General features: G+C 43.4%; 1 protein-coding gene across 1 annotated transcript; it reads left to right on the forward strand.

Moving 5' to 3' along the window:
* The first annotated feature begins 8,070 nt into the window (after positions 1–8,070).
* On the forward strand, positions 8,071–9,670 carry LOC147001490 (uncharacterized). Its single transcript, XM_085829924.1, is given in 3 exon segments — positions 8,071–8,244; positions 8,247–9,551; positions 9,636–9,670. Coding segments are annotated over 3 exon segments (1,491 nt in total). The 5' UTR covers positions 8,071–8,093.
* The last annotated feature ends 134,509 nt before the right edge of the window (positions 9,671–144,179 follow it).

Genomic DNA, 144,179 nt, shown 5'->3' on the forward strand with positions numbered 1-144,179 from the left:
TCAAAAGCAACTGATTAATATGCATATGTGAATAGGATAGGCTATGATGAAACATCTTCTTATAAACAAGTCTGCAGCTGTATCAGGCAAGCTTCTATTTTCACTGTGGAGTCTGAATTTATGATAAACTTTTCCAGTGGTGTCACTGCCATCTGCCCTGAGAGACTCTTAGGAAGCTCGAGGTGTCAGCTTCAATCCCATTATAAGTTGGAGCTCTGTCAGCTCAGCTCTGGAGTTGAAGAGCAACCTTCTGTCCCCATCACTTGGAGGGGAAAAGGAGTGCTAATACCTACCCTGCTCCACATATGTGTGTGTGTGTGTGTGTGTGTGTGTGTGTGTGTAGCAGCTCTGTATGAATAAGCTTGGGTAGCCAGAAGATACGGCGCAGTAGAGGATGTCGTCACTGTAGAAGATGGCATCACTCCACCTAGGAAGCTAGAAGAAGGATGTCCATTTTGTCAATTTCCTGCCCTGAAACCCAGTTCTCCCACTGTGGGTTGAACAAGTTCCTCTTCAGGGGCATCCTCTGCCTCTCCACCGTGTGTCTCAGAGCTTCCTTTCCAGGCTAGCAGTCCCTAGAGGAGTCAGAGGTGCTCCTTTCAGTCCTCACCCTCACCAACTGACTCAGAATCACGGCGTCCTTTGGAACTGGTCCTTCCCAGAATGCCACAAAGACCAGTTTCTTGATACATGTAAGACATACTATATTTGAATGTCTCTGGCCATATTTATATTGAGAAAATAAAAAGAAATCCCTTAATAAAGCCATGAAACAAACAAAAAAAGATGTCAATCTGGATATCATTTGTATAAAAGGCAATATTAAGTTTTTAAAGGAAGATAACCTCTATACAAATCTCAAGACCATTAAGATATTGATGAGCAAACACTTGCCACTACAAGGACACTGGGGCAGGATTGCACTGCAGTAAAACTGGAATCATGGGCCAGTAAGATAGAACTGAGTTCCGTTCATGGACCCATACGATTGAAAGAGAAAATCGACTCTCAAAAGTTGCCCTCTGCCCTCCACATGTGTCCTACAGCACAGCACGTGCACCTACACAAACATTCACTAAATAAATTTAATAACAACAAGTCTTAATAGCTGTTGCTTTGGGCATTTGTCCTGAAGCAATCCAAATATATATAATTTTTATATAATTAATATGAATATATATTCATATGCCATTTATGTATGAATATATATATATATATACATATATTCTTCTAAAAAAGGAAAAACAATATTATGTTTGAAAACATACTATAAGATTTCCCCCTTACGGTTACCTATTTTGCCTTATTATTCCATTTAATTTTATTTACTATAGATAATTTTCAAGCAAAAAGCCATCAAGTGTATATCAGTGCATAGCTCATAATAAGCAACCCTTCTCCACACCACTGCTAGTTGGTGTTAGTTATTAACAATCCATGAGTGTCAATCAACTTGGTAGAAGGTTACGAGAGACTATTTCAAATCTCCTACCCTGAAGAAAATTGAAACAAATCTATAAAACATAATGACATTATGTTGATCAGTCATAAATCACTCAAAAACAATAAAGGCAGCTGGAAGAAGAAGAAAATCAAATAAAGCACAAAAGTGAATAACACAGGGAAAGATGCAGCCTGTTAAAAATATGTTCTTAAGCCCCTTTGCCAGAACTTGATGTACCACAGACAACAAATTAACCAAATTACACACTTCCGAACACACCAATCCAGTGAATCACTAACTGGTATTTTCAACTACAATCAAAATACTTGTGGTTTATAAAAACGTTTTGTTTGTTTATGTTTTTGTTTAATGTGTTTTTTTTTCAAAGGTTAAAGGTGGGGGGGTTGGTGGGAATTGCTAGCAGGCATTTCTTTTCCTTTAATTTGCTGGAGAAAAAAAAATAGAACTGTTTAATTTTTAATTTGGAGAGAATTTTCTATAGTGTGGTTCTCAAATGTCAGCAGCGTCTGTCAAACACAAACCGCTGGCCCGCCCCATCGAAAGAGTCTACTTCAGTAGGTGCTGGGAGGGGTCCAACTTCTCCAGCAGATTCCCTGGTCAGAAAAGGCCTGTGAAGGGGAAGGGGCATCCCCCCAGCTCATGCTGAGGGTTTGGATGGAGCAAGCACATTTATTCTACTGCTTCTTCCACTGAGATTATCCCTTGCAGATCAGCCTTCAGCCTTGTCAGTGGGGAGTGACTTCTCTAGAGTCCAACTGAGCATGTTTGCTAATTAGCTCCAATTGGAAAGACTTGCTGACAACAAAAGTCTGCGCAGGGAGGTTCAAAGAAACTCTGCCACCCTCCCCACCTCTCTCCTTCATCAGAGACAAATTGAAAACCAGAGAAGGAAACCAGCTCAAAGAAAACCATCAAAATTAGAGTCGGAATGTAAGCTAAAACCTCGAAAATTGCTTAAATCATTTAATCTGGGTAATTAGCAAAACACCTTGAGATAATGCTATGCCTTCCCTGTACTTCACAAGATTCGCCACCCGTAAAGCACATTTAATCGTTGAAAGCTTGCACTGTGCTTGCCACATGCTCTGCACCGTTTGAAGCACTCTGCTGATAAAAACCATTTAATTCTCACCAGTATTCCACAAAGGAGTCCTACTACCACCCCCACCCCACCCCCAGTCCTCCATCCCCTTTTTAAATGATGAAACACCTGCTACATCGACAGGTTAAATAAATCGCCAAGATCACACAGCCCTATAAGGGAAGACTCAGAGATTTGGACCTGGGCAGTATGGATCCCACTTTTGGCTCTCTTTTGCCAGGCACTGGAGCTCATGTACTGGCTCAGGTTAAATCAGTCTTGTCAGTTTAAAATGTGCCTGCCCAGCTGGGTAGTAGTGGTGGCTTATGCCTTTAATCTCAGCATTCCAGAGGCAGAAGCAGATGAATCTCTGAATTCAAGGCCAGCCTGGTCTATACAGTGAATTCCAGGACAGTGAGAACTGTTACACAGATAAATCCTGTCTCAGAAAGCAAAACAAAAGAAAGGGTGCCTGCCCTTTAGACTCATCAGTATCTGGACCTTCCCTGGCCAACTGACCTTTGGAAGTGCTGCCAGGCACTGGCTATATTCCAAAAGGGTCTACGTGATTGCTGTGTGTGTGATTCTAGAGAACAGTAGCTAGGTCAAGTGATATCCTAATTTGCTTTCTATTTGTGTAACTTTAATTTTTTAAAATCTTATTTTTAATGATGGTTCTTAAAAGGTTTTAACCTTTCTTGAAACCCACCACCCACCAGAGGTAGTGGAAAAGAAAGGATATGAGGGATGGGGGAGGGGTGGAGTGGAGTGGACCTGTTTAGAAAGGTTCCTTGGAGCAACTCCCATCTGTGTTGTCTGAAAAACAGCAGTTCAGTTCACAGGTTAGCAGGGAGCAGCAGCTCAATCCATTCACAAACACCTCACAGATACACCAGCAGTCTAGTGACATGACCTAGCAGAGACAGCCAGGCCTCAGCCTCAGCTCCAGTCATCAAGAGGGACCAACAGGAACACCAGAAGTTCTCAGCTGTGTTTCTCTCAAGAAAATGAAGATCAGCAAAAACTCAGACCCACAAGCATTGCACAGCTTGCTGGACCAGCAAGCTGAGCTCTGTCTCAGTCACTCCAACATCACATGTCTTCTACATGCCTTACCTCAGTATGGTCTTGCTCTTGCCTGAGCACATACATCCAATCAGCCTGAGTCCTTGGAAGCAGCAACAAACTGCAGCCCACCACCAGAATTTTTTTGGTGTGTTTCTCTTTGGGATCTTGACAAATATAACTCAACTACACAATGTAAGGCAGACCGATACATGTGTGTTGTTAAAAAAGAATCCTTCATCATGTGTTCTTTCACATGCTTGCTTTAGCAGAACATCCTCTCTCCAGCATCTGTTTCACTGAAATGTTCCTTCATGCCTTAGCCTTTCACATCGGGCTGTGGTTTAAGGAGGAATTAGAGTATTGCATTATTTATGAGAAGGTTAGCTAGATCGGAACTCCCTAATTAGAACCATGGCTTGGGTATGAAAGTCCTTGCCCTGGGAGTGTAAAGACCTCACACCTGGCTTCTAAGACTATAGCTGACCTTAGATAGAGCTGACTTTGTCTCAGTTGTTTTATTGCCCAGTTCCTGCCAGTCTTTATGTTTGCATTCCTCTGTTTTGTGTAAGAGTCATTAAGCATCCGGTAACCTCATTATACCTTGGCTGATGTGTTGCCTAACTTCCTTATTTTCTTCTGTATTAAAACTCTGATGCTTGCTTTGAGAAGATTACATTCAGATACACACTCTCTCTGTGTCCGTATTTGTTTGTCATCTGCACCAACTCCTTGCTTGACTGTAACCAGAACCCTGAGTTTTCCTGCGCCCAACTGAGGTCTGTCTGCAGCAGCCATCATTGAAAGGAACAGTGGTACAAACATATAGAAGAATGGAAGAATACTGCTTACTGCCTTGCTCCCCATGGCTTGCTCAGCTTGCTTCCTTATAGCACCCAGGGCCACCTGCCCAGGGGAGACACCGCCCACAGTGGGCTAGACCCTCCCACATCAATCAAGTCACACACAAGGGCCAAAAAGAAAGGTAAGTCCCTAATTGAGGTTCCTCCTCTTAGGAGACTATTTTGTATCTAGTACACAACTTTGTATCTGTGTACAACAACACGTTCAGTACAATAATCGAAGGCAGTAAGAGGATAGGAGCTAAGAACCCTGGAGCACAGGCATTGCTGAGGATGGAGTTACCATACACACAGAGACACACACACACACAGAGACACACACAGAGAGAGAGAGAGAGAGAGAGAGAGAGAGAGAGAGAGAGAGAGAGAGAGAGAGAGAGAGAAAGACTCTAAATCAGGATCAGTTGATGCAGTGATTCTCAACCTTCTGATGCTACAGCCATTTAACACAGTTCTTCATTCTGTGGTGACCTTCAACCATAAAATTATTTTCATTGCTATTTTATAGCTGTAAATTTGCTACTCTTATGAATCATAATGTAAATATCTGATATGCACGATACCTGATAGGCAAAGGGATCATAACCCACAGGCTGAGAACCACTGAGTTAAAGCATACAGAATCCAGATATAAAATATCAGTGAGGGGCTTTTGTATTTTAAATAGAAACAGTGGATGCATGAAAACAAAAACCATACTCCTTGTAAGTAAGAGGAGGTTCCAGGTGACAACCCAGAGCACAGACCCACAGAGCTAGGGCTAACCCAGAGTACGTCAGAGCTGCCAGCATTCTCATGGAAACGTCAACCACACCGTGGAAACTAATAAGAAAAGCAGCTTTAGGTCTGCATCGTTTGCTCATCGTCAGGTGTCCTGGGAGGCAGGGGGCACAGTGAACTCTGGGGTACAGTTCTGAGATCTGAGCCTCTCCCTGGAGCGTGCATCAGCAGCAGATGTGAAGAGCCCTGATTTAGGGGTTCACATTGCCCCATCAGCACCATGGGATGCCAACACACTGGCATTTAGATTTCTCTGCTTTAGCAGGTGGATCTAGCAAGCATTGGCAACATGTCTCATCTGTGGTCCTTCCTTCAGGTACTATTTTGAATGTCTGGCCAGTCCCCACCACCACAGATGTTTGATGATCTCCCCACTCAGAGTCACTGAAGCCGATAAGCCTGCCTTCTGGATGACACAGATCCACAACTGGTGCAAATTCCTAATGAATTTCTGAGCTGGGACTCACCCAACTAGTTGCCTCCTTTTGCTCCTGGTGTATCTCAGCATGGCATCATGCCTAATGTGACTGGTAGGTTGTCATGCAGATAGAGTAACTCAGGTCTTTGAGCTAAGATACAGGAGGACCAGTCAGAGACGCTGTGCAAGAAGAGGGCACAGTAAAACAGCCAAAGAGTGGGCAGCCTCTGAGAGAGGCTGGGAGCCAGGATGTCCCCTGCATATCTGACAACCCATTCCAGACTGCCCGAATGGAAAGAGAATGAAGTTTAGTTGCTTTTAAGCTTCTGAGCTTGTGACATCTTCTTATAACAGAAGAAACTAATACAATTCTCAAACAAATGCATGACTCCCACTGAAGTCATCACTCTACTGTAGGTGAGAGACCAAGGAGCATAATTCTCAGTATACCACGAATCCTAGGGTGCTGAAGAGATCTGGGGAGAGCAGTTCTCAGTGCATTGCCAGGCCCCTTGGTGCTTGATGATTAGTGGTTTTTGGTTTTGTTTTATTTTGTTTTGTTTTATAATGGTGACTTGCTATTAAACCTGACGAGCCTGGAGCTTCCTGGCTCCTCCTGCCTCTGCCATCCCAGCACTAGAATCATAGGTGAAAGCCCCTATTTTCCTCTTTTACTAGCTGTTTGTTATGTGCCCAAAGGAAGTCACACATGTGGTTTTGTCCCTGAATAACATATTCCACGGAAAGATCTGTAATCTCGCTGCTAATATTTGCTGTGGGCCATTCTGCCATCTCTAATTCCATTTCACCTGTCATGAGGTCACACAGATGCTGCAGAAAGAACAATGACATCCTCCAAGCCTCTAGTGCATCAAATCCTGGGCCTCTTCCTTCTTCTGCCTGCTCTCTAAGTTCCCCTGGCTTCACACTTAGCCTTGTCCCACAGAACTTGACTTACCAGGGAACATGTGGAAGCAATGTACTTCCTACAATAAGTGTGCCTGAGCCGTCTGAGGAACAGCCCTTCTCTGTGTTCAGACTTCTAACCTAAGGACGAATGTAGTTCATGGAGGCTAGGATGGCAGATGTGAAATATCAGGGTGTCGCCTCAACTCTAAGGAGTATCTCCACCTCCTACCCAGGCTGAGGGAAACTCTGTCGTGGTACAGCCTGGATATCTGTATTCTGTGTAAAGCTTCCAAGAAACTCTAGATTGTAGTCAACTGCTGACATCATGATGACCTATTAAGAGATCAATCCTAGTGGTTTGAATAAGAATGGCTCCCATTAGCTCTGCTATTTGAATCTTTGGTCACCAGTAGGGAGAACTGTTTAGGAAGGATTGGGAGGTGTGGTCTGATTGGAGGAGGTCTGTCATAGGGGCAGGCTTTAAGGTTTCCAAAGCCAATAGCCATCCCCAATGCTCTCTCTGCTTCATGTTTGTGGATCAGGATGTGAGCTCTCAGCTGCTACCACAGTGCCATGTCTGCCTGCCCGCTTGCCTGCCTGCCTGATTGCCTGCTGCCATGCTTTCTGGCATCCCTCTGGAAGTAAAAGCTCCAAATAAAACCTTCCTCCTCTAAGTCGCCTTGGTCATGGTATTTTTGTCACAGCAATAGAAAAGTAACTAAGGCAGCCATGCAGATAAGAAAACTCAAAAGTTAAATTTAAGGGTTAGCCTAAACTTCCCACCCCAGACATCTCTCCTAACCAGAGTGTAGCCATTGGATCATGGATGTTAGTATCCTGTTCTCCCTTTGGAAGTCTCAATGCTGGCCCTGATGTTTATTAGTCTCATTTTGCTTGGTTGCATTTCCACATCTGCAGAGTGCTTCTCTGGGCAACTGAAAGAACCAGAGGACCTAGCACAAAAACCCAGCCATTGACTTTGCCTGGTTTCTCTGATCCCAAGAGACCCAGGGATCAAAGCTCTGTACAAGAAAGCAGCAACTGAGCCGGGCGTGGTGGCGCACGCCTTTAATCCCAGCACTCGGGAGGCAGAGGCAGGCGGATTTCTGAGTTCGAGGCCAGCCTGGTCTACAAAGTGAGTTCCAGGACAGCCAGGGCTATACAGAAAAACCCTGTCTCGAAAAACCAAAAAAGCTCTCTCTGGCTCCTTTCTCCACTGGCTCCTGATGGGGTAAGCAATAAAGTTTGTACTGCAGAAGATTCCGGTTGCCCCGAGCGTGTTCTTACCAGGGGGACACACAAAAGTGGCGGGCAATAAATGGTGCCGGAACCCGCGAGCTACTGCATCACGGAGAAGGAGCGGTTAATGAAGTGTTCCCGGAAACAGACTGTTGAGAAGGACCCGGTGTAGGTTCAGAACTCTTCAGCTGAGGGACGGCGCGTTACAGCTTTACAAGAAGAATTTGAATGTTTGCTCCTCACCAAGAATCTGGGAGAAGAACAACTAAAAGAATGAGTGCCTCTCTGGTAAACCCTCCACAGGATCTGTTAACCTTCAACGACGTGGCTTTGAACTTTTCACTGGAGGAATGGGAATGTCTCAATTTTGCTCAGAGGACATTGTACATGGATGTGATGTTGGAGAATTACAACAATCTGTTATTTAAAATCAACGCATATGTGGAAAAAATGAGTCGATCTTGGATCAAGACATACAGCACATTGTCAATGAGCATGGGCATATCCAAAAGAAGTCTTCTAAATGTAATGAGCTTAGAAATGTGATTCATGAATCCTCCGAAAGTACACCTTATAACACTAACCAAAGAGATGCCACTCTCCAATCCTCAAACCTAAAAAGACATAAAACTGGGACCACTAAAGAAGTTTGCACATATAAAGACTGTGTAAACGGTTTAAAGGTGTCTTCTATCATTAGTCTCAATCAAGGAACCCACATAGAGAAGAAAGAACACAACAGAAATAAAAATCTTGATGAGGTTTTAGTTTCTAAACATAAACCCATTGTGAGACAAAACAATAGTGAAATGAACAGTTACACTTGTGGTGAATTTGACAAATGCTTTACTCAGAGTGACAATCTTCAAAGTCAGCAGAGAATTTATCCAGGAAAGAAATCTTACAAATATAGTGAAAGTGACAAATGCTTTACACAAAAATTCTATCTTGGTATCCATCAGAAAATTCATTCAGGAGAGAAATCTTACAAATGTAGTGAATGCGACAAATGCTTTACTGACAAAGGCAGTCTGAGAATTCATCAGAGAATTCATACAGGAAAGAAACCGTACAAATGCAGTGAGTGTGACAAATGCTTTACTCACAAAGGCTATCTGAGAGTTCATCATAGAATTCATGCAGGAGAGAAACCTTTCAAATGTAGTGAATGTGACAAATGCTTTACTGACAAATGCAGTCTGAGAAGGCATCAGAGAATTCACACAGGAGAGAAACCTTATAAATGCAGTGAATGTGACAAATGCTTTACCCGAAAATCACATCTTAGTATTCATCATAGAATTCATGCAGGAGAGAAAGCTTACAAATGCAATGAATGCGACAAATCCTTTACTGACAAACACACTCTGAGAACGCATCAGAGAATACATACAGGAGAGAAACCTTACAAATGTAGTGAATGTGACAAATGCTTTACTGACAAATGCACTCTGAGAAGGCATCAGAGAATTCACACAGGAGAGAAACCTTATAAATGCAGTGAATGTGACAAATGCTTTACCCGACAATCCAATCTTAGTATTCATCAGAGAATTCATACAGGAGAGAAACCTTACAAATGCAGTGAATGTGGCAAATGGTTTACCCGACAATCCAATCTTAGTATTCATCAGAAAATTCATACAGGAGAGAAACCTTACAAATGTGAATGTGACAAATACTTTACTGAGAAAGTCAATCTGAGGAGGCATCAGAGAACTCATACAGGGGAGAATTCTTACAAATGTATTGAATGTGACAAATGTTTTGCCCAGAAATCCTATCTTGTTTTTAATCACAGAAATCATACATTAAAGAAACCTTACAAATGCAGTCAATGTGACAAATGATTTTCCCACAAACTTAGTCTGAGAAGGCATCAGAGAATTCATACAGAAGAGAAAACTTACAAAAATGCAGTGAATGTGATAAATGCTTTACTAATAAAGGCAGACTGAGAATTAATCAGATAATTCATAAATTAAAAAAAAAACCTTCAAAGTATTTTGTACGTGATAAATGCAGTACCCACAACATCAGTCTGACAAATCAACAGATATTTCAAACAGTAGAGCAACATTATAAATGAAATGAATGAGATAATCCTTTAACAAGAAATATCATCTTAAAATTCATTGGAGAATTTTTCCAAAAGGGGAAATTTTCAAATACATTGCCGGTTTGAATCCTTATTTTAGCCTATCTCTTAGAATGTAACAGAAAATGTATACAGGCAAGAATCTTAACAAATATAATATATGCTGAAATATCTTTGACTTCATTTCGGGGCAGAGAAAGTTTGTAAAAAAATTTTTATGGGAAAAGTAGTTCTCCTGGCCATATTCTTTTCAACAGTTAGTGCTCTACACTAAAGAATTATTATGAATCTGAAAACTTTTGAAAACCTTCATGCAATGTTCAAATCTTAGATAATATCAACTATTATGCTGGCAGTAACTCTGAATATATGATAATGAAGAAACATTTTCATTAAACTTTTACTAGTTCACCCTCAAATATTATATGATGAAGGCAGGTGTGAAAGCCAGAAGAATATGATGTTGTGCAACAATTCATGGAGTTAGAAATGATCCATTCCAAAAGGAAACTAAATAAAGAGTGTACTATCGCCTTCAAAATGTCTAATAAAACTGGCAGCATTTTGTATATTTAATTCAAATGAAGAAATTGACACAAATTATACTTGATAGTATATTTGACAAACTGAGCCACCAAGACTGCATGTTCTTAATCCTACAATATGCCTACAGATGTGAAGTGTGCTTTGAGTATCCAGTATTCATTATTCTTATCACATCAATGTGACAAATGATTTATTGGTTTCACGTTTCAGGATAGTAACTGACTATGAGTCCCTTATGCTCTGTCAACATCTCCTTCCTCATTGCCCTGTAAATAAAGCTGAATATTTTAACAAAAAAAAAAAAAAAAAAAAAAAAAAAAAAAAAAAAAGAAAAACCAAAAAAAAAAAAGAAAGCAGCAACTGATATCCTCACCTATCCTAGGCTATCCTGCTTCCTCCACAGAAGCTACGGATCATCACTGAGACTGTCATGTTGTGTCAATGCATGATGAAAAACTTCCTGAGGGAGCCCAGCCGATTTCACCATCTCTTGTAACAGATGGTGCTCTGGCTCTGTGCAAGGGGGCAGGTATCTGCTGCTTCTTAGAGTACCCATCTACTCTGCCCTTTGGGCCCATCTCTCTACCCAGCTTTAATAATTGATGACCAAACAGTTGCTGCACCTGGCTTGAGATGCAGTAAGCTTCAGGTGCAGTATGCTATACCCAGCATGCCAGCAGGCGGTTCTAAAACAGCTGCAGATAGATCTTGTGCATGACACCTCCCCTCTCAAGACCTCACACTGTTGCCCTTTATTCAGTGGCCAAAACCCCTTTGTCACCACAGCCCACAAATGAGAAGTGGTCCCCTGGCTCCAAGATCAACTCTATGGATTGGGGGCCTCTGATAAGCTCTAAAATACCAGTAAAGTTCTGGCAAACTTGGGATTCCATAGAATGTTAGGACCTAAGAGGGAATCTTCTCCAAGACCTGGAGAGTGAGTTAGAAATCAGAACATGTGGAAGAGCCTGAGAAAGCATCTAGATTGAGAGCAGGAAGAAGAATGCAAGAGAAATCCAGCTGGAAAGTGGGGGATGGGGCTTGGGGTAGGGAGTTGGGGAGGGGGGACATCTGACTACAAAGGTCCTCACCTTAAGTTGCCAGGAGCTCTCTATGTTCTGAGGTATCACTCAGGCCAGGCAGGTGAGAAACCTTGAGAACTGGAGCCTGTGCCATCTCTCCTTGGAGGGGAGGGTCTCTGAAGCTTTCAGAGTTGGGAAACCAAGGACAGAGCATTTGAAGACGCCTGGGAATAGGTGATACACAGTGATCCTGCTGTGGGCGCCTATCTTATATCAGGCTGTGGGTATGTAAGCATATAAAATTACTGGCCACATCAGCCTAGTGGGTAAAGATTAAGCTCTGAAACACAGTGAGTCCACGAACGTTGGGAAGATGCTACAAAATCTGTCAACGTGAGGGATTTGTTGATGATACACAGAAGGTTTTTGTTTTTCCTTTTCTCAGGCTGGGGGTGGGGTGGGGTCGTGCACTGCCAAGTGTTTTTGCACACTGTGCAGGTATGTGCACATGTGTGTAGTACAGGTAATATAGAGGCTAAAGGCGGGTGTCCAGATTTTCTTCTCTCATCTGTCCCCTGAGTTCCTGAGTCAGGCGCTCTCTATTATAACCAAAGCTTGCTGTTTTGCCAGTCCTTGGGGTCTGTCACCTTGCCCAATGCTGGAGTTGCAGTCATACACCACACAGCCATGTTTTTACACAAGTGCCCCGGGACTTGAACTCAGGTTCTTACCGTTGCACTGCAGGCCTCTGCTCACTAAGCCGTCTCCCCAGCCCCTTTCAGGAACTTTTTAAAAACAAAGTTCATCTCATGCTCTGGCCTGCTGTGGACCTGAGACTCTCTGTCTCTGGATGACATTCTCTGTTTGTCTGAACCATCAGTGCTTATGTGCTGAGGCTAAAGAATGTTCCTCAAGGGAGAGGAGGACACTAGTTATTTTATCCAATTAATTAACATATTTTCAAACGAACTCCAGTTGACTGTTCTCTTTCTTCCTGAGAGATGCAAAGCCCCGGTGATCTAGGGATACTTAGAGGGAGTTCTCCGGGCTACTCTGAAACACGGGCCCTCATGCCTACCTTTTTGCTCTCCCTCATATTGACTGCCATCAGCAATATCACATCCTTCTACTAGGCTGCTGGTCGCTATGGGCAAGAGTATAGAACTCACTCACTATGTACTTTAGGGCCCAGAGACTAGCATGGCTCATTATCAGGCATTTCTAATGTGTTGTATCTTAAATGAGAACATTATGGCCTGGATTTTGCCCTCTTGTTGCAGCAGCGGCATGGACTGAGGCATGGAGGAGCAGACACAGCTATGACGCTGACAAGGGCCTGTTTTCTGAGAGACTGCTGCAGGGAAGGGTTTCCTTACAGTATTCTTTTCTTTCAAAATTCTCTGTAGTCTGACTTTTCTTACCACGAACTGACACTGCTTTGTGGTAATCCCAGGCTCCTTCAACAAATTATAGTTGTCTCTAGTGTTTAGCTGTTTTGTTTCAGAATAGTGCTCACTAGATTAGTATTTCATTGAAAATCTTTGTATGCTTTCCAAAAGGTCCCATGGCCTCTTACTGACAATACTATGAAACCGTAAGTAAGTAGCTAGATACTCAGACAATCGCTACCTTCGTGCCAAATTATGAATGACTGGGTAAAGAGCCGGTGAGGAGATCGGAAGCTGTGGAGTCTTTGCATAACCAGTCACCAGAAAAGCTTCCAATTAGAGGAAAAGACAGCCACTCATGATATCCAGTTTGTGCCAGTGCAAAGTCTGAGCCTGGGCATGGTGGCACACACCTGTGACAGCAGCTCTCAAGAGGCTGGAGTGGGAGGGTTAGGAGCTTGCTACAGCCAGGTTCTGTAGTGAGACTCCATCTCAAAGGTAGGAGGGGAAAGCGGGCAGAAGACGTCTGTCTTATCAAGTGGTGACCTCATAATGGTCACAAATAGGGTGCAGGAGACTGAGGCTGATGTAAACGTGTCAACACAGGGAGAAAGCTTCCGAGAGCATTGTTAGAAAGCCTTTCTCCTACTTGGTCAGGATGGATGATTGTTTTGATGTGTTCTTGGCCCATACCTAAACATGATAAAAGCAATCTACAGCAAACCAGTAGCCAACATCAAAGTAAATGGTCAGAAGCTTGAAGCAATCCCTCTAAAATCAGGGACTAGACAAGGCTGTCCACTTTCTCCATACCTATTCAACATTGTACTTGAAGTCCTAGCCAGAGCAATTCGACAACAAAAGGAGATCAAAGGGATACAAATTGGAAAAGATGAAGTCAAAATATCACTTTTTGCAGATGATATGATAGTATATATAAGTGACCCTAAAAATTCCACCAGAGAACTCCTAAGCCTGATAAACAGCTTCGGTGAAGTAGCTGGATATAAAATTAACTCAAACAAATCAATGGCCTTTCTCTACACAAAGAATAAACAGGCTGAGAAAGAAATTAGGGAAACAACACCCTTCTCAATAGTCACAAATAATATAAAATATCTTGGCGTGACTCTAACTAAAGAAGTGAAAGATCTGTATAATAAAAACTTCAAGTCCCTGAAGAAAGAAATTATAGAAGATCTCAGAAGATGGAAAGATCTCCCATGCTCATGGATTGGCAGGATCAACATTGTAAAAATGGCTATCTTGCCAAAAGCAATCTACAGATTCAATGCAATCCCCATCAAAATTCCAAATCAATTCTTCAACGAATTAGAAAGTGCAATCTGCAAATTCATCTGGAATAACAAAAAACCTAGGATAGCAAAAACTCTTCTCAAGGATAAAAGAACCTCTGGTGGAATCACCATGCCGGACCTAAAGCTCTACTACAGAGCAATTGTGATAAAAACTGCATGGTACTGGTATAGTGACAGACAAATAGACCAATGGAATAGAATTGAAGACCCAGAAATGAACCCACACACCTATGGTCACTTGATCTTCGACAAGGGAGCTAAAAACATCCAGTGGAAGAAAGACAGCATTTTCAACAAATGGTGCTGGCACAACTGGTTGTTAACATGTAGAAGAATGCGAATCGATCCATTCCTATCTCCTTGTACTAAGGTCAAGTCTAAGTGGATCAAGGAACTTCACATAAAACCAGAGACACTGAAACTTATAGAGGAGAAAGTGGGGAAAAGCCTTGAAGATATGGGCACAGGGGAAAAATTCCTGAATAGAACAGTAATGGCTTATGCTGTAAGATCGAGAATTGACAAGTGGGACCTCATGAAACTACAAAGCTTCTGCAAGGCTAAAGACACCATCAATAAGACAAAAAGGCCACCAACAGATTGGGAAAGGATCTTCACCTATCCTAAATCAGATAAGGGACTAATATCCAATATATATAAAGAACTCAAGAAGGTGGACTCCAGAAAGTCAAATAACCCCATTAAAAATGGGGCTCAGAACTGAACAAAGAATTCTCACCTGAGGAATACCGAATGGCAGAGAAACACCTGAAAAAATGTTCAACATCCTTAATCATCAGGGAAATGCAAATCAAAACAACCCTGAGATTCCACCTCACACCAGTCAGAATGGCTAAGATCAAAAATTCAGGTGACAGCAGATGCTGGCGAGGATGTGGAGAAAGAGGAACACTCCTCCATTGTTGGTGGGATTGCAAGCTTGTACAACCACTCTGGAAATCAGTCTGGCGGTTCCTCAGAAAATTGGACATAGTACTACCGGAGAATCCAGCAATACCTCTCCTGGGCATATATCCAGAAGATGTCCCAACCGGTAAAAAGGACACATGCTCCACTATGTTCATAGCAGCCCTATTTATAATAGCCAGAAGCTGGAAAGAACCCAGATGTCCCTCAACAGAGGAATGGATACAGAAATTATGGTACATTTACACAATGGAGTACTACTCAGCTATTAAAAAGAATGAATTTATGAAATTCCTAGCCAAATGGATGGACCTGGAGGGCATCATCTTGAGTGAAGTAACACAATCACAAAAGAACTCATACAATATGTATTCATTGATAAGTGGATATTAGCCCAAAACTTAGGATACCCAAGATATAAGATACAATTTGATAAACGCATGAAACTCAAGAAGAATGAAGACCAAAGTGTGAACACTGTGCACCTTCTTAGAATTGGGAACAAAACACCCAGGGAAGGAGTTACAGAGACAAAGTTCGTAGCTGTGATGAAAGGATGGACCATTTAGAGACTGCCGTATCCAGGGATCCATCCCATAAGCAGCTTCTAAACGCTGACACCATTGCATACACTAGCAAGATTTTGCTGAAAGGACCCAAATATAGCTGTCTCTTGTGAGACGATGCCGGGGCCTAGCAAACACAGGAGTGGATGTTCACAGTCAGCTATTGGATGTATCACAGGGCTCCCAATGGAGAAGCTAGAGAAAGTACCCAAGGAGCTAAAGGGATCTGCAACCCTATTGTTGGAACAACATGATGTACTAACCAGAACCCCGGAGCTCTTGTCTCTAGCTGCATATGTATCGAAAGATGGCCTAGTCGGCCATCATTGGAAAGAGAGGCCCATTGGACTTGCAAACTTTATATGCCCCAATATAGGGGAATGCCAGGGCCAAAAGAATGGGAATGGGTGGGTAGGGAAGTGGGGGGCGCTATGGGGGACTTTAGGGATAGCATTGGAAATGTAATTGAGGAAAATATGCAATAAAAATATTAAAAATCAAAAAAAAAAAAAGAAAGCCTTTCTCTGACTTTTTATGCTAGCCCAGCTTACTTCAAAATATACATCCAGGCCATGAGGGGGGGCAGGGATGTGATCAGGTCTGGATGGACACATCAAAATGAGATTAAGTGGTAATAAAGCAAAGACCAAAATTATAAGAAAGTACCTAGTTTATCTCACAAGAAAGCCTATGAATTATAACAGACATACTAACCTATCCCTTAAAAAGATCTTCACATGAGGAGACAGGAACATATACAAGCCTGGCTGCTGATGCTGGCTGTTACTCACCTGCTGGGATGGCCCTGAGGAAGAAACAGACTTCAGTTTGTTGGTCTTTGGCACTTGGCTGGATCTGTTAGTCCAAGTCACAGTGTGCCTGCTGAAGGGCTGTGCTGTGTCCCGGAGTGGGATATAGATGAAAAAGCCGTGGTACAGAGCAGCCAAACCACTGTGCTTTCTGCTCCAGCAACTCAGACCACTGACTCCTCATGGACTCTCCCTCATGCCTGGACTTGTGCTTCTGCACTGTATCCACCCTCTGGCCCTTTTAAAACTTATTCATTATGACTCCTGCACTTCAGATGTTCTCAGAGCCTCATGTCAAGTTCTAAAACTATTGTTTACATTTGCTTGTTAATTTCAGTCGGGGTCACGTGTGCCATAGACTGTGTGTGGAGGTCAGAGGACAGAGAGTCAGTTTTCTCCTTCTACCATGCCAGAGACCAAGGGATCAAACTCAGGTCTTCAGACTTGACACCAACACCCTTTACCCACTTAGCCACCTCACCAGCCACCGGAGTCTCATGTGTCTTTCCCTCACCTTTGTACAGGTTTCTCTGGAAAGACTCTCCCCAAGCACTCAGCCATGCCCTTCGTTTCCTTGGCATAGAAGTCCCTGTGTCCCTGAGTTTTTCTGGTCCAGATATCTTTAAGAGGGATCTGTTTGGATATGGTCGGAATGATTAGAATATTGCACCAACGAGAACTTGAAAATTAGATTGCTTTCAATTAGAACGTGTTGTGAAATTTATATATACAATGGGTGCAGTCACAGAGACACTAGGAAGGAACAGAATAGCCCTGGGCATTGTACCAGGACCTGTTTGTCCAAAGTAAAATGTGCCACTCTCCAAGAGATGTGTGGGGGTTCCTTAGTTAAGTACAGAGTAAACCCTTGGGCGTAGTTTAGGAGGGAGAAGTCTGAAGGGGAACACAGGAAGGAAATGAGGGTGTAAGGGAGAAGATAGAAGGGGGAGACAAACACACACTGGGTTGTTGGATGATGTCCACCCCATGCCCACTGGGAACTCATCTGTAGGAGATGTGTCTGCCCTGGGCCCCCTTAGCTCGCTCATTAAAGAGTTACTTCAGCTGCTTCTCCTTTTGATTTCATTCCCAAGAAGACAATTTCTGATTAGGAGTTGGCTTCCTATGTAGCTTTGCCTATAAGGAAGGAATGTGCCGGTCCTGCTGAGAGGCATATTCCAGGCAGGTGACAGCTCTCATTATAGGTGATGGAGTGAGAGCCCTGGCTTTCTAACTGGGCCTCTTGAATTCAGTTGACGTGCTTCCCTCTGCCCCAGTAGGCTGTAAACCCAAGCTCTGATGTTGCAAGGCTGGGAAGCAAGCCACAGACATAGCAAATCCACCTCAAAGTGTCACTGCACACCCCAGACACTGCTCCAACCCCAGCAGATACCTTCTCCTCACAATGGCTACAGGTGCCTGTTTTTGCTGATGTCTTTTGTTACAGAAACACTTAGTGAAAGCAAATATGCTTTCTCAACCTGTTACTGTTTGTTACTGTTACTGTTACTGTTAACCAGGTGGGCTCTACTCAACCTGTTAGCAGTAGATTTTCCCTCTGCCAGGTTTCCCATTTCTTTAAGAGCACTGGGGTGGATTCTCAGAATGAGCTGAGCTTAAGACCCACCAGTGTTCATCTCAACCTCGGGCTCACTTTAATCAGAAAACCTGCCCTGCTAATTGTTTCTAACCCCTCAACTGCCTCATCTTTTTCTATCACCATGGAGCTAACTTTCACATATCCATGCATGCTGGGATTAATACAGCGACCTCCACGCCATCATCACTCTGGTCTCTGATGCCACTGGACGCCACTGTTAACTAATTAACAAAGCCCACTGAATCACATCTACTACAGAAAAATGATCCATAATTGATGGCTCAACACCACACAGGTGTCTTATTTACAGTGCAAACACACACACACACACACACACACACACACACACACACACACACACACCACACACATATACCATACACACATACCACATACACCACACACACACACACACACACACACACACACCACATATACCTTACACATATACCACATATACACACTCACAGACACAGACACACAACACACACAACATATTCTCTATACTCTATCATGCAGCATGCCATAATCAACTACCTGTTGCTGAACACCAAACCATGCCCAGTCCATATGCTTATAAAACTATAAAGCATTTCTTTTGCACATAGAATGCCATTGGGAAGGGCTATAAGGTGACAGCCAGTCTGGACCTCATGTATTGTCAACTGAACAGCTTGGCGGGGGGCTGTAGGACTTGTGTGGAGATGGAATACTTGCTGAACTGGCGAGCTGCTGCTCAGGCAGTGTATTGGGATCCTGACACCCGGAATCCCACTTCACACCCCCAAATGGTGGAATTCCCTCACAGCCTGGCAGTGGGATTCTGGGTGTCAGGATCCCAGGAGAAGCAGGAGGGGGCCCTTTGTATATTGCCCCCAGCCTGAGAAGTTGAATAGTGTTGTCTGCACTGTGGTGACAGTACCACATAAATCAAGGGAATGGAGCATGGGCACCATTCAGCAGCAAGGGTATGAAGGTCATGACTGAAAGACGGAAGGAAAGAAGGATGGGAAGCAAGGTGGGTTAGAGAGGGAGGAAAGAAGGCTTTAGAATGGGGAAGACTTTTGGGAAAGCCTGGGCTATCACAGCAACCTGTAAGTGAATGCGTTGGATGAGGTTACCCAGTGATTAAAGCAATAAACTGCTAAATGAGTCACTTAAGACTAGTCAAGTGGCACTTTTTCTCTAGTGCAACAAATGTCCTAAAACTATATTGGTGGATCTTGGGGTTTCCCATCTCACAATATACCTGTGAAGACTGAGGCTCACCAAGACAAATGTGACTTTCATGGTTTATAGTTAGTGGCAGTGTTCGGGACAGGACCTAAGCCTATTGAACTATCCTAACAGATTATTACCAAATACGTCCAAAGCAGAATGGGCAATGTATATTCGTAGCAAGTGCACACATCGATCCTTGACATCAGGCAGACTTGGGAACACTGTACATGCTGGAATTCGCTGTTCCCTGGTGCTGCAGTTACAGACCAGCACACAGGTGGCTTGTCACAGAAACACAGCAGGGTGTGGCTTCATAGTCAAAATATTTGTAATACACCCCCCAACCATGGAAGACATTATTACTAGTCCTCAGCCCTTGCGCACGAATTAATCTCCCTGGGTAATTAGGAGGGTGACTACTCAGGCTTCCCTGTCCTGCCCTGGAGAAACAGCAGTCAGGCGCTAACTTGCTGGGGATCATTTAATCCATGCTGGTGTGCTGGCAGCCTGCCGTTTCCCCTCAAATGCTTCAAGAACAAAGTAACCTGTTGCCACAAGCAGAAGTCATTCGGGTACCAGCTGCAACTGTGAACTGGCAGAGGCAAGTGCGCCCTTCATTACACAATTATCCGTAATTAGGTGCTCATTACTACTTTATCATCGGGGAGTCAGCACCCACCTGTGCAAGACTGTCGCGAAGCCTGGCAACCCAGTGAAACAGTGCCTCGCTTGTTCGCTAGGAATGTGACATCTCAAGCCAGCAGTAGGGAGCCCATCCGAAGTGACACGCAGACAGATGCGGGCCATGGAGTCAAGCGTTTGAGTGTGCAGATGGCATACTGCTGTGTTCACTTTGGAGCTTGCTGGCAGTAGAGGGACAGTTGAGAAGAAGGGGAGAGGAAATGGGGAGCAGAGGCTTCGTTCTCAGTGTGTGGAGACTCCGCATAGTCAGAGGGAAGCTGCCTAACACTGAGGTAGAGAAATGGCTGACTCCCAGACCATGCCTTAATTTTTCTTTGCAGAAGAGACAGACAACCCCTACCCAACTTCTGCAAGGTGCCTTCTGGACCCTAATGTCAGTAAGTCCTCTTTCTTGTCTTCTCATCTTCTGGCACTCAATGTGTAAGGACATCAGCACAACTTTTAGCGAGTGGGGCTGACTGGATAAAAGAAGTGCCAACAATCAAATAGGGGGTTTTATAGGGACTCAGGGCTGGTCCTGGAGCACAGAAAGAAAGCCTACTGTTAGCTGGTTTTGTACTCCTAAAGCAGCAGGAAACACAGCCCGCATGGTCACACTGAAGCAGAAGAGAATGCAGTTTGTGCTTGCAGAAGCCCAGCGAACAGAGACTTTGCAGACTCTAAACTTGAATCTAAATCATGGCCAAGCAGTAGATTAATCGTCTTCAAGGACCCAGATTTTACTCAAGTACAAATGTTTGTATTACTTCTCTCCCCAAAAGGGCTGGTACTCTAGGGATAATCCACTCTTCCCTGGCTTCCCAGGAAGGGGGGGGGGTGTAAACCCATTGATTTATCTGTTAAATGCACGCAAAAGCTCCTATAGTTAAAAGATCCCCAATCTGGGCAGCAATGGACACAGGACAAATTTAATTCATCACAAGCTTAGAAACAGCTTCCTTTCCTGTGGGTTTGAGGGAATGAGTTGGTGGTAGTGGCCGCACAGCTCTGAGGTGACAGAAAAACATATATCACTGTGAATTCAACATAATAATTATATTGATTGGAGCATATTGTCACTGAAAAAAATAGAGTAGAATTTATTATACCAAACTGTTCAAAGAGATACATTACCAATGTTCTAGACAACAACTTGGGCAATCTGATTTTTACTACTTAGCAGTGAAGTGGCCTTTCCAGCATTATAGAAGTCTTCCAAACTAAAATTAACCACATAATTAAAAATATTGAGTAATAAGGAGGGGAAAAGTACCCCCTTTTCTCTGTAGAATCAAGAGACTGTAAAGCAAGGCTAATTTGTAGCATGTGACCAACACCTAAGTTTGGTGACATTTACAATTCATTCAAGCTGGGCCGCAGCTCAGTAGTAAAGCACTTGCCTAGAATGCACAAGTCTCTTTCCATCCCCAGGACAGAAAATAAAACTCAGATCTATTTAAAAATCACATGCACACACGCACAAACACACAGACACACACATACACACATACCAAACCATAAAAGTGGTGGGTTATAGAAATCTACTCACATTTAAGGCACATATGCAAATGCACATGAATGCATGCACATGCGTGGGCATGCATGTACAGGTCCGCACACACAGTGCATATGCACACATATAGGACATTACAGACAAAGGACTTAATACTGTGTAGTGTACTACACATGCTATGGAGAGGAAGCCTTGAGGAAATGTGTGTTGCTGACAAGAACACGGCCATGTCACGGACCTGAGGACCTTAGACCCAAGGGTACTTCAAAGCTTCCCCCAGTTCATGTGCTGATTTTGACAGAGTGTGCAGAAATTTTCAACTGCAGTTTTCTTCTCTGAGATGCTTACAGGTTGAGTTTGCTCCCCTACAGAGACCCCCTCCTACCAAGACAATCAGAACCTGTCTTCTTGTCCAGCTCCTTCATTCAGACATATAAAACAGATGCACTGGGTTTTCGGGGGGGGGGGTAGTTTCCTGGTTGTTGCTGGTGGGTCTCCATCAGCACACATAGCCCAGCCCATTCCAGTTTTGGTGTCCCTGTGTCTATGTGTCTGTCCTTCCTTTCAGTCATCCATAAAACCAAATAGATCAATCCCTAAGCCCTGCAAGGTCATACAAATTCTCCTTTCTCTTGAGTAGAAAGAATTTTGACCCAAGTGCCAAAAAGTTAGATTATTTCTTTAAAAGTGTGTGCTTTCCTTGCATTCTGTTCCTTAATACACACACACACACACACACACACACACACACACACACACACACACACAAAATCTGAGTGCCAAAGTCCTGAAGGAGACCAAGGCAGATATTCTGGTGTCAGGAAATATTGTCAAGTTGGGCTGCCATTTGAGACTCTGTCCCCAAAACCACAACAACCATCAAAGCAAACCAGAGAAAAGACGTTTACATGCTAAGAAACATAACCATAAGCCACACAAGGCCCCACATCCTGGGCCGAACAATCTCAAAGATAAAAGACTTTTCACAGTTATAAATATATCTCTAAAAGGAATGAGGTATGCATCTTGTATCATTTACACACAAATAGGGCACATACCTCGCACGCAAGTGCATTAATCATAAATAAAAATACCTTACCCCTAGACAAATACATACAATATCTCTGTTTGTTTTATGTTGCTATAACAAACAACTAAGGCAGGGTACTTTATCTTTTAAAAAGTGGGTTTTTCAGGTCGTTTGTGATGACTGAAGCTTCTTAACTGCATAGCGCTAGCATATTGCTAGGGCCCATGGTTAGGTCAAAATACAGCCAAGAAGCAGAAAGGGAACTGCCCATGTGCAGAAAAGGCCAAGACAGGGGTAGCTTTGCTTTATAACAACCTACTCCCATGATGGGGCTATAGCTCAGCATAAAGTGATTACATAGAATATTCTAGGCCCTGGGTTGAATTCCTGGAACTTGAAAAGGAAGGGAAGAAATAAAACCACAATTAATCCAGTCATAATAGAACTGACCCACTTCTGCAAGATCTCATTAATGGGATGGTGAGGGAAGAGTCCTGTGTTAGTGTGGTTTCTCTAAGAATGGAACTAACAGAATGAGTATATATTAAAAAGGGGTTGAACAGATCGCCTTACATGATATGGTCTGGGTATGGTCCAGGTAGTCGCACATGGCCATCTCACACGGTGAGGCTAAGAACCAGGGATTGCTCAGTCCAGGGCCAGATGGCTCAACAGTCCCTTTCTGAAACTGAATGCCTGGAGTGTTCTTGGATAGCTGCTGGTCTCTAGGCCATGCCAGAAACCTAATGCCAGCAAAGCAATCATGATCTACAGCCACAGGATAGATGAGCTGGCCAGCGGGAGTGACAGTCAAGGGAGCAGACAGCAGCACAAAGCTTGCCTCCTTCTGAGTCATTTACCATCACCAGACAGTGCCACCCACACAGAGGGTGGGTCTTCTCATACCAATCATCCTGTCACTTTCTATTCCTCTAGAGAACTATGATGGTTAGAGATTGTGGCATCAGAAGCAGTTCCGGAGAATCAGTTGTAGGGATGGATTTCTGTAGTGGGCTCAGTGGTATCTGGAGCTGTTTCTCCAATTCAACAAATCTGCATTCACTGAAGACTTCTCTGGTGGCAAGGAGAACACAGAGAGCCCAGGGCATCTGAGGGTTCTTCTATACATAAAGCTTTTGAATGTTTATGGAAAAGCAAAGAAAAAAATGCTGGCTAGTTTGGACTAGCATCCCTGGATGAAGTGACAAAGGAGATGAAGGAGCCCAGTGATAAAAGCAGCTGCTTCCGGCTCGAGAGATGGTTCGGTAGTTAAGAACACTGGTCCATTTTCCAGAGGACCCAGGCTTGGTTCTCAGCACTCACATGGTAGCTAGCATTTGTCACTCCGGGCCCAGGAAATCAAACACCCTCTTCTGACCTCTGCAGGTACCACAGGCACGTGGTGCACAGGCAAACATGTAGGTAAGAACACTATGCACATTAAAATTTAGATAGTATTCAGCTCCAGATGCAACTAAATACTGGAAAGGTTTCTGTGCCTGAGAATCTTCTCTGCAACAGCCAGAGGGTCCGAGTTGCTGAAAACAGAACCTAATTCCCATCATATGATTGGCTGGCTTATAATGTCAAGCTTGGGCATCTTTTGAGGGAACTTATTATGAAGTGAACATATGGCCTGGGTATTTCTTCTGATTGGAAAGCTTGCCCAGGCAACTTTTGTTATCCTCAAGCATTAGGCAAAATGTCCCTGCAGGCCACTCTTCCCACCCCAATTAACACTCAGCTGCCCACGGATTTCCCTTTCAGCTTGGTTCTAATTTCCAGCCACCCCCATAGTATTATCGTCTTCCAACAAGCAATTAAGTTGCATGTTTCGTTTATGCTTATTGGCAATTTCCCCCTCTATGTACAGGTTCATATGTAAAACACACACACACACACACACACACAAATGCCCCAGTGGTATGCAAACTGCATGAAGGAAGGGGTCTTGTTTAGTGATTTTGATCTTGATGGGGGCAAGAGTCATGACCAACCGCTGTGATGAACACACCTGACAGCTGGTTCAGGCTCCCCTCAGCCACGAGTGTCTCTGTAGCCTTGTAGTCTACATCAGAACATAAGGCTTTGGGACCTCTAATGTGAATATTTCCCTTTCATGATTCCCTACAGAAATGGAAATGTTCACTATCAGCCACTCTCTTTATGGGTCATCTTACCAAAGATATTAATTGAGATGAATGGACAACAGCCTTGCTCCCTCAGTGAAAGAAGGGACTGGACATAGAAGGACCGAGGAGAAGCAGCAAAGCCTCTGCCAGGGATGACAGCATTCAAAGGCTGTGAGGATAGCCATGAGCAAAGGTCACTGAAGCCACAGGGCTTTGAGCAACAGGATGGTCCAGCCACATAGTGTGCAATGCTTCCTCTATCCACAGCAACTGACAGAAGTGAGTGAGGAGGAAGGAGAGAGGCGGTGCATCCATACATCTTCAGGAATGTGTGGTGAAGGGTACAATAAGGGTTCATTCACTTGGGTGGAACTGTGTGGGTTTCCCCACTTCTTCTAGATCATCGATTCAGTCCACAAGGGCAGTGGGAGCAGAAACATCAACAGAGGTCCCAGAAGCTCTGAGTGTGTGTGGTGAATACACCACAGTGGGACCTGCAGTCAGTAGGCAGATCAGCTTTACTTAAGGTGACTGAAGGCTTGTAAAGTTTGGGGCAACTGAGAGTAGGGATATACAAAATGGACAAAGGTTATTGGCTGGGGGCTTAGGGTGCCTGGCTTAAGGTACCTTATTAGCATGGGAGAGCAGTTCAGGAATCTCAGGTGCTGCCTAAACAGGTTTTGTCAGGAGAAAGGAAATTGATCCTATAAACTAATTGAGACTAGGTGACATTCCTCAGATAGAGGTGAGTGTGGGGGCTTAGAATTCCCTGGACCAGGTCAGAGAAGGAGAAACTCTGTTAATGAAGGAAGTCCTCCATTCGTGCCAAGTCCCATAAGGCTATCCAGTCAATGGTAGATTTTGACCTTAATTAGCAATTTTCCCACAGAACTGGAGGACCTTTGATAACTATTTGGGAAAGATTAGGAAGTGTGGGCTTGTTGGAAGAAGTGTGTCACTAGATGTAGGCTTTGAGGTTTCAAGTCTCTGCTGTCCGTCTGTCTGTCTGTCTGTCTCCTGCCTGTGGGTCAGGATGTAAAGCTCTCAGCTACAGCTCTAGCACCATGCCTGCCACGGTCACAGTGTCTCTTCACAGCCATAGAATAGTAACAAAAACATATATATTAGCTAGTTCTAATGGAAATAAATGTATTTGGCTCACAGTGTCCACGGTTAGAGAGTTCAAAGTCAGAGCGCTGGTCCTGGAGGTCTGCTCATAACACGGCAGATGCATTTCATGATGAAAGTTGTCAAACAAAGGCATTCAACTGCTTTTGCGATAAACCCACCCTCACAATAACAAACTCAGGCCACATTAATCCTCGTGACCTTATGACCTCTTCAAGGTCCCGCCACTTCACAGTTGCCTTGGGGATTGACTTTCAGAGGAACCTTGGGAAACACATTTAAACCTAAAGTAATAAGAAAGCCGGAGGTGTGAGGCAGTGACAGCTAATCAGCTTTCCCTTCCGACAGTGGAACACGCCCGCCCGGAAACTTTGGCTGCGCTCATTTTCGGTCCTCATGAATCCCTTTGCTCGGTGAGACTCATAACTCGTCAGCACTCAGCAACTCAACTAGTGAGGGAGACAGAGAGAGGCACAAGAGAATGCTTGCCGGGTCTGAAGAGATGAGACCCGTGTACGTGGGCTGTGGCCAAGCAGGTAGGTCACACAAATGCCCTGTGAATGAATGAAAGACAGATGGGTGTTTACTCAAAGGAAGACAGATGCATAGTTGCAGAGGGCTCACAGGAAAGTTTCAGGCTGGGGGATTTTAAGACTGAAGAACTAGCCATGCAAGTAGAGTAAGGGATAGTTTATTTCTCCACCGATGAAATGGACCAGTTCAAGCCAGATTAGATTAGATTAAATGCAGGTCAATAGGGAAGCTGCACTGGGGTGGGCAAGTTAACTGGACGCTAGAGAAGTCACCATGGGGAGAGGACGGTGAAGGAGGGAGAAGAAAGAGGAAGGGCGTGTATACAGACACCCTTAGGTTGGAAAGTTCAGGGTTTGGGGCAAGGTATGCCAGGTAAGGATTGAGGGATGCTGGGAAACCTGGAGGCTAGGTCTGCTTTGATGTGTAAAATATGTTCCTTGTCCAAACAGTAAGGACACAGGGGATCGAGTGTAGGTTAATGTCCTACAGAGTTCCACGTCAGGTTGTGTGTGTTCACTTGTATGTGAAGAGATAAACGGGGAAAGGAGCAGCAGGTGACTTGTGCTCACAAGCCTAGAACAAAATAGTAATAGGCAGAAGTAGCCTGTGCTAGACAGGATGCACACTGACGCCCTGGGCATCTGTTGGCGTATGCCGGAGCAAGTGGATTGATAGGCAGGTTGTCATGAATAGGTGAAATAGAGCAGGTGCCATCTCCACAAGCCTCCTCCCCATCCCCCACCCAGATTCCACAGTCAGGGCCAGCCAGGGCACTAGATGGGGCTGGGTCTATGAAAACTGTCCTTGGTCAGGGTTTTGCATAACTATGGTATTTGAAGGGCACGATCTGTTCGCATTTTCTCTAGGCTCCGCCCAGCAGTTACCTAGCAACAACCAGGTACCAGCCTGGCTCACATATAAAAGGACTGTTCAGTCTCTCTCTCTCTCTCTCTCTCTCTCTCTCTCTCTCTCTCTCTCTCTCTCTCTCTCTCTCTCTGTCTCTGTGTGTGTGTGTGTGCGCGCGCGCGCGCGCGCGCGCGTGCGTGTGCGTGTGCGCATGTGTCCCCATCTCTGTGTCCCATCTCTGCCTCTACTTCCTTCTCAACACCCCTTCCCATGTTCCTAAGTAAACTCTATTCTATACTACACCCTTCTTTGTTGGCTGTTACCTCTGCTGAGGGATGCCTCAAGATGGGCCTGCTGAGTCAACCCCCTCCCACCACACCGTACCGTGCTCTACAAAACATATCTTTGGTTTTATAAAACAACATCAGGATGTTGGCTACAAAGGAATCTCTAGTACTTCAGCCTTACTTTCTGGATAGCTTTAAAAATTGTCCCAAGATGGGCTTCATTTTGTTTTACAGAAATTCTGAACTTTACGGGTATTATTTTTATGCACATATACATTACCCCTCCCCTCTTTCCTGTCACGATGGTTTTCAGTACCTATGCTAGTACATATATTTGTGGATCTATACAAAGTTCCATCAGCAGAATAATTCCAACAGTGGAGTACCTGGGTTAAAGAATATACATATTTTCAATCGCTATTGAGCCAGACTTCTGTCAGAAATGTCTGTTCTAGCTCTATGATAAGATTGTGTTTCCCCCATCTTTGTAACACTGGGGATTGCTACATTTCTGAGTTGAGGAACAAAACCGCGCATTGTTTAATGTTACTTTTGTTTTGAGTTTTTTGCAGCAGAGGTGGGCCTTGGCACCTCTGCCTCCTCCCCACCTCTCTTCCTGCTGCTTTAAACCCCCAAGTTGCTTCCTGAGAAGTCTTCTGAAGCCAGAGAATCACAGTAACATTCTTCTGTGGGCCGAGCGCGCTAATGTTAACAGGCAACGTTTGGAGCAAAGGTCTCTCCGGGTTTCCACATCTGCAGCTTTGTACAGGCCCTCACCTCTGAAAAGCCTGAAAGCGTGAAGCCAGGCTTGGCCTAATGTGAATTAGCAAGACAAAGAGCTGTCGAGGGGCGGAGCGGTGATGAGCTTTAATTTACTGAAGATTAATGAGCCCTCGTGGATCTGCCCCAACCACCCATTTTCTATCTCCTCTGCCCACATCGGCTTTGTTAGCGTGTGATGGTCATTTAGAATTATCCAGCAAGAATCTCACCACTTAAAGGGGCATACAGATGGGAGCTGAGGGCTGGAAAGAGTTCATGCTCTGAGCACAGGACCCCAGAGCTGGAAAGACTGGAATGTGGGAATGTCTCCGTGGCCCCGGACCCCACCCCCACCCCTTGACTTTTGTTTATGGCCTCAGCCATTTGAGGTTGTTTGTTTACTTGAACCTAGGAATAAAGCCTCCCAGAGGCCTGGCTTTGGCTGGGGTGAGTCTCCCAAAAACCAGTGGCCAACCTTTCAGACTCAATGGAGCAAATCCAATACTACTTCAAAGCTCAGCTTTCTAGTGCAAGATCTCTCTGGGGTAATACAAATGTCACGATAGCTTCTCCGTAATTCCCAACGAAAGGGAAATGCAATTAGCCTTGGGCTTCAGCTCATTACCAGGGTGCTAGAGAATTCTCTTGAGTTTTATCATCAGCAACTACCAGAACTTTCCAGGCCTCAACAAGTTTTTATTTGCCTACCCGTGCAATGGGTAGATGTTGCAAGCTTTATAAGGGGAAGTCTCATGATTATCCCTAACCTTCCTGTGCTTCACTCAGTGTTCATGGAAATAAAGGGAAGGCTTTCTCCACTGAACCGGTTGGAAACAGTAACAGGATTTATGCCAAATTCTGAAGAAGCCTTCCTGCAAAGGCCTGCAAAGACACAGAACCCGGGTGATGGTGTACCCCTCACAGATTTAAACTAATAAAAATAAACAAATAAAAGTAGATTGTGCTCTAATTTAAAACAAAAAAACCCAACAGAACAAGAAAGAAGGGCTATTCTTTCAATGTGAAGAATTATCCTTGAGCATTGTCAGCTGGACTAATGGAATAAATGCAAACAGAAAGTCAGCTGGTGGGACTATCCCCCAGTCCAGCTTTGCCCTGCAGCAGGACAGTGGTGGAGCTGCCATCACAACATCCCATGCTCCACCCAGAGAAGGAATCCAGAGACAGCAAGAAGATGAGAAGAGAGTCTGCATTAGGCCTGCTTGAAAATTCTAGTCAACTTCGAGGACCCAAAGCAAATAGCTTTAAAACAACATCCAAGCTGTTTGTTTTCCCATCAAAATACAATCACATGTTTGACTGTGGGTTGTCACATACATCATTCTTAATCTGTCACTGCTGAAACCAGTTCGACAGTCGCAGTCCTCAATTAATGCAAATTAAACCAGTTGTCTTGTCTATAATTGTCTAAACTAGCAAAGTGCCTTTCTTTGGTGACAGGGTATCCGGGACTCCTTGCTCTGTTACCCCTAAGGGCCCAGCACTTGTTTCATGCTTTATCTCTTTCTTGTGGCTTTTATCCACACAACATTAAAGGGACGCTCTTCCCTTTATGCAGGCAAATAAAAAGTAGATTTAGAGAACAAAGATGAAAAGAGACATTCCACTGATGGAGTACTTCAGAGTCCAGCAGCCTCGTGTTCAGACGCTGCCCAAGTTAAAAGTTGTGCTGGGTTTTTGACATCAGAAACTCATACCAAAAAAAGGGTCGGGGGAGAAAAAGAAAAAGAGGATGTTCCCATAAGGACTTGTACATTAAAACGAAATAGTACCATTGGCTGCTCTTGTAAAGGCATTTCCAGGCCTTGGCTAACAGGAAAGAAGAGCTCACAGGCAGCAGGCTGCCATTTATCCTCACAATCTGGTTTCTCTTAAAGGACATTGTCCCTAAGTGCAGAGCAGGTACCAGAGTCGGAACTGAGCCACTACATGGCAGGCATCCAAATTCCTAGCAGAAAAGCAGGCTGGGACTATCTGTGGTGAACTGAAGAGACCCCTAGGCTTTCTTGTGCAGGTAATCATAAAGCAATGAGAATTCACATAGTTTCCCAAATGAGAGCCCTCATAGGAAGGGAGCTGACTTCTTTCCAGAACCTTCTAAAAGTCCCAGGAGTACTAATCAGAAGCAGCCTATGGGCCCAGCTTTGGTCAGAGATAAGGTTGATGTCACCCTCATTGAGTTTTCCCCTCTCATTGCCATCCAGATGAGGTCACAGGTTTGCACATGCACCTTCCCTCTGGCAGCACTTGAATCATATATTTGATTTGATTTGATTAGATGAAACAGGCTTTCTCGTTGCTACCACACATCTTCCCTCACAGGTCAAACGTCACTGAGGTGGATATCTCCGTGCTGAGAAGCTCTGAAATCCAAAGCTCGCTGAGCATTGGCATGACACATGGGGCCGTGGTACACCTGCCTTCCTGTGGGTGGATCTCAGAAATGCAGGCACATCGACACTGTATAAAATTATCTCAAGGCTGCGTGGGAAGGTACGTAGAGGACATCAGTGAATGCCATGCTTAGACTCAGGCTCTGTCCCTATCATATTGTATTATATGCATGCAAAACGTTCTGAAATCCAAGACAAATGAGATACTACTGAATCTGTACTGCTCTGGTTGCCAGAATTTGACATACAAGGTAATAAGCATATAACTCTTTATGACAAGCCCAACATCCCTTTAATAAGATCACTGTACTACGTGGAGAACTGGTGCTTTTGTTTCAACATATTTGCTCTTTGCTCTTCCATGACAACTCAACCCTTCCTTCGTCTCACATACAACCCAGAGCTACCAGCTCTTGAGATCCTTGTTGTGGGTTCAACATATGAGCTGAAGGCCACATAACTTAGCCAACCTTGCTAGTGAGCCTCTACTCAGATACTTATTAACCCTGCAAATCAAGTCACATAGGCTACCCCTCTGATGTCAGAATTGATGAAAACAAGCTATTTGCCCTGAAGCACACACTGTGCGGGCATAATTGGATGCTTAAAGTCCTGAGTATAAATTATAGAAACAGTTACCAGGTGTTTTTGCTTTGTTTTTCCCCATAAAGCACTTTGAAACTAGGTGAGAGAAATGACACTGAGGGCATGACTTGTTTGGTGACTGTACTGATTACTTTTCTCACTGACAAAGGGATTTAGAGAAGAGTTTATTTGGGCTTATGGATCCAGGGGGTGAGAGTCCATAATGGTGCAGTGGAGGCAACAGGAGGCAGGCACAACAACTGAAAGAATTGGGAGCTTGCATCTCATGAACCAAGCATGAAGCAGAGAGAATAAACAAGAAATAGTTTTAATAATGGTCTTTAAACTCTCAAAGTGTACCCCAGCAATTTATTTCCTCTACAAGACCACACCTCCTAAACCTTTGCAAACAGTACCACTAACTGGGGAACATGTATTCAAATCCCTGAGACAATGGAGAACATGTATCATTCACAAAGGCACCATATGGCTTTACCACCTCATATTTATGTTGTTTATAATCTCTTCTTATACATAATGAGAGAAACTCTGGTATGGCCAGGAAGACAAACAAAGATGCTGAGATCAAATAGTGAAACATGTTCCTCTTCATGCTTCTTCTCTTGGGTCAAAGCTCCATGGAAAAGTCCACAGGTTCTGAACTTTAGAATGTCCCATCTAGAGCCCACATCATTTCCTTGAGTTACATGAGTGAGACTTCTTAGAAAATGATTTTTCCAGTCTCAGGTAGACCTTCAGGTAACAATAGCTCTAGGTTCTATAAAGCAGGATTGGAAGGACCCTAAGCTTATAGCCTAGCTAACCTTATCCCACATTTGTGATTCACAGAAAGTATGTAATACATATTAGAGTTATCAATCACAAGTTTAGGGGTCATTTTTATATACACCATGAACTAAGCATACAATAGATGGTGAAAAATCAGCTGTTTGACCCATTTCCTCTGTTCAAGAATTTAAACCTCACTTTTACCCACTCAAGTACATTGCACTTAGAGGGAATCATTCCCTAGTATTAACAAAATTATTCTTGGCCATTTGTCACCTGATCTCTCCTGAATACAGACCCTTTCAAAGGCATGGCACACACATGATCCTCTCTCTTATATCCCCTCTATGAAACTGCTAAGGAACATGCTACAATATCTGCTTTGGGCACAGTGGTGGTTTGAATAAGAATGCCCCCCACCCGCCATGGGGTTCAATGTTCGAATACTTAGTCTCCATTTGATGGAACTCTTTGGGAAGGAATAGGAGGTATGTACTTGTTGGAGGAGGTGTGTCACTGGGGGTGGGATTTGAAGTCTCATAAGACTCTTGCCATTCCCAATTAGCTCTCTGGCTTCTGTTTGTAGGTCAGGATGTGAGTTCTCTGCTGTTCCTGCTGATGTATCCTTTGTCTACATCACAGACTCATCCTCTGGTGCCATAAGCCACATTAAACATATTTCTATAAGTCACCTTGATTGTGTGATGTTTCATCACAGCAGTAGAAAAGGAACTAAGACACACAGTGAAGATCTACAGAAGAGACCCTTTACACAGTGGTTGGGCACAGGTTTGGGGCACCAAAGACCTTCAGTCAGCAGTTGTCACACTTTACCTATTCTGATTTTTCTTCTTCCTCAAAAAATAATCTGAGAAATGTTTTCTACCGAACATGTCTGACACTGCCAAGACCCAGTGTCAGGAGGCAGCTTTGTGAAGATTTGTGCTAGATTTCCAAATGCAAGAAACTGGCTTCCCTGAAACAAGAGCTGGGAACCATGAGAAGAGAAAAGGCTGATGAGCAGAGATCAACAATTCAACTGTAAGTGCCAGACAAGGAAAGTGTCATCCACACAGGACAAGGGGTAAGGGGGACACAGAGAGCTCATACTCACCAGCATTGTAAATTGCTACTTCAGTCACATGTCCTCTATCCTAGAAAATCAGAAATCTTAAATGCCCTAAAAGATGAACTTACTTAGGTGCTAATACACTGGCACAAGCTGAGAACTTACAGCATGAAATGTTATTTCAGCTCTGTGATGGCTGATTTTGGTTGTCAAGTTGACTACACCTGGAACCAACTAAAATCCGAGTATGCCTGGGTGTGCCTGGGACTGATTTTCTTGATTGGATCATTTGAGATCTGAAGACCCACCCCACATCTAGGCCACCCCCTCTGGAAGTTGACCACATGGAAGGACTTGGAAGAAGGAAGCTTTTTGCCTTTCACCCACTTGCCCTCACTCCTGCTGGCATGTTCATCTATCCCGTTGCTGAGGCATTTCTTTGCTGGAATTACAACCTACTTCTTTGGGGCTCTAACACAGACCAAGACCAGCAGCTCTTTAGGAATTGCCCAGGACTCCAGCACCAGATTGGCACTGAATTGCTGAGACATTCAGTCTCGGGAACTAAACGACTACTGGATTCTTAGCCTTCCTATTGAGAGATAGCAATTGCTAAACTACCTGGACCACAAACTGTAGGCAACTCTAACAATTCCATCTTTAACATATAGAACAGATATAGATGTATATCTAGTCATTTTCTCAGTTTTTCCTCCGGAGCACCCTAACTAACAAAATGACCATAGCATAAAGTACATAGACCATTTGCCTTTATCAGATAAATGAGACTTTGAATATAAACTGGGCCATTTGGGCCAGCCCTTGGCAAATTTGAGAGGCCCAGTTTGGACAGAGATCTGGTTATACAGAACCCCTCATTCAAATTGCTGAGAATGTGGGATGTGAACTTTCAGAAAATAAATGAGCAACGTAAATTTAGAATGATTTTGGAGGTGGATGGAGAAAGGGGATTGAATGGGAGATGGGATGAGAAGGGGGAAGGGCAGCAGAAATCAGGTGTAGGGAGGGCCCAGGAGAGTAAATGGAAATCAGCTCTGGGGTTGGGTGGGGATGTGCCAGAGACCTAGGATGGGGGAGACTCCAGGGAGTCTATGAGGGTGACTATAGCTGAGACTCTTAGTAGTGGAGAATATGGAACCTGAAGTGGCCACCTCCTGTAGCCAGGCAGGACTTCCAGTGGATGGATAAGCATAACAACCCACCCAAAAAAACATTGACCCAAAATTTGTCCTGCTCACAAGAAGTGCAAAGACAAAGATGGAGCAGTCTGATTGGCCCAACTTGAGACCGATCCCATGGACAAGAACCAATCCCTGGTACTGTTAATGTTACTCTGTAATGCTTGCAGCAGGAGCCTAGCATAAGTGTACTTTGAGAGGTTCCACCCAGCAGCTGGCCAGAACAGATGCAGAGACCTACAGCCAACCAGTAGATGGAGCTCAGGAAGTCTTGTGGAAGAGTTGGAGGAAGGATTAAAGAACCCAAACCTGAAGTAGTTAGAAACTCAACAAGTCAACAAGAAGACCAACAAAATCAACTAACCTGGACCCTTGAGGGCCTCCCAGAAGCTGAACTTCCAACCAAAGAGCACACAAGGGCTGAACCAAGGCTCCCTGTAGATGTAAAGCTTGGTCTACATGCAAGTACCCCAACAATAAGAGCAGGAGTTTACCCTGACTGTTGCCTGCTTGTAGATCCTACTCCCATAACTGTCCTAACTGTCTTGTCTGACCTCAGTGGGAGAGAACGTACATAGTCCTGCATTGACTTGAGGTGCCATGGTGGGTTGGTACCCAGAGGGAACTCCATCTTCTCAGAGGTGAAGGGGAAAGGGCTGTTGGGGGGAGGGGTAGTGTGGGAGGAGAGCTGGAAGGAGAGGAGGGGCTTTGATCAGGATGTAAATTAGTTAATTAATTAATGGAGAAAACATTTAGAACAACATACAATACTTGCAATTTTTAACCAAATTTTTTAGGGTTGAACTTAGGCTAATAACTGTAAAATAATGATGAAGTAGAACCATGTATACAGGATGAATTATGGAGCCATTTAACAATAAGGATCTGTTTATGTATTCACCAAAGGGTGATATCAAAGAAGACTTAAAGCATTATCTAGGCTGAGTACAATGAATGTTCATGAATTGGCATGTACATGTATAACTAAGGTTTAGAAGTATATATTTGCACACACACACATGTTATGATGCTAGCATTAAAATTTCTTGCTAGTGGAAGTTAAATTTTACTTTTTCCTCTGTCAACTACATATTCTAACTTTTAAAATAATAAGCATCATTGATTTTATAATTTTAAAAATATTCATTATTTAGTTTCCCATGAAGCAGCTATATGCTTTATGCAATGTGTCTATCAAGGAAGAAGGACCTTTGTGCTCTGATGTAGTTGCTATCATTGACTGGGATGTGAGGAAATGATCTTGGCAATTGCTACTGTAACCTACACGCAAGCATCTAACATCAGGTCCATTCTCCGTGGCAGACACATATCAAAGCCGATGCTAAGAATCTTTGTTTGTTGGGACCACATGTGACCTCACACAAACACTTCTGAGGAACATTCAGAACTATGCGCTACGTCTACTATCCCTACTGTGGATAATAGATACAGGAAAACCTCTGCCAGTAGAAATGCTCCAATCACTAGTGGGTTTAAATTTATATTCAGCAATAAGGTTTGTAGCATTTAAAGCACACCTCTGGATGAAGAACTTTTCATCAGTAGTGATACTGAAGATTTATCATTTGATATCATTGAAGGATCATACTTTTTAAAAATTCATTTTATCTTCCAGGAATCCTCCTATACATCCATTTGAAATGTCCTACCCAGTCTTGGCATTAAGTAGGTGATTAAAACACACACTAGCTCAACAAATAAGGTATCAGAGTCCAGGAGCAGCAGTAGGCACTGCCCATTGTCCTACCCAGCCCAGGGGGCTTGCTTGATCCCTCTGTTTACTTTGCCTAAGTTCCTTCCTGTGACAGAGATCCTCCAGACAGCTCCTTCCCACTGCTGATGAGAGTGGCAGGCAGAGAAAACCCTCTTCTAGAACTGAAAAACCTGGCTCCAGCTCTGAGATGCCCTGTCAGGCCTTGAAGAAATCATTGCAAACATTGAGCCTCTGTTTCTACCTCTGAAGAACAAGAAAAGCAATTCTACCTGTTTTTCTTTACTCTCCTGTTCTATTTCAGGTACCACGAGGTAGCACTTCATGCTATAAAACCCAAGGAATCTTTTTGGAGTTTAGAAATTAGGAGCATTTTCCTGTCTGGTCAGGTCTATACCCATCCCTGGGGGGTTAGTTTTTGTCATATTGACACAAGCTAGTGTCATCTGAGAAGGGAGAAGCTCAGTTGAGGAATTGCCTCCATCAGACTGGCCTGTGAGCAAGCCTGTGGGGCATTTACTTGACTACCAATTGATAGGAAAGGTCCCAGCCCACTCTGGGTGGCACTATCCCTCAGCAACTGGTCCTGGGTTATATTTAAAAAGCAAAGTGAGTGAGCCATGGCAATCAAGCCATTCCTCCATGGCCTCTCCTTCAGTTCCTTCTCCAGATTTCTGCCTTGAGTCCCTGCCCTGGCGTCATGGCTAATGTCAATTTGACTGAGTCTAGAATCAATAAACTTAAGCTTCTGTGGACTCCTGTGAGAGATTTTTCTTGATCAGAACATTTGAAGCAGGAAGACTCATTCCATTAAGAAAGCACACTCTGGAGGTTAGCCCAGATAACAGGACATGGAAGAAGGAAACTGACTTTCGATTGCTTCTCCTCATTCTCTCTGGCAATTCTAATGGTCCTATTGCTGCAGGATTTCTTGCTGGTATTAGAAGCAGCTTCTTCAAGATTCTAACATAAAACACAAAAGCATCAGCTCTAAGGAGTCTTCCAGGCCTCCCACACCAGATGGGACTGCTGAGGCTGCACCCTCAGAATGAGCCTCCTCTCGGCCTCCTCATCCGCTCCATGTGAGGCAACGACCATTGGTCCATCCAGATCCCATCTTGTAAGCCAACGTGATGTATCTCCTTTTCGTATATGCCGTCATCCCATCAGTTCTAAACTTTTAAAGAACCCTGACTAATAAACATACTTAGCTTCCCTTGAAAACGGACTGTTAGCTGTAAGATGAAATAAACCCTTTTCCTTCCAAGTTGATTTTTTGGTCACCAACTTTATCACAACAACAGAAATCAAACTAAGACAGTAGCCCTGCCAGGGCCTCAATTGTGTAGTTTCTGTAATTTTATTGCTAAAAATGATTCCCCAGGGCTATTATCAATGCTCAAATTTGCAAGGCTCTTTAGAGTTGACCCTCTCTACCCATGGGTACTATATCAAGGACTTTGATCAAGTAGAAGTTTAAAATATTGGAGCCAGGCATGGGGAGGAGATTGCCCCTGCAGTGAGCCTGTTTCCTAGCCATTCCTTAAAACAGAATAAACATTGCTTAGGCAGCATCTGTACCACATTGGGTGTTATGAGTAATCTGGAGATTAAGTCTACAGGGAAGAATACCTTGATTGTGTACAAATACTATCCCACCTTATAGAAGGCATTTGAGTTTGATATCCATGGAGAGGCCTGAAATCAATCCCTATGGATACCAAGAACTGAATATACATTATATCCCAGGCTTCTCACACAGGAATCCATAAATTCCTGCCCAGCACAGACAGCATGCAAAGCCTCTTCTTCCAGAAGCCTGAGCATGCAGAACTATACTACCCCTGGTCCTTGTTTGATTAGATGCATCCTGAAGGGTAAATTTGTTTAGAGCTGTAACAACAGGCAGCAGAGATCTGGGCCAAAGACAGTATATACAGATCAGTGAGAGTCTGAGAACGGAGGGTGTTAGCACTAGGCTGCCTCCCCTGCTTCAGCTTGGAGCCTAAAGTGCTCTTGACACAGGGAATGAAACCCAAACCAGCCAATCACTTACTTCGCATGGTCTCATTGACTCTCCTTGCAATGAAGGCATTGGACAAGTGACCACATGACAGAACACAAGAAAATAGCTAATTTCCTTCCCCGGGATCCAGGTTTCCCTAATGGCACTGAGAGTGTTCAAACATTTCTGGGAGAAGGTGGAGGGGGGGCACACAAGAAAATAAAAATATATCATCAACGGGGAAAACGCTTATTCTTCCCGTCTGTGGCTGTGCATGTGCCAGATGCAAGCGTTTAAGGACAGTTGAGATTAAGCATAGAGTTCTTTGAAGGTCAGTGCTCATCTTCTCTGTCTTCGAAGCTCCTGGTGTTTATTTGGGAGCTCTGTAACCTTTTAGAGGAGCTCTTCTTTCAGGAATGTAAGCGGTTTCCAGTTTTTCACTGGGTAAACCACACAGTAGTGTAGGGAACATTCCTTCCTCTAAGCCTATGCTTCTGTCCTTCTGGTTAAATTTCCTGAAGTGGAATTGCTCGGTTGGGGGAAGGACACATTAAAGACCTCTGGAAAACCTGTCAAACTCCTCTCCGGATAAACTGTCCTAAGTCTCATCCCTCCATGTGCTCCTTACAACCATGCACAGATGAGATGGGCCAGACGAGATGCTAACCCAGTCTGCAGTGTGTACATTTAAATGTCTTCATTACCTGTGATGTAAAGAATCCTTTTCACATACTGCTCCTTCTGGATATGGTGGGTGGGTGCTGCTCACTGCTTGTAGAGTATATTCTGGCCCTCCTGAGTGACCTTTTGGTACGTATCAGTGATGTTAGCTTTCCATCTGAATTGTATTGAAAATGTATGCAAAAGTCTTATTTTGAATTGTTAAGATGGTGATTATTGTTTCTGGTTTGCAAAATATATCTTTTTTCCCTATGAGTTCTTTCTATTGAGCATCAAAGCCCCGATCTTTGAGAAACTGCCAAAAGTTCAAAGAAGTGGTTGGAGATTTGGAGTGGAGTCCCATGGTTGACATGGCAAACTCCAGGCCTTCCTTGGCTCTCAGGTCAGCAGCCTCTGTCTTGGATATACTGATCTCATCAGCACAGGGAGATGGGGTGGGGCTGGCTCTCTCTATACTTTATATACTCTCCAGCAGCTGCCAGGAAGAGCACCCCAGGTTAGATGATGTCAGTGGCTCTCAGCCAGGGTCTCCAACTTGTCTTCCCTAGGGACTGCCCATTTTCCTGAGGACGAACCATCCATCACACCGCTCTTGGGAATTCATTGTATCTAATCTCATCTTATCTCAGCATTCTGGAAAACCCTCCAGAGTTCAGGATGTGCCCCTGCTATGTCTCCTGGCGTCAGCTCTGGGTCAGCTTTCCTGAGACACCGCTCACTTCAATGGTATCTTCACCCTTCCTCAGGTCTCACCTCACCCAGGATGTTAGTTCCTACTTCATGTTAGCCCCTGCAAATGCAGTTTCCATCGCTCTCTCACACCACACAGTACTGCTCTATGGAAAAAGTACTGACATTGTGTTTTTCACCAGGCAATCTTGCTGAAATTTTATTCCAACATCTTCCCAATTCCTTTATTCCCTAGACAATCTATTAAAACATCTGAAAACAATGTTTTCTCTCCTCTTTCCATGTGTACGAGTTTCTGTTTACATGTATATTTACATTTGTACAGATTTTCACAATACTGAGTAACAATAACTCTAACAGTGAAAATAATACGTTCTGAATTTCTTCCAGACTGTCTCTCCTGCAAAGGCAAATGCTGTTTCAAATGCTCTGACAGCCCTCAGGGTGTGACTGAAATCTGTGGGCAGGGGCCAGGCAAGAACGCTTACTCAGTAATGTGTCAAATTGCAATGAATAAAACTATTTTTTATTATTAGCAGATTAATAAAGGCGGTCAGAATTTGTCCTCTGATTTATAAGTGTTAAAGATCTCATTAGTCTGTGTTGTCCTGGTCTTTCCCAGCATTCCTGGCCCAACATACTGTTCTTTTAGAACATTAACATATCTGCTTTCCAGTTATTTTGTAAAGATTTTTCTACCACGCTTTGTACAACATTAACTGTACTTTTAAAATATACTCTGAAAAGTTACCCTTAACTCGATAACAAAAGTACAATCCCAGTAAAATATAAGGATCCGAATCTGTGGGGGGTTTTTCCAAGCAGTCACGTGATCTCTAAGCACACAAAAAGGTACTCAATGAAGTCACCGGGAACACAAATCCAGCGAAGACGGTATACTGCTATACATGACATTGTAGTCTGTCATCAGTATGGAGTGTGTTCCATAGTTACAGAGCCTCAGAGGATGCTGGGCAAGCAGAAGGTGCACACGAGAAATCACACAATGCCTGGTTACGTTTTATTGGCTAAAGAATGACGTACACACCAGTTCAGCAGTGAGGAAGCACGAAGAACGTACCACCTTTACTGGAAGAAGAATCAGGAAGAGCTCAGATATTTTCTCTCCACTCCACCAAACACTCTCTCATGGGTGCTTTCTCCTCAGAGGAAGCAAAGTCCATCACATCCGCTTGTGCCTGGAGTCTCTGGAAGATGTACACGTTCTCCTAGGACTAGAGGTGTTTTGTCTCAGTCCCCACAAGTTATCTGTCTCTACACACATTTAGTACAAAACAGTGTGGCAGGGAGGGTGGGAGAGAAGGCTCAATTGCTTGTCTGTGATACATCTGGACCTTGCTGGGTGGTCACTGAGACATACCGGCTATGCCATAGTGTATGTCTGAATCTGGCCCTGGGCTGTACACTGGCTTACAACTATTGGAACCTTAACACACTCTTTTTCTTTTTTTTTTTTTTTTTGGTTTTTCGAGACAGGGTTTCTCTTTATAGCTCTGGCTGTCCTGGAGCTCACTTTGTAGACCAGGCTGGCCTCGAACTCAGAAATCCGCCTGCCTCTGCCTCCCGAGTGCTGGGATTAAAGGCGTGCGCCACCACGCCCGGCCCAACTAGTATTTCTACCTCCTCTTCCTTGGCGGTGTCACCGTGAGCCACTTTCACGCTGCTTTTCTCTACCCTGCCCCAGGCTGTCTCCTTCTTCCTTGTCTTCATCATGCTGTGTGCTGTCTTTCCAAGCTCATAAATTCTGCTTTGTTTGGGGGATGACATGATCGGCACTGTCCTTACAGAGAGCAAGCTTCATCAAACAGTGACCATTTGCCTTCTCTCTCCCCAAAGGCTGAGGAATTCTCCACTCCCTCCATAGGCACACAACTAGTTTTGAAAAAGAATAAACATAGGCCGAGTCTCAATGTCAGAAACACACTCAGTCCTTTGCACTTAAGATTTCTTAGATGGCTGGAATAGTAGAAACAGTTCTGACAAGTTCCAATTCATTTACTGTTTAAAGTTTTGTTCTTTTCTTATTGCCATAGACTATAAAAAATAAGTTCAGGACCTAAGAACATTTTCTTTTCTAGTTTGCTCATGAATTTTCTTTCCCTTCCTCCTCCCCCTTTTCTTCTTTCCTTTCCTGCTTCCCCTCCTTTTTCCTCCTCCTCTCCCCCACCCCCCTCTCTTTCTCAGATGCTTGGAGCCAGTCCCATGTTCTCATGACACTAAACAGGTGCACTGTCACTCCCAGCCCAAGATTCTCTTACCAGACATTAAGACAGTTTGCAGCCTCAAATGATTCTTTCTCAAAAACTCGTATTTAAAACACTTACTAAGGAAGGCTTTGAAAGATCAGAACTTACACATATGTATGATATTTGTGATGCATACATATACATACATATATATGAATATCATATATGTATACAAAACATATACATACATGTATATCATGCATATTATAATGTGTGTTAACAATATTTATTTATATATAACATGTATGTTGACAATATTTATACTTATATACATATATGAGGTTAGGAGGGAGCAAACTATGACTCGTAGCTCAGGGTTCACAGACTATACACAGAGACATTATTTGGCTGAGTGCTACAGTAGTCTCTTTTCTCTTTAATTTTATACACACAGACATGCACACACACACACACACACACACACACACACACACACACACATTCCTAAGTACATAAATATAACCTGATCAGTCTGTATAACATTATCTAGACATATATTTTTCAGGCTGAATATCTGGTATTGAGTAACCAGTTGCTGTGTTCCTCCCTGGGAAGATTGTTTCTTCTGCTCTCATTATACCTTAGTTGTCTGTAGTTCTTTATATAGGAATGAGGCATTGTGGGCTTTTTCTGTGCACATTATCATACCTATTGGTGTTGTCTTTGTTTAGGTCATGTTTAGGCAGTCATGCTGGTGAGACTTCATCTGTGTAGTATCTGACAGTTCTAGGAAAGATAATCTCATAGCAAACTGCCTGTTCCTCTGGCTCTTACAATCTGCCTCCCCTTCTTCTGCAATGATTAGGTGCAGGAGTTGTATTGTAGATGTATCTGTTGGGACTGGGTTCCACTGTTCTGCCTTTTGATCATAAGGCTTTCTGTAATGGTCTGTTGCAAAGAGAAGATTCCTTCATGAGGGGTGAGGACTACACTTATCTATGGGTATAAATACAAACGTTTAGTATTCATTAGGGGTTATGCTGGTTTAGTAAAGTGGTAACTATAGGCTCTCCTTCAAGACCCATGCCTTAATTAGTCCTGGGTAGCTGCCTAGGTTTCCTGTACCAATCATGCCTTCCCTCCTGGTGAGTGGGCTTAAAGTCTAATTAGAGACCTGTTGATTACCATGGAGATATTAATATCACTACAGCACCCTTAGAGGCAGTGACTTGCTAGTTGCTGTGGTTTATAGATGTCTTGGCTGTGTTGCTTGTTTCCTTCCTTTGGAAGCTTGCACGGTGCCTTCTATTGCTTCAAAAGCTAGTCCCCAGGGAGGAGGCTCACTTCCAGCTCAGGTGCCTCAGGGTCCTGTGTCTGAAGTGCATGATATCGATAGCACCTTCCATCTCTGAGGGGCAACCGAGGACATTCACAATAGCCTATGTTTTTGGAGACTCTTGGAAAACCTCAACCAACAAGTCAAGGGAGGGAGTCTCATGCCTGGCCGACACATTAAATTTTAAGAGACATATCTCCCTAAGGTAAACTTTGAAAGAGTGCTATTTAAGAAACCAGTTGTCAGCATAAACCTTGACCCAAGCTGCAGCTGTTCTGACCAAACAGCAGGGAGGACCTGAAATCTGGCTATTTCAGCCCTCCAATAAAAAGGATAATAAAATGAATGTTTGGTGAGAAAAATGCTTTTGTGGAAACTTGTGTAACCCAAACGTTTTGGTGGTGGTTTTAACATCAGACTTTACAACAGTCCAGTTAAACAGTTGGCTGGATCTTTTAAAGGTTGGGGGTTTTAATGGAAGAAAGCATATCCTTTGTAGTTTTGTCAGTTCAGAGGAGTAGGCAGGCAGATCAGATACTTTGGGGTCAAGTTGCCCAGCTGTAGCACCTAGGGAGTTCCTTCTTGAATAACCTTCCACAGTGGAATCCACTGTGTCTGAAACAAAGGGCGAGGCAGGTAGCACACTGTTAGAAGGGGCTGATGCTTTCCCAAGAGAAGAGTATATTATTCTGACTCTCGATCTCCTGGCTGGGCCATTTGTAGCAATCAATTAAAGACAAGGCTAGAGCCATTCTCTGCCAACAGACCTGTCCGTGAAGTGAAGAAAGCTGTTCTCAGCCCAGACCCATGGTTTCCATTGTTTAAAGGCAACCCTCTGAGCTTCCTGCCCACACCAGTTCCTTTATGAGTGAACAGCTTCATGGGCCAGTCTCCTGCTCTTATCAAGGCCTCCTAGTTAATGGAAAGAAAAGGTGGATAAATATCCCACTAGACTCCTCCAAGGAAGAGGCAGGTGGTGAAGCAATCCAGTCTAAAAGACCCATGTAATAACATCATGTCATGACCATGTTCACCATCACTATCGCATGCTCATTTCTGGAGATGACTGAAAAGAGAAGCAGAGTTGTGCTCCTTAAGAAGCTGTGTGAATGGATTAGCTACAGCTGTGTGAATGTAAAAAATAAACATTTTTATTGCACAGATATCTGGTGGTCCCATCTTTACACGGATATCCAAATCAGGTGATCAGGTGTGTGTAGTGCTTCTAATTTCGTAGCACTTGTATAACCTATGCATGCCCTCCTACAATCTTCAAACTGTCTCTAGCTTGTGAATAAATATCAAGTACAGTAGATATGTTATAAAGACATAATACTGAATCATTTGGGGAAGAGAGACAAACATATGTACATGTGCATGATAGACATAATTTTCCTCAGTATATTCCACCCCACTTGGTTGGATCCACAAGCTATGGCTGCAGAGGCTCTGAGCATGTTCTATGTCTGTGGTACCACTTGCCACAGTACACTGCCCAGACCATAAGATGGTTATCTATAAAGAAATCTCTAGAATCCATCCTGCTTACCTTCTCCAGAGTTTTTTGTTGCTCCCCTATTTGTTTACTAACCATTTGGAACAAATTGTAAATCTCTGTTTGTTGTATGCGGCCATTTAAATCTATGCTTTACGAGTTTAGTAGCCAGAAAATCATTGGATCTATGTCTTCACACAAGTCAGGGACTTGCCAGTACGTCTGCCTGAGAGACTCTGAACCTGTGTTGGGAAATGCATTCAACCCTCTATCCGTCTTTGGAAGCTCTGTTTTACTTTTTCCTTTCTGCTAGGGAAGAACCCGAAGGCCAGGGTGGCATGAACTTTGGGTTCTTCGCAGGTCTTGAGTTTGTATACGGGAACCTCAGGGTAACACCCAATGATGCACAGGCACCTGACCTTCTGCATTCTGAAGAACATGTTGCTTTTCTGAGCCTCTGTGGATGTCTCACCCATCAGCTTTTCTGATAAAGGTTCTCTGGATTGTCTCTGGTTTGCTCCCCCAGGTACCTATGCTATTAATTAATTAGTTTCAACTGGCTGACAACTGTCCTATGGAACAAGTTTGTTCACATGGGGGCACCTCTGAAGTTAAAGCAAAAAAAAAAAAAAAACAATGTGTAAACCTTGTGAGTCCAGTCTTCCTGAGAACCATCAGACAGTTGAAATATTGACAGTCCCTAAGACTTGGGACTTCAAAGGACTAAGTACTATATATTATCCCTTCCTGTGGCTGTGATTTGGGCCCATTGACTACAGTTTATGTGAATGTAATTTGACCCTGAAATGGACAGAACAGGAGTTGGGCATGTTAAAAATGACACAGATTGTGTGCATCTTAATAGGACCAGGTGCTTTTCTTGAAGAGCCACTCCCTGGGTTCCCACAGGCCTTGGGTGAGTTTATAGAATGCTCAAAGATTTGATTCTCCCCACGTTTGCTAGTATCCTCATTGCTTCTGTGGATGATGCAGTTGTCAGACTTCCTGACTCCTCAGTTCCCACTGACCTCATCAACTCTTGTGATCACCTTTTAGCTCTTTTCCTTGTCATTATTGAATTATATAAATTCTATTCCAAAGTCCTTTGTGGAAATGTGAGTGGTGGATACTCACCCTGAGAATCTGGCTTGGTGTTCTATTCCACTGAGTATGCCATTCAAAGCATGGAAGAGTTCCTTTTTATGGCCCATGCCTTCTGGGTTTAAGGAGATTTTCTGTTCCAAAGTTTGCATTGCTTAGGAATTTTACAGTGTTGCCTTTTCTGTTAGGTCTGCAATTTACTTCATGAGATTTTATTTTTTATTATTATTATTATTTATCTAGTGATCCTGATGAATAAATGCAGAGCTGTGTGCTTGCTAAACTTCAGTCAGCAAAACTGGAATACTCACACTCCTTAACATCAGAGCTTACTTGAAAGCTAATTGAATCAAAACAATGTGGCTAGCAATTAAGGATAGGCACGGAGACAAAAGGAATAAAACCAAAGGTCCAAGATTAAGTTCACACATCAACAGCTAATGGATTTTTTTGATGAGGCTACAAAGACCAGTCAGTGAGGTAAGACAGAATCTTTAACAGATGTTGCTAAACAACTGAAGTGCTATGTGCAGAATAATGAATGTGGACCTATATGTTAGGTCATTTTGAGTTTACCAAAAGTTAGTCAAAGGTTAACTCAAAATGAGTCAGTGATCTATGGTAAAAGCTAAAATGTCATGTTATTTGAAGAAATCATCAGAATAAATGTCCACAATCTTGGATTTATCAATTCTAAGATAGGTTACCAAAACATAACTATTCACAACTGTGGTATTGGGCATCATCAAAGTTAAAAAGCATCAAATCCTGCTGATAGGAAAGCAAAAAGACATCAATAGGGTGGGGAGAAGCACTTGCCTGTCAATCATATCATAATATGAGGGGCCGTCCCTGGAATACACAAATACACATCTCAGTGATAAATAGATAGCAACATAGTAGAATAGAAATGCCTCCAAAGATAAACATGTACAAAGAAAGCCTTGGAGAGATGCACAGCATCCTTGGGTACCAGAGGAATCCATCAAAACCATGACAACATACCACTTCATACTCATTGCTTTGGTTACATCGAAAAAGCAAGGTGAGAATAATTGTTGGCAAAGGGGTGGAGAAACAGGTTTTTACATGAGTCTGCCACAGATGATAATGATCCAGTCACTATGGCCAACAGTTCCATAGGGGCTCTCAAAGCTGAACTTAGACCACCACAGCCTGGCTAGTACCTTTCTAGGTTTAGATCCAGTTCCCCTGAAGCAGGAACTTGAACTCGATACTGACAGCCATGTGTCACTCTACTGCAAGCTTTGTTTTTAATAAAGGAAATTCGCAGCCAAACGGTGTGCTAAATTTAAGAGTGTGTCAACACGTGAGTGAATAAATAAAATTTGCTGAATCTTATTCAGACGTTAGAAGAGATAAAGTTCTGAATAGTGCTAAAACATGGATGGGCTTTGAAAGCAGGTTAAGTGGCTGTGATTCATAACCATTATGTGAAATGGCTACAATGGATAGCTTTATGGATGTGGGAGGTTAGAATTTTTGAGGGAAACAGTTGAAGAGAAGGAGGAATCACTGTTAGCAGTGACAGAATTATTGAGAACGGTGAACGTTTTTTTAAAGCAATTGAGGCAAGGATGACAATGTGTCATGAGTGCAATTAATGCCACTAAATTTTAGACTTAGAAATTATTAAATGACAGATTTTGTAGTATACTTTTGTCATAATTTTTAAAAATTAGTAAAATGCCAGATCCAATTATTTTTATACTTTAAATAATGAATTTTAAGATTTATATCTCAAAAATCCATTTGTTAGTCAAAAAGTACAATTTTTCTCTTTTGAGACAGGGTCTCTCCACATAGTGCTGGCTGTTCTAGAACTCACGCTATAAACCAGACTGGCCTCTGACGCACAGAGATCTACCTGCCTCTGCCTCGTGAGTACTGGGATTAAAGATCTTTGCCATCATGCCTGGCTGAAAGATGGCATTTTCCATGTTGAGAACCACAGAAGAAGTTGCAGTAAGACATTAGGTTGTTTTACTCTGTAAGGCAAACTCTGTGGACCTTTAACTTACTCCACTGCTCTTCTTTTATGATATTTCTCAGTGAATATTCTTGCCACAGATTTATAAATGTTACTAGTAGTCTAACAAGTAAACTTATAATTTCTTGTTTCCTGCACTTTCGCCTGCTTTCTCTTATACTGATTTCTACATTCTTTTTATTTGACTTTGCATAGTTTTTTTTCAACTTCATAAGGGGGGAGTCGAACCACTGATTTTAAATTTCAAAGCCATTTTAATGTAGGAATTTACAGTCATGTTTCTTGTGTTGTTAAATTCAGTTACAATGTCCACATGCTGTATTTTCTTTTCTTTTTCTTTTTCTTTTCTTTTCTTTCTTTCTTTCTTTCTTTCTTTTTTTTTTTTTTTCGAGACAGGGTTTCTCTGTGTAGCCCTGACTGTCCTGGAATTCACTTTGTAGACCAGGCTGGCCTCAGAAATCCACCCACCTCTGCCTCCCAAGTGCTGGGATTAAAGGCGTGCGCCACCACTGCCCGGCTGTATTTTCATTGACATTTACTTCAAGATATTTTCCTACTGTGTAATTTCTTTAACTCATAAATTTGTTAGAAGTGACTGGCTGTTGTCTTGAAATGTTCTGTTATTGCCTCCTAATTTAATTATATCAGAATGGGATCATTTGGTATTAACTGGGAGTTACATGATAGGCAATATACTAGTAAATAATGTATTTACTATTTTCTGCTTTACAGTGCAGGTTTTTGAACTTCTACAGCAGTGGTTTTACACACACACACACACACACACACACACACACACACACACACACACTTAGTCAAGAACCCTGTGGGTCATGACTCTTTGAAGGGGATCAAATGATCCTTTCACAGGGTCACCTGAGATCATCAGAAAACAGAGATGTTTACACTACAATTTGGAACAGTAGCAAAATGACAGCTATAAAGTAGCAATGAGAATAATTTTATGGTTAGGGTCACCACAACATGAGGACCGGTCCTAAAGGGTCCCAGTGTTAGTAGGAAGGTAGAGAATCTCTGGTCTACCAGCTCTGAAGCAGTCTTCTGAATTCTCACTGTGGTGTTTCCTACTGGAAGCTGTCAGGCGCTGAAAGCTGGGTGTTAAATCTCTGGCTGACTCAGAAGTTGGCTGTTTTCCTCAGGCTGCCTTTACTTTTGCTTTGTTAGTTTTGTCTCACCATTATTAGTTGCATATATATTTACAGGTTTTAATACTCACTCTGAGTGGCTCCTTTAATCATTACATTGTTTCTCTGTCTTTCTGCCTTGAAGTTTACTTTATCTATCATTTCTATCAATAGTAAGGCCCCATTATCTTTATTAGTATTAACAACATCAACATAGATCTTGTATCTGCATTTTTCTTTTTTTGTTTTGTTTTGTTTGTTTGTTTTGTTTTTTTCAAGACAGGGTTTCTCTGTGTAGCCCTGGCTGTCCTGGAACTCACTTTGTAGACCAGGCTGGCCTTGAACTCAGAAATCCACCTGCCTCTGCCTCCCAAGTGCTGGGATCAAAGGCATGCACCACCACACCCGGCTGCATTTTTCTTTATGCTTATCCAAATCTCTGAATTGGAAGTTTGCTTCATGCTGAGAGATTCTGGTTTGGTTTTTCCTTCTTCACAGTTCAGACCAGTTTCTGATTTTTAGTTACAGGCACGTATTTTACTTACTATATTTTGTTGTAATAACCGATGTGGATGAAGTTATTTGAAGTTACATTCGAATTCTTTACATTTTCCATTCGTACCTCTTGTTTAAAGTTTTTATGTTTGCTTTCATATGCTAAATTGTACAGCCTCTACCCTGTATGAACAGTTGCCTGGGATATTTTGTAACAAGTTTATAGCTATCTAATGGTAGGAGGCCTGGTTTAGCTTCAGTTAGTAAATCATGTCTGGGAGCAGAAAGCTCCTCATAAAAATTTATTATAAGATGGAAGATAATGAGGAGCCAAGTAATATTCCTTCCAGACAATGAATTCATAGCAAAAGACAAGCGTTAGAACATAACAAACCCTAAGATTCCAAGACAAGATTAAAAATATTAAGTATATTATATAATATCACAGAAGAACAACATAAACAAACAAAATTAAAACCATCCAGAAATGAGATAACAAAATCCAGGACAGATTTATAAATAAAAAAATACTGCAAATCAAAAGCAATTCTAGGAGCATGCAGAAAATAATTAAACAAGTAGCATCCTAAAATGAATGGAAGGTAAAAAAGAGAGAAGTTTTAAAGGCAAAAGTAACAAAACAGCATCAATATCAACAGTAAAAATTCCAGCAAATAACCTGCTAAGTTCTTCAGAGTATGTGTGACAGTGAATGACAGAGGTTATGACATTGTTAGGTAAGTATCTCAGTGAATAAAACAGAAAATTCACCGCGCAAAGCAGGAGAGTACATGAGGCAGTGAATGGGCTACATTTCATTTCAAGTAGCAAATATTCCTTACAAATATTTTTGAAAAGTTTACTCTGTACATTTTAATATCCAATGGAACCAGTAAAATAGATAGGTTTACCTGTATACCCAAACCTAAGGAAGGAGAGGAAGAACTAGGAGTTCAAGTCCAGACTTGTACACAAAGCATACTCAAGGCCAGACTGGCCTATATGAGAACCTGTCTCAGAAACAAATAGCACCCTAAACCCTCCAGACTGTTGCCAGTGGATCCCTCCACAGCTTAATGGTGAGACCATATTGCTGAAGATATCATACACTCATGTCATGGAAGATGAAAAAAATCTAGCAGGTACTCTGCTGGAATCTTCACCTCTACTTGCTAATGTTTGTAATACGGGAAGGTACTATATAAAGAAAAGAAATAACCATCAATCTCACCCAGCTACAAACACTGTGACATAATAATGCCCTGTCTGGATGATATCCCCATTGTGGCAAAGGAGGCATGACTGTTATGGAAGTAGCCAACTACTTTTTTATTGAATTTAAGGCCTACTCCAGAAGATATAACTCACACCTGATATTGTTAAGGCCAGGAACAAGCCAAAAGCTTGGACCTGAGGGGAAAAATAGCCTAACTATTGTTCTTCAAAATGACCATAGCAATAAAATAACTTCTAATTAAAAAGTAGAGATGATAAAAGAAAACAATAAAGAGATATTTCTACATATAAAAATATCAATAATTGCATTAAATATAAATGGCCTAATAATCTCACTTCAAGACTGAGATTGTTAGAATGAATTTAAAATGGCATGGCTACAAGCTATCTGTAAGAAACTCAATTTAGCATATGAAAAGTATGCTATAAACTAGAGAATTAAAAGCATAGATATACTTAAGCCATACAAATACAAATCAAAAGAAGCTTGAATTACTGTTAATTTTAGATAAAGTATAAAAATGTTCATAAAAATTAATTCCCCAAGAAAACACAACACATTTAAATGTCTATGTCCATAGCAGTGGAGCTCAAAAATCCATGGCACAAAACTTAAATAACTAAAAGAAGAAACCGGTAGAGAGAAATTAGTAAGAAATTGAAGAATCAAGCCAGACTGACACGAAATGAGGTCTAATTGACATGGATAAAACTTTCTAGTCAAGTCTATGAGAAACTACATTCTTATTCTTGTACAGAAATATTCTCCAACATTGATCATATCCTGGGTCCTTAAACTAATAAATTTTAAATCACTGAAATTGTGCATGACATGATCTCTGAATGCAAAGTAATTCAACTAGAACCTAACCAAATATATATATGTGTGTGTGTGTGTGTGTGTGTGTGTGTGTGTGTGTGTGTGTGTGTGGAGAGAGAGAGAGAGAGAGAGAGAGAGAGAGAGAGAGAGAGAGAGAGAGAGAGAGAGAGAGAGAGAGAGAGAGGAAACACTCTAAACATGCTTGGGAAATTTAATAGTAATCTAAAATATCAAAATTTGTAGGATGCTGATAAGATAGTGCTTGGTTGAACATGATGAAATACATTAGAAAAGAAGAATTGTTCTACGTCAATAACATAAGCTCTTAACTTACAAAATACAAGAAGAAGAGAAAACAGCTGGAAAAGATGGATGTAAGTAAATAAAGGGGAAGACAAATGTGAATTTATGAGAAAGAAACAATAAAAGATCAGCAAAAATCTAATATCCAGCTCATGGAGATTTCAAAGCAGAAAATCCTGGTCTGTCGAGATGACTCAGTGGTTAGGAGAATTGGTTGTTCCTCCTGAGGATCCAGGTTCAGTTCCCAGCACACATATGGCAAATCACAACTGTCTGTAATTCGACTTAGGGGTATTCAATGTTCTCTTCCAGCCTCTCTAGGAATCAGTCATGGAAGTAGTAGACAGATAAATATGCAGGCAAAACACTCATGCATATAAAATTAAATTGTTTTTTAAAAAAATCAAAAAAGAAAAAAATATAAAACTAAAGTTGTGGGGAGCCATTCCACTGTAAACAGGCCAGCCTGATGGAAATCTACTCCAGGCAGTAAACAAGCCCTTGTTTGGTGGATGGCCCGCCCTTAACCCCTGATTGGCTGAGCAAGCCTGCCTGGTGAGGTGATGTGACCTGTGGTAATTGGTGGGGGCGTGGTTGTGGCTGGAGTGGAGAAAAACAGTTGTAACCAGAGAGGTTGGGGGATTTTAAGAAAGAAGCTGCCTGAGTAAACTGCTTTAAGAAGAACCGGTGGTTGCGTTTTGCTTGCTGGTCGAGTGGGACACAACATAAAGTAAAATCTACAAATTAAGACCCTTTCTATGAATTCAGGTAAATGCTTAAGGAAGAAACTTCACTTAAATTGCACACCAGAGCAGATGGTAGCTCATAAAGTCTGTATCACTAGCATCTCCCCAATTCAGAGTCAAACTCCTGCTTCCTATGTAGTTTACCATTTCCCAAGACCCTTTGCAGCTGGAAAGGGGAGGTAGTGGCTAGAAGCTCCGGTGAGGTTCGGACAGCCATGCCCCTTTCCCGAGGGAACGCTAGATGCCCATTAGCTTTACCACAGCCCTGAAACCTGTGTGCTGCTCTGTTTGTTTCCTTGTCATGACTGTAGGCTGAAGTGTTGGTGACTGTCACCATGACATATCTACAATAAATGCATACAACAGACTTGTATGCAGTTCTTGTACTGTCAGCTAAAAAAAAAAAAAAAAATGAAAAGTAGTGTTCAGGGCAGCAACCAGGACATCTCAGAGCCTGGATATTGGTCTTTTTGCATCTTCTGCTAAGAGAAACCAAGATTTTATTTGTTTGCTGTTATTTCATATATGGTAGCTATCTGTGGTAAGAAATATGTGAGATCCCCATGGAAGAACTTTTCCACAATATAGTCTGTCAGTATCTAAAACATACAGGTTCAAGGCAAACAACTCAGAAGTCAATCTGAAGACATCACACAGGCCAAGAGTGGGGCAATTTCATGTCTGGTATGATGATAATTATGTAACATTGCAATGAATTAAAATAATAAAAACTTAAGTCCTTGAACTCATAGTAACTAACATACCATTAGTCTAACAAGTCACTTGTGAAGATTGTGGGGAGTTGATTAACCCTCCCTGGCCTTTGCCTGTTCAAGATGTTCAGATAATGGATAAGTTGGTGGTACCTATGCATAATAGCTAATCCATGAAAAATAGTCTAGGAATAGAATAGCACTATTTTATATCACCACTAAACCAGGTATTACGCACCAGAGATATTAAGGAAAGATAGAAGAAGCCAACACAAGTAAAGGGAGGTCCTGAGTGTGTGGAGTCCTAAGTGAACCTGTACTGTTGACATGTCAAGAACTCCAGAGCCTCTACCTCAGAGAGGTAGCAAAGTCCTCCTAGAGGACCAAATGCAAGTGTTGACATTTTATGAAGAAAATGCCCATCACAGCTTCCCCCATCCTCAGATACTTACAGTCTGAAGACTGATCCCCTACAGAGACTGCTCCTATCTAGCTAACACTGTCACCTTGATCCAGCAGCTGTATGCCACAAATCCTCCTTGTTTATATGTATGCAATAACTCAGCCTCTTTGTTTTGCTGTATGCAACAGCTTGCCTCTTTGCTCAAGTCTACATCATAAGCATGCTGACCTTCCAGGGATGCTGTGGTCTCTTCAACAGAGGGCCCAGAGCACCATACCAGGTTTTCATCTGTGCCAATCTATCTTTTCTTCATTTTTTCAGCACCCCAGTCAGGCCTGGTCCCTGTAATAGTGCTGGATACAGCTCTGCTATGGGAACAAAGTCTCTGAGTCTAGGGGACAATATGTAAAATCTGTAGGGGTAGAGGCACCATGAGAGGATTACAGGAAAACTCAGAGTAGAGGAAACTGCACAATCCAAAGGCCTGAACTATTCAGCAGATAAACTACAAGAGAAGCATTGGAGTGGAGACCCATAAGCAAAAGAGGTCTACAAGACTGATACGGATGTATGGATGGAGAAAGATGGGTGTATAGATGGAGGCAGAACAGAGATAATGCTGGTCAGTAAGATTAAGCCGGTATAGGGATGAGTACTTAAGAAAACCACGAAGACACAAGTAAAAAACAGTATAAGATGGGGACAAGAGTTGCTCAGAGGGAAGAAATGGACTTGAGATTAGGATGGGAAAACAGAATGACCTTGGGAGGGTTGTGAAGTATCCAGATGGTGGTTGTGAGAATTTTGTCTTACAATAGCTCATTAAGGTGTGTGTGTGTGTGTGTGTGTGTGTGTGTGTGTGTGTGTGTGTTGGTATGACATATTTTCAGGTTTGCACAGAAAAACAAAAACCATAAATTCGGATAAGAGAAAAGCAGGGTTTTTTTTCCCCACCCACAATCCCCATCTACAAAAGATGTCAGCATCAACGTTGCTTGTGGTTGCTTTGTAGCTGCAGTAAACAGCTATATTTATCATTTTCATCTTGAATAATTTTGCTTTGCAGAGATCATCTGTCTTTATCTCAGTTCTTATCATTTGTGTGGATCTGACTTCACCCCTAAGTTGTTTCCCTAGTGGCAGAATTTGCATGAAGATCGGGAAGAGATAGGAATCAGGTCAGAGAAAGCCAGCAAGAAAAATGCTTCTGAATTTTTAATGTTGTGTGTGTGTGTGTGTGTGTTTAGGGCATGTTGGCTGCGCTACCAGGCAGGCATAAGAACTGGTGAAGTGGATGCGCTCAGACGCCCCCTCACCCCACCCCCGGACATCTCAGAGGTCTGAGACAATAGGTGTGGAGCTGCTCCCTCCCAGGTCCTCTTGCTTGATCTGCAACATGTAACCATGGCCACCAACTGAGAGGACCGTGGGCACTCAGTCACATAGCATAGCACCTGGAGTTCTTCTCCATGCGAATGAGGTATCTAGATAGCCTTAGCCTTCAATGACCTTCTCTTCTGGGATAGTCTCATGGCATCCCTGACCCACACAAAAGTATATAATCTCTGGTTCACACTGAATAAAGTGTATGTGTCCACATTCACCCCCAATAAAGCAGTATGAACAAGCAAGGATCATCTCAAAGAGATGCTTCACTAAATATTACCACAGGGAATGCCTTCGCCTAAACTAGTCCTGACCCTAAAACTCCTGAAGAAGGCCTTCTCTTTTCTCCCACTCTTCTGGCACTTGGCACTCACTCCCAGTCAAACCAGAAACCTGCCCATCCTGGCACCTGTTTCCCCTTCCAGCCTGGAATGCAGCCTGATGCCCAGAGGGGAAACATGGACCACAGGCAGACAATCATTCCTGACTTCCTCTCCCGACTGTTGTGCCAGTGGTGTCCAAACACCCTGGGGGAAGGGCAGGCAAAAATTCAATACCACTCAAGTGTATGTGTACATAACAATAGAGGACAACTTGCTGGAGTCATCTCTCTACTTGTACCACATAGGTTCTGGGATTAACTTTGGCCACTGGCTTACCCAGCAAGTACCCAGACCTGATTAGCCATCTAAGCAGCCCAAAATAACTAGTAAGTTTTTGAGAATGTTATCTTCCTCATCTCTATTACCGAAGCCATTAACCACAGATCTACTTTGTTGTATAGTTCAAGTCTCTAGAATCTTCACGCCTTCCCATAAAGAAAGTAAACAGAAGTGCCATGGACCTTATTTGATGTAAAGGTTGACTCGCAAATTGTAATAAGCCAAGACTCTCATTAGGAGGTATTTCATTAGGAGAAACTGAATAATCTATCATAATCATTAATCTAGTATGTTTTTTCTCCATTTTAAAAGTTACTTTTAGTCATTTGTCTATAAAATATCCATTTCAAACAGGAATTTTTTTTCCAAAAGAAAATGTAGATTTCTCAAAATTTGATCCTATGTATCTATTTTATTATTATATTATAATTTTTTATGATTTCTGCATGTCCCTAGTAGATGTAACAAATATTTATTTTTCATAATTTTCCCAAAAATAAAATCTTGGCTTTTTTCATTTCTATTACTCCATATTCTAATTTATTACTTTCTATTTTGCTTGTCATTTTCCTTCTATACATCATTGATCTAGTTCTGATAATGAATATGCTTACCTTTTTTCTCTTTTAATAAAAATTACAAGGATAAGTTTTGCTGTTAGCAAATCTCTGGCTGCATGACTCGGTAGCTTTATGTGCTGGCTTGCTTATGTTATTCTAAGCAGTTTATTATTTCTGACCTAACCTTGTGTCGAGAATTTATTTGAGGCATAGTTGTGTCTTTTTCTAAGTTCTTTGAAGTTTAAAGGCAAACTTACATGCATTTCAAAGTGTCACAAATAATTTTACTTTTTAAAAATAATGTTTTGTGATTTTTTTCAATTGTACATCTGTGCATAGTGCGTGCATCTGAACCGAGAGTGGAGTTTCGGAAGAAGAGGGTGACAAGTTCCCTGGAGCTGGAGCTACAGGCCATTATGAGAAGTCGGCTATAGGTGCTGGGAATTGAATTTTGAGTCCTCTGTAAGAGCAATACATGCTCTTCCCTGTGCAGGCCCTGTTTTACTTTCAAATTATGTTATACTCTTATAAATTTTAATGTTTAAAGATGAATAGGTTGATAGTAGTCAAATTTGAAAATGACAACTGCACATGAGTGGAGTGGCACAGTGTGGCAACCCCTCATCAGGGTAAGGCTGGGAGATACTTGTTCCCTGTACACGTGGCAGGCATTTGTCATGGAACTCAGGCGTCCTGGTGCACACTCAGTCCCTTTACAAACCTTTCGTCAGTCCAGGGTGGCACACAGGGTGAGAATTTACCAGTACCAAATGTAAGGGGCAGAAAGGGCAGGCAGCATAAGCCAATGGTGTCCTAAACTAACTGCATCTACGTACTTGTCTTTTAGAAAAAAAAAAATCCCACTTGCGTATACAAGCTCAATCTGGACTTCCTGTTCTAGCCATCCCTTCCCATCTTAATTAATTCAGAATTTAACAAAAATGCATAGCGGCCTAGCATACTCTCCACTACAGATTTGCATACCCAGGACACAGGTGGAACACACAAAAGCGTGACATTGGCTGCTAGCACTTGGCTTTGTTGGCCAATTAAGCTTCTGTTGCCCACAGGGAGAAAAATCTGCCTGTGCTTTTCTGAAAGAGTGGAAGGTATTGTCAGCAGACACATCTTTGACATGGCCCATATTGCAACAGGAACCCAATTGACAGCAGAGGAGTTGGTACCCGGGTTACCGCCAGGCCCTTATCGTTGGACCTCAGCAATTTCACAGGGACCCCGGAGCTTACAAGAGTAATTCATCAATCATCCATGCAGTGATGCGGGATTAATGGATGTGTTCAAAGGCATCTAGGCCCTGACAAAGTCCTGCCTTCTGAGGATGGCTCGCTGTTTGAAGCCCGTCCTCCAGCAAGGCTTATGGAGATCAATAAGCATCCTGGGGCACAGAGGACACACTAGTCTCTTTCATGTTTTCCTTTGCATAATGACAAAAACAAATCTAGGGGCATTTGGGGCACTTGTCTCACTGTAAAAACAGCCTTGGAGGGGGGGATGGGTAAATGTGTTAAATTAGGTAAACCTGAAATCGTGGGCCTTTCCTGTACAGAAGAGGAACTCATGTATTTTTTAAGGACTGGATACAAAAAGCAGGAACCAGAGGGAAACATCAGCTTAACCTTTAAAAAACGACACCAAGAGAAAAAAGTATTCCTCCGTAGAGGGCTGTGCAGTAAGGAAATGTCTCTTAAAATAACACGGGTAAGAACTTCCATTAGGGAATCAAAACTCAAAAGCAGCGCTTACTGTTGCAAAAGAGTTCTCAATTAACCAAAGACCCCTTTATTCCACCAGGAGCACACTCTCCGTGCCCACAGGCTTCTGTACATTGACTGATCAGCGCTATGGCGATGATACAGAAAGCATTGAAAAGTTTCCAGGACCCTTTGAAATATGCAGGAAATCTTGAGTTTTCAGTAGTTTAGGAACATTCCCTTTACTCACATCAGAATTCTTGCCTTAATAAAGATGTAGAAAGCATTTTTCCACTGAAAGAAGTGATATATACATATATATATATATATATAACATATATTTATATATATTGTTTCTATGAATACAGTGTTGCTCTCTTCAGACTCACTAGACAAGGACATCGGATTCCATGTACAAATGTTTGTGAGCCACCATGTGGTTGCTCAGAATTGAACTCACGACCTCTGGAAGAGCAGTCAGTGCTCTTAACCACTGAGCCATCTCTCTAGCCCACGTTTTGATTTCTTAACTGTTACCATCTTTGCTCATGAGGGGTCAGCAGGCCCAAGAATGAATATGTGAACTACTGGAAGTTGGACTATCTGCCGGTGTTAGAGACCTATTTCTCCTTAGCCCTCAGTTATGTGCTGTAAATATGACTTTTTCTAATGAGGTTAAACTGGTGACATTTCAATGGGAGCTCAGAAAAAAAAAATAAACTCCAGCCTCGGGAGAGAGAGTGTGTTTGCAAATAAACCAAAACAGAACAAAACAAAACCAAAAAAAAAAAAAATGCCATCTAAGGCAAACCTGGAATTCTCAAAGGTCCAATACCTCCATTCTGTCCTGCTAGGACACCCTCCTGTGTTAAGGAAACTGCTGGCTCAGCACACCACAGGTTGGGACTGGACTACCCCCCACCACCACCACTGTTAACCTCAGGTTCCTGGTTTGAAACCTGTTAGATTCTTGAGTTTCATCCTCTAAACCCTTCAAGAACTGTCTCTGTGGCTCAAACTCAGTCATTCTGTCCCTTTCCTTGTGTAAAGTAAGCATGTGTAATTTTACATGAAGTATACATGCTCTGTAAAGGAACACAAAAGCCTGGGACTCAACTTTCACTAAAAATAAACATGAATTAATTTTCAAATAAAAATAGGAATTAAGGGGGATGTTTGGCTTAGGAGTTGGGGGTATTCTGGGTGTGGTTTGGGTTTCCAAAATGCTGCAGACCTGAGCAGCTGCATAACCTCACAGTTGGGATGGTGGGTGACTGCATTTAATGTGAGAATGGCCCCAGGGAGGAACTGTGTCCTCTGTATCCCAGATCCTTTCTCTTTAAAAACAAATAAACAAACAAACAAACAAACCTCTCATTTTGGGGCTGGAGAGATGGCTCAGAGGTTAAGAGCACTTCCAGAGGTCCTGAGTTTAATTCCCAGCAACCACATAGTGGCACATAATCATCTCTAGTGAGATCTGGCGCCCTCTTCTGGTGTGCAGGCATACATGCAGGTTTTTCCCTCCTTCCTCCCTTCTAGTTTATTTATCCCTTCATGGGACCCATGCCTCAACACCCCTCTCTGCACCTCCTTACTTTCCCTATGGTCCAATTTACTTTTTTGATTTCTTTGGTTACTCAAGGCTACAGACTTATAACGGATAATCATTTACAGCTCCACTCTCTGCTCCCAGCAGGGACACGTGCCTCCTCTGTACCCGCCCAAGAGCTCTGGATTCACAAATAAAAGACACACACACAACTTTTACATTTCGGTATGCCTTGACTAGCTCAATGGCTGAACCACTTTTGAACCTCCATGTGGCTAGCACACTCCCCTCTGATACTCCTGAGCTAATACTTGCTAAATCTGTATTTCATCTCTGCTACCCCAGACCCAATCAGGGGAATGGCCCCTGGGGCCACTTTCCCTGATTCTAACAGGTCAGTGGGCTCTCCCTCCTGCACCTTGTCCCATATTGTCCATCTCCTTCGCCTTCCTAATGGCAGAATCCCTTTTCCCCTCTCTGCATTTTTTACCCAGAATCCTAAAAGTTCCACCTCTGTCCCCCTGCCCAGCCATTGGCCCCTGGATCTTTATTGACCAACTGTTGGCAGGAACCTGTAGTGGACGTAAGTACAAATCAAATCTCCAATATAGACTCACATGTAAAGATTTGCAGCTAGGATCTGCACATGCAACTTTATACTCCTGGGTCTGGGTCATCACATTCAAGTCTGAACCTTTGATTTTGTTTGTTTGTTTGTTTGTTTGTTTGTTTGTATTTCCTTCATGAGAAAAAGTTCATAGTCTAAAATCCATGTCTGGCTGCATTGTCTGGCCCAGGTTCATCCTTGCATGTCCTCCCAGAACGTGGGTGGCACCACACACAGTTTAGGTGAGCATCCTGGAGCACAAATCAGCTGTCCCAAATTCCCAGTGCAACCTCCAGGATGTCCTTTTATCTCTGGATCTGTCCATCACCACCCTTCCTCTCATTGTCCCACATTCTCAGTGGACAGTCAGGAGGTTCCTCCTCCTGCTTCCTCCAACCTGACGTCTTCAGCATCTTGCAAAGCAAGCTGTAAACAGCTCACTTTTGTAAAAACTCAGTGTCCTACTCTCGGCACTTTCCGGCATCTTCTTTGGTTAAAAAAAAAAAAAAGAAGAAGAAGAAAGGCTAAATTTGGAAAACCTTGCCCGTTTGTCTTTTAATTGTCTAAGCCTCACACCTTACTTTTCGCCTCCTAGATTTTTTTCCAGATTTTGATATCCATTCATTCCTAACAGTCTGGTCTGGGTTTGTGATGCCTGAGATTTTTCTAGGAAAAATACACATGCGTTGTGTTGTCTGCCCAGAAATCCCACATCTTACATACCAAAGGGCTTCCTGAGACTTCCCAGGGTGCATGCCTTCACATCATTTTATGACATTGTTCAGTTAATAGAAGTCTAAGTTTTGCTAACACTCAACACTTTCATAACTGAACAACCTCATTTTGATTTCAAGTTAATGCTATGAGCTTATCCATCCCAGATTATCCAGTCTGAACTGTTTAAAGTCTAGCCAGGAGTGAACCCCACCACACCCACCCACTTATTATCCACTAGAGATCACATGCAGGCATCTCACAGCTATGAAACGCCTCCATGTTAGACTGTCTTTGGCATCATCACAGTGAGGGCTTATGTGCACATTTGACCCAATGCCTGGAGTCTGACCCCAGCTGGCTTCTCAAGGACATGGCCTTTTTGCACGGACTCTTTGTCAGTGTGAGCCCAGTTTGCTATCTAGTTTTGGCCTCTCCCATGATTTTAGAAAATATGCTTTTCATTTTCAGTACAACATAATTCATATATTAGATAATTATAGATATGGGATCCGATGCCTACATTTTTTCACAAGTAGCTCTTGGTTAAATATGTATATCATGAAAGAAAGCAGATCATCCCGGGCTCCTTCCATGGCTCTAGCACTGAGCAGAGCGCTTTACACACAACAGGCAGTGAACCCACTTGACTGGCTTTAAATCGAAAGTACTGGCGTTTCTTTATTACTAGATTCTTCTAGCTGCAGTCTGAACCCCAACAATCCATGTGGTCTGAGCAAATGCACCCACTGTCATTTACTGAAAGCTGACTCCAAGCTTCTCTCTACATCCATAAGGAAATGATGAAGGGTTTTGCAGCATCCCTCTGACTCTATGTTGCTTACATTATGCTTCCATGGCTTAGTCCCTCATACAATATAATTTTATGTGCACCCTAGGAAGAGACAGAAAGGTTTACTACCTGTCTTCTACCATGACATGGCAGATGCCACCAAGATTTATTTGATTTCCATGCTATAATGAGTAATGGACACACCATCTTGGCGCAAATGGAAATGTATATGTCATTAACTTGTGCATGGAAAAGAAGAATGCTGACCAACCACAGACACTCAGGATTGGATCTAGACCAAGTGGATGAAGGGATGCCCAAGGAGAAGGACAAGCCTAGAGGAGGAGCAAACACAGAGAAAACACACTGAGAAAGTCCATATGAGCACACCTGGCTAATGTGGCAGAGAACCAGGTGCTCAAAGATGCCACAGAAGGATGGAGGGTATCCAGAAACCCTGGGAAGTCATTTTGAGATCAACCTATTCTGGTCAACCACATGTAGTTATTTCTCATGGTTGCCACTCAAGTCTGCAAGGAAGGACTGCCTTATTCAGAGTTAAAGGATGGATCAAGTTCTGAAAGAGATGAAATCTTCACGCAGTGGAAGACTGTCGCCAATCAGGTATAATTTTCTGTCTTGATGTGAGTTATGGTCTGAGCTAAGAAAGCTCTGGTGAAGTCAAATAGCCTGCAAAATCTAAATGGTGAGGAAAGGGTGACATGGATGGATAAATGGTGGATAAAAGGTTTTATAAGAGGGAAATGATTCCAGGTCACGATTTCAAGATCTGAAAATTTCTTCTTATGTGTTGGGCCTTGAAACATAAGCAGTTGGAATCCTGCTAGCCATTGGGTTAGATGCTTCATTAGCTTTTTCACCTAAAGAGAAGGTGAGGAGCAATCATATGCTGCTGGGTATTGAAGTTAAGAATGAAAACGTTAGACACATAAATGAGTTGAAGAAAGCAGGCTTCCTGGTTCTCCATGGGGTGGGGCAGCAGGCTGAGTATACAGAACAATCAGAGGCACTGCGTTCAGCGTATGGTGGCCTATGGGAAATTTCTTCCGAAGATGCTGTCCTACCAATGAAGTTGCCTTCTGATTACATTTACCCTGTCACTGACTTTGTTTTGTGAAAACAAATGCTCTTTATCTGTGGCTGATTATTTTTGAGAAGACAAACTCCAACTGCTGTCAAACCAGAGCCAAGGGGAAGTTTAAGCTTTGCCAAAAATATTTCATCAGCAAACAGCCCATCCATGATATGTAGGCTCCTTAACTGGCTGTGAACTGAATTTCACCTTTGGCATTAGATGCATTTTTAATTTTCACTGTTTCACTATTTACAAAAGTTGTAAATACTGCAGTGATCTTGCTAAGAAACCATTGAAGTGGCCACGGGGGATGGCACAGGAAGAAGACAATTCCAGTAGAACTTGGTAGGCATTTGAGAGGCTCACTAGTTCTTTGGATACATAGATCTAAGGAAGGACAGAGGAGGATGGAGGAGGATGGAAAAGGATGGCAGGGCATGGAGGGGGATGGGGGATGGAGGAGGATAGGGGATGGGAGATGAAGGAGGATGGAGGAGGATGGGGGGATGGAGGAGGATGGAGGAGGATAGAGGAGGATGGAGGAGGATGGAAAAGGATGGAGGAGATGGAGGAGGATGGGGGATGGAGGAGGATAAGGTAGGATGGAAGAGGATGGAGGAGGATGGAGGGGGATGGAGGAGGATGGAGGAGGGGGGATGGGAGGATGGAGGAGGATGGAGGGGGATGGAGGAAGATGGAGGATACCCACACCTTTCAGAAGACTGGCATGATTCTGTTGCCTTAGCCTATCCAGTACTCCTCTCTTTCTCAGGATGGCTTCTGGAGGCTTCAATGTTGTGGTTTCAGTTCTGAGGCTCAAACATGAGGAGAGCTATATTTACACGCACCAAGTCCACCCAGAACTCCCTGTGATTATGGCTGTAGGAGGACGGCTATTTTAGGACATGTGAGAACTAATGAATGAATAACTAAATGATCCCTGGTAGGTTGGACTTTTCTCCGTGTATCCAGGCACTGTTGTGCACTTGGCTAGGCTAATTGAAATGGAGCATAGCTGGAGCAGGGGAGTTAGGCAGGATCTCTATCTGCAGGAGTGCAGGAGAACAGCCTCCTCCAGAGAGATGGTTTTCAGTGAATCAGCTCCTTTTACTGGGGGTGCACAAGGGCTATATAAACCTTGGAAAGTGGGTATGGAATCTCAGGATGAGTGTACATCAGTAGCCGGCGCCAAGGTGTTGGGAATGCTTCATTTGCAGGAAGAGGAATTCCAAGTGTTTGTTGGAGTGTCCTTCTAAAGAGAGAGGAAGCTTAGCCTGTAATCTGGCCACCAGGTTACATGACTACCTCAAAGGTGGCAGAGGTCATAAGGCTACATGTACTGGGACATGCAGGTCCAGCACAACGAGGAAGCAGTCCACTTCTGCCAGTCTCAGGAAGAGGTTTTTGGGGTTTGGAAATGTCTCAACTTTACACTTGTTCTAGTCTGGATCCCCAGGTCACACAGCTTTCTGGTCTCACAAATAGGTTAACGGTGGTAAATATAAGCTAATAAATATGTAGTGTCACACACACACAGGTTAATATATATGTAACACAGAGTGAATGTCTCTTACCTGAAGTACTCACAACCAGATTTCAACTGTTTTTGGATTGGGGAACATTTTTGCAGCAGAGTCAATTAAGAACACAAATTCATTTTCTTTTCACATGTGCCTTGCACACACAGCAGGGGGTCTTGTACACCATCTTTATGGGGTTGTACTTGGAGCCATTTCATGAGGTCACATCATGCCATAGCTCCCAAAAGTTTAAATTCTAGGGACCTCCCAAGTTAAGGACTTAGTCTTAGTGCTAACCCAACCTCTATATGTGTAAGTGCCCATCAAAGTAACGACATTGGAATTTGCGATTTGAATTAGAAATTTCTCCTGTATTTCTTTCATTCAAGAGTTCAGCTAAATATAGTTTTTTAAAATAAAGTTGATGATGGAAGATCATCAGAACACATGCCTTTTGCTCCTTTCTGTTTCCTTTCTCCGCTTCCCAGGCGATGCTTGCTGGAGCTGTGCTGACTGTTTGCAGTGGTCGCCTTCCTCCTTATTCTCATTTTTTTCTAAAGAGAAAAAATTTAAACAGTAAATAAGCTAAGAAATATAGTCATCAAAAATAATTCCTATAGAGATTAGAAAGTATGAAGGAGTCTATCCACATGTCAAAAGTCAAAGACATTGCTGTTCTGTTGTTGTGGAGGCCGACCCAAGGACAGATATCAACAGCTAGCATCTCAGTGTATTCAGAACACTGAGAGGCAAGGGGAGAAAAAGCAGAAGCCATGCCCTTTATACCCTCTCAGGTGCCAAACAAACAAACAAACAAACAAACCTAAATGCTTCACTTCTCTCCTGGTCCAGACATGACTCAAAGGAAATCCACTTGGTTCATGGTGATAAAACTCATTCCAACTTTCAATAATGAGGAAAGGTGAGCTTCCATTTCCACATCTGAGCAGAAGGAGTGTGACACTGAGGCCAGAAGGGAACCTAAAACGTTGAATCAATTCTCTTTGAAAAGAATCTTCAGTTTGTCAAAAGGGGTAATCTGTCTTCAGAATCAATTCGCGCCTGTGATTTTATAGCAGCCTATTGTGCAGGTCATCAGATGTCATGTGCCTCGAGGGTGTGGCTCGTAGCCGCTGCTGGGAGTGAGCAAAACAATTACACTGAAGGACTGATGGGCCAGAGAAAGGTCTCGGGATCCTTACTTCATTCCAGAAGCCACCTTGGAAGACGCATGTTGCCATACCAAAACCCCCAAATTGAAGCAATCTGGGAAATCCTCAATCATCCCCAAACACACCAGGCATCGCTTGAGCAAGATGTAAAAATTCAAGCCACTGAAACTTTGGAAGTTTGTATAACTGCAGCATAGCTTAGCTATGACATAAAGCTAATCCAACATGTTATTTGTATGTCTTATAATATACATAATTACCAAACAAAAACTGTAACAGAAGGAGTAACCAGAGAAAGAATTAAACTAATGTATTCAAAGGCAAATGGCTTCCTTACTGCTAGGTAGAAGTGAGTCACACTTCTATCCAGTATTTTCCTAATTTCAAAGATAAAACAGATGGGAGGGAGGAAATAGCAACAGTAAAATCCAAACAAAAACAGACTGCCTAAAAAGGAAAAAGAGGAGGTTGGTGTGAAATGTCTTCTCTGCAGCACTAAGTGGGAGAATGGCCTGGGTTTTGAGACTGAAGCATCACTTCATAAACATTCTAACTGTAGCTTGTATGAGAGCCACAGAGTCTTGGATGTATGATATGTGGCAAGACAGAAAACCTGAGGCAAAGTAATTTAAACTGTTCTTGTTTGAGCAGAGAGCAACGCACGAGCCAGGAAGCACAGTGGCGGGAAGACTCAGGACCCCTGCAGCAGAGATGCAGTTTTGAGTCCCCTGTCCAGACAGGACACTGGGCTTCCCAGGCAGACAAAGAGGTACATTTATTTGGCTGGTTCCTACAAGAAGACTGTACTGGCTGGTTCTGTGTGTCAACTTGACACAGCTGGAGTAATCACAGAGAAAGGAGCTTCAGGTAAGGAAATGCTTCCATGAGATCCAGCTCTAAGACATTTTCTCAATTAGTGATCATGAGGGGAGGGTCCATTGTGGGTGGTGCCATCCCTGGGCTGGTAGTCTTGGGTTCTGTAAGAGAGTAATATGAGCAAGTCAGGGGAAGCAAGCCAGTAAAGAACATCCCTCCATGGCCTCTGCATCAGCTCCTGCTCCCTGACCTGCTTGAGTCCCAGTCCTGACTTCCTTTGGTGATGAACAGCAATGTGGAAGTGTAAGCTGAATAAATCCTTTCCACTCCAACTTGCTTCTTGGTCATGATGTTTGTGCAGGAATAGAAACCCTGACTAAGACAAAGACCTAGTTAGAGTTCATTGGCAGTTTCTGACTAGTGAAGAATCAAGCTCATTTGCTGTTTATGTTGAGATTCAGTTTGCTTTGTAAAAACTTATGGCAAAGAGACTTCTCCAGCATAATGTCCTTCAGCTGTAAAAGTATTTTCAAATACACAGAACATACAACATGCAGCTCGTTTTCTTACCAGAAACTTTGACTTGACACATGGGGAATATACTACCATCCAGAATACAGAAATCATTGATGTGACGTTAGATCTGTGCCATCGCCACATCCCCCGTGCCTACTGTGCCATTGGCTCACAGTAAATGCTCAAGCGCTATTAGCTTAATCATATTTCAAAATAATTAAAATTGTAGTAAAGTCATCAAGAGGCACAACACAGTACAAAATGGCTATCAAGTCATACATGAGTCAGAGTTTTGTGGTAATTTTTTTATCATTTAAAAGCACATTCTTGATCTGAAAATTCCTGAACTGTTCTTTGGAAGGAGGAAGTAATGGAGATGTTTGGTTTACACTTCCAAGACAAGACCTTCAACTCATTATGAGGCACGACCTCCTTCCATCCTGGCCCCAGGTAGCAGAGCCATGAATCTACTTCTCTGGATATGTAGACACCTTTTCCAAGGTTCAGTTAAGTTCTTAGAAAAGAGTCTCATATTAGTTTATAAGATTCCATATTGCTTTTAAGTTTTTGCTTATGTTTATACCAATGTCTAGATGCTAGTAAGTACACTTGCCTTTGGAGGCTAGAAGGCGGCAACAGATCCCTGGAGCTGTAGTTACAGACAGTTGTGAGCTGGCCAACCTGGGGTGCAGGAACCAAACCCAGGTCTTGTGTAAAAGCAGTCAATGCTTTTAACAACTAAGCCATCTCTCTTCTCTGCAGCCCCTTGTAACAGTTTTCAAACAAACACCCTGTGAGAAACACAAATAAAACATAATGATTTGGGTTAAAAATACAAGTAGCATGAAGCCAAGAAAATACAGATTGAAGGAAGCTTCAATTAAAAGCCCTAATACCTTATAAAATAGAAATCAATGGGGCACTGGGTGGTTTAGGAGGGAATAAGAGGCAGCTTGGCAGTTTCTCCAAAATTAAAAATAGCATTGCCACAAAACACAGACTTCTCACTCATTAGACATGGAGCCAACAGAGCTGGAAATCAACAGTCAAGGAAATTCTTAAATGAGAATACTTGTAAGATCACCACTTACAGTCATGGAAACAAATGGGGCCCAAAGCTGAAAACAAATTAGAAATGCAAACTATGCTTTGTCCATCCCCTGGTGTCCTTGAGGAAGGCTTCCAGAACACGTGAAGATGATTTGTAATCCATAACACAAGGTAAATGCTGATGAAATCACTGCAGTGCATTGTTCAGAAAGCCGGACAGTAAAAGAAGGCTGATGTATCTTTCATATATTGTTCCCTCTTTGGTTGACTGAGTCGGCAACTTAACACCTATAGAGGGCTAAGTATGCTTGTGTTGCTTGGTGATGCTTAATAGTGAAGTGTGGCATACCGTGGCAAGTTATGTGACATACAAATTTGAGGGAGGGAGGATTTGTTGTGCTCACTGTTTCCAAGGGCTCCCTATAGTACCTGGGCTAGGCAGACCATCTTGACAGCGGGATCACATGGGCAGAGGCTACTCACACCCTGGTGGGCAGGAGGCAAGTCAATGGCTAACAGATACAGCCTTCAAAATGATTCCTTAGCTAGCCCTACCTTCTAAACACATCAGCAGCTGCTAAAGACCAGAGTGTCTAACTGGGGGCTCATAAGGGACACCTTGGATTTAAACCACAGCACTGTATAAAACAACGAAATGCAGAAACGTTCTGCATCACAAAGGAATCTCAAGAGCACTTGCTGTGTCCGTGAATCAGGACAGGAAAAGGCCCGGATGCCACTCTTGTGAAATGTCCTGGACTGTTAAAGCCATGGAACTGGTACAAGAAGCAGTGAGGATCAACTCTTTGATGGCTCTATAATTTTATTTGGAGGTGGTGAAAATATTTTGGAACTAAATAGAGCCCTGTTTGACAATGTTGTGAATATGCTAATTGCCTGTCGCTTGTTCTCTTTAAAACAGTTAAATCCATGTGAATGTCCTGCCAACTAGGATGTCTTCAATTCATAATTCATATCCCCATGAATCCTCAAAACATCACAAGGCTTCTCATTGTCACTGTATGTCTTCAGAGGCGACTCTTGGCGTCAAAGGGTTGTAGGAGCTAATGCATGATGGGAGATTAAAATAAATCTATCGCAGCAAACGAGATAATGCATGCGTTTAACTCATTGAGACCCGAGGAAAAACTTAACTGTACACTGCTTTTCTCGTACTGGCGGACTCTCGTTGTACTGAGCCTGAAGAAAGTAAAACAGAAAACAAGGAACAGGCCACGGAGGTCAGAGTCCTTTTTGAAGTCGCTCCATCTCAGCGTCGCCCGCACTTTCCACGCCTGGTGAGTGTGTGGCAGAGAGGAACTGGATAATTAAAAGATTTAAAAAAAAAAAAAAGCAGAAAACACATTTTTCCCCATAGCCAGTGATGCTGTTCTTCCTTGAAATACTGCCCCTGACGATCAAAGATAAACAAACAAGCTGGGGGAGGGGTCGGAAAGCGACTCCGACGCCCCAAGTATCTTTTTTTTCCTCTACTGAAAACCAGAGCCTTCCTTTCGGAATGTAAATGTTTTCCTCGAAACTTGCGACAATCACGGATGTAAAGGAGAGCTTTTGTCGCAGTGGGGTCTCTTATCTGCACTGACCTGTCGCTCCTTCAGACGGAGACGTGGGCCCCAATTCTCAGGATTTTCGAAAAGAATGCGCTCCAGTGAGGGTGGGGGTGGGTGAGGAAGCCGAGCCGCGCAGACGGTTTAACATGCTAATGTCTTCAGTCTCTTTTAGGTGGAGGATCAAGGTTTGGCTATTTTCAACTTCTTTTCCACTCCCCCTCTCTTCCCATCCCAGTTTAGTTTCGAGAGGACTGTGGATGTGACAAGGGCTTTGTGTAGGGAATTCAGGGGAATGAAAGGGCCAAGGAGACCCAGTTGAGGGAACAAACTTTTGGGGGTCAGTGGGGTCAGTTTAGAATAAAAGCGTGGCATTGTTGGTATTAAGGACATGCTCGCAGCAGGGTGTCCTGAACTGGGCACACAACTCCAGGCCTGTTTATTCAACACTGAAATACCTAAGGATGGGCCTTGGGGAGAAAAGGGGAAGCCAAGCCGGAGGCCTGTGTGGCACCTTCCAGCTTCAGAGAGCTCCCGGGACACACACAAAGCCCTGCTTTTTCCACATTTCGGAGAAGAAAGTGCCTGTGCATAACCCAAAATTAATTGATTAATTAACCAATGCATTAAACGAAGAGCTTCCCGTGGCACTTTTTTTTCTCTCCCTCTTTCCTTTCTTTCTTCCCCGGCTCCACACATGTACAATTCGGGTCATTGAAAGCCCAAGATAGAAACAGTTTCTTAACGGTGTTTGAAAACAGCCTTTGTTTCCATGGAAGTAGCCGGGCTCTCTGAGGCTTCCTTCTAAAAAACATTTACCCACCTCAGACCTAGATGGAGGGGAGGGTGCCTCTCTTTGTTTTGTTTTGTTTGTTTTCTTTGTTTGGGGACGATCAAATGAGAGAAATTGCTTGCCGCAGTCCACACACACACACACACACACACACACACACACACACACACACACTGTTAACCTAAATAAATATTAGTAGTTGTTAGAGTGTATTGCTCTTCTGTGGCCTAGTCACTGTGAGGTCAGGAAGAAAGATGGAGGGCTGAGGAAGAGACTGGCCCAGTGGGGATGGAAATAGAATTAAGGCAGAGGGAAAATTCGGCAGCTGGATCCTAGGCAAGGATGTCATCTTCCAGGCAGTGGGGGACATTTCCAGAGTCCAAAGTAAAATGGACCTCAAAGCATGAAATGAATATATATACACCTGAAGGGCCATGTGAACTTGCTGTACTCTACTCTCTCTTGGGAACAACAAGACCAGGACACATAAATACTGAAGAAGGCAAGTGCTGGCTTCTGTTTTATAGATTGCCAGAGTTTTGAATACCAGAGAAAAAGACAGACAAGGTTACAATTTGAAGAACACTTGGAAACAAGGAAGAGTGACATAAAGCCAGCATGTCCAAAGGATTTAGTGCAGACACTTAGGTAGGGACAGGCAAGTCCAGAAAGTAGGGACTGAATAAAACGGTGTACGAGGCGCCGATGTTCACATCTGGAATAGGGTGGGGCTTGGGGGTTGCACTGTTGACTCTGAGGTTGAGAAAGCAGGGTTTCCAGAAGTTAAATTAAGGGATAGATCACTGAATGGTTTGTCACAGGAAGATGGTGCCAGCAGAGACACTAGCCAAAAATCTAGGTCCATAATCCACTTACATGGTGATGATGCAGCATTTGAGTTTGTGCTGTTGGGAAATCACATGAGAGATGACAAAACAGGATAAAGTCACCATTGTTCAAGAAGATATCACAGGGCTGGAGAGATAGCTTAGTCAATTAAGATCACTGATTGCTCTTCCAGAGGCTCCAAGTTCAATTCCCAGCAACAACATGGTGGCTCATAACCATCTATACTGAGATCTGATGCCCTCTTCTGGTGTTCTCTGCAGACAGCTACTGTACGCTCATATACATAAAATGAATAAGCCTTTTTAAAAAAGGAAAGAGGATATCACAGAGGTGACTAAATTAGAAGTGGAGGTTGGTTGGAGAAGAAGGAAGACGCAGATAATTTTGGTTTGTCTTAGAAAACCGTAGAGATAGAAGATACGCTTGGAAAGAGTGCCTATACTGACTGTAAAGATGCTTTTGATAGGGTCCTTGGGAAATTAGAATGATAAATATTGGTTCAGCGTTATAGTATAAACAAGGAATCTGATCTGTTAGATGAGAAATGTCAAGACTTGTTCTGAAGGAATGAAAGGGGCAAATACACTCTTGTGGCCCCAGGAGTGAGAATACCCAGAATAGGAGCTGGAGCCAGGGGCTTAACCCTGTGTTTCTGCCACACTCCACCGTTCTAGACCTCCACAGACCCTCTCATCACAGGCCCCTCTTTATGAGATCACATGCAAGGGTGATCCATGAAAGCAAAGGTGGGCCAGGCTGTTCTACTTGGCCACATACTAAAGACAACGCCATGAGAAGGCGAATTTGAGTTTTGAGTGTAGAAAGGAAAGAGCCGGTGCTTCCGGCTTCAGACACAGAATGGAGTTTACTGACTTTAGCTGGGGGCATTCTAGAATAGAAGCTCTTGTAGCCCAGCTCCATTGCCTCATCACAACAGTGAACCGAAATTCAGGAGGGAGGCTGGGAAAACCAACACAAATTCCATGGTTTTCAAGCCTCCTGAGGGTGGAGACTAAGCCAAAGTATCTCACCCAGCACTGTATACAGGCATGAGGGGGGGTTGCTCATCACATGAGTGGATGGGTTTGAGATTTGAACACTGGCTCCAGTGAGAGCTGAGGAGGGGGGAGCATGCTTCCAGGTCATCACTTCAGGGACAACCGATTTGGCTACATCCGGTGATAGTTTTAAAGGGAGAGTCTCTATGCATTGAAAGAGACTCTAAGTCAAACAAAAAAACTGTCCCCAGTCCCCAGGAAGACTGTAAAATGGCCATATTCATTCTCTCATTTGATGGTTAAGGCAGAGTCATTGTGAGGTAAGGTATGGACAGATAATTTGCTAGGAATCACGGGAGCGACCATGGTCCTCATTTCTATCCAGTATACAAGACTGACATAAATCCCACATCCCTTGTGGTGCCAACCTTGAACTCTCACCTGGTGTTTCCCTTGCTTGGCATCAATTAGTTCACTATGTAGCAAGCAGGAATCACACCCCTCTGTGCCAGGAATGTGGTATTACTGATGGCAGACCCCAAGAGGCAGATGCCTGTTGAGAGGGACAGGCACACAGTGGGCAGTGTGACAAGTGCTCCTTTCTGAAGACTCACAGAGTGGCTGGCATCTGAGGCATGCTCTCTAATGTCTATACACATGCACAGATACAAGCAAACCCACCTGCACACACAGTCATATAGATACATACACAAACATGCACAACCACACTACGTCATCGATGCCCAGAGGACACACCTTGCATACTTCCTCTTAAGAGCCTGCTGCTGTTGAGATGGTGATAATTTCTATTCTATTGCCAGTGTGACAGAAGGAATAACATACCCGGGCAGTAGATCTGTCATGTGTCACCATCCAAGGAAAATTAAGAGCCATGATACCAGAGTCCTCTCTCTCTGAATATTCTCTCCAAGCTCCTACCAGTAGATGAAGTCTGCAAACCTGAAGTAGCACCATAGCTTTAGGGGAACCCTCTGTTCACAATTAAGCTGCTAGGGGCCAGCCAAGTCCCAGCATGACCGTCCAGCCATGTTCATGGTTAATGGTAACATTGGAAGCAGGAGTCCTCTGTTGAATAAGCATTAGCCTTTAACAAAACTAAGCTGCAGACTGACTAGAGAGATTCCTTACTGTGAAATGTCCCAAACACCACCATTTAACAACAAAAGGTTATCAAAACACAGCACCAAACTGAGAAGCAGAATTTGATGGGGGTGGGGGTGGGGGAGGGGAGATGATTTCATTCTTTGGGCAGTTTCCAGTTATCTGGTCCACTGTGTTCAGAATGTTCATAGTCAGGGTAGCCTTCTTGCTTAGATGCAACAAGCCGAAGAACACAGGTGAGGAACACAGGTTAGGTTGATGGTAGACCCAGATGTCGATCCAAGGCTTTCTTTACTATGCAGCCCAAACTTGTTCAACAAGTCTTAGATCCTGGAATGGTCCCCACTTGGTAAGTCTAGACTCTCCTCAGAAGCAAGAATAACACTCATCAAGTGAGCATACTAGTTTGTAAGAAACCACAATACAGTACTTCCTAAATTCTCTCATGTGTAAGAATAACTGCTTATTGTCTTTTTTTTTTTTTACTACCTTAGCTGGGTTGGTTAATACATTTTTCTCTTAGACTTAGAAAGTGTTTGTTTTCTTGGTGTTAAATGTTATTCACAAGTCAAGAACAGAAGGGCTAACATCAATATGACAGCATAATTCATTTCCTAGAAATATCTACCAATGAGATCAGTCTTTGGCATGCTCTCATTAGTAGAAGTGTAGACAAAGGGGATTATGAAATACTCTCCTTTTCTCCACTCCTAGCAGTAAATTCTCTAAGAGCATAAATCAAAGCAGGATGTTGACTATGCCTACCACCCCATCACCAGTATCCAGTGTTGGTCCCCATACCCAGTCCAAACAATTTATGAATGAGTAAACAAGAGTAATAAAGTTGAGCTAATGTATATAGATACACTAAGAACTAATGTGCCAAGATACAACAAAGAAGTGCAGCATATCTTATTTCTACTATGTCTCTACTGCCAACATGTGAAGTGCACACATAATTCAGTCTAAATGACTCGATGTTTTCATTAAGTGTAGTATGCTAGTGACTCTCTTAGGAGTCATTGGCTTCAGAACACCCCTGAAGTCAGACAGAGCTTATTCTAAAATCTTCTACTGAGCTGTGGCCCTGTAAGGGGTAAAAGGGGGGCAGAGCACCAGAGCTCTCTGCATTTACAGCTCAGTATGACTGCACCATCTAGTAACGTTGATATCTTGATGTTGTTTGACCAAGGGTCTCCTGCTGCCCACCTTAACCTCTAATTTGCTGTGTAGCCAAGGCTAGCCTTGCACTCCTGACCCTTCCACCCCTATTTCCCAAGTGCTGAGAGGTGTGCAGCACCATAACTAACACACATACCTACCTTTAACTTCTCTGATGTTTGATGCTCTTGTTTTCAAAATCACAAATCGGTGCTTTACAGAGCTGTGGGAATTTGGTAATGTGTCCTGGGAAGCATTTCTGCTGAACCTCACAGAACAAAACAAGCCAGGAATTTAGGCAATGGCACCTAATACATGTGGACTTAGGATACCAATTTCTGCCACCTCATCTATCCAGAGCCTAAGACTTGTCTCTGCTCCTTGGTATAGAGTGAGGGAGGGATCCATAATCTTGATGACTGAAGGGCTGCATGCATTAGAATTCCCCATAGTCCTTATCTCTCAAGGACTGCTCTCAGACGCTCAGTTTATCCGTGTCAATTATACAGTATCAAATGAGAAAGGCACAGTTGCTCTGTCTTCTGAATACTAAAGTATTCCATTTTATACTAAGAGTGATAAGGGAGAATTATTAGTATCCTCCCAGACTATCTCATAGCTTCCAGTGAGGGTCAGATGGCATCACAGACAGTGGCATGCCAGTCTCATATGACATTTATTTTAAATCGCCTTTACATGCCAGTTTCCAGATCCCTTCTCCCCTGAAGTCTAGCACTTCATCCATCACGCAGGATTTGTCCATGTCTTTGATGTTACCCTTCCCCCATGAAGAATTTTATGCTGGAATCCATTGGGTTAAGAAATAGAATCATGGAGTCAGTCCATAAGAGTCACAATGCAGGTGACCATGTTCATCCATCAATTAGACCTGATGTCCCAAGGGGGCAGGCTCAGTCTTAGTCTGGTCTTAGGGCTGGCTCAAACACCACTTGAAGCATGCTTAAAGAAACTTCTATTGGGAAGAATAAGAATAAGAATAGAAAGAGAGGGAGTGACAGGAAAGGGAGGATGAGGGGGAGGAGGAGGAGGAGAAGGAGAAAAAAGAGGAAGGAAGAGGAGGAGGAGGAGAAGGAGAAAGAAAGAGAAAGGAGGAGGAGGAGGAAGAGGAGGAGAAGGGGAAGGGGAAAAAGAAGAAGAAGAGGAAGAGGAAGAGGAAGAGGAAGAGGAAGAGGAAGAAGAAGAAGAAGAAGAAGAAGAAGAAGAAGAAGAAGAAGAAGAAGAAGAAGAAGAAGAAGAAGAAGAAGAAGCGCTCCTAGAAGTTGAGTTCCAGACTTAAGGTCGACACACACAATTCAGATTGACATTATCCTGTAGCTTTCCTCCAAGGATCCGTGGAGAGCTAAGGATAAGAGGGTGAGCCATGGAAGATGAAGGCTCTGCTTGCACAAAATGCGTATTTCAGTCATGGATGGGTACACCAAACATAAACACAAGTCTGAGTAGTGGTCAGTGGCTTATAAAGATAACCGGATGCTTCCACACAAGTTGACAGAGTCCAGTAACCAGGTGACCACTCAGACCTCTGGCGGTAGTGGAGGAAGCAGATCTCACCCTCAGAAGTTTAGAGTGGAGAGAACCTCAGGCCTGAGGAACAGCAGCAGAGGGTGGATGTACTAACAGGAGATAGGTAGGCCAAGGGCTGAGAGGTCACATCAGGCATGCAGGTGTCTGTGCATTGTGGGCAAAGGCATGGCTTTTCCTGTTGATTGGACATCTCCAAGGTCACCTGGGTAGAAAGAAAGTGAGTGTTTCCTCAGAAGCAGGGTGCTGTGATTAGGTGAGACCTGCCTCTCCGGAAACCTATGTTGAATGAAGCCACTGTGATCAGTGAGGCTGTGGAAAATGTGGGAATTTAACAGCAGAGGCCTCAGCCAGATCTTGTGGCACACGTCAATACTGAGGAGGTCCAGGCAGGAGTATCAGAAGTGCAGGCAACTTGTGCTATATATAGCAGGACCCTGACTTTAAACAAAAGTGGAGCTTGGAGATTCTTAGGCTAATGGGGGGAATGCCTCCAAGGGGATTTGGGGACTCCCCAATCCTTTCAGTTATGAGATGTGATCTGGGATGGCACAGCAGACCTGGTGTGTGTATTGGGGTGCAGGGGCTCAAAGCCTGTAAGATGTTTTCAGTTTAAACATTCTAAACCAAATAAAAGTCTTTTCTTAATGAAATTACCCTGCTCCCAGTATTTTTGTTACAGTGTTGAAAATGGACCGCAAACGACAGCACACATGCAAACTAACATGAGCAAAATAGGTCACGGAGATCAGAAGCAGAGCTGAGAGCGATGGCACAGAACTTTAATCCCAGTACTCAGGAGGCAGAGGCAGGTGAATTTCTGAGTTTGAGGTCAGCCTGGTCTACAGAGATGATGAGTTCCAGGACAGCCAGGGCTACACAGAGAAACCCTGTCTCGAAAGGAAAGAAATTCCGAGCAACTTCTATTATCCCAATTATCCCAATTATGAAAATTATGAATAATATAGAACTGTACATTTGACTCTTGCTAAAGCCTTCAAAAAGGCGCTTCATACACTATTCTGACTCCTATTCTGTGATCTGGGTTCTCTCAAGCACTGATTACCAAGTTTTCTGATCTTTGGAGCGCTGGTCCTCAGCAACTGGGCTTTGGAACTCCGTTTTCCTTAGCAATTAGAGGGATTTGGGCCTGAGCCTCCACCTCCCTAGAGGTCAGTCCTTTCATTTGGCCACCAGGCAAGTGCTGACTGACATCAGCTAGCCCTGCTCACAAGGTTAGAGCTGGATGGTTCATTCATAAGTGGCACAAGTTCATTTGTGTAAAATCAAGCCCGTTTGATATGTGCACAGACAAAGTTTCTATAGCTGAGAAAGCCACACACCAGTCTCTGAGCCCTGATGGGGTTGGCCGGGTGAACTCAAACCTCAGAGGATGACTGCATCCCACCCACGATTCTTTCCACGCCTCCTTGTGCAGGAAAGGCTGTCCTCTCTCGGTTCTTTAAGAACCTAGCACCTCTAAATCAGGAAGACAGTCTTATTTTCAAAATTCAAGAAATTTGAGGAAGGAAGAGAAAGCAATTTTGCATTTTTGCTAATTGGCATCCTGAGAAAGGCAAGGTAGAGAAGCGCCTGAACCCTAGGGACTATTGCTGGGTGTAAGGCGCCCTCTACCGGTGGACACGACAGTGAGGCACTGTACACCCGAGAAGTTTTTATTTGGGACCACTTGTTTGGATCCTGTTACCTACAAATCTCTTTTCCTAAGAGATTTGAAAGAAAACAAACGGGCCATGACCTATTCAATAGAAACATTGCACTGATTTTTCTCCTGATGCAGGATGTTTTCCAAGTTTGTATTACGGGAACACAGAGCAGGCTGGGATTAGAGCTGATAAAGGCTGTGGTGGGTGTTTATGGAAGCGGTCTGGTGGAATGCTATAGACGCATCTTGTAAGTTAGACTGGCCTCATTTATGGTCTTCCTGCCTCTACCTCCCATTTGCTGGTATGAATGCCTTGGTCTTGGGATTGCCCCGTGAGATTTACTTTAAAACCCTGTGGAGTTGCATGGAAGAAAAGGCTGATGTGCCAAGGACAAACATAGACAGTTTCTTAGTTCCTGAGCTGGTGGAACCAGGTCTCCAGGTTTGAACTGAGCCTGGAAGATGAAATTGTGGGCTGGTAAGGATGGAGGATTGAGGGTGGTCTTGACATTTCAGAAGTTACCAAGGGCCCCAGTGTCCCTTTATATCTCTCTTCTATATATTTTCATACAGCACATAACTAAGTCTGTTCGGTTCAATTTGCCACCGTCAGCATCACAGCCATCCAGCAGGGATACAGGAATCAGGTACAAATGTTAGGATCAGATTCAGAGCTTGTTGATTCTTTGTTTGCACTTATTGGTTGGCCTTCCATCGGGGCGATGAACTGAGTTCTTAGAAAGATGAATTAGCCATAGACTCTGCCCTGGAAACATCTCTAAGGGAGGAGACAAGATGCAGACAAATAACTCAGATGAGGCACAAAGGGCTGAGTGGTGAGAGGGATGTGGGATTCCGACCATTAGTGGAAATCATCTAAAACAGGACGGTCTTTCTGAGGAACTAGGAAGAAATTTTCTTTCTCTGTTTCACCTTTGACCGCTGACCTTGCCTTAGCTAGGATACTCGACCATAGGAAATGGTAAACTACAGTGGCTTCATAATTGTGCTCCAATATTTGGGAATATTGTAAAAAATACATTTTTTAAACAAAGAAAAATAGTGTGGCTATGAACTTGTAAGAGAAAACATTACAGTGTCTGCCTGCCTCTGAGTGAATATTGTGCCGTCATTACAGCATGTGCACAGACTGTTGGTATAACTGAGGACTGTGAGTCTTCAAGAACAGGAGCAAAGAAAGGACACTGAATGTGTGACCACAGAAGAGAATTAGATATCCACACACAGGGAAAAGCCAACATGGTAATATCTAAAATTTTATCAATACAATTTAAACAGTGTGCTTGGTAATATGGGCTTTAAGAGAGTGCAGTCAGCTAAATGCTGAAAAGTTTGGCTGCAAAGCTTTACATTAAAATAATGTAAAATTCATGACCCCATTTATAAATAGCCAAAGAGTTAAAATGTTAGCTAAAACCAAGAGTGGTGAGTCTTGCCTGTAATCCCAACATGCAAGAGACTGAGGATTGCTATGCCTCTGAGGCTAGCCTAGGCTACATGCCAAGACCTTGTCTCAAAAACAAACAAACAAACTAATTAATTAACTAATTAATTAAAGAAACAGTTCTTGGAGTGTAGCTCAGTTGGTAGAGTGCTTGCTTAGCATTCAAGAAGTCCTGGATTCAAGCCCCCAAACTGCACAGAACGGATATGGTAGGTAGTGCATGCCCGTAATCCTAGTAACTAGGCACAGGATGGGATGGAGGGAAGAGGATGAGACGTGTAAGGTTCTTCTCAGCGGTACACAGGCGGTTCAGTGTCAGGATAGGGCACACGAGATCCTCACTGATCCTCCCCATCAAAAAACAGAAGGAAGAAAGCTTAGCTAGCAGTTACTTAAAAAAAGCAGAGAGGTCTGGTATATGGCTCTGTTACACAACTCCTGATGTCAGACATTTAAAGGGATGTACAGGCTCTCTCGGTTCAATGAGGTTTAGTGATGGAAGGGACGGAGGGGATGGTAGAGTGGACCCAAGCTTGCTCATTCCTCCAGTCCGTTCATCCTTGGTTGGTAAATTGAATTAGTTTTGTTTTGTTTTGTTTAATATTCAATTTCTCCTCGGGTTATTTCAGGCAGGTAGCCTCCTTCTCTGCCCTTTTCTTCACTTTAAACTGGTGGTTTCCACAGAAGGTTACAATGTGTGCCTCTTTGCTGGATACAACTGACAAAACTTCATTCCATTTGGAAGGAAACAGAAAAAGAAACATCTGAGTGAGAAAGAGCAGTGCGATTTAAAAGAAGACATGCTGGCTGCAGCAAAGGAATTGAGTTCATGCCTGAGAATCAGGAAGAAGTTCCAAGGAACCAATGAGAAAGGGGAGGACAGGTACAGAAGAACAGGAGGCCAAGGGAGAAACCCAGGACCAAAGGATGGTGGAGCAATTCTCAAAGGAAAAGCCATATCATTCGAGGATTCCAGCATTAAAAACATCCACTGTTTTCAGATGATGGGTTCCCACAGCAAGCAGTTTCTAACAAATCATTCTACGCAGAAGGAATAAAAACACCAGAGAACGGGACAGCAAGCAAGTCTTGTGACAACTTAGCCACTTCCAAGGTGCTGACAAGTCTCCCTTCACACAGACCTGAGCACCTCTGCCATGTGTGACACCCTACTGCCATGTGTGACACCGTTAAACCAGCCAGCTTCTCTTTGCCATGGATGCCACAGGATGCTGTTGCAGCCTGAACTTCTCAGCAGTAACCATCCAGCTACAAGTCATCTTTAATAAACATGGGCAATAAAATACATCTGTATTAAACAAGAGCTCAAACAAGAGCTGCAGAAGGCAGTTGTTTGAAGCATGCCTCCAGCTGACTGGGAGATGGTAAAATATTCTAAGCTGGGAAGAGGAGAAGAGCCGTTGCATTGCATTTGATGGGTTCAGTGCTAAGTCTGAGTGAACGAGACCCGTATTTATCCAGCTCTCACCAGGACAAATGGGAATCTCATTGTAAAAATGAGTCTGAAATCAAAACATCTGCTCCTTTTAAAAATAATGTAAAATTCATGAATTCATGGGAAAAATCAAGTTTAGGATGTCAGCTATTATTAACAAAAGCTGAGAAATGAGAGAGTAGAAGGTTATGTGTACTCAAAAGATGGCTTCCGTCCTGACTGGGAGAATTAGTTGATGTTAAGAAAAAGAGAGCTTTTGAAACATAGAGAGATAAATATCAAAGACTGAAGGCAAAGAAAGCCACGGAGCCAACAGAAGTCATGCAGGAAACAGCCCTAAACAGCACTTTAAAACTCAGGTCTATGTGTTAGCAACCAGTACAGACCTCGTTTAGGTAAGTGCTGGTATAGCCAACCGCCTCTCTGAGAAGCCAGACACCCAGGTTGGTACCGCCAAATCCAGCCAGTCATTATCTGTCAGGCAACACCAAAACCAAAAAGCATTTGGAATGAAAAAAGCAAAATATTGAGCTGAAACACGTCAGTCAAAAAAATCAAATGAGTCTATGACAGAAAAGTACAAACAAACATAAACCTCACAAACCTCGAACTTTGGGACAAAGGTATCAAGGAAGGCAGATGTTTGCTGCTTTGGATAAAAGCTACAAATATTTCTCAAAGTCGTAACTAGGCAAACTTAATGAAACTGCTAGAGAACTGGGTCAGAGCATCCAAGAGTCATGCTGCTCACTCTCCATGAAATAGCAAAACTCATCTATACACTCAGAAAACCAAGATGCACTCGTTCAGAGTCCACAGGATGCACCTGTGCATATGTGTGCTCATGTGTGTTCCATGTGTGTCTGTACATGCTCACACATGTGTGTATTCATGTTGGTGGAGGCCAAAGTGTCTTTGAGTGTCTTTCCCAATAATTTTTCCACCTTACTTTTTGGGGCAGGATCGCTCACTGATTTGGCTAGGCAGGCTGGCTAGTGACCTCAGCAGAGTGCCTCTCTCTTCCTCCCAGAGCTGGGATTACAGAGGCGTGCCGCCATGCCTGGCCTTTTACAAGGGTGCTGCCACTCAAACTCAGGTCAGCTTGCTTTCACAGAAAGCTTGTTACCGACAGAATCATTTCCCCAGACATGGATCTATATGTCAACGAAACACTTGGGGGTCACACACATGTGTGTAGAAATCCAATCGTTCATCCTTCCCCTGCTTTCCCTTTCTTTATGACCAGAGGAAAAAAACAAAATTAACAATAAATGATGAAAACACTAAGTCACAGAGCAGGACACTTAAACATGTTTAAATTATTTTATTTTCTGTATGTGGGTGATTTGCCTGTACTTGTGTCTGTGCACCAGGTGTATGCCTGGTGCTTTCGGAGACCAGAAAAGTGCATCAGATCCACTGGAATGGGAGTTAAAGACAATGGTGAGCTGGGTTCTGGGAACGGAACTCAGGACCTCTGGAAGAGAAGTCCAAGCTCTTAACTGCCGAATCATTTCTCCAGCCCAGAACAGAAAATTTACAAATATTCCTGTTAGCAATTCATGGAAAAATAATAATCCATAGTGCAATTGCAGATGTTGATAACTAAGGAGACAGTTTCACACTGATTCGCTGAGATTTGAGTACACTTATTCAGATGTGTACAAGTTCCCTGGGCAGACGGTGTGTAGGAAAACAGATCGTGTGGTAGCAGGAACTAGGTTCAAATTCCTGGGTTTGTATGTGTGATTTGTGTGTGTGGACAGGCATTTGGGGAATACTCTCTCTGCAGTTTGGGAGTTGGAAAACAGCGTAGGGGGAGTTGCAGCTTTTCTTTCGTGTCCATGTGAATGCTCCTGTGTGTGCATGTGCAAAGGTGAGAGGTTAAGAGGGGATCACCCATGACCATGTTCTGCCTCAGTTTTTGATAGACAGGCTCTCACCGAAACCTGAACTAATACATTGATCAGAGCAGCTGGCTCATTGGCTACAGGTATCCACCTATGGTGAACTGATTTAAACACCGGGCCTTTGTTTTTAGATTTACTTTGTGTGTGGGTGCATGCGTGTGTGCATGCATGCATGTGTGCATACATGTGCGTGAGGGGGTATGTGGGTGGGTGTGTGCATACATGTGTGTGTGTGTGTGTATGTATGCATGCCTGTGTGTATGTGTGTGTGTGTGTGTGTGTGTGCATACGTGTGTGTATTAGTTTATGGTTGTGTGAGTGTATGAAACCTTGTGTGGTTAGACTTCTCAGAGGTGGAAGAGGGTGTCAGGTCCACTGGAGCTGAAGTCACAGGTCTTAGCTGGACTCAGTGTGTTACATGCTGAGATCCAAACTTTGGTCCTTGGGACTGCACACATCCTCTTAACTACCTAGCCATGCCCCCAGTCCCTAAGTGTAGGTAGCCTGACTGAACTACACTAAGGGCTCTGTTCCTTGTGTAAACTGTTTATGTCTTTCAAGGAGAGCGTAGCCTAGAGTTGGAGCCTTGTTTCTCTTAGGCTGAATTTTAAACTACTCTATGACTAATTGTATAGACTGGAGTGGTACTTCAACATCCCTGGGGAGTTTATTCCACAACTCCCCTCCCCCACAGCATACCAAGCTCTTCAGATGCTCAAGTCCCTTGAGTGAATGGTGTATTGGCCTATGAACTTTGGGCATAATTGTGTTCACTTTAAGTCACCTCTGCATGACTCACACTAACACCATGTGAATGCTTTCTAACTAGTTGGCTATATTGTACTGCTTAGGGAGGTACGACAAGAAACGCATGTATCTGTGTTCAACAAAGGGGGTGGGCTTGTTTGCTTGTTTGCTTGTTTGTTTGTTTGTTTTTGTTTTGTTTTGTTTTGTTTTCATCGGAGGCTGGTCAAACCCTAGGTACAGAATGACAGACAGAGAGGATTGATTCTGTGTTCATAGCTCAGCCAGACCATCTGTCCAAAAACCAGATGCTGGCTCCGTTTACCATAGCTCAGCCTCTTGGCTGGGCCACAGGTGAGAGGCCTCTCCCTGGAGGCCTCTCTGACAGTTGAACAGTCTCAGGGAAATGGTAATTCTATAGACTGAGGGGTTAGACAGTGAGCCTGGACCATCTGATGCTTTGAAGAGAGGGGAGCTTAGAGGGCCAGTGTGGTCAGCACTATTCACAGCAAAGCCTGGAAGCCACAGCACCTTCAGCATCACTCCGAGAGATTCTTGTCTCTCCCACCTGGGGAGTCGTCTCTCTGAGAACTGGGCTCAGAATCGATTTGTAATATCTGCAGAGAGAACTGGGCTCAGAATCGATTTGTAATATCTGCAGAACTTCAGAAAGGTTGAGTTCTTAGCCCAACAAACCCCCAACTGGGGAACCTGGCAAAGATGGGATCCTGAGATTTTGGGGAGGATCTTAGGGTAGATGCTCCGGAGAACCTCATATGGCCCGGGCAGCAGAAGTGAATTGCAGAAGTGAATTGCATCTCTTTGCTGATGGATACTCTCACTGCTTTGCCGGACACTGCAGAACTGACACCTGAGATGAAAACTCCTGGCCTAGAGGATGGGCTCTTGGGAAGTGAACAGAGCTGAATGTGAAGTGCCTGAGATAGCATCAACTCTGAAAGGCTGATCCCGCCCCACTGCCTGAGGACAATGCTGAAGACAAGATCTGGTTTCCTAAGAGTGGACTTGAAGTTTGGTTAATAAAGTAAATGCGCTCTGAGAAGGCGGGTCCTCTCAGCTGATGGGTTGGCAAGGCAAGATGACTTAAATGGCCTTTGACATAATGGTGCTTAGTGAGAGGCTGCAGGCATTAGATCATTAGAATGTGTGTTAGCCAGTTAGGGTGACTCTCATGCCAGAGGGGTGTCCAGGGCATGTGGGAGGCTAACAGTAGTGATTTGGTGAGTCTCTGTCTCCTAGAAGGTTCTATTGAGTTGGAGAACCATGCCTTGGCATGTCTCAGTCTGGGTAAGAGGGAAATGATGTGGCGTCCACACAGAATCCCAGTTGCTTCTCATAGAAATATTTATGATAGCCTGACATAAATGTATTTATGACAGAGAGAACAGAGTGGTCAAAGGTAGGTGAATCTCCCTCTCAGGCTGGGGGCGTGTCTAGTGTCTCTTCTGTGACTATGGTGGTTCTGGTGGGTGGAGAATGCCATACAGAGACCATGGTACTCAGTACCCCTTCTTATATGTCCACACACATTCCCCCAGGTCTCTGTGTCTCATCTTCTTCCAATGTGTGCCTCCCAGGCCCTTAGCTAGTCCACTGGATGTGAGTCTGCTTGTCCTCTAACTTCAGGCTAGTTATCTTTCTACATAAAGTGAGTGGGTGGGGACACCAGCAGAAGCTCTGCCCACTGGGAGCATCTCCTGTTTCTTCAAGGCTACCCACAAACAAAGATAAAATAGAACATTTTGTTTTTAGTCCCCATGTAGATAGTCCAGTGCATTTGGATATTAAGTGCAGGATTTTTATGGGGAATGAGGCCACAAGTATGAGCTGAGGAGAGGTAGCAAGACAAAGGTGGAGGCAATGTGGCATGGGGATCTAGTGTCAGAGACACTTGTCCTGTCTGTAGCTTTTCTAGTCCAATCCAGATCATGGTTTGATAGTCTTTATCTTAGTGTACCCAGTTCTGACTCTGGCCAGTTCATGTCCTATGGTTAGATATCCTGGCTCTATCAGAAGCATCCCAATTCTGGTGTTGATGAATGTGTGTGTGTGTGTGTGTGTGTGTGTGTGTGTGTGTGTATCTGTGTACATGTGTGCACATGTATTCGCATGTGTGTATGTGTATATATACTCACATGTGTGTATGTATTCACATGTGGCTTTAATGGTACACACTTTTTCGTTGCAAATAGTTCTGAAGTTGTTTTTCTTAAAAACAAACAAACAAAAAACCCAAGAATTATAAAAAAATAACCCCGAGTTTCCTATGGTGCTTGCTAGAGCCTCTACAATCATCCCAATGGTAGTGCTGCTTACTGGACAGACTTCTGGTCTGGGGTTCTTTCTTTTAATAGCCCTCTGCAAACCTCAGCACCACCAAATACATGGGTCAGAGCAGCAGTAGTCCTAAGTGTATGCTATGCTCCGTCTAACATCCAAAGAGATGTCTAAGCAGCACACTGTTTTCGTGAAAGGACGTGCACAGGGCGGGAAGCTGTCAGTACAGCAAAAGGATGACCTGCTCTGTCCCAAGACGCAGGACCCCGAATAGTCAACAAATGCACAAGCCCTATTAATCTTCGCAGGGCTTCTTTCTCTCCTAGAGTGCTGCATGTGTCTTAGCTCTCTCCACTTTCAGCATCAGCTTATGTGGCATCAGCAATATTGGCTAATGTGGCTCTTCAGCATGTCCAGATGGTCCACATCCTCTCTGACAATATAGTGACACAGAACAAGAGAATTAACATATCTCTGGGGCAGGACCATGAATGTACTGTGCTGTTCACCCCGTATGAATGCAAATTGCTTCTGTCTGCCTTTTTGATGGGTATTGAAAAGACTGTGTTCGTCAGATCAATAGCTCCATGCCACTTGCCAGAGCCTCTAATGAAGACCGCACTTCCAGGATGGCAGCTGCGATTGGCTATAGTGTTTGGTTAAGTTTCCAGGAACACACTCATTGCCCATGGTTAGCCTGGTTCTTATAGAGCTTCTGCCTCTGTTTTATTTAAATCATTAAGTGCTATGGACCTGCCATTTCCCAGCCATTTGTTCGACGTTGTATAGAGCCCTGGCTACGGAGGAAGCTGCTAGGGCTTCTGCACTGCCTTTCTTACTGGACTCTGAGTTTATAGGTCAATGAATCAATGTAAATACTTTGCTAACTTCCTATGTTTATCTCCATCACTTATTCAGAACCAGGAACATGGCTAATAGTGTCTGGATCTAGTAGTAAGATGGACCTGAGTCAGAACCCTACTGAATGTTACCCTTGTATGTGACGCTCTCAGGAGAGGTGGTTTGAATTTCTGGGTTTAATGTCGGTTTGAACCCTGTCTCTCCCACCCCTCAAATGGAGTGAGCTTCTTCTTCAGTGCGCTCTTGCCTGAGTAAATGGTTAGTGACTTCTTTGGTGAGGATCTGGTAGAATCATATACACAGATACAATTCACACTCAGAATACACACACAGACCCCAGAGAACAGCCATGCTCACACACAGGTGCTGTGTGTTTGTGTGTATGAGTGCGGTCTTAGTTGGCCTTCCATTGCTCAACCAGAACATCTGACATTGATTTATGAAAAGTCAAGGACATTGATACCATCCCTTTCCTGGCTTCTGCTGAGGGATTTGCTAAGCATGTCCATGCAAAGAGAAAAAACAGAACAGGGGTCATCTGCCTTTATAACAACATGCTCTTCCAGTAACTAGCCCACTCTCACAAGCACCACATCAATGCACTCACAAGGTCCCCAACCACCTCTCAGCACCACAGGAGAAGGAAGTAATCCTCACTGTGGAGTTGTGGAGGGAAGAAGCCATATTCAAAGCCCACCTCATTTTCCACAGTATCTCAGTGATCTTCTCTGAAGCCACCACCAAGCTCTTAACAGTTCTAGGGCCCTCATACAAAAAAATACTCTTCACGCCCTCCACAAATGCCAGGTCTCCCAAGCCTCCAGAGTAGCACCCTGAGGGCAAGCCACTGCATTTGCTCTTCTTACGTGGTCCAGCCATGCTAACACAGATGCTGTTACAGCTCTGTGGTTCTTTCTCCTTGGTCTGTTATAGCAGAATATCATATCTTGTGTAAGCCATTTCTTTTGTCACGTTTCCCTGAGTCATCTAGGTGATGTCTTCCATTTACTCATTGAGAATGCCTCCATCTACCCAATAAGCTTATTTCGTGAGTTGCCACTGTGAAATCCAAGTGTGTAACACTCCCAAATCTTTCTGGGTGCATGGTTACAGAATCCTGTAGAGAAAGAGTGTTTATGCCCTAACAACGAATTTTCACTGAATTTGTCTGAACCATGAGCTGAAGAGTACTAGCTTTTTGTTTTCAGGAACAGTCAACCCAACAGCTCGGCAAACATGTGAGTTTACTGTTGACACGGAAGTCAAGAGCCAGGGAACCTGGCTGTGGATGTGGAAGAACTGACTACAGTCACAGGAAAGAAATCCAATAGGCATGGGAGCTAACATTGAAACACACCCCCTTTCAAACTGTGTAGTGTATGAGATATGCTTTCTGAAGGAGAAAAGATTTGTGTATATATAAATCTGGAGTCGGATGCCAGCCCCACCACTTTCCAGTGTATCATGCTAGAAGGGTATTAACTTTTCTCACCTTGGACCTTCACCTTGGAAACGGAGCAGATGGGATGACTCTCAAGTTTTACCACTCCTTGGAAGAACTAAGTACGGGAAACTTGATGTATTGTTTCCCCAATGCTGGTCCTGCCAAAGGCTAAGGAGTCAGACTGCAAGGTCACCAGGGTGATGTTGTGTGCATCCTCTTTCTCCAAGGTGACTCCGGTACCATGGAGGTGGACTGCCCGCGTCTATACTAAGTCCTGTTGCTGACACTGCTGTGCACAGCACAAGCATGCCCAGTGCCCACAGGTTTTGTGACTTTTGTGATGTGTGTCATCCCCAAATGAGATTTGCTTGTGGTGTTTGTTATGACTCCTCCCAGGAAGTCCTCTGTGAGAGGTCAAAGCTCACTTGAAATTGTATCAGAAGAGTGACCATTGAGTGCCAGTCCCCTGGTGTTAATTTTCCCCCAAACTACTGTCATTTGTCAATGCTTTGAAAAGCTAGAAGTATAGCTGTCTCTAGGTCCTGTTTAGTCTGAAATTTAGTAGTTTTATCACAAATGCACACAGACATACGCATACACATATGTATACAATGAGGGAAGTGTGTCCTCTCAAGGCCACTGAGAGTCAGAAGGCCCCTTTCTTCCCTGCCTGGGACAGAATCAACCCAAGCTCTGAGCTAACTGCACATTTCTTAAAGCCAATTACAGAGAGAATTAGAAATCTTGATCATTTTCTGAGAACTTGCTTTGTAAGTAAACAATATAAGTGTTACTTTCATTAAAAAAATAACCCTCAATTTATTTTCTTTTAATAAATTTTAAAAAATGAAAATATAAAGATTACACTTATGAAACTCTACTGAGAGTGGTGGGAGCTTGTATGAAGGCTCTGAGGTGGTTCTGTCAGGCTGATAGTTTTATTTGAAGCCATCAAGTTGTCTGTATTTGTGTTTTATGTACAGGCAGGTTACCCAATCTGTCCTGACATGGCCTCTTTTAGAGTAAAGACTTTCTTGCAAAGGGCCAAAGTATTTTAGGAAGGAAAAAGTGTAAGCAGGGGAGAAAGCTAAAGACAGCCCAATTTTGGTTAATATTTAACACCTTGCGTTTACATGAAACGAGTTGATCAGCAGCTAGGAAAGCCAACATTCTTCCTTTAATATTTCAGTACCTGAGGCCACTTAGCAGTAAGGAAAAAGCTGCCTGTTATGAAATGTGTTTGGTCAAGGAAGACAAAGCTAAATTACTTGGGAAGCAACTAGGCAGTGTCTGACAAAACGTGAGCTATGCTTTAGTTTGTTTTCCCGAGCAGAAATTCCTTCACTCTAAAGATACACACTCGCCAAGTCAAGCTTGTTGTGTTCATTACTTGGGTTTGGGAGGCCTGATCACTACTTGTAAAATGATTAGCCTCAAGCTTCAGACTTAAACTTCCTCTGTTGAGGCAAACTGACCCTGAGAAGCTAGCATGGGAGAGAGGTCAGGCTGAGGAGGTAGACTCCTTAGTAGCTAGTCTTCGGTATTGTAGCTGAGATCCTGGATCCTGAGCCACTACTAAGATCTGATGTTTTATTGTCTAAACGTGTGTGTGTGTGTGTGTGTATGTGTTTATCCATGCATGCACACTCCACTCAGATGTGTGCAGGTGTGTTTGTTCGTGAATGTGCATTTGAAGGTCAGAGGTTGGCATTGGTTTTCTTCAACTACCGTTCTTCGTTGAGCTCTTGAGATCTGCTTGTCTCCTCAGCTCTGGGGTTACAGGCATGCAAGCTGCTTGCCTGGCTCTTACAATTATACTACCCACCTAAACTCAGATCCTCGCATTTGTGCAGCAAGCACCTTCCCCCATTGAACCATCTCTTCAGTCCTTTATTGCATATGATTTAAACGGAGCTTGTCACACCGGATTTCCCAGCATTGTGTCTTGGCTTCCCCATTTCCCAGTTTCTTAACCTGGTCTCCAATGCTCAAGTGAACCTCCATGAGCCACTGAAATTAATTTGCTTAGAATGTACCTGTTTCTCTCTGCCTGAGCCTACTGTGCAAAACAGGATAATTTTCTCTGCCTGATGCTCCAGTCCTCCCCTAGCTTTTCACGATGGAGCTGACCTCTGCAGATGTTTCCTTCTCTCGCCCTTATCTGCCTCCCAGTGACTCAGTACAGGCAAGATAACTAGACACTGTCATTGTCCTGGATTGCATTCCATTGTTAACGAAGCATCACAAACCCATATACTGAGGTCCTGGTTTTACTTTAACTCTTGATAAATATACAGGGATCTTATAATAAAGTATGAAGGGGGAAATGATGGTGATGTCTTCAGGCTCTTCATGGGGTCAAACCTTTGACTGTAGCACAAACACAGGGAGATGACAAGGCTGAGCAGATGAGCTCTTCGTTTTGACAAATGGACATTAAAAGACATTCTCTTTGGCTTTCCTTTGTAACAAGGTCAGTGACTGTAGGCTTTGAGAGTTCAAAGACTCACGTTGTTCCTCTGTTTGTGCTCTCTGCTTCCCTTTTGTGGTTTGAGGGATGTGGGCTCTCATCTGCTCCTAACACCACATCTTTCTGCTTCTTTGCTCTCCCACTGTGATGGGAGGGGACTCTCACTCCTCTGAAACCATGAGCCCAAATGAACCCTTCCTTCTGTAACTTGACTTTGGCCACGATGTTTTAGCACTGCAATAGAAAAGTAACTAACACAGCATTTAGTCTAGCTGTAGAACCTGAGATGTGTGATTCATAACTGAAGTAGAATTGTCACCAAGTATCTAGTCGAAGGTCCCTTTCCTAAGCTTGAATATAAATCCCCATCAGGCAAGGAAAAGCTTTTTAAGAGCTGGTCTCTGGAAGCTTTGGTTTCTTCCAGGTTCTGCAGCAATAACTAGACAGTAGCACCCTCTAGTGTTAGGGTCCTCACACAGGCCTGGGGTATCAAAACCTTAGCTTCACAGGTGTCCCAACCCCAGGGCTTTGCAGGTGCTGGATCCTTAGCCCTTGGCAGTCGCTGGTGTTACCATTCAGCTTGGAGGTTGAAACCCTTGGCCCTGAGGTCTTGGCAGCTCTCTGGAACTGTCTGGTAATGGACTTGCATGTTTTCTTTTCTGGTCCCTATGGCCCTTTACCTTCTTTTACTCTGGCCTCTCCATCTCTGTCTCTTATACTTAAGCCTCCCCTCTTCCTGTCAAGGCTGCTCTCCTACCGTTTCTTCACTGTTGAGCAGCACCTAACCCTTCCCACAACCTAGAGATTGCAGCTGGGAGGGTTTGTTTACCTTCATCTGCTGTGCTATGCAAGGACAGAGCTAGGGTGCAAGCCATTGTATCACTTACTGCTTAGGACCAGGACACCTGGTAGACCTCTCAGGAATCTAGCGCCAGCAGCAGTAGACAATAACAACAACAACAACGACGACAACAACAACAACAAAACCATGGGCATCTCTTTCAGGGAAAGTAGGTTTTCCAGGCCACTGGGCAGGTCTAGGACCATCAGGTGAGCCCAAGTCTGTGACCACAGCTGGGTGCATGGCCACCACCTCGTAGATCTGGTTTTCTGGTGCTAGGGCTGTGACCTGCTTCTTTGGCCATCACACAGCAATGCCAAGGCCATTGCTGCCCCTCTGCTGTCTCTACTTCAACTTTCTCTGTGTTACCAGCTCATCCCTCACTATTGAAAGCAATCAAGTAAAGACCACTCCAGAGAAGCCTTTCATTGGACCTAATGCTATAACACTAGGGGGCAGCACAGAAGAGTCACACCACCAGCTCACACAGTGAGCCTCATAGACATTTGTTAGGGCCACAGTTACAATCTTCGTTTTGAACTAATCACGGCAACTTGGGGATGAGTGCAGTGTTGCTTCGTAGCACTAACCACAGCAGTCTCTACCAGGGAAATGACACATCTTGCCAAATGGAAATGTTTGCAGTTATCTAGAGCTCATAGAGACCTGTGACAGCAAAATGTCTGGTTTTAAGCAGAGAGAGCCCAGGAGCAGCTAACTGGGGAGTCAGATTGTCCTGTCCCCAATCTTTACTTATTTACAAAAACATGAACCACAAAAAAGGTGTTGGGGGCTTAAAGAGCTTATCACTAACACTAAAGAGATTTGACCAGTGTCTTAGGAGGAGGTGGCTCCCTCCATTGTCCCAGAGATACTGTTGAAGGACAAAGTCTTTAACTTATGTTATCTGTTGCCACCTCTAAATGGTGCTAGAATTGGATGGGGTTGTAGACCTCTCCTGATGTGGGTGGGAGGAGGGGGTTCTGAGGAGGTGTAAGAAAAGGCCCTACACATTTGGTGTCAGAAGCACAGTTAGTGAAGAGCTTGTTCCACTGCACTGGGCATTGCAGAGATGCAATGGGATCGTTCTAGTCGCTCAGCACAGTGCTAGGGTGTTTGCATCTATGTTGCTTCTGAGTGAGGTCTGGCATGCTCTGACAAAAATCAAAGAACCTGACCACAGATAGACATTCTTAGCTACCCATGCCTGCACAAATTTCTTTTCAGACTTCAAGGTTCTGTTTAATCATGCATCTGCATATTGTAATTAGATTATTTTCAAAACTGTATGCTTGTTTTGTTTTAATTAACAATACAATTGACCTTTGCTTGGACAGTAGTCAATAAAGTTAAATAAAATATTGTTCAAGCATGACAGGCAAACAAGGTGCTGCAGAAGGAGCGGAAAGTTCTACATCCTGATACGAAGGCAGCAAGGAAGAGATTGGCTTTTGCAAACAACCAGCAGGAGAATCTATCCTGCACTGGGAGGAACCTGAGCATAGGACCTCAAAGCCCATGCCCACAGTGGCATACTTCCTTCAACAAGGCCACACCTATTCCAACAAGAACATACCTTATAATAGTGTCACTTCTTATGGGCCATGGATTCAAACATGAGTCTGTTAGGGGGGCCAAACCTATTCAGACCATTACAACCTATAATATGTCAGCCTGGGCATTAAGGAAAACTTCAGGGAGATTTTAGCACTTGAAAGACTAGATGTTTTGAAAACCTTCAGAAAAAAAAAAAAAACACTCAGGGAAAGGTTTTGCATTCTTGAAGAAAAGCCAGGTTTAAAACGTCACCAAGTGGTTCCACCATCTGTTGACATGTACCAACAGATGGGATCAGGAGGCCTACTTGTATGGCCTTTACATGTCTAGCATGCCCTTCAGTGAATTCCCAAAGTAACTTGGTTGGACAAGGCTTAAGTCATGTTGGGCCAGTGAACAAGAAAGACTGTTGGAGTATCAGTGACAGAGAACTCATAGGCACTCTGACTTCCTATTGCGTTCTCTTAGCCTGTGTGTTAAGGTCAGGCCATCGAGTTTAGTGAGTGGTCTAGAGAGCACAGGTAAACATGTCAAGGAGTGTGTAGAGATGCAAGGCCCCAAAGACCTGGTAACTGCTTTCCACCTGTCTATCAGTGAACTCTTTCTCTTGTCACAAACACACTAAAGAGAAGTAGCAGCAACAGTTCCTTACATAGCCAAACCCAAGGCTCTGGGCTGGTCCTGTGTAGACAACTGTGAGTTGATCAGCATAGTGTCATAACTTTGTCTTTCCAAGACAGCATTTCATTCACGTATCTCATGCTGGCTTCACTGAGTATCCAAGGATGCTCATGAGCTTCTTATCCTCTGCCTTTACCTCTGTAGTGCTGGGATTGAGCTGTGGGCCACCATGTGTGCTAGGGATAAAACCCAGGACTACTAACTGAGCTACATCCTCAGCCCATGTTTTAACTCTTGAATGGGGATAAAGTTATCCTCCTTCATCCTTGGAGGGTGCAATCTCGGGTACCCCTAACTTCAGTGAATGCTTGAAACCAAGAGTAATACTGACAGTCCTGTATGCATGCTGTGTACATGTATATATATACATGTACATATATATGTATATGTATACATATATGATGTATATGCATATGTTGTATATGCACATGATGTATGATGTGTATATGTATACGTATACATATATGTATACGTATACATATATGTATACGTGTGTTAAAGTTTAATTGACAAGATGGGTAAAATAAAATATCAACAACAACAATAATAATGGATAATAAAACAAATAAATTAACAATGTAATAAACATGGTATGATTTTTGTCTCCACCTTCTGGTACATGAGCATCAAATGGGTGCGCAGCACCGACAATGTGGATACTGAACACAAACACAGAGGAACTATCATGTACCAGATGAGATGGACAGGACACTCGATATAAAGATTTTAACCCACTGTTGAGTAGTGGGTAGCTTGAACTAAATGGTTTGTTTCTGGGATTTCCTTGCTGCTGTTGTTGTTGTGTTTAAAATCACATTTGACAAGAGTAACTGAAATCATGGAAGGCACAACTGTAGATGAAGAAGGGGCACTGTATCTTAGACAGGAGCACACCCAGCCCCTCACTACAACCCAGTCCGTGCCTCCCCGCAGAGCAGAACTTTCCAGTTTAATTAAGTGGTTTGTCTGAATCCTGTAGTCATTTTATCCTCAGTACTTTCTTCTTTCAAGACCTCATATCACCATTTAAAAAAAAAGCAAACATTTGGCCACAAGAGAGGTTCATCCTATGGCTGAATTAGGATAACGAGCAAGGCAAAGACACCCCCCTGACATGAACCTACAGTTTCTTTGCTCTCAGGCTACATGCATCTGTTCAAGGCTAAGATGAGAAGGCTGATTTAGCTGTTCTAAGCAGGTACTCACCCCTTTCATCCTGATGTGTCACCATCTCAGGGTACTTGATGGTAGTACAGTGGGAAGGCTGGGGAAATGAGAGCATGCTGGCCCCAGGAATCACGACCCCAGCCCTCGGGCTCTGTTCTGCAACTTGTTCACACTGTGGCTGTGCACAGACCACTTTGCCTCCACAAATCATAAAGAAAATGAGGGAACTCTGTTGGATGATCTTCAAAGATCCCCCCAGCTCTTTCCTCCACCAGTTCCATGTTTCTGCATATAAGGGGAACATATTTTGCTAGTGAGAACAGTTTCGTCTGAAGAGAGTTACTCTTCCATGACCCTGGTCTGGAATTTATTCTGTGTGCAGATCTTGAAATGCTTCGGCCGGATTTATGCTATTTTTTCTGGCTTAAGACATTCTACAAAACGTAATTGCCTGGGAGACCTTATACAATCTATTCAACATGTCTCAGAAAGCCTTGGAATTCAGGATCTTCCACAAAGTTAGGGGAGAATTCTTTGAAATGGGAGATGCTATGGTCCAATAAAAGGCTGGAGGCAGCAGCAAAGGAGTCCTCTAGGATGACTGCTGTGGAGCCATGGGGGACAAGGCATTGCCAGAATGACTGTAAATGACTGACCAGCGATGCCCTTACCCAGCATGCAACAGTCCATCATCTCCTTTCTACAGGCCACACCCTTCGGCTAGTAGAGTTGATCATAGTTTCTCTTCCCATCAAAAGGCTAGATTCACAAAGAAGAAAATACAACTCGTAGCACCTTGACATAACACCACAACATGGAATATGGCCTGTATGGGTCAGGCCTGGAGTCTAGATATGGTTTGTTCCCAAGGGTTCATGTGTTGAGGACTTGGTCCCCAGTTTGGCAAGAACTTTAAGAGGAGAGATCAATAAGGAAATTGGAATATCAGTGTTCAAAGAGACTAACGCTGGTCTCTTATGCTGAGTTAGTTCCCAAGAAAATGGGTTGTGATAAGAGAGTGAACTTGACCTCTTAATTTTTCTGGCTTTCTGCCTGGGTTTACACTGTGGTGACATTTGCCATAGACAAGAGGGATCTTCATCAGAAACTGCTAGAAACCAGATCTTGAACATTCAGAATTGTCAGGTAAGTGGCCTTCCTTTATAAAGTACCCAGCCTCAGATGTTTTGTTATAGCATCAGAAAATGGACTAATACTGCTGGGAAATCTGGTTTCATAATGAATATAGTAATAGGAAATAAGTTTTCCCATCATGGAAGGTACAGAGATTCATCATAAGAATGAAGAATAACTATCGCCAATTTGATAGCAGCATGCACAATCACACCAGTCTCTCTTTTATCTTAAAAGGCTGCCAGATCTCTATGTTTCCTTATTTTTAGGAGGAAGGAGAACCAGAGTGTCTTAGATTCCCTCTGTGGGACCTCTAACATAACTTACACCATATCTCAGGACACAGGAGGAAGACATAAATGGAGACTGTGTCAGCCCAGCCGTGCTACAGTTTGATAAACACACTGGGCTGGAGCTGAGAATACGAGAGAGCAAAGGAGAAAGGTCAGAACATGATGAGATGACTTCTGAGTGGCCAGCTATCAGTCTTAGGCTCTGAGAAGACCATCAACTACTCTCTCTGGGATTCAGAGCTTCCTCTGGGAAGCAGAATCTGTACCATGAAAAGAGAGGGACTTGGTGAACAGGGACATAGGGCTAGAAGCACACAGGCACACATACAAATGCCAGGGCTATGCTGAGTGATTTGTCAACGAGTCAAGGCTGTGGAACAGACTTCAGAATTGGAGAATAAAATGGTTTCCAAGTCTTGAAGTAGCTGCAGAAGGAATTCATATGTCCTGAGTGCTTACTCCATTGGTCACGCCTGCAATCAAATCCAGCCCTTATGTTTCCCACACTAACTGATTATTGAATGACTTAGTTGCTTTTTTATTGCTGTGCTAAGACACTATTACCAAGGCAACTTAAAAAAATGGAGGTGTTTCAGGGGGAGTCCAAGAGAAGCAGGGCAGCAGCTAGGAAGGCATGGTGCTAGAGCAGTAGCTAGGAGCTTACTATTTGAGATACAACCACAAGAAAGAGAACTACTGTGAATGGCATGGACTTCTGAAACTTCAAAGCCCAGTCCCAGGGACACACCTCCTCCAACCAGGACACACCTGATCATCCTTCCCAAACAGATTCACCAACTGAGGATCATGCATTTGAATATATGAGCCTATGAGGGCCACTCTCATCAAAACCATTATACTGAGTGTGTGCTGGGTGCCAAGCTTTACTCTAGACATGGGAAGAAGAGGTAAATGAGATAGTCAATGCTTCAGGGCCTTGTTAGACCACTGAGGAACTGAGTTGATTTTGACAAACAACAAATTAGTGTACAAGATGATTTCCAACTTCAGCTTACAGCACAGCATCAAACGCAGTATCTTACTGAGACCGGCTAAGTAAGAAAAGGGCTTTTCTCCTGAACTATAGTGTCATTCACAAACCACATGGCATTGATGAACTGAAGCCATCCCCCTGCACCCAAAGCAGATTGGATACCCACTGTGAATGCTCAAATCTCTTATGTATGATTGTGACATGTTTGCGTATAATCTACACAATCATCTTCTATGGTTTAAGTCACCTCTTGATGATTTATAAAATCTAATTCAATGTACTATGCACATAGTTGCAGTAATACTTTGTTGATGAAGTGAGGATAATAAACCATCTGCTAGAGCCAGAGAGGTGGCTTAGCAGCGAGGAACATGTGTTGCCCTTGCCGAGGACGTTGCTCTGCCGGTACCCACATCAGGAAGCTCACCATCACCTGGAATTCCAGTTCCATGGAATCTGGTGCCTTCTTCTAGACCCTGAAGGCACCTGTTTCCCTGGGCACATACCCCCATACAGACATGTGTACAAACACACAATTAAAAATTAAAATAAATATTTTTTTTAAGTCTGCATGTTCAGTACAGACGTACTTTTGATCTGGAAGTGGTTGAGTCCATGGATGCAGAACGCACAGATATGGATGAATAACTAGGGTTAATTCTGTAAGTCCACTGGTCCATCTGTAAAATCATAAATAGTGCACATCTTAGCTAGATATGGTGGCGCTTGCCTGTAATCCAGATCCCACAAAACTGATGCAGGAGGATCAACAAGTTGGAGGCCATTCCAGGATACCTAGTATGACTCTGTCTCCAAAACAAATAGTTAAAGCAACAGCAAGAGCCCAACAACAATAACAAACAAACAAAAGAACAAAAACTATGTTTTCAAAGGTTTGACACACATATGAACTAGGGTAACACATGTGCTTAGCACATGCCAGGCCATGCTTCTTCAGCCTCATGCTGCCGTGGCTCTATGCCCAACAGTGAACAGATGAGACTGCCCATCTGAGTTCTGTATGCGCAGGACTCCTGACCCACTGATACCACCAGAGACAGTAACCATTATTCAAAGACATAGAGCATTATTAGGTTACTTTGTGATATGGTAGCAAACAATTATATTCTTTTGTAGAAGAGGGAACTTCTTTTTCTCATTACTTTTTCTTGGAAGAGAAAACCTTTTTCAAAAGGGTTTCTTGCCAGCAATGCTGTTCTAAAATAGTATATAGCTTGGGTGGGAGTGATGGAGTACTTGACTAGTGTGCATGAGGCCCTGGGCTCCATCTTTAGCACGGGGGGGTGGGGGGTGGGGGGGGCAAAAGGAAAATGAAAAAAGATGTGAGGTTGATTAAAGCTGATTGATCAGGAGACACCTGCTATTGGAAAGATGATTGTGACATCAGTTCTCAAGAAAAGGGATCATCCCGTGCCAAGGAAAGGAAGCCACACAGAGATGCACCAGCAATGTTAGGAGGCAGAGGGGATGGGAGCTGTGAGCATTCAATGGAAGGGGTGCCATGCAGGGACATCCCAGTGATGGTCAGGAGGCAGAGGGGATGGAAGCTTTGAGAAAGTGCTTTGGGGATCTACAGGAAAGAATTGTGAGGCAGGATAAATGGCCTAGGACCACTGAATTTAAATGATTTCAGTGAGGCCTGGGATGGAGGGATTGTGCTTAGTTTAGTCGTCTAGCCCCTGGCCCAGTGTAAGTAGGGAAAGAAAATATCGACCATGAGAGTAAGTCCCATGAAGGAAGTAGTTAGAAAGCCAGAGAGGAGGCTCAGGGAATAAAGTGCTTGGTATACAAATCTGATGGTCCAAGTTGATTCTCAGAACTCAGGTAAAGGTAGATGGAGAGAACTGATCCCATGAAGCTGTCCTCTGAACTCCACATGCATGCCAGACTTTGAAGACCTGTACTTGAACATTCCACATACAACAGCAGTGACAAGAACAGAGATGGCTGGCACATGGGTCCCAGGTAAGTTGGTCTTCATTTGATCTGACTTCATTCATCTGACTAATTCTGAGAGGGATAGTCTCCCCATCAGCAGCAAAGCTCAGCTGTCAAAGTGTCAGGGTTCAGAAGTTGAAAGGTTGAGCTTATAAGAGTCTGCCTCCATTGTAGGAGATGCCAGGTCTGTAAGCTCCACGTTTCTGTGGTCATGGGAGTACACCTAGAGTATAGCCCAACTACAGTCTCTGGAGACTAATAGGAGATAGTCTGAGATGATGAGGGAGATGATGGAAGTTGGTTCTCAGGATGATTTTTCTTTCAGAGAGAGAGAGAGGGAGAGAGAGAGACAGAGAGACAGAGAAAAACAAAGACAAAGTCAGAGAAAAACCAGACAAAAAGACAAAGAGAAATAGACAAAGAGACAGAGAGAAACAGACAAAGACAGAAAGACAGAGAGACAGAGGTGGAAAGACAGTGAGTCACAAAAGAAGCCCCTTTCCTCCCTTCTCACTTGGAATTGTTACTCCAAGCTTGGGGCTGCCACAATAACTTTTGGCTAGGAGAAGTATCCAGTGACTGCTAGGGAAGTTCACATGTGCCCTGAATCCATGATTCCCACTCAAACCTGGAATCCTGTTGTTTAAACTAAACTTCTCTCCCCGTGCGCTGACTTGCAGCCAGAAACAGGATGCACATACTGCTGTGAACATCAATCATCAGCACCATGAGAAAACCACTCACTTCTTGTTCCTAGGCTCCATCTCTAACCACAGTGCTTGGAAGACTCAGGGACTCAGTTACCTTACCACATGGCTTACTAAAAAAAAAAAAAAAATGCCTTGAAACTTCATGATTGAGCCCTGCCAAGCTGCATTGCCCAAGGAACAGCTTAGTTACGTGGGGTTCATTGAAACAGAAGACAGAGAGAAGCAGTGGTGAATGCTGGGAGCCCAGAAGACAAGAGTCCATTACAAGATGATGCTCAGGCAGGGGCTGCCTCCTGGCAACCATGCCTGGACTTTGCTGATCTGGGACATATGGAAGCCGTGAGTTGGTGTTTCATGTGGTCCATGATGCATTGCACACTGCTTAGTGGGAACATATAAGACTCAGATGGGCATGCTTCTGAGGGTCCCAGCAGCATCCACCAGAGGAATGGGAGGAGTCCTTGTAGCATGAAATGAGAGAAACACAAAGAAAGAGGATGATTAATGCCTTGTTTTAATTGGTGAGCTGCAGATGTATGATTTCAATCTACTGGAAAGGCTGAGATGCACACTGCCTCAACCATGGACTGTGAAGCTGTGTTTGATAGAGCGTCTCTAATCACGGGGACTCATGTGAGTCTGGGGAGTTGGTAGAAAATGTACAAGGAGAATAAAAAAGAAAAAGTAAAACCAGTTTAAAAGAACAGACCAAGTCAAGTACGGTGGCTTATGCCCATGATACTGGCAGGAGGGAAGCTAAGGCAACAGGACTCCTTGTTTCAGGCTAGTCTGGGCAATACGGTGAGACCTGGTCTCAAAACAAAACAATAAAATACTAGGATGTAGCTCCGTGGTAGAAATCCTGCCTAGCACATGAAAGGACTTGGGCTCAATCAAGTCAGTCAAAAAGAGGAAAATAAAAACCCATCCAATGTGTATGCTGGTTGCTCATACCTAGGTCATTTGCTTAGATTTTGGTGGTCTTATAGAAAGGTCGGGAGGGGCATGGGTTATCTCCACATGTCTAGGTCATTGCTTAGACTCTGATGGTCTTACCATCAGAAGGTTGAGGAGCGTGGGATATTGCCACAAGTCTAGTCATTGTTAAGATTCTGATGGTCTGAGGGTGGGGGACATGCTGAAGGATCTCTGAGGATCTTCTCCCCTCCACACTATAAAAGTCATTGGGTTGTTTCATTTTTATTTGTGCATCTATTCAGTTCATTCCTTCTCTGTGTGATAACTTCACTCATCCATTTTGTCTGTATGATGACAGTTATATATGCCAGACACATAAGGCCTGGGAACACAGTTGTCAGTAAAACAGGTGTTGTTTACAACATGAAGCTGTAATTTGGGTCCTGCATGATCAGCTTTTGTCAGTCTGTAAATAAACACAAACAGCAAAGATGCTGTTCGCCATGGTCATGATGCCCAGTTCTAACTGTGATGATGCCCAGTTCTAACTGTGTTGTGACTGTGCATCCCAAGCCTGGCTCCTCCCCATTCTGAAGGTGACATGTTTACTATTCTGTGATAAACTGTGACTCCCAAGACTCTAGGAATGCTGGCAAGACTGAAACCCACAGTATCATGAACTAAAGGGAAGAAAAAGCCAAAAGACTTTTATTCTTTTATATTTCCTTCATCTCATTCTCTTTCACATTTTCCAGCAGCCTTTTGACATATAGCATAGGAGCCAGTGTTCAATAAGTTCTAGTTTGAAGATCTTCCATCCACTTCTCACTATAGAGAAAGGAGTCTTTGGGAAGAGGTGATGGGGAGGGATGAAAACTCAAATTGCTTTTCTCATGCTTTCTTCTTTCCCACAATGGAGCCCCATGGACCAAACAAGCAATTAAGAAGAAATAACCACAACAGAGGGTGAGGGCAAAATAAGGGATGGCCACAGGTTCCTAGGAAACTGTCTTCCCTGCAAGATGCAACCCACAGAGCTTGACCAAAGCAAGAAGAGGAGCTGAGTTGTATGTGGGCAGGAAAAGGGTCAGAATGATACTGGTCAACACCAGAGTGGTACTGCCCAGGGACAGACTAGCACTGCCCAGGGACAGATCAGTATTGAAGAGGGCCAAAACAGCAATGCTCAGAGCCAGAGTCTTCACCAACCAGATCCATTTTGTTGCTCACAGAACACCTGGGACTGGGTCATGTATAAAGAACAAAAATTATGCCAGGCAGTGGTGGTATATGCCTTTAATCGCAGCACTCAGGAGGCAGAGGTAAATAGATCTCTGTGAGTTTGAGGCCAGCCTGGCCTACAAAGTGAGTTCCAGAATGGCCAGGGCTACAGAGAGAAACCCTGTCTCAAAACCAAACCAAATCAAACCAAGCAAAACAAAACCCAGAAATTATTTTCCTACAATTTCCGTACTCAATGGCTCCCAAACACTGCCATATTGGGGATTAGGTTTCAAGGTAAATTTTGTAAAGGGCAAAAATAACCAAACCATAGCCATGGTTCTGGTAGAGAAAGGCTTCTACATGGCAAAAGGACTGCCATTGTGAAATAGTGCCTGAACAAGAGCCCAGAAGACTGAGGGTGGGGACCCAGTAGGCCATCATCAGCATGGAGACATGAGATGCTCAGCATATCCTTTAACACAAGCTGCATTCCTTGGGCATGCCTGGCATGAAATCAAGACATGCTCCTCTAAGCATTAGATCCAGTAATAGAAGAGCCATGCTGGAGCTGGGCTAGTGGGTAGAAGTGTCACCCAGATAGACCCTGGATGCTCAAAGCACAGCTGGGAGGCAGCTGTGTCAGTCACATCACTAGGCATCATGACCACACAGCACTACTGCAATCCTGCCTTCCCCTTGACAAGTTCCAGAAGGAAACGAAAGAAATGCTGACCCAGCCCATGGGATCTGGGTTGGGGCCTTTGGGAGGAATAAAAGGGGGATGTGGGTATGTATGCATGTGTGTGTGTGTATGTGTGTGTGTGTGTGTGTGTGTGTGTGTGTGTGTGTGTGTGTATGGAGAGAGAGAGAGAGAGAGAGAGAGAGAGAGAGAGAGAGAGAGAGAGAGAGAGAGAGAGAGAGAGTCTTGTAGATTCAAGACCAATACACCATCAGGTTCAGATGTCTTGACTCTACTTCCAAGATAATCATGAGAACCCCTCAGGAGGATTTGCTGCAACCCACGTTCCTGCCTCTTCTCAAGCCAGCCTAGGAGAGGCACCAGCTTACATCTCCCACACTCTCAGGTGACACTGTAGATACTGGTCCAGAATGATGCTTGATTTCATTTTTATGAAGAATTTGAGCATTTCTCTCTTTGCGGCAAAGCTATTGTTTCTTGGGGGGAGGGGGAACAGTATCAGCAAATGTACACAGTTAAGTCAATATGATCTCATTCTGTGCGATGGGCAATCACTGTCCTCTGCTTCAAGGAATTTCCAATGGGAAGATTCTGTAGTATTTTAATTCAAATGCAGGGATGTATGAAAGCAGGTTACATCATTATGTGACTTTGATAACGAGGTCATGCTTGAACTAAATAATCCGTATACTTAGTTTTTAATGTGATACTTTCCTGAATTCTGAACACCAGAGATTTTTTAGAAATCATAAGGAAGTATATAACAGAAGCACACTGCAGCCAGATGTGGTGAGAGATTTTTTCCCCCATCATTATGACCCAAGAGTTATGATTTTAATTTTCTCTCCATTACTAATCTCATACAAGTGCAGGGTCTCCCTTCTTTGCTTCCTCACTCACCAATACGTCCAGTTGGAAAGGTGGCTCCATTTCAGGTTGACCAGCAAGCCATTTTCCTAAGGAGATATATGGACTTGCCCTGGTTTTCCTCCCATGCAGCTCCTTCTGATGACGAGGGAACAAGATCCCAGGGCTCCTCCTGGTTCCCAAGCTCAGGGCCATCTTTTACGGCCAATTGACTTCCATCTTCAGTTAAATGGTAGTCACCACCACCTCCAACACTTCCTGAGCAAAATCACCCATTCCCACTCTTTGGTCCCAATTGCTGCTGCCATCCAGACATGTCTAGTGAATCTGTGTTTTAAGAACAAAGCAACGGACATCCCCTGTCTCAGCCACCAGACCACCATGGGCAGGACTTCCCTGATCCATAGAAGTTCCTGGTACCTTCTAGGTGGAGTAACCAGTGCTAACTGTAGTTCCCCATAATCCCAAACTAGCCACAAGAGGTTCACCAAGCAAATTGTGACACAAGAAAGACACCAAGCCTGAACTCTTACCTACAACCCAGGGATTCTGGGCATGGGGCAGGATGGGTGTTTGAAAAAGCCCTTTGGGTGATAATGATACCCGCTAAAGTTCTGGATGTTTAATCTGGTGGCTGGGTATCAGAACCTAGAAAGGATGCAGGAAATGGGCTATTTTCTCATTTTTTCCTTATGTTTTGATCTAATCAAACAATGCTTATAAGGCGTCTTCAATGAAAGAGCCCCAAGCTCAGGCCAATCTCAGGATGGAGACCCACACACTGAAGGCAAAAGGCCAGCAAAGATGATCATGTGTCTACCTACATTTGTAGCCACGAATGTATACAAAGAAATGCAAATACCTTTATAGAAATGTATGGATGCAGATACGACATTTCACAATGAGATGTACCAGCCTTTACAGGTAGTGGGACAGGGCTAGCGTCTGCTTATATGTCTGCCTCTGAGAAATGAGGTAGAGCAACAGCCTGGCTCAGCAGCTACCATTCAGGTCTTTGCTCCTGCCTACCAGCAACCCAGTACTGCTCAGAGTGCCTCTTTCCTGTAACTAGGAGAAGCTTGTGTGTGGATTTTGATTGTTCTTAGTCTGTTGGTTTTCAACATCAGGTCTGGGGGATTTCTTAAAATATTAATGGCAGGACTTTGTGGACACTGTGGTAACTTAATGTTTTCCATGTAATTCTGATACACGGCCCATTGATATGGTTCAAGCCACTGGCTTTAGCCCATAATGATTCCCTACTGTCTTCACATGGGAGGCATGTAGTGAAGCTATGTCGAACAATTCATGCCGCAAAGTGTCTGGGAGACAAGTCTTATGGTTCACAATGAGGATCCCATAATGTACTTCTGGATGCTGTTGGATTTAAATGTAATGGCTGGAGTCGTGGTAGTGACTTTGTTGCCATCCTGAAGATATCCTGATACTCAGAATAGGACAGTATCCAGGGAAGCAAAGAAGTGGGTGCAGAGTCCATGGATGGCACTCGTAAGCCTGACCGTCTCGTGTAACGTGCAGCATACTACACGAGAGATCTTGTCCTTTATGCTCAGAAGAGTCACGTTACCTATTACTGGCAGCCCAGGCATGTATGTATGAAGTAATCTAGCTAACTCCATGGTTAAGGTTAAGATAAGTGTGGATTCAGACCTTCTGGCTCCAACTCTTGCCTTGAGCTCTTTAGATAGCATGGTAGTTCCTCCAGAACACAGAGCAGTGTATTGGTAAGCTGCCCCCCACTCAGTGTAGACCTGTAGCTAAGAACTGTTGCATATTAGGTATATGTGCATGTTAGGTATGAGTCTATACTGGGCTTTCAGGGAACCCACTTGGTCTCCAGCACCTACACAGGGTAGCTCACAACCACCTGTAACTCTGGCTTCCAGGCATCTAATGTCCTCTTTTGGCCTTCATGAGCATTGGCACATGTGCCAGGCATACAGATAACATACACACACACACACACACACACACACACACACACACACACACACACACACAGACAAAACACTAAAAAAACAAAAAACCCCATTAAGTTCTCTAACAAATTGCTCAATGAACAAATTAAGCTACAGTGAGGGAGGTTTGATTTCATTTGTCCCGAGCTGAGCTCAGGAGTATTTCTGCTGAAACTGAAGAACAACTAAACCATTTATGAGAATTAGTGCGGATAGTAGCTCTGTGGGAACCAGATGACAACCATCTACATTGTTTCCTGGATCCACAAGAAGGGATGGCTTCCTCTGGAAAGATCAAGTAATTAGAAAAGGCTCTGCTAATTTCAAGCTCCCTCAGGAACACCAGGAGGTGGAGCACCTCAAAATGACAGAGAGCAAATACATCAGCTAGAGATGGAGCCATGGCGAGCAACGTAATTGATCTCACCTAGACTCAGGCAGAGGGAAATGCTCAGAGGGAGAAGCCTGCTGAGAAGGGTGACATCTTTCTTCCTCATGTGAATAAACACTTATGTCCCCAGAGGCACAAATTTGTGAGGGAATTCTTTTCAAAGGCAACCCTCTAATTGTTTAAAAGCACTCTGTGATACACGCATGCTTCCCTCGGGCAGGGAGATGGAATCAAAATAAAATAAAAATGATTGAGCAAATGTAGTAAGGAGAGGGAGGCCACACTCAGGGCATGTGCACCCGGGTCTTAAGGGACACCGTGGTCACACGTGGGTATGGTGGAGCAAACAGTCCGTCAGTTGACACCTAGTAAGTTACAACAGCTCAAGTCACCGAGTTAGTAGTCATGAGCCCTTTAGACTGCTCTTCACGGGTCTAGTGCATTGTTTAAAACCGCAAATAGATAATGGAGAAGACGCATGCTTCCTTCCGCACTTCTGTTCTCATCACTACTAAGGAAGAGGAGTCTGACACCGTTCCAGAGCTGTGGATAAAGAGGAGGAGTTCTGGCAGTGATGACTACGCCTGGCAGGAAATGTCACATGTACAGTCATAATCGCCATCAGCCACAAAACCAATTTCAAGCTGGAGACCACCCATCAGGCTAAGAAACACCTAATGAGCCCTTCTCTTTGAGGAAAGGAAATGCAATGCCTAGCATCTACACAGACGGACTCCAGCCTTGATCTTGGTAGGGCCCTGCCAGCTACCCCAGTGACCCTTCCCCACCTACACTGTGCTCCTGGTAGCCATAGGCTGAAAGCTATTGACACTGGTTCTATGGAAGATAAAAGAAAAATTCACTCAGAACAACCAATCCTTCTGGGCTATGACTTAGTATCACACTAGGAAACCCATCTGGGCTGCTGAGGGTGCTAGCTTCCAGTCAGCTTTGGGAAGGGTGTGTGTCACCATGTCTACTCCTGATGCTGCAGCCATCTTCATAAGAAGCCTCTGTGCCCGGCATTGTTCCTGTCGTTTGGTCACAGATGATCCACAGTGTTGGCCCTGGTGTTGGTGCACACATACCCCAAGGATCCAGTTCCTACGATGACCCCAAACATCAGAGCCCTCTATCACCTGCGTTACACACAGGTACTCTGAAGCAAGGCCCTTGGTAAAGCCCACCAGCTCTCTCTGGAGGGCATATGCCAGATTTAGCTACATTTCTGTATCTCTGCTGTTCCCATGTGGCTGTCACCTGACTGCTTTCATCATTTTAAATTCCCCAGCCCTTACAGCCCAGTGTGTGCAGCAAGCATTAGGACACTGATGCCTGTTATGTAGCACTTCTCTGCTTCAAAAGCACTTCCTGTTTTATTTGGAATACGTTCTAAATTCCTATGAGATACATGGCCTTCTGCTGGCTCTGTCTTGTGACCTCATGTCCCGGAAAATCTCTCTATGGGTCACTCTACTACACAAACACGCACACGCACACGCACACCTTCCTAGGCTGTTCCTGATGACTCTAGCTTACACCATGTCCACACACACACACGCACACACACACACACGCACACACACACCTTCCTAGGCTGTTCCTGATGACTCTAGCTTGCACCATGTCAGAATTGTTTGCTCATGATTTCTTGGGCTTGCAGCTTTCCTCTGCATCTGCGGGGCTGTCTTATAAACCTCACGCAGCCGACCCTTTGATGTGTCTGGTGGGAGAGTACAGAGGGCAGCACAGTTAACAATACAGATTGCTTCACTCAGATGGACAGAGCTGTTCAGGGCCTACAACTCCCTTCTCCTAGTTCCTAACTCAGTACTTTCATAGTAAATATTCAAGGAATCAAATTCACTAAATTACAAAGTAGCATTTTTATTTATTGGAATAAGTCAATTTGATTAGCCTCACTTCATAGATTACAACTAAACACTAACAGGCCATATTTTAAGAGTTTTTATGAACACTTTACACATAGTGCTTATGTGTTCAATAAACATTTTTATTTCCTCCTAAACTTTCTGACCTCCTGTATACTTATTTAGCAATATTCAGGAGGTGGCTGTCTAGGAGGGAGCTCAGCTATGCACATAATAAAAATGTTGCTGAGTTGTTAAGTTTGTAAATGGGACATGGAGAGCAGCCTGGGGGCTGGGGCAGTGGGGAAAAAAGATCCCTGCAAGGGCAGAAATTGAGGTAAAACTACAGGGGTGGCTCTTGGAACTTGTCCAGAATGCAGATAAGAGTGAAGGAAGAAGAGAAGATGCTCTGTAGAGAGATCCAGTGAGGACAGGTGAAGGGCCCAGAGCAACATGGCTGGAGCTCTGGTACCCCAAACTGAAATCCAAAACACTCAGAAACTGAAAACTTCCTCGGCACTAACAGTGCTCAAAAAGGTTTGGGATTTTGCAACATTTCATTTTTCAAATTTTTTTTCGACCAGGGATGTTCAACTTGTAAAGTCTATGCAAAAATCCTCAAAGTGGAAAGTCTGGGGACTGGAGAGATGGCTCAGCGGATAAGAGCACTGACTGCTCTTCTAGAGGTTCTGAGTTCAATTCCCAGCAACCACATGGTGGCTCATGACCATCTGTAATGGGATCTGATGCCCTCTTCTGGTATGCATGAAGACAGCTACAGTGTATTCATATAAAGAACAAATAAATAAATCTTTAAAGAAAAGAAAGAAAGAAAAGTCTGCCTCTGAAATCTGAGTGGTCCTAGGCATTGTAGGCAAGGGGCAGCCAGCCCATTCCAGCTGCTGCTGCAAAGGTTGATAAGTGCCTATGGAAACAGGAAAGGAGAGGACAGCCAGTGCCTGCCAGCACTACTCTGTGTCTCACAATACACACACACACACACACACACACACCTGCACACATACAAACTCACTTGTACACACACACACACCACACAAACATATACACACACAAACATACCTGTATACACACACATACACACATGCATGCACACATTTTCATGCACACATAAGAACATTTGTACAACTGCACACACAAACACTTGTACATATACAGAAACACTTGTACATACATACATACATACATACACATACCCAAACACATGCAAACACACCTGTACACACACACACACACACACACACACACACACACACACCACATACATAACTAAACACACACACAAATGTAAATGCAACTGTTATTCGTGGAAATAGTTTAAGTATTAACCTCAAGCTCATTATGAACTTAAAGTATGTCCTAGTTATCGTTGTCAACTTGATATATACAAGAGCTACCTGGGAAGAGGATTCTCAGTTGAGAAAATGCCTCCAGCAGATTGGACTATAGCCAAGTATATTGGGAAATGTCTTCAGGACTGAGCCAGCAAGCAGCAAGAGTGGACTCTGTTCAGTTCCTGCCTCCAGGTTCCTGTCTGAGTTCCCGCCCTCATTTCCCGTCAGTGACAAAATGTGACCTGAGAGTTGCAGATGAAATAAAGCTTTCCTCCCCGAGTGTTTCATCTCAGCAATAGAAACAATGACAAAGTGCGAACATGTGAGTGACTTAGTTACAGAAATACTGAGAATGTCTTTGATTTCTTGTTTCTACTCACTAACAGAAGGTTAATAAAGACCCTGTGCCCCACCAGAGCCACTGGCTTGTCTTTGTTTACATGGAGGGGAGGGTCAGGGACTAGAGAGATTACTACTAGACGTGTAGAGGGACAGCATTTCTTCACTGAGGCTGCCCATCTACCAAATGCACATCACCAGGAGCCTCCTCTGAGTCAGAAAGGAGGGGCCCTCTTTCCACAGGGTGATCTTGTATGAGAAGCTCAGTCACTGATGTGTAGAGGGTGATGGTGGAGGTGAGAGCCTCAGGCTCCTGTGTCTGATCTGTGCCCAGCATTTCCCTCCCTGGTGCATGATTGGCTCTTAGGTGGAAAGAGATTTCTTCCTTTTCTGCCCTTGGTTCATAACGGAGGCCCCAGTAACAGCCACTAACAAGATGAAAGCAGGAAAACTTATTTACTTCCTGTAAGTTACATGACATGGGGCCTTCAGAAGTGAATATGCAAAGATCCGGTGGAAACTGGTGGATGGTTTTCTTTTCTCGCTTCAGGTTGTCTTAGCCACCAGGACTCGAGCTCTTCTTCTCTTTCAAGTTTGTCCATCTTAAGAAACCCTTTATAAGAATTATATGCCAATGGACCCACAGAGACTTGAAGTACCAGGGTTGAGGATATACCTAGGGGTCCCTCCACCCTCTCAGAGGAGAAGGGGAAGGGGAAGGGGAGTGGGGAGAAGGGTTGTGGGTGGGGGTGACCAGGAGTGAAGGAAAGTGAATGGGATGTAAAGTGAATAGGAAGGAAGGAAGGAAGGGAGGGAGGGAGGGAGGGAGGGAGGGAGGGAGGGAGGGAGGGAGGGAGGGAGGGAGAATTATAGGCCAAGATGAAACCTAGGAATGGATGATTTGCAGACCTTGGGCTGTTCTGAAGCTTAAATTTTCTACTTCACTACATTGTGTCTCAGTGGCACGGGCACTAAGGAAGATACCAAGGAAAGTGTTGGGATTCTTTCTTTTAGAGATTTCTAAACTATAATTATATGTTTCCCCTCTCCTCCCTCCCTACCTCTTCCTTCTACCCACCAATTTATGGTTTCCTCTTTGTTAACCATTGCTGTTATATATACATGCATGCATGCACACATGCACGTGTGTGCGCGCGCACACACACACACACACACACATACACACACACACACTTGCATTTACTGAGTGTTGTCTGCATTTGAATGTTTCTTGGACAGGCCACTTGATATTGGGTAATAAATTAGGGACCTCATTCCAGGGGAAGACTAATTCTTTCTCTCAGCAATTGTTAATTTCTGGCTAGAAATCTTGAAAGATAATCTCTTTATCTAGTAGTGGAACCCATAATATTTTCTCCATCCATAATGGCATGACAATGTTCATTATTCATGTCTTCTTTGGGCCTTCATCCTGCTTAGATTTTGTGGTATAGTTTCCCTGTCATGGCCAGAAGGAAAAATCTCATAACAAACTTGCTGGTTCTCTGGCTCTTACATTCTTTCCCCACCTTCTATTCTGTTCCCTGAGCCTTGGGTGCAGGAGTCACATGTAGATGTGTCAGCTGGAGCTAGGCACTCCATGGACACTTGTTGTTTGCATTTTGACCAGTTGTGATTTTCTATATTGGTGTCTTGCTGGGAAAAGATGAGAAGAGATGAGAGCTCCATCTATCTGTGGTTATAAAAATAAGTATTTTGAATGTAGTTACAAATTATATGCTACTGGTTTAGGAGAGTTGCAGTGGTAGGCTTGCCTCTAAGATCCATGGCCTCAATATGAACATGTAATGGCTAGGTTTACAGTATCAGGCACTGACATCACAGCTGGATAGGGCTAGCGACTGTTTCCCTCCCTTAGGAACACAGCTTGCACAGCTCTTTCTAGGACTGTGAAAGCCCATCCTCGGATAGAAAGCTTCAGATCAGTTCCAGCTCAAATCTTCTGAGTCCTCTGTCCAAAATAAGTAGTGTCTTCAGCAACAGAGACTCACTTTCAACTTCTGGGAGGCAACCGAAGGCAATGGCAATAGCCTTTCTTGTTTGGGGAGACTTGGACTCCCTTGGCCAACAAGTTGAAAGAAGGTCTCTCATCCCTGACAATGGGACTTTTGTTAGTTAGCCAATGACTTTTGTAGGAAGTACTGTCTCCATGAGTGGCATGATATAATTTGGCAATAATCATTGAAATGGAAAATATGACCAAGAACACGAACAGCAAAACAAAACAAACTACTGTAATCGAGCATACTTTTCAATAGTAACTTTAGATATTAATGGTTTCAACTTTCCAAGCAAAGGACATAGGCTATCTGAATGGATTAAGAAACAAAATCCATGTTTCTGCTGTCTACAAGAATCTCATCATGCCTTTAAAGACAGATAGAAGCGAAGAGTGAAAGGATGGAGAACAGGATTCCAAGCAAATGGAATTGGTAAGTAAACAGGCATAGCTATCCTAATATCTGAGAAAACAGGCTTCAAGCTAAAACTAATCAAAAGAGATAATGAGGGACACTTCACTATAGTTAAGGGAAGAGTTAACCAAGAAGACATTACATATGGTCCTAAAATTCTGGAATATACAATAAATAGGCTAGTATGGAATTAAAGATATACATAATAACACCAACCCAATAATGGTAGGTATTTCAATACCCCACTTTCTCCAATAGTCAGGTCATCTGGACAATAAACAAACAAATAAACAAAGAAATCTCAGAATTAAGTGATACCATACATCCAATGAACCAAACATATATCTATAGAATATTCCACCAAACATCAAAGAATATGCATTTTACTCAGCAGAACATGGAAGCTCTTGGAGGCCAGAAAAAGGCATTAGATACCCTGGAGCTGCCAGTACAAGTGGTTGTGAGCCTCCTGGTCCTCTGCCAGAGCAACAACCACTCTTAATGGCTGAGCCATCTCTCCAAGTGCAATTATTCCCTTTAAACCATTTCTGTGTTACTTTCTAAACTTTGCAGACATATACTGAGATTTTTATATCTAGTTATTTCTTCCCCTTTGTGGTTTTACAAGGTGATGCGCCAACATCTGTAGTGGTGTCTGTATGTGCTAAGTGGGTAATAAATGTTAGCTGTTAGAACATTCCTCACTGCTGCTTAGACAGGAAGGCAGGACTCTGGAAGAGCTGTTACTTCTGCTTACGTCAGTCCTGGAGGAAGCCAACCATGTGCCCAAGCTAGCAAAACAGGGATGAGAAGCAGTGGAGGACAATTACCTCTGAGCTTGCTACTGTGGTTTGCATATGATTTTAACATGACAAACAGCACCTTGAGGCTTCGCCACAGAGCAGAAGTTCTGGGCGTAGGAGGCAGAACCAAGAGGAAGGTGTTTGGGGTCCTTTAGGCTCCACTTTTATGAAAAGTTACTGCTCCTCTCATAAGGAGCCCTACTCAGCAAGTTGTTTCCATTTTCTCTCTTCCCTTGTACTCGAATTTCTGATTTTCCATCCTATAGTAGGAAGTAACATGAGGCTACCTCCTCTTCAATTTTTCAACCTCTAGAGTAATATACTAAAATAAACCTTCCTATGAATTCTTCAGTCTCGGTGAGTTTGTTATAACAACAGAGAACAGACTAACACATTCAGCTTTTCAGGAAGCTTAATGCTCAGGAGCCGTGTGAGGAGATCTCTTCCTGACCTCGGCAGCCACAGCCTTCCTGAAATATGAAGTCTACATAACTGAATTCAATAATTTCCAATGATCACTGACAAAGAACCTGGGTAAAGGCCAAACATTGTCCAAGATTCTGTTTCAAACCCTGAGATATGAGAACCCTTGTAGATATGAGAAGCCCCTCAAAATTCCATTTTAGACCCAACAGTGCCTTCTTTTTCAAAGGAAGGGACATGTCTGACTGAACGATTCAGAGAAAATGTCATTATCTACTTTTCAGCGTTCTTAGATTAGCTTGTAAAAGTAACTTTTATTCCCCTGATGTGACTGTCACCCCAAGGCTTACTGCTTCAGTCTGATAACCCAGGCCTGGTCCCGGAAGCTTCCAGCCTCCATACAATCTTATCTAAGCCTGGAATGTGTTCAGCTTCTGAGTCTGCTGAATAAGCTCACCCTTTCTAGTTCTTTCTGAGTTCTGGCTGGCTGGTTCTACTCAACTGCTCTGGCTCAAAGTCCTCTCCAAGCTGACTGATTCAATCTAGCTTCCCTCAGTATCTTACTGAATTCCTTCATTTGGCCTCAAACTAACTCTGGCAACCTGTTTTAATCTTTTGGCTCCTTATTCTCTGGCTCATTCTGTCTTCACCTGTCTCCTCCCTCTCTGCACTGCCCCTCAAGTAGCTTCCCTTTCCTCTCTCTTCTCATGAGAGTTGAGCAGATCCTACTCTGTCAAATCCTTCTCTGATTTGTCACTTTGTCTGCCACTCAATTAGACATCACTTTCAAATGTGGGTGTTTCCTTCTACAAACTAACTTTACATTCACTGTTAGGGATTGAAGGTATATAGTAAGGGCATGGCTGTATTCCAGCCAGAGGAATTAAAGGCATGTGCTAAAGCTGAGCCTCACCACAACTAGAAACATTTATTTTTTCAGTAAATAACACAATCTCAGATTTCACAGTATGATCAAATATCCTGGGACATTAGCTGGTTATTGACACCTGAGTTTTGCAGACGAGCTGTTTGCAGCAGACTACATTTAATTCACAAGTTTGATGCCTCCCCACCTCCATCTGCTCAATCTCCCTAAAAAGAGAGGAGAGATGCAGGTGGATACATGTCCAGAGGCAGATGAGTTCTTCTTAGGAGACAGGGGTCATTTCGAAGGCTCTGATCAGACTTTGGAATCTGCATAGTTAACAATAATAACAATAATGCAGACATAGTGGCACACCCATAGAATCCCAGCACTTGAGGTGCCAAAGACAAAGGGCTCTGAGTTCTAGGTCAGCCTGGGATACATAGGTTATCTCAATAAATAAACAAGCAAACAAATGAATGAATAAATAAAACAAAACAAAATTCCAATTAACCTAAGCTAATAATCTAAATGTTTCCTACTACACCAATTCCATCTATTTCTCTTTTTTTTGTGGTAGTAAACATGGGGTTCACTACCCTGTATGCTGTACATGAGCTGGGGGTAGGTCCCCTTCATCATAGTATAGAATGTCTCTGTACAGTAATCGGTACCCCAGGTTTCAAGGTTAGAGTCTTTCCACAGTAGCTATGGCAGCCTCACTGAAACTTTCTTCACTCACACTGAACAGCTTTCAGATGGAAGATTCCAGAGCCAGCTTCCCCTGAAACTCCAGTGACAGCAAACCCAACATAACCAGGGGGAGGCTGGCTGGTCAAGTCTGCTTTAGCAGTTATGTTGACATTTTGTCACTGTCCAATTCTAAGATGTTGTATTTTCAGCCACAAACTGGAGCAGTTTTAGCTATTTCACAATTTCTTCTTCTTCTTATATAAAAAAAAGAAAAATAATAAAAAAAAATAAATCCCCACTTATGTGCCCATGCGCCTTCCCTTTGGACTCAAGGCCCCCCACTCTACCCCTACCCACTGCTGCTGCTCAGAGATAAGGCTGAGGCATTCTCCCTGCCTTTTCCCAATCGCACATTATCATAAGAAAGTGCCAGGCATCCATCAGCCCACAGCCCCTGATTTATGCTCAAAGTTTGGATTATCTATTCTGCTCCAAATCCCTTCAAACAGCCAACCTGATCAAAGAGAATCACATCCACCCGATAAAATTCGAATATCGCTCCATGCTACAGAGTGACAGGCAGGTTTTCTTTCTTTGTGGTCTCTAAACTGCCTCAACCTCTTCATTTCTCCAGGAATTGCTCTCTATCCACGGAGTAGGACAAGCTGCGAATCCAGATTGTTCTGACATCTTCCCCACTGGATGCTGGGGGGGGGGGGGGTGTTAAGGTGTAGACTCCTGAGAAGGAAGGGAGCTATTGTCTATCCCTAATTCCATGGGTGCAGTATGAGAGAACAGGACCTGGTGCAGACCCGGGTAAGGGGAAGGAGAAACATGATGGGATATGGATTCCCCTTACTTCATAACCAATTGCTAACTTTGGAGGTGTGTACCTGGGAGAAAGCTAGAAAAGAAAGAAAGGTCTCCATGCAGCATGCCATCTCCACAACGGTTGGTGATGTATATTGAAAGCCAATCACTTCTGATTCATTCTCTCAGCAAATGTCTGATGTATAAGGCTCCTCTGAACCAAACACAGGTCACTGAAAGTTGAATGGTAAGGAAGAATAGGCATATCTGAGCTTTTGAATAAAATGTAATGGATTTCAAAAACAAGAGAGGAATCTGAGAACAGTGGATCCAGCCACACCCTTTCCAGCTCCCAGGTCAGATTTCTAAGGAACTGACCCTTTAATGTATCTGATATAGCATCGGAGGTGATATTGGGGTGGGGGATAACACTACTCTCAGAATCTAAGCAGAATTGCAGCCAGTTCAGATGTTGATGGAAGACAGAGATCCTGAGCACTCAGGATGCCCACACCTAGCAAAGCAAGGACCCAGTAAGGCTACAGGACATTGGCTAGAGGAACAAGATGAGAGCAAGTGTCTGTGAAGCCAGGAACACAGCACATCAGGAATCTTACCTAAGGCATCTTGCTACGCCGCGGCCAAGTGGACAACTAAGAAAATAAATGTCTAATCACAGGGCACAGACCTATAATCCCAGCTACTTAGAAGTCTGAGGCAGGAGGATCTTAGTTTGCAGTTACCTTGACCCTGACAGCCGTTACGGTGGAGACTGTTAATGCTGTAGTCTCTAAGTCAGCTGAGGTGCTACAGGCCCAGGAGGCACTAAATCAACATTTTTATTAAGCCATCCATATTTTACAACAACAGAGTAGCCCTTGTTAGGGACATGTCTCTATTGGCACGCAACCCCAGGTTTCACTCAGTCTGCCTAACCCCTTACCGGGCACATAACTGAAGCCTGACAACAGTTGGTTCAATATCTTGAAGGTACCCGGTCAGAGAAATTCCTTAACTGCTCTGTGATGCTAAGGGAGAAGAGCATAGCCAACCTCAGTGTGACCAGGGTATCTGTTCTCTTCCTAGATGTTGGGTGTAAGAGGCTGTTTGACCCCTCGTGGATAGCCACTTATGCTACGATGGGAGGAATGGCCATACTAATAATTATTTTGTGTAAGTATCTCCGCACAGCATATCTCCAGGCAGTGTTCCATAAATAAGGCGACCCTGCAGATGCTGTTGGCTCTCGAAAATCCTGATTGCAGGCCCCCTTAAGAAAGTGATCAAAGCCTGTATGGCAGAGATCCGTGAGACCACCATGTAGACTGTTCCTCATCTCCTCTTTGTGTGACATGCCTCTGGAGGGATTCCTCTTTGAGGACTGGTAGTCAATGATGGGTAAGATTCTGGAAGACAGGACAACCTAAGACTGGCACCGTCTATTATACTGGGAATCCTCTGAGGTAGGGTCAGCAATGTCGAGGCAATGGCACCCTGCCTCCTACTAGGTTGTCAAAATCTAAAAACAAAAGGGTGAAAATATAGGAGGAAATGCCTTGGCCGCACTTACATAAAAGCCCTGCTTGCAGCCACAAAGGCATTCTCCTACAGGGGGACCTAATTGAGGACTGTCTGTGATTGCTGACACAGATGATGCCAGCCAATTGGGAACTGCTGTTTAGAAGCGATGCATTCTTGGAACCAATGGGGCTTGGGTGGAGGGTATTAAAGGAACTTGCAACAGCATTCAGATGAGCTTGCTGGGTATCTCACCTGCTCCCAGAGTCTGTGTTGTTGACTCCCCACCTCACCTCCAAGTCTCAAAGGCAGGTAGGGTGGGGTAATGAGTAGTCCAGGGCACAGGCAGCATCCACTAAATCAAAAGATGACACGTGCCTGGCACCATCTCTATTTTATCTCTCTGGAAGTGATAGAAAATGCAGTAAGACAAGAAGAAAACAAATCTGGAGTCAAAAACCTTATTATTTGATAACATCCATCACCGTGTGCCTATAACTAAACATACCTCAAAGAAGGGCAGTGTCGGCGTTTCCCACCAATGAGCATTAACTTGTACCCTTCATCACTGCAAAGGCTCAGTAATGCTGAGAGGAACTGGTAAATGCGCGTGAGAAGGAGAAGACTCAGCAAAGTACAGAAAAGCCAAGCTCAGGATTCAGTTCTTCACCAAATCTGACATTTGAGAATTTAGAGAAGAAAAACAAAAACAAAACAAAAACAAAAACAAAAATAAAAAACAGTGCCCTTTTCCCAATTTCTTTCAGGCTGTCAATCAAATGCCACTGTGCTAATTGGCTTCTTAGATTATTACACACAAACAGCACCTTCTCCATCTCTGATCTACATCTTTATTTCACTTAACTAAACCATCATTGAAACAGGAATCTTAATTGTTGATTGTGTGGTCTGATAGCCCCTGTCCCACCACCAGATACAGCAGAGGCTGGCTCTGTTAGAGAACTGACAGAGCCCAGAGAAGACAGGTAAAGACTGGCAAGGCAGAGAGTGCAGGTCAGTGGGTGAAGTACAGTCTGGGTGTGCCTAGAGCACAGTGGCCCGGGGCAGGGGGTGTGGGGCACAGCATGGAGGAAGCCAGACACGTTTATGGGGAGAGGTTGCATAACCAGTGGTGGGAAATTTAGAACACAATCTGGAGACCTTATGGGGAACATCTTAAAGCCTAGAAGTGGTGTTATCTTCAGGCATTCCCACCCTGGTTCTGCATAAAGATTGAGTTATGATGGGAAGGAATGAACATTTAAAAAATTAATGAAAAGGTTCAGGAGAGCCATATAGTAACACCAGACAATGGGCCAAATTTGGAATATGCTAACAAGAGAAATCCGATATAAATATATAGATGTGTGTGTGTGTATTTACAACTCAATCTAGAGACCTTATGGGGATATATCTAAAGAGAGATGGTGTGGGGGAGGGTGAGAAAAGGGTTGAAGAGACCAGTGCAATATAATGACATTCCAATCAAAGATGAACCATACACTGCAGTCCTACAAGACTGGAGCTGACACATTTCCTTTGCTTCGTGACATTGTATCCATCGTAAAATCAGGATGATACTGATAGCAATGAGCCTGCTGAGATTTATGAAACCTGACCACCACACACAATTATGTGTAGTTCATAATTCTCAATGATAACAGATGACTGCTGCTGCTTTGAGTATCTATCTCCCTGTGGTCTGTATCTCTATCCTACAATGCTGTCCTATGTACTAAAAACGTTCTCTGGAAGATAGTGTAATCTGTCACACCAGGGCAGCCTCATACATCTTTCGTTATGGAATCTCTTGCTTGTGTCAAGGGGCAGTAGCCAATGATTGGCCGGTCCTATCCAGCTTTGTATTAAGTGCCCTCTGTAATGTTCATGGTATTTCCCAGTCATTAAGGGACACATGACTGGAGATGGAGGGAGGCAAGAAAAAAAAAAAGGGGCAGAGGGAGAGAAAAAGGGAGGATTCACTAATGCAAGCAAGTGGAAGCATTATGCTGCTGTTTTTGAGATCTTAAAGGCTGGGAAAGGAACACGTTGTGAGTTCACTTACTTTTAAGACTGTGCAAGGAAAAAAATCAAGAGAGGAGTGTTAAGCAGTTCAGCTTGGCGTGTCTATGACACATCCAAATGAAGATGCCCAAAAGTCAATTGAAAACACCCGTCTCCAGTTGAGGGAAGACACTAGGATGAAGATATAAAGGAATAGATGTCAGCTTATAGATAAGAAACCACAGGAATGAATGAAGTCACTTGAGACTGAATATAACCAAAGAAGCTCAAATCCCCAGCCTTGGAGCCTTGAACCCTTGGAGTCTTGGAGCCTTTAGCAAAGAACAGGAAGCAATGGCATAAAAAAAAAGGCAAGGCAAGGAATCCTTGAGTTTTGGAAGGCAAGCACAGTTCCTATTTCAGAGCTGAGAGAGTGATTAACTGCATGAAGGACGTTTAGTAAGATGGAGACAGAAAGAAACAGCCCAGAAGATTTGCTGTGCAAATGTTATCAGTAGTCTGAGCCCCAACTCCACCCCACCCCACCCCACCTCAAAAAAAAAAAAAAAAAAAAAAAAACCCCAGAGGAATGGAGTGAATAGATTCTGAGAGAATGGGAAGCAGGGCTACAGATAGGGCAACTGCACAAAACTGCAGCAGCTGGGGAGGTTCCTGTGGTCTAGGGAGCCTTGATAAGACAAGATCGATCTTAGGTATTTTCGGGTGATAAATGGGATAAGCTACTAGGTGGGCAGATGGTGGCCTTGGAATATGGCTACAGGCCTATGGGGTGGGGGCAGAGAGTGGACGTGATGGATTTGGATGAGAATGGTCCACACCATTCCCAGTGACATCTCTCTGCCTCATCCTTGTGGATTAGCAGAAAGTTCCCAGCTGCTCCCGTGCCATGCCCGTCTGCCTGCTTCCTCGACAGGTTATGGACTCACTCTGAGACTGCAAGCAAGCCTCCAATTAAATGTTTTCTTTATAAGTTGCCTTGGTCATGCTGGCTCTACACAGCAGTAGGAAAGTAACCGAGACACCCCTACTCAGCAATTTTACCCAAGGAGCAGAGAGCAGATGCTGCTTTTCAGTGATGATGCTTTAGGCATTGTTTCTGCCTCTGTCTGTCTGTCTGTCTGTCTGTCTCTCTTTCTTTCTTTTCTGATTCATGAAGGGTAGTCGTAATATACAACCCAGGCAAAAGAGCACACGGCCACCATTTATAGCATTACTCCAAATTCCAGCTTCCAAACCATTGGCTTTAAAGTAAACTGTTGACATTAATATCACGGGGAGATCTCTACATATGGAAACTCAGTTAAGCGAAACTTCCCACTACATCATGGCTCTGGCTCCTTCCTAGTGCATCATCTTTGTGATCCATCCCAGTTAGTGTGCCCTTCTCCATGTGTCCCAATAATCCAGCAGACCTGAGATCTAGATGTCTGAGACTGGTTAAGATTCCTCTTTATAGCTTTCTTGTAGTCTGAAAAGGAAAAAAATCATGGAGGAACAATCTAAATCAACCTAAGCATTATTAAGTATGCTTTGATTAAGCTTCATCTTCTTTCATCTTCAAATAATCTGTCATAAACATTTTATTCTATAGTTCAAATGAAAATAAAAATTGTTCTTTGTGCTGCCTCATGAATCTTAGGTTGGTATTTAGGTTATGGTGTAGGAAGAGGATGATAGCGATATTGGAATTGGATATCTTTTCACACACACACACACACACACACACACACACACACATGAAAAGCTTGGACATGGAAGTAAAGGCAAAGGATAGACCAAAGGCTCCATGGTAAAATGTAAAGGATAGGACAGAAGTTTTGCACTAAAGATCTGCATAAGATCCAGGAGGGTTTATTGGCAATTGTCCATGTATATGTGTTTCTTCCTTCCTTCTCATCCCTCACCTTCACACCCACACAGCATTGCAAGTCCATTAATATAATAAACTATCCAGGTTCAGGATTACAATTTTTAGTATTATAGTGTGCCACAGGTGACCTCCAGACACACTGGAGCATCCCTGTGCCTGCCCAGGACCTTGGCCTGGGGTTTTCCAGCCATCCTCCTTGCCACCATGTTTTCCTCATAGACCAATCTTGTAGCCTCCTAGATCTTATATTCTGAGCTATTGTCCTGCCTCAGTGCTGCTTGACTATTCTAAGCAGACATACAGAAATGTTCATTCAGCCAACAGGAAACAATGACAAACCAAAAAGAATAGGTCTTACCCAAGTGCATCTTGGGAATCAGTGAGTTCTATACAGTTCCTTATAGGAGCATGGTTGCTTTAAAGTCAGGCAAACCTTTGAAAATTCCCACTTCCGTGTGACTGAGCACCCAAGCAGTTGCATCACTAAAGTGTCACATGATGGATGCACAGCCAGCCCTCCACCTCCTATACCCTCTTAGCATCTCCGGAGTATGTGAAGCTGGGGCAGGATCTCAGGTTAGAGTCTGGTTTCCCTCCTCCTCCTTCTACAATGTAATGCTGACAGCCTTGTTATTATTACCACAACCTAGATATCACTGTTGTTGTGGGGGGTTTTGTTTTTGTTTTTGTTTTTGTTTGTTTGTTTTGTTTTGTTTTGTTTTGTTTTGAGACAAGGTTCTCTGTATAGCCCTGGCTGTTCTGGAACTCACTTTGTAGAGCAGGCTGGCCTCGAACTCAGAAATCTGCCTGCCTCTGCCTCCCATGTGCTGGGGTTAAAGGTGTGTGCCACCACACCCAGCTATGTTGTTTTGCTTACTCTGTTTCCATGAAGGCAGACTAAGGTATTCCATAGGTCACCATAGCAACTCTGCTTCATGGTGACAGCTGGTCATGTTAAGCCTGGAGGAAACAACTCTACCACAGCAGTTGGCAAGAGTCACAATTACTAGAGACCATGAAGGATGTATGAGCAGAGGGATAAGGGGAGGTTGGGCTTATCATGGTGCATTATATACAAATGTGGAAATGTCATACTCAACTCCACTAATATGCATAATTAATACATCTTAATAAAATAATTTTTTTTTACAATATGTACTATGCTGGGCATCATGGTGTTCATCTAATGCAAGCATTTTAGAGGCCAAGGAAGGACACATCATTCAAGATTCAAGACAATCTTTAAAGAATCAGGTCCAAAAGGCTGAGTTCAGAGCAGAGGAAAGACAAATCACAATATTTAATATTTGCTCATGTTTCTTAAATTAAGTAAAATAACAATATTACATGGAGAGAGCACACACATGTGCACAAAATAAATCAGTGATATAGCATTGTTTTTGCAGGGCCCTTTACTCGCAACCAATCAGAGCATGCCCCCTCTGGATTAAAAAATGCACCCTATTCCTACAATCTTCGCCAAACAGGGATGTGTGAGTTTGATGTTTTTTTTTTCAAACCACAATTTCAAGACACAGTGAACCTTATCAAAGACACATGGTTATGTATAAGCAGGGAGCTAGGATGGGCTACTCAGTCAGTAGGGGTGTGGGACCTCACTTTGGCTTCGTGGTCTCCATTGTGCCGAATCTGGTGTAAAGTCCTCCTCCTCTCCCTCCTCCTCCTCCTCTTCTTCCTCCTTCTCCTCCTTCTCCTTTAAAGATTTATTTATTTATTATATCTAAGTACACTGTAGCTGTCTCCAGATGCACCAGAAGAGGGCATCTGATCTCATTACAGATGGTTGTGAGCCACCATATGGCTACTGGGATTTGAACTCAGTAACTTCGAAAGAGCACTCAGTGCCTTTTACCACTGAGCCATCTCTCCAGCCCCCTTTTACTTCTTTTTGATCATCAAAAACTCAGAAACAAACCACAAACTTTGGAAATAAGCTCCATGAGCTAAGGGTTTAAAGAGCCCTTAGAGGGAAAATGTTGGTGACAGCGTCAGTACTCCGAGGACAGAAACATCTCAGGTGCTGGAGGAGGCTACACTGATCAGTAATCGGTGTTCTCTCCCCCATAGGCATGCAGTGCACATCTATGCACCACAAAAGCCGCCACAGAGAAGAACAAAGAAGACAAGCAAGGACGCAGCCAGAGCAGAGCTGCCCCAGACTTAGGATTCTCTCAGCTCTTCCAGGGTTTTGCAAATGGAGTTAATACTCTAAAAACAACAACAACAAAATGCCCGACTGCCACCTCAGAACTAATGTATACCAAAATGATATGCCCAGTAACACAGGCTGTGGCACACACAATGAAGCTCAGAATGTTAATATGGTTGGAGTCCTGAATCTCCTTGCCATAGGGATGTCCTCCCAGCTCCCTGTTCACACATAACTGTGTAACAATGTGTTGTTTTAAAATTTAGTTTCTTTATTTTATGCATATAAGTGTTTGTCTGCATGTATGTCTGTGTCAAAGGTGCAAGCCTGTTGTACAGAGAGGCTAGAAGAGAGTGTTGAATCCCGTACAACTTGACAGTTGTGAGCCACCATGTGGGTGCTGGGAACCAAACCCAGGTCCTCTGCAAGAGCAGCCAGTGCTCTTGACCACTGAGCCATCTCTCCAGCCTTACATACACAGTTTTGATAAGGAGAGAAAGAGGGAGAGCTGCCACTAAATGTCTTGGCACCATTCATATATACTATTTTGGTGGCTCTCAGGTTACATCTTTAGAGGATTGCTAAGCAATGTTTTCCCCATTTTTCACTCTCTTTTTGGAAAGTGAACTCTTAGACTAGTCCCAGAAGTGACTTGTATGGGATTATTATCTAATAACGTAAAACCAGGAGCCAGTGAGTTTGCACAAGAGGTCAGGTCATGTCCTTTGCTGTGGACAGCTTTCTGGTGAGATTCCTGGAAGGCTCTGAGTGTATGTAGACCTGGGGAAGGAGAGGAGCATTAAGTGAATGCTACTTATTGTGGCAGAATCCATGGCTTTCAACAGACAAGTGGCTTCAACTAGATGGAGGGGTAGAGGATCCCTTCCCTTGCTGTGTTCCCACAATTCCCAAGTCTTTTTATCTCCTATCTCCGTGTTAACTATTATACTCTGCTTGTCTCCATTTGGGTTTTCCCCAAAGCAAAGCCCTCAATGAGGTGTTCGTGTGGGTGATGACCTCATTAGACAAGAGGAAGACAGAAGCCCAGAAAAAGAGGAAGGAAACAAGAAAAGAAACATGGAAATGAGAGCAGGGGCAGACTAACTACAGGGAGACCTTCTGAATCAGATACACTGTTTTTCTAGAAAGCCCCACCAACTAGATGGCTAGTGGACCCTTTGTGTACCGGGTCCTACCCAGTAGGCTGATGCCAGGTACACCTGCTGAGGTTTAATCTGGCTGCACTTGTTCACCCCCACCAAATGCTAATACACAGAAAAGGATTTATACTGAAGGTTGCACACTTGGAATCCTAACCAAAGAGAAGAAAAAAATGGTAGCATGGATCTCTGTACTGAAACGTAGCTGACATCAAAGCTGAGCCATAGATATCCCTGCTACCCAACCTAAGCATAGAGATCACAAGAATTTGTCAATTGGATATGCCACTATAAATAAGATATTGGTCATCGAGCATATTGCACTCTGGGTATTTCTTGACAGATACATTCATTCATTTGTCCATTCATTCATTCATTCATTCATTCATTTCTTAGTCCTGATCTGAGAGTTATGTACCTGACACTGTTTAAGGTGCTAGAGGGATTTTACACTAAGTAAGTTAGCTGAGCACCCCACCCCACCCCATCATGGAAAGCCACAGACAAATAAAACATATTTTGTTATATATGTCATATCTCCCAGGGATAAGTACAAGGAAGAAAGATAAAACAGAGAGGGGTAGGAGGTGGGGCCATAAGAGTGCTCCGGGAAGGCAGGAAGATGAGCAGAAGAGAGCTGGCAGTTCGTCAAGCTTGAATCTATTTAACTCAGTAAATTACCCCCATCTGGCTGCCTCTCAGAAAACCAATAAACAAGTTTATAGAAAAGTATAACTCTTTCTGTGTTGTCTCATTTCGAGATATTGCCTTGTATTCAGGCAGATTCTGCCCACAGGAATTGACACCCCCCCCCCAGTATGAATCCAGGGTGCAGATGCTCCAAGGAGAGCTGGGATGCTAGGTACATCTGCATCTTCAGCCACACGAGCCATTTATTTCTTCATTTGTTTTCCAATTAAGGATTTCAGCTTCAAGTGCAGTGTTCTCTTAGGCCACGGCACCACATAAAGTATGAATATAATGAATCTCAACCAGATATCAAGAGACTTCAAGCTTCCACTCCATCCTCAGGGCTGACCCGGCTGCAGGTTTCAGGCGCCCGTGGCAGCCACAGCTTAGATGGAGCCCTGCAGCCAACAAGGGTAAGCAAGAGTCCATGATGCAAAAGTTTCTGCTTCTGTCTAACACGGCCCTCACCAAAGTAGATGCAAATATCGGAGCAAAGGAAGAATGCACAACTGATTTTCTTAAAGATCCGGATTATAAGAACATGCTTAAAGAACAGGTAGACATTTGCAGTGTTGGCTCATGAGGATGGGTTTTGTCCTTTGGGGAGGGAAAGCCAGGCCTGAGCTAACTGTAGAACAGGGAGCGCAGCTTCCAGGTGAGATGCTTCTTCATAGAGGAAAGCTATCTGAGTTGAGCAAGGGGTGTGTGTGTGTGTGTGTGTGTGTGTGTGTGTGTGTTACTAGCTTAACCCAGCATCCAGAAAGGTAGAGCATCCCCCTCCCCCTCCTTAACCCAGCATCCAAAGGGCTGTGATTACATGCATGGCCCTCCGTGCCCAGCTCTAGGTTGGGTCTTGAGAATCTTAAAAAGGCTTCTAGCATTCTTTCATCAAATAATGGCTGTGCAGCTTGTGTGCCACAGGCACGGGCTAGAGGCAGGGGACAGTGTAACACTTTAGCCAAGGAGAACCAGCTGCTAGGGGCTGTGAGGGGACGAAAGGAATGCCACCAGTGTAGGCAGGATGGACAAGTGCCTTATGCTGGCATGCAGCTGAGAGTAAGGTTGGAGCTCACAGTGTGGCAACAGCAACAGGAGGAAACAATTGTCAACCATTTTATATGGAAAAGTAGGCAAATGATTTTGATAACTGGTTATAGAAAATGGGGGCAAGAGACATTTTGATCAGAATTGGAGTATGTTTAAGCCAGAGAAATGTATACAATTAACATAAACATTTTAAATGCATTAAAAAAAATGCATTGCGTGTGAGGAGGGGTGGCCATAGTTTCTAAGCCTGTGAACTTGCAGTTCCAGAATGCTAAACTTCATGCCACACACTGAAGTGAGGCCCAAATTATTAGGCGATGCCACAGCAGTCAGAAGAAAATATTTGTTGGCCCAAGTTTTCAGATGAAGACCATGAAATCAGAAGTAACCTAGTCAAGCCGGGCATGATGGCTCACGCCTTTAATCCCAGCACTTGGGAGGCAGAGGCAGGCGAATTTGAGTTCGAGGCCAGCCTGGTCTACAGAGTGAGTTCCAGGACAGCCAGGACTACACAGAGAAACCCTGTCTCGGAAAAAAAAAAAGAAAGGAAGAAAGAAAGAAAGAAAGAAAGAAAGAAAGAAAGAAAGAAAGAAAGAAAGAAAGAAAGAAAGAAAGAAAGAAGTAACCTAGTCATAAATACACAGATGAAGGAGGGCAGAGGTGTCAGGTCTCTTTCTGGGCTCTGTGACAGAGTACCTGACAGAATAGCTTAAGGGAGGAAAGATTTTGTGCTGTTTCAGAAGGTTTTCAGTACATTTTGGGTACAGAAGGTGTGGCATACCAGCCCAGTGCGGGCTGGTAGGAACGTGTGGGTGGTAGGGATGTGTAGGACAGGGAGCACCAGGGTTGGGCACAACTTCAAAGGTTTGTCCCTTCTACTTCCACCAGCAGGGCCCACCTCCTAAAGTCTCCATGGCCTTCAAAACACCTCACAAATAGGAAGGCAGCATCTCAGAACTGAGCTGGGGGCTAGGGACTTTTCCCTTTAAACTGTAACAAAGGAATTCTATACTGAGTCCCTCTAAGTCAAAGGTTGCTTTCCTCTAAGAACTGTTACTCTCTATCGGGTTAAAAATCAAAACAAACACTCTTGTCTGGTTCTAAATCATTAGTAATTATAAACACTGCATATGTAAGTGCAACATATGCACATGTGGTATGTTAAAATATTCAGATATAAAGCAAACTGTAAAAAGTTCCAACGACTTCACCCCCAGAGAGAAAACCACAAACAGTATTTTCCATATTCTAATAGAGTGAATTTCCCGTTAGTGTGAGTTTGTAAGTAAGTCCTATTACTTACTGCTGCTCCCTGTTTCTTGCTGGGGAAGCCTAGGAAGCGGAGGAGCCCTCCACCACACACATGCCGGGCACGCGGGCACGCACGCGGCAGATGGCTCCGGCTTTCCCTGAGGGAGCTGAGCCTCCCCAGCTCCTCCGGCTCTAATTTCTTCGAGGATCTAACTCTCTACGTTCAATCAACTTCAACCAATTTTCAGATTTCCAGCTTTCAAGTAGGAAAAGAAGAGAAAACGGTAACTGTATTATCAGGGCTGATCTTTCCCAATCTTCATAGAAAGGCGTTTAAGTTTTGGTTTGTTTGTTTATTTTTGTTTTGTTTTGTTTTGTTTTGTTTTGTTTTGTTTTGTTTTGTGAGACTGGGTCTAGAGCCCAGGCTGGTCTTGAGCTCAGAGCTATCTTCCTCCCTCAGTCTCCAGAGAGTTCTGATTGCAGGTCTTCACCACCACTCCCAGAAGAAGGGCATTCTTTCATTCGTGTCTGACAGGACCTCATCAGTCCAGACTTTTGCATATTATATTATCAATGTTTTAATGACTCTCCGGCCTATATCCCAACTTCTAATTTCATAAAATCAGATTTGTAGCTGGTGAAATGGGCCCGAAGTAGCCACCCTAATGACCTGAGTTCATGCCCTGGAACCAGGTGAAAGGAAAGAACTGAGTCCCAAAAGTTGTCTTCTGACCTACCTTCACGTCTACATTGTGGCACATGAACACACACACACACACACACACACACACACACACACACATACACTTTTCCAAAGAAAAACTAATTTAGATTTAAACTAACAGAGGTATGACAGAGGTACTCATGTAAACAATATGAATGTCCGTATGTCTTTTGCTGAGCCATGAACACAGTCTGATGGGATAACAGGCAGAGGGGTATGAAAGTCTGTCTGCTTGGTAGCCTGCACCCAGCACATGCTCAGTAAAAAGCACAGATAATCCTGTGATCTGGATCTCCATTTTTATATGGAGACAGACAAAGCCAAGGAGCAGGCATGACCATCACAGATCTCAACAGAACAGCCATGAAACAGTCGGTCCAGCACATGGAGTAAGTTGGGAGGCTCTTAGCAATAGTGATCAATCAGAAACAACTCAGTTGATCAGAGACCACAGCACAGAAAAAGACACAGCCCTTCCACTCATTACCTACTCTTTTGTTCAGTCCCCATGTTGGTTGACATAATCTGCTCTCCATGTCCACAATACATTTGACATTTGTTGGCTCAAGCCTAGCTTTCAGAGGACCTCCTTTCACGTTGAAAGTGTTGAAGGTCCTGCTCTTAAGCGTGTGCTTCCTTACACAGATCCTCTGAGTCACAGCAGGCAATGAATACCCCATGGATGACAGCTCAATTGTTCTTGAATCTGCAGGGGCAAGAAGTGGAGAGAAAGGGAGTTTGCATCTCAGAGTGGACCAGTACTATTCCCAAGAGGAAAGACACAGACAAGACGTGAGCGTAGGAGAAGGAAGGTCTAGACTAGTTTCTCTCTACCCCATCTCCATCTGCACCTTCCTTTGGTAAATCCCATCTGGAACCTGACAATAAGAAAGTTGAGGTGATACAACCTGATCTGGCATGGTGGAGGCTGGGGAACGGATACAGAGGCAGAAGGGGACATTTTATTCCCAAATGCTGACGTCATGCCTTCTTTCCCTTTACAGACCCCACGTTCATAGAACAGTCAGCTTCCAAGAGAAGGTACTTCAGATATGGACATAAATATACCACAGAACTCCTTCATCCTACTTGGTGTTGACCCAAGAAAGATGCAAACTTGTAGTCATACAAAACCTATACAGGAAGACCAGACGTGGCGTTTAACGCTGTCCCTCTCCCCAAAGTGGAAGGGATACAAACCCAAGGATGATGGCATTTCACTTAGCAAGGAAAACAAATGAACCACAGAGGCAGAGGAAACAGGTGTACTGCACACACACGTCACCGGAGTCACAGTATTCAAACGGAAAAGGCTGCACTACGTGACCCCACCCACAAGATACTCTGGAGAACCAGAAGACTGAGAAACCAGGCCAGTGGTTGCCAGCATCTGGGGTGAGGCGAAGGGTTGGCAATTAAGGGACACAAGGGAATTGTGGGAGAAGTAAGCACTTATCTACACAGTGACTGTGATGGGTGCTGTGTGCATTTGCTACCGTTTGTAAGATTTATGTGAGAAAAAAGGACTTTTTACCAGACTTACGACAATATTTCAATTAACAGCAAGGTGCATAGCACCTTGTCCAGTTTCCAGTGGAGACTCTGAATTCTTCATCACTGAAGGAATGGAGCATGTCTTGGGTACATAGCTTTGTATTTTCACCAGCAAGCCCTGAATTCCGTGGAAGTCTATCTTTTCTCCCCCGGTGCTCCTGAGGTAAAACGCCTTCTTCACTTGCAAGGCAGAGGTTTTCTCAGTGCTCTGAATGGGAAAAGAAATATCTTCTTATGACAAAACATAAAATGATATACATGTGAAATGGACCACACAGTTCATGTGTTTGGACTATTGGTCCTGGGGTGGGAGTGGGACACGGTGCTGTTTTGGAAGATAGTGGAAGGTTTCTAGGGACACTGTGTCCTGTACACCATCACTTGATTTCCTTCATCTTGGTTCCTTCAGTGGGGCCCCTGCCTGCCCCACACCAGCCTTTTTATCCACCAGGTCATCTCTTCAGTCACTCTCACAGCAGTCTTCTTCAGCACCGCACCCTGCTCCAATTTCTACCCCATTCTGCCCTTTCTTTGCAGGAAAATACACTTTCCCAAAATTCCCTCCACTTCTTATAAAACAAAAATTATAAAATAATTCTGAAAAAATTCAAAGGTAAAGAAAATGATACTATTAACAGGTTCCATATTTTCAATCCTTAGACTTAACAGATGTTAACACTTATCTAAATTTGCTTAAGATTAAAAAACCACACACACAAGAACCTAAAATATGACCTATAAACTAAGTTCCATTTGGGCTTCTTCCCAATTCTATTGGCCTCTCATTCGCCATAACTTCCACTCTGAGTTAGATGGAGCTCATTCCCATGCTCAGATCGCAGCCAGTTCTGCAGTTTGCTGCATGTTAGTGTGTCTAACTCAGCTCCCCAGCCAATGTACTGAGTTAAGAGATTTTTGTTTTCTGTTGCTTTAATTTTGAGCACCATTTTATTTCTGAGATCTCCATATCTGCTGCATTTTCACAGAAGCCAGTTTCTGCCCACCCGCTGTTAAGTCTGTTTTCTCAGGCCAGGTGCTTCTGGCAGCTCTCTGTTGAGGTGTCAGCTTCCTTCAGGTGTATGAGAGTTTCTGATATCTACAGATGACCATGATATGAAATATAGGATCTGCTGTCTAGGGAAGTATAGGGAGGGTCCAGTAATTTCTCACACAGAAAGGTACAGTTTGTCGTGGGAGGCGAATCTACACACTAGATGTTCTCATCCTGGGATTCCCAGAGATTATATTTGTGCTCATTGCCTGACCCAAAGTTCTGTGTACTTGGTGCAGGATGCTGAAGGATCATCCTGCTTTGCTGTCTGTTCTACCACAAGACTCCTGTTTCTCATGTCTGCAAGTGTGGAACCCCCACACAAGCACTTTCTGCTTTGGGATGTGGTTTCCTTACACAAACTGAAATCATCTTTTCTTTTTCATCTTTCACAAATTCAATGTGGTTTACATGAAAAGAGTATCCATTTGCTTTTTGCTTTCTAGACTGTTACGAATGTGCACAGTATTCTCTGCCCACTGTGTATGTAGATTGAAGCAAGTGAGGACAGGAAAAAATATGTGTTCATTCTATCATCCTAAATCACGATTTTTAAACAGTCCTTTTTAACTCTCCCATTAGAGTCAAAAGGCTTTTTTTTTTCTATTTAACAATTTTAGTATTCTGTATGTGCATTTGTGTGTGTGTGTGTGTGTGTGTGTGTGTGTGTACCAATACTGTACAATACCATTCCTAAGAAGATAGGAATAAAAGTATATGCCCCACATATGAAGCCAATGACAGATCAAAGTAAAAACACCGTGAATTCCAATCTAGCAAGCCTATGAGACTAGGATTACTTAGAGGAATATAAACCAGCATTTACATACAGATACAGGAGCAACTCAAAGAGTTGGCTATACAAGTCGTGACAGCTCAGAAGAGCCTGGAACTTAGGGATCTGAACAAATTGCAGGCAGCTCAACATTTGTCCTCCAGGCACCTTGGCTGGTTTGAAGCTCTTACTACTCATAGAACCTTGAATAGGGAGGGGTCAATTTCAGGGACTTCCTGAGACTTCTGAGTAGTTTACTTCCTGAGTCTTAAGAAGTTTACCTTTAAAACTTTATGGGTCCTGAAGAGCCTTTAGAAATTACTTAACTTCCTCACCACAAGGAATGTTCTAAAACGGAGGAAATGGCTACACAGCAAGGCATCTGTTTTTTTTTTTTTTCCCGAGTTACTTAGTTGGGACCTTCAGAACTATTTCAAATAGCAATGGACATGGTGGGAGACCTTCTCAACCCCTCCTCATTCTTTTCTTTCTTACACTCGCAAGTGTGTGTGTGTGCGTGTGTGCGTGTGTGCGCGTGTGTGTGTGTGTGTGTGTGTGTGTGTGTGAGAGAGAGAGAGAGAGAGAGAGAGAGAGAGAGAGAGAAGCACTGAAGGACAACTTTGCATAACTCATTGTCCTGAAGCTCACCAATTAGACTAGACTAGCTGGCCAGCAAGCTTCATCAATCCCCCTGTCTCTGTTGCCTCAGCACTAAGACTGCAAGTGTATACAACCAGACCGAGGTTTTCATGTGGGTTTTAGGGATCGATTTCAGGTCCTCACGTTTTCCAGCCAAGTGCCTTACCCACTGATCCTTTCCTCCCTAGCGCCCACAGAAAAATAAGGAGGCACCCAAAAGCCACATTGTTATCTACAGGATTCTCTACAGCTTGGTAAGATTATGGAAAGACATCTTATTCAGGTTGTACAAGGCAGAACCTTTGTTCAAAGAGCTTGCTTTAAAACTGCACGAAGACATAATTTAAAAATACAGTGCATGAACTGAGCAGATCCAGATGGCAAAGGCCTGGGATCCCAGTTGAGGTAGGATTTTAGAAGTTCAAGGCTTTGCCTGAGCTACAGAGGGAATTAATTTATAGCTAACCTGGGAACTTTGGTTAGACCCAATCTCGAACAAACAACAATAAAAACAAACAATCTAGGGGTAGCTCAGTGGTCCAGCACTTGCCTAGCAGGTTCCAGGCCAGAGGTTCAAGCCGCAGCATTTCAAAGTAATACAGAAAGCAAGCCTGTGAAAGGAAGGCTAGTAAGAGGCTGGGTTCTGAAGGAGCTGTGTGAGAGGGGCGTTTTCTGTCCAGCTCTGCTTTTAATGTGATCCTGGCTTTTAAAAATCCATTCAGTTTTCTTCCTCGCCCTCAGCCCAGGAGCAATTTAAATAACAAAGACATTTTATTGAGTCCTGAAAACAATTTGTCCTTGAATTTGCCTGGGATCTGCCCTGTGCTGGGAAGGGAAATGGTTCTTTGACAGCCTGCCAATTTCCCCTTGGTCGTTTATCTTATTTCCCTGATAAGATTTGCATTGTTTGTAAATTGCCCATTTCGCCCAGACTTTCAAATGGCTGACTTAGGCCTGCCTAATCCTCGCTGTATAAATGCTACTGCTCATTCTTAATTTGTATTTGTTCTTTTTCTCTCTCTCTCTTGATTAATTCTTCTAAACCTTTGTCTCATTAGTATTTTCAAAGAACCCAGTTTTTACAGTTATTTATCAACTGCACACAGTTTTCCAGTCTGAATTGTATTACCACCTTCCTAACTTGCCCTCAGTTCCGTACTTATTTTGAATAGTTTGGAAACATCTGGAGCTTGAACTAATTTCTCTTGTCTCATTCTTTGGAAGCTATGCATCTCCCTGTAGTTTCTGCCTTGACCACATCTCAGATTTTCACAGCTTTTTAAGGTATTTGCTGCCTTGCTTAGCATTGTTTAGCATGTGCCTAGTTCTAGGTTTAAAACTTAGCATTGTAAACAAAACAAACAAAACAGAAGAGAAAGCTCCTGAAAGGAAGGGCAGTACAAGACTAGCATCTGAAGGAACTGGAAGGAGGACCATTTTCGATCAGACTTGTGACAAGACCCATTTTATGACTCTGACGTCATTTCTAATCCCTGCACTTCTGCAAGTTCAGGATCCCATGTTTTCAGCCTTCTGCTCTTCGGCCCTTCAGCTGTGGCAGTAAGGCTTTCCAGTCCTCCTTCTCTTTCCTTTGTCGTCACCACCATCACACAGATCACATCCTGCTGTTGTAATATCTGTTCAACCTGATCCCTGTCTTCCCAACGCAAAGGTAACGCATCCCCTGTAGAGCAGTGCCTAGAAGCACACCTTGTTCTCATCAGCTGCCCTGAGTGTGCTGAAACCCATGAATAGGTGCTTTTTTTTTCTTTCTTTCTTTCTTTTAAATTTCAATACTCAATATTCTAAGAATGAAATGACATCAGGGAGGTAATTGCTCTAGTGTAAGATGTTGAAAGGGTGAATAATCAAACTCAGATGGATTTCTTGGAAGGGAAATCAGTTTACAGTTCAAACATGGGGCCTGGGTGGAGATGTATAACCAGGGGAAGAAATTAAATCACACAAGAGTCAGGGGCAATGGTCAGAATAGCATTAGACTGTGAGACAAAGGACCCAGGGAGCAGGAGTGTCTAGCAAGACCAGATGACCAGAAGACAGGGTCTGCTATGTGGCAGGCCCACTGAAGACCTTCTGTTCACCTGATGTGGTGGAAGAATTGAGACTGCAAAGTGTGTCCAGTTCAGCCTGCTGGCTTCTGCTGTGTATTCAAGCTGTTACTATCACTTAGTAACTTTACAGCTTTTACTATACATCCCGTGTTGCAGTATGAAGCTGAATCAATATCAACATCACAGAAGAACAAGAGGATGGTCATCAGCCACTGGCATAAGCCGCCATAAACCTAGGCTGAGAAAACTCTCCGTCTTGCTGAGACACTACAGATTAGACATCCTTTGCTCCTTGCTTATCTGGGGTAGCTCAACTCAGGAGCTTGTTCTTGGGTCCTTCATCAGGCCTCTTGTGCTTGTAAAGTGCTGTCTCAATCCAGAGGTAGAATCTATTCTCTTTACCCTTAATCTGCATTGGAACTAATGCCTTGCTTTCCCATTAGGCTCTGGTAGCAACAGTGGTCAATGGCTTCTGTGGTTCTGAGATTGAGGCGTTACAAATCTTGAAGTTCCCACCACCTGGGTAAGTAACCTGCTTAGCTCATTCCTTCAAACCACCCACTGTACTATAAGAAGCCCATGACAATGTAATAGCCATGCATTAGTGTGTCTGTCACTAATCCCAGCTGTATCCCCAAGGTCATGAACAGACTTCAGGTGACCCTTCTTGGCCATCCAACTCAACCATACCTTCGTTTGAGCACAGCTTCATCCAATACCCGTGTGGAATTGTGTGATGTTCACCCAATTCAAAACCAGTTGACCAGTGAGGGCAAAGGAGACTGTGAAACAATGGTTATTTTTTACAGCATTGAGCTTTGAGGTAGTCTTTTGTAGAGCAATACATGATTAGAGCGTGTCTCTGTGTTTTAATAACACAAAGAAATGTCCCTCTGAGAGAAGCATATATTCCTTCTTTCATTAGACAAGAATTGCCTTGTCTCAGGTCTAAGTCAAAGCATGCTGAATTGAAACACTTATTCCAACAGTATTTCTTTTTTGATCTATTGCTATACTATTTATTAACAAAAGTGCAATATCTTTTCCAAGTTTATTGTTGACTTGTCATTCAGCACAGTAGGTATTTATGAGCTGTCCTTTATATACTGTGATAGATGTGGGCTTCCACGTGAAATAGAGTTCTGCTCCCAAGAACGATGCTTCATTCAGAAGAGAAAATAACTCAAAATAAAGATAACCCAATTTGAGGAAGAATATGTTAGGTGCTTGTGCTGATTACCGTTCTCATTCCTCTGATGAAATTCCTGGCAAGAAACAAGGGGTTGTTTGATTGTTTGTTTGGTTTTGGTTTTTTCTGGGTTGCAGGTTTACTGTCTGTCACAGTAAGGAAGTCAATGGGGGCAAGAGCAGTGGGCCAGCTGGCTCCTTTCCATATGTAGTCAGGAAGCAGAGAGTGAACAGCATATGAGGTCAGATGATTGTACCTCAAGACCTACCCCCAGTGACACACTTCCTCCACTAAGGCTCCAACTGTTAGAGATTTCACAGCTTTAAACAGTTCCACCAGCTGGGGACCAAGTATACAACTCCGTGAGCCTCGAAGAGACTTCACATTTAAACAGCAGCATTCTATTCTTGGCCCCTGTACACTCATGGCAAACCACCTTCTGATACAAAATGTGGTAACTCCAACGTCAAAAGTCTCTTCTGAGACTCAAGGAAATCCTTCAATTAGGAATGCTGTTTAATAATAAAAAAAGACATTCCATATTTCAACATTCAATGACAGGATAAATATTCTCTCCTAAAAGAGAGTAACGGAGTAATGAGGAAAGATTGAGCCAAGTCAAGACTTACACCCAGTAGAGCTAATACCAAATCCTGATTATTTGGCATACAGCATGGTGGAATACGGGTTTCAGAGAGCTTAGCCAGACATGTCCCTCTAGCTCTGTGGCCCACAGCACACATAACCTCACCCATGAGCCAGCTCTACTCTATGTATACAGCTTGCCACAACAGACATCCCATAGTTCTGCTATCTCCAATAACCTGAGATCTCCATTCCAACTTGGCTCTCACTTTCAATAGCACCATGAAATGGCTTCTCAGGACCTCCTTGAAGAGACTTCTGCACATTTCTTGGCCCCAGAGACTCTCTGAAAGCATGATATGCTGCTCCATGCTGCTCTTAATTTTATATCTTTCATGTCTAAAAATTAGTACTGTGTGACCACAATGCCAAGTTCCACTGCCAGCACCGGACAGAGACTGACACAGCTGAAGCAGCTTCTTTGTGATGACTCTAGGGCAGAAACTTCTCTCAGCACTTGCTTATGAGAGTCAGGGAACCCCTTGAGTGGTCATCTCAGTTGGGTGGCCTCTCTACTTTCCAGTGAGTTTGCAGTTTTACAAGTTAGATCTTTTGATAGGTGAGAGCTTGCCCCCAAGACATTATTATTCTATTATCCCAGTATAGAGAAGGAAGTTCCTCTTTAATAATTATAGCCTTTTTTTGTAATTTCTTTGGCTACAACTTTAAACTTATTCTTGCTCTTTCCTTGACAAACTGCACATTTTTATATCTTTCTCCCTTGCTTGTTTTTCACTGTAGACCCAAATAAAGTTGATGGATGGTTACTGTTCTGTGCCCTGATTGCTCTCCTGCCTTGGTATTTTCTCTACCAGCCACATTAGCTCATAACTTTTAGATTTAACGTTTTCCAGCTTCTCAGGATATGCACAGAATGTAATCAGATTTCACCTTAGAATATGACAATTCTTGATAGGCTCTTTCCCTCTGAAGCCTGATGAGCCAGCCCTCTTCTTTTCATGGTTAACTGGACCATCTGGTCTTCCAGACTCTCATCAGAACAGCCCATTAAGCCCTGAAGAGCATTTGAGGGCTATTCTTACCTAAAGTTCCAAACAATTCCACACTCCTACCATAAATCATTTCAGAAAAGCACAAGAAATAAATACACAGCCAGGTTTACCGCAGCAATGGAGCCAATTATCAGCATATTAGTTATTTTTCTTGTTGCTCTGAAAAAATTACCAACAAGAAACAAATTTAGGATGGAGGGGTTTATTCTGGCTTCCAGTTCCAGAGGATACAGTCCATCAGGAAAGAAACATCATGGTGGCAGGAACAGGACGCTGGGTGGTCATACTGCATCTGTAGCCAGGAAACAGACCAAGAGCAGAGGCAAGCTATACAAGCTCAAGACCCACCTCCCATGACACACTTTCTCTAGAGAAAGTTTCCACCTGCTTCCCACACAGCATCACCAGCTGGGAAACACGTGTTCAAACACGTGAGCATAAGGAAGACATTTCACATTCACACCACAGCAGTGCTTTACTGGGCAAGGAGAGTCAATAGAATGTACACATACATTATAGAAGTGAATCTACTGGCATCGCTCAAATGATAGAAGCAGGGTATTCCAACAATGGTGTACTGGAGAGGCAAAGAGTGGTTTCCAAACCAGGAAGTAGATGACTCAGCAGACCCAAAATCTAGCTGTTCCTTAGAGGGTTGCTAGCCATTGACTCCATGGTGAGAAGTACAAGAAATTAAATTCTGACATCAGTGGGCAACAAAGAAGTTGACAGACCCAGGCAAAGGCTACTTTTCTACGAGTTCTTCACCTCACGCACCAGCCTATTGGAAAAAAGGTGAAGCCCAGATCCAGGGTAAAACTTTCTCACCTTGACTCTGTCCAACTTGCCAAATCCTCTTTAGAAATGGTCCTTAAATGCTGTTGTCTTAGTCAGGGTTTCTATTCCTGCACAAACATCATGACCAAAAAGCAAGTTGGGGAGAAAAGGGTTTATTCAGCTTACACTTCTATACTGCTGTTCATCACCAAGGAAGTCAGGACTGGAACTCAAGCAGGTCTGAAAGCAGGAGCTGATGCAGAGGCCATGGGGGGATGTTCTTTACTGGTTTGCTTCCCCTGGCTTGCTCAGCCTGTTCTCTTATAGAACCAAGACTACCAGCCCAGAGATGGCACCACCCACAAGGGGACCTCCCCCCTTGATCACTAATTGAGAAAATGCCTTACAGCTGGATCTCATGGAGGCATCTCCTCAACTGAAGCTCCTTTCTCTGTGATAACTCCAGCTGTGTCAAGTTGACACAAAACTAACCAGTAGAGCTGTCATTCAGGTGCATGTCACCAATCCTAAGCAACTCTTCCAAATAATCAAGTGGACACTCAAGAGCAGCCATCAGAAGCTCTAAGCAGAGGATGCACAAATAAAGTCAAATGAAGAGGAAGATAAATTATTCAGGACACACAAATTAGGAAAAGGGAGCGGCAAACCTAGTTTATGTTCTGGACTTGCTGCTGAACACATTATTAAGTCTTCCATACTTACAATGCAGGGAAATCACCACCAACCCCTCCTACTTTATAAAATCTACTTTACAGGGGTATAAATATTAGATAAAATAAGGAGAAGACACGGGTGGCTATCCCATGGAAGTTCCTTCATCTGTAATATTTGGTATTATTAGCATCTTCAGTTCCACTGTCAACATATTTAATTAGTGCCACTAGAGAAAAGTTGATGAGAAGTGACATATGGGCTGGAATTTTTAAAGGTGATGTTAGGAGCTAGAGTGACAGGTTATTGGTTCCAAGTGTCCCCCATACTGGTAGAAGACCTGAGTTCAGTTCCTAACACTTACTTTGGATGATTCCCAATCACCTGAAACTTGAGATCAAGGGGATCTGACATCTTCTCATATCTCCATGACCACTAGCTTTCACATGCAACATACCCCCCATATATACAAATAATTAAAAATAAAATATTTGCAAAAATTTTTGTTATATAATATATCAAAATCAACTCAAAAAGGACCAACAGCCTAAGTATATGAGCCAAAACTTTCAATGTCTTAGAAAAAATACATTCTTTGTAACCTTTGTAAAATTTTAAGCCTTTGATTTGGTGATGGGTTGCTATGTATGACACCAAACCCAAAAGCAACAAAAACAAAGTAAATATCCTAAATGCTGAGGCTGAAAATGTTTTACGCTTAAAGGGCACTATCAAAAAGGTAAACAAGAATTGCAGAATGAGAGAAAATATTTACAAACAATACACGTATGTTTGTATGTATATATGTATGTATGTATGTATGTTATTATTATAGATACTTATGTATATTTTATGTATGTGGTATGTATAATTTATAAAAGATTTTTAACACCCAGTAATAAAATATCCATCCAGGGGGGAAGAGATATGAAGACTACCTGAACAGACATTTCTTCCAGGAAGATAGACAAATAGCTAACAAGCACATGAAAACATGCTCAATATCATAAGTTTTCTTGGAAATGGAAATTAAAAATACAGTGAGGTGTTACTTCAAGCACAGTGTAACCAAAAAGTAAGATGACGGCTTGGCATCAGGGGCAGTGTAGTTACCTGGTCTGTTCAAGGTCCTGGTGCAATCACCAGTGCCATGGAATAGAGGTGGCGTGGTAATGAATATAGGTAAAGTTCTATACCTGGACTGAATATTCATAATTAAATGGGTAAAAAAATTGAAAAACAGGCAGGCAGATGTTCAAGTAGCTCAATGATACAACCCAGGAGTTCTACTCTTGGGGATATACTATAAAGAATTACAAACAGACATGTATAACACCTGCCATGTAGCATCTAGTGGAAGCAATCAGAATGTTCACTAACCAATGAATGGAGAAACAAGATATAGTCTATTTATACAGTAAAACATTATATAGCTATGAAAGGGAATGAAGTACGATTACATTTGACAACATGGACACCTCTTGAAAACACCTAATGTGGGAAAAGTCCATCAGAAGGGCATTTGTCACATAATTCTGTTCATAAAAAATGTTCAGATTTGGCAAATCTACAGAGATTGGAGCTAGGTCCAGGGTTTCCTAGAGTTGAGAGAGTAGAGGGATGAAAAATGAGGAAATTATGAATTATTTTGAGGTCATAAAACTGATCCATAATTGGTTGTTATGGTGATTTGGAAATGCACTGTCTTACACTTTAGGTGGGTTGGACCACGTAACCAGTGGGTGAAATTGCAGTTAGCTAGAACCAGCAAGTTGGTGCCCAAAGCCTGACATGTGGAGGTGAACAGCAGACATTTGTAGGGCACAAGAAGTTTATCTAGAGGCCATCCTGGGTCAGGATGCAGAGAAGACACTGGTAGGGTTAGGAGAAAGAGTTAGAAATTCACCTCTGAGTCATGGTGACCAAACTGACCACGCTAACTGAGAGAACAACTTGACTAGGCACAATTTTAGTGGCTTGTGGTTTTTACAGTTCCTACCCATTGTGTGGAGACCCACTGGTTTTGAGCATGTGAGGAAGATCAACATGAAAGCTGGAGTATGTGATGGAGGCACCTTCTCTCACTATAGACAGGAAATAAAGATGGAGGACAGTCCAAGGACCAGGCACAGCCTTCAAGGCATGCCTCCACAGGACCTGCTTCTGCCAGCCGGTTTCCCACTCCTTAAGTTCTCCTAGCCTCTCAAAACAACACCCATATGGGAAGCATTCAACCTATTGGCTTGTGGGTGACATTTTACAGTCAACCATACCACAAAGACTTTAACCATTTGATCTAGGATTGCTACAGCAAGTATAGGTTGTACAGATGAGGAAATATGAAGTTGGACTGACAGAAAAGCAAGGTGAAAATTTAGGTTTGCAGGGGAGGCAGGGGAATGGAGTCTCCCAATACACTGTGTGTTCATTCTGTGTAGTGATCCCCGGGATACTGACTCCATCACTCTGGCTGAGTATTGTTGTTTTTGGGTTTTGGTTTGGTTTGTTTCTTAATGTCTCCTTTTGTAAGTGGTTCAAAGGTGGGCAAGAGATGAGAGAGACTGGCATTTATTGAATGGTATGTTATCAGTCACTCTTGCAAGTTCAGTTAAAATGCACATTGTCTTATTTTCTTAGAACAACGATATGGGATCCAATTACTTTTTGTTATTCTAAGAATCTGGAGCCAGATTAATAAAGATGATGTCTGGGCTCTTTGTTATCTAAATGAGACAACAAAGGAGAGCCAAATATACCATCTAGCACTCAAAGCTACTCAACAAACATTCCTGCTCTGACTCTATGCCCTTAATAACCTGTCCTCCATTGTTACAGACCTTGTCTGAATGGTAAGATTTGTATTTACTAACCAGCCACACCCAGGTTCTTTGGTGTCCTTGAGATTTCATGCTCCTCTGTAGTAAATATTGGGGTGTATAACCCCACACACCCCTGCTTCTCTCATTCCTCTCCAGATCCCCTTAGGCCTCTGCTGTTCCTGTGGGATTTGAGGCCACAGTTAAGTGCTTGCTGGGAATTTGATGGAGGACACACACACACACACACACACACCTCATTTATAACCTACGTCACTGGAATGGAAACTACTTAGAACAAGCACACTACCATCCCTTAGCATCACCTCCCACTGATCTCAAATATGAGAGGAAAAAACTGCAGGCAGTTCATCTCTGTGAGATTTTACCACAGTAAATTGTAGCTCATCGGAGCCAATTCCTCAAGCCATTTGCTTTAATCTAAACCAGAATTTCTCATCTCCCCTTTTATGATCCCATTTCAGGGTTCTGTGAGGGGTTGAGCAATGTGGCCATATGTTATCATTCTAATGAAAACAATCAGAGCCTGCTGGTTATTAATCACCTGGCCTTATCATCCATTAAAGGCCAGTCTTATTAACCAAAAAGCAGATATTTTGTTCCTGAATTCCAGAGATAAAAACCCAAAGGAGATGAGAAGAAGTGGACTAAAATTTGCTGCACTAGAATTTTTGAAGTGAATTTATTCTTGTCAAGGCCTTCTTTAATTAAGCATTTCTATGGGCTTTAAGGCAAAATATTCAGGCCTGGGCATTGCTATTTCAGAGTTTCTCTCTGTGTTTCATCACTCTCTCGGACTGATGTGAATTCAGAAATTTCAGAAAACCTGAAGTAGCTCAGACAATTTTAAAATAGTGTTTAGGGTCTGGAGAGCTCTCAGCAATTAAGCTCTTGCAAAGACCTGAGTTCAGTTTCCAACACACATTTCTGGGCTCTTACAACTTTTCATAACTCCAGCATCAAGGGGAAATCCATTGTTTTCTCTGACTTCTGCAGGCATTTACATCCACATGCACACCATCCAAGTTAAAGGTTTTTTTTTTTGTTTTGTTTTTTGCTTTAAAACAACAACAACAACAAAAACCTGCCTGGTCCTTGGGTTTATTTCAGCTATGTCAGGGACCCTGAAAAGATATTCAGTAGAGAAAATTTTCGTCAAACTTCTGACAGGATAAAGTGTTGTTCTTTCCAAGCCTGTTAGGTGTTTGTGAGAGCACACCACAGAGATACCCTTTAACTAAGCAGGACCTGAGGACTTAGTCCACAAAGCCTGTTTGCATCTTGTGGAGGTGACTTTATCTTCAGCAGAACATCCCAGGGAGTCACTGTAAAGGCTCATAGTAGATACCTTGTAAACACTCACCAAATGGGATTAAATTCAAATTAATCAAGCTGTTTAAATGGCTTAGACTCTAACAGCCTCAGGCAGGAGGCTGCACGGAAACTGTGAGTTGGTGACCTATCTGCCATCTGAGAAATAACAGCTTGGCCTCCAGGCTCTGAGACATCAGTGATCTTACCTATATATGGGTTGGAAGTGCTGGGAGCATTATTGTGGGGTTAGGGGCTTATCAGTACAGAGTTTGACCACATTTGTGACCCCCTTTCTTCATACAGCACATTGCACAGCGGGGAAGAGCGTGGCTTCTGCCATTCACAGCGAGAGAAGGGCATGTCAGCTGATAGGACGCAGAGCTGCAGGAAGGAAAGCATCTTCACAAATCCTGACCGTAGGCTCTGTGACTTCATCAGCTTTCTAGCTGGGTTCCCTCACACAATGTACACCATACTTGACAGAGACAGCTAAAGGGAAGGAAAACTCATTCTATCTCAGACTGTCATGTCAGGAAAGCTCGATGCTACACCTCCATTCACAACAGCAGTGTGTAATGACACAATACTGTCCATGCCACAGTGGACCAAGAAACAGTGAGTGACAGGAAGTAGGAGCGGGAACAGCCTACCTCAGCCCCTGATCTACTTCTGTCAGCCAGGTCCTGCCTCCCAAAGTTTCAAGATCCTCCCAAATAGTGTTGTTGGCTGTAGGCTGAATAGTCAAACCACAAACGGGGGCTTGGGAGATGGCTAAGTGACCGAGAACACTTGTTGCTCTTCCAGAGGATTCGAGTTTGGTTCTTAGCACCTCCCTGGCAGCCCACGACCATCCATAACTCCAGTTGCAGGACATCTGGTGCCCTTTTCTGGCCTCTGAAGGTAGCAGGCACACACACAGTGCACATACATAAACACATGCATGTATACAGGCAAAACATACACCTAAAATTAAAAAAAAAATCTAAGCAAAGCAAAGACAGAAAGAAAGCTGTGGAGTGCCTTTTGAATTTAAACCACAATATTTGTCAACACATAAAGTACCTAAACCCTTCCCCTGGCAGAACTGACATCCTGGGGGCTAGGAACAAAAGTAATCAACATAAGTAAGGATTATGTGAATTAACTGCATAGTAGATGTTGTGTGCTGAATATTTTATGATGGAGGGACAACAGCACATTCATTCTTTGAAAAATATGGAAACATGATGACAGAGACTAGAAGGTATGGTTGATAATTATTTGGCTTTTGGTTTTGTTTTGGGGCTCACAGCACAAACTGTTTTAAATGAGATAGTAAACCTAGGCCTCACTTTCTGAAAAGGACTTGAAGAAGCAGAGTGTCAGGTCCATAGACTTAGAGGACGGTGTTCTGGACATGATGAATGGGGAGCAAAATCCCTGAGTCAGAAGCATCCTTGTAGGCTACAGGATATCTTTAGTACCCAGACTTGAGCCTAGAGAGAGGGCACAAGATGGACCGACCACTCCATCAACACTAGGGAACTTCCCTGGTCTCCAGGGTGAGGGACCAGGGAATGGTGGCTGGAAGCTGGGAGTCCAAGCCTCTAATCCTTATGTTAATCAACAACAGCAAACAGATGAAGGCAGACAAACCCTCAGCAAGAATTCTTGGTCTACACCTGAGTGTTATGTGAGTCAGAGTCAAGGTCAGCAGTGAGTGGGAAAGCTGGTCTCCAAGGTGAAAGCTGCCAGCCCCAGCAGTAAACCTGAGATACATGGTCATTGAAATTCTTTGGCCTCCGCCTGAATTACACAACCCAAGTCCCAGCTTAAAATATGGATTTAAAATACTCAGAATCTCTTCCCTGGACATTTGATTGACATGTCTTAGGGGTACTGGATTTTACAAAGCACAGTCAGGGAACTTAGTGTGCCTCAAGGCATGGGCTGTCTGTCTACAGCCTGTGGTATGCGATGGAAGAATTCCATAAAAGGCTGTCTCCAGTCCGCCACCAGCCTTCCCCTGATAGTCTGATTCATGTCTCCCTCGTCAATGAAATGTTTTGCCTCAAAGTATGTAGGAATTTAATATATTCTGGAAGAGCCAAGGACTCTGTCTTTTAGTTCCTTTGGCTTTAAACAATTCCCTTAAGATACCCAAATATTACATTTTCCTGTGCCTAGCCCTTTGTGTTTTAATTCACATGTCTCTGCTGCCCTAGTTTAGTACTTGACTGGTGTATGCTTTTCAGTACCTAGAAAAGTCCTCTGCCTTTCCAGCTCTAACGTAC

Source organism: Mus caroli, unplaced genomic scaffold (genome assembly GCF_978045245.1).
Source record: "Mus caroli unplaced genomic scaffold, Mus_caroli_1 scaffold_13, whole genome shotgun sequence".
Taxonomy (NCBI): domain Eukaryota; kingdom Metazoa; phylum Chordata; class Mammalia; order Rodentia; family Muridae; genus Mus; species Mus caroli.